General features: G+C 39.2%; 5 protein-coding genes and 1 long non-coding RNA gene across 12 annotated transcripts in view; 3 read left to right on the forward strand and 3 right to left on the reverse strand.

Annotated features, from left to right (window-relative positions):
* Positions 1–101, reverse strand: part of LOC148850159 (BTB/POZ domain-containing protein SR1IP1-like) — a 3,263-nt gene extending 3,162 nt beyond the window's left edge. The window contains exon 1 of the mRNA XM_088945232.1: positions 1–101. This exon is cut by the window's left edge and continues 299 nt beyond it. The gene's annotated coding sequence lies outside the window, so the exon portion shown is untranslated.
* Positions 102–13,765: 13,664 nt separating this feature from the next.
* Positions 13,766–27,150, reverse strand: LOC148850160 (uncharacterized). Its single transcript, XM_088943026.1, has 4 exons — positions 26,666–27,150; positions 15,291–15,519; positions 14,562–14,686; positions 13,766–14,209 (listed from the first exon to the last, which is right to left on the reverse strand). Exons 1-4 carry the CDS (start codon positions 27,005–27,007, stop codon positions 14,111–14,113), a joined length of 795 nt encoding a protein of 264 aa, XP_088799152.1. The 5' UTR covers positions 27,008–27,150; the 3' UTR covers positions 13,766–14,110.
* A 5,458-nt stretch (positions 27,151–32,608) lies between these two features.
* LOC148850161 (uncharacterized) lies at positions 32,609–35,975 on the reverse strand. The gene is made up of 2 exons (XR_016098846.1): positions 34,508–35,975; positions 32,609–33,411 (listed from the first exon to the last, which is right to left on the reverse strand). It is a non-coding gene; the product is annotated as an uncharacterized LOC148850161 (long non-coding RNA).
* A 19-nt stretch (positions 35,976–35,994) lies between these two features.
* Positions 35,995–71,290, forward strand: LOC148850162 (transcription initiation factor TFIID subunit 4b-like). 4 transcript variants are annotated; one of them, XM_088943116.1, is made up of 14 exons: positions 35,995–36,419; positions 36,548–36,653; positions 48,084–48,619; positions 48,727–48,822; positions 48,905–49,969; positions 53,368–53,498; positions 53,631–53,718; positions 53,865–54,000; positions 54,122–54,177; positions 54,249–54,305; positions 54,377–54,520; positions 69,177–69,242; positions 69,584–69,848; positions 70,762–71,290. In XM_088943116.1, exons 1-14 carry the CDS (start codon positions 36,381–36,383, stop codon positions 70,941–70,943), a joined length of 2,967 nt encoding a protein of 988 aa, XP_088799242.1. In that variant the 5' UTR covers positions 35,995–36,380; the 3' UTR covers positions 70,944–71,290. The 4 variants fall into 4 exon arrangements, with proteins under 4 accessions (XP_088799242.1, XP_088799241.1, XP_088799243.1 ...); XM_088943115.1 differs by having other exon boundaries at positions 48,727–48,810; positions 48,890–49,969; XM_088943117.1 differs by having other exon boundaries at positions 48,727–48,810.
* A 4,005-nt stretch (positions 71,291–75,295) lies between these two features.
* On the forward strand, positions 75,296–103,239 carry LOC148850163 (casein kinase II subunit alpha-2-like). Of its 4 annotated transcripts, XM_088943120.1 has the most exons (10): positions 75,296–76,827; positions 83,299–83,428; positions 85,115–85,309; positions 87,107–87,264; positions 92,074–92,164; positions 92,332–92,397; positions 93,226–93,308; positions 93,515–93,578; positions 93,691–93,759; positions 102,876–103,239. In XM_088943120.1, the coding sequence occupies exons 1-10, from the start codon at positions 76,526–76,528 to the stop codon at positions 102,933–102,935; spliced, it is 1,218 nt and encodes a 405-aa protein (XP_088799246.1). In that variant the 5' UTR covers positions 75,296–76,525; the 3' UTR covers positions 102,936–103,239. The 4 variants fall into 4 exon arrangements, with proteins under 4 accessions (XP_088799246.1, XP_088799247.1, XP_088799248.1 ...); XM_088943121.1 differs by lacking the exon at positions 93,515–93,578 and having other exon boundaries at positions 76,308–76,827; XM_088943122.1 differs by lacking the exons at positions 93,226–93,308; positions 93,515–93,578 and having other exon boundaries at positions 76,308–76,827.
* On the forward strand, positions 97,350–99,150 carry LOC148850164 (uncharacterized). Its single transcript, XM_088943124.1, has 2 exons — positions 97,350–98,557; positions 98,849–99,150. The coding sequence occupies exons 1-2, from the start codon at positions 98,155–98,157 to the stop codon at positions 98,884–98,886; spliced, it is 441 nt and encodes a 146-aa protein (XP_088799250.1). The 5' UTR covers positions 97,350–98,154; the 3' UTR covers positions 98,887–99,150.
* Positions 103,240–105,659: the final 2,420 nt, after the last annotated feature.

The raw sequence follows: 105,659 nt of genomic DNA on the forward strand, positions 1-105,659 counted from the left end.
AGAGTTTGAGAGTTGAGATTTTAAGCTTAAGCAAGTACTAAAATTGAAAACATAAACAAAAATTTTTACTGTTCCATAATTGAATTATCGACTTATCGTCTTGAAACTATACGAGCCAAGTATCACTGATCACGATGCTGTCTGTGTCACGCTTAACAAATTACCGAAACTATCCCTCATCTATTGGGGAGGGGATAATTTTCACAGGGGTAAAAAGAGTCAAAATAAATGAAAGTTGTATCTTGTACGGGGATTCGATTCAATTATCAACGGTTGATGGACCCGAAATGTACTTGATATTGTGTGGTGGGCTTAAGGAGTTGAGGTTTTTCAAATTTCAAGCTCAAACGGATGGATGGGAGATGGGCCAGATCACAGATGGCAAAAATCCTTGTACCTTTAGCGACGGCCAACCGTAAAAATAGATCACGTACGAAACATTACAGCCATAAAACCTGCGAGGCTGCTCTCTCCTGAGTGAATTGGAAGTTACATTGGACCTTAAACTCTGAAGCATGGCCCTTTGATGTATCGCTGCTGCCTCACTCTGAATTGGAAGTTTGAATTGGATGAAGTGGCCTTTAAAGTGGGGGCCATAGTAAACACCGAAGGCCACGTGGATTGGGGTTTGGGGTTAATTCTTATTTTTTAAGAAATATTTTATAAATTTAAGAAAAAAATAGGTGTTCGTTTTTTTTTATTTCTTATTTCTTTAAGAAGAATCTTAAAACTTTTTTATTTTTGGATGATACTAATAAAACATAAATATAAAAAAAAATCTCATATATAAAGTTAAAATAGATAGTTGACAATTTTCAAAATTCAAAATAATAATTTTTTACCAATTCAGAAGTTTAAAGAAAAAAAAATATCAATATTAATATACCTCTTAATATAATTATTATATTTTCGCCAGTCTGATGTATATATATCATAGCAAATGAAGGGACCCTGAATCAGCATAGCTAATTTCTCCCCACTAATTTTTCAATTTTAGTTCTGTTCAGAAAGAATGTAAATACAAATATGTCCATTGCCAAACTTTGTGTACCCTATTCTTAAACCATATCTTTGTATTGTACATTATATTTATATTTGTACTATCGATCCTTCCCAAATTGGACCCATTTAAAGTTTCAACGGTCCAAACTCCATATATACTCCCAAGTCCCAAGTGAGTGTATTTGCATGTGATGTGGTGGACAAAACTAAGCTCAAATCAGTGTGTCTTCAAACCAATTTTCAAATTAAGTGGGATCGGATAGAAAACTGGAATGGTTACAGGGTCACGGCACTGACTAGTAACTGGTTAGCTCGTTATCACGGCAAGAACCATCAATTCATCAGGACGTGGAATGGTCACCAGGTAACCCGGTCAATTGCCCAGTCCAATCCGAGCCCAAAACAAATTCAAACTATTGTTGATCTCCTGATTGGTCATACCGGCCGGGTGCCAACTGACTAGATTCAGGATTATATATAGACGGTTTTGAACAAACACAATGGACAAACTGCCTGCTTGAATGTTGAATCGCAGAATCGGTGGATGGACTGGAACTGGATCACTGTCCCTCAGCCTCTTCCAAAAGCATTTGTCCAAGGGAAATACATGATTTATGATAAATTCCAATTATTTTAAACTCTGATATCAATATCATGATAGAATTTTTTTTTCAAGAAATTTCAGGAATCATGTGAGAAAATAAATCTTTCTGTCATCCTCATCTTCGACAAGTGCAGTGCAGCTGGGTTTGCTTTCAAGAGATCCGGACTTCATCAAATCGATCCCCATGCTCTTCCTCATCATCGTCGTCATCATGATAGATCAACCATCATATCATTTGCATGCAGCTACCACAATTATATTGCAGAAATTGAGTTCCACAAACATCGTTGTCATCTTCGTTGTCTTGGTCACCCTTATCATCACATCTGATCTTTTTAAGTTGCGAAAGGTTGTATAAGAGTAGTAGTGAGACTCTGGAAAATGACTTGATTTGTAAGTTTTGAAATAATATGTAAGATAAGTTCACTCCATAAAATCACGTAAAATTTTAAAAATACATAAGGACCCTATTGGTCCAAACAAGTCCAATGACATGGGAACCTTCCACGTGGCAAGATGGTAAGTGATGGAGCGCGATCCGGCCAGTCTTAACTGTCCGCTGCCTTGCTTCCGAACGGGGTAGCAGGGAACCTGAAACGGAGGAGATGGGAAAGCTCCGGGGGGAACCCGGTGTAGAGGCTCTGAAACTCAAGTTAGAATCCTTCAAAAGCAAGGTAATACCAGATAGCGCAAAGTTTGCATACCTCCGTTGTCGGGGGGCAGGGGGCTCTTATAGTCACTTCGTGTACTCGTCCCGAGGCCCTTGTCAGATCGGGTATGATTACCCTTGCGCTTGTCAACTCGGCCATCGTCCCTTCTACTGAGACAGAACCGTCAATGTCTAACCGTCTAACTGGAGATGGCGGTGGCAGGTGGCCGTTTAGAGTGCTGCTGCCAAACGTCAGATCTCAAGTCAGTCAGGCATGGCGCCCTCGGGCACGGACTTCCCTAGTGTCAGGCATGGTACGACTTGTTTGGCTTTGGTGCCCAGAAGATGATGCGAAGTGCTGAGCGAGGCGGTCTTGAGCTCGGAGGTATCCCGAACTGTTACAAGGTGGGTCAGTTCGACGAAGTGTATCCCGAGCTGTTACAAGGTGGGTCAGTTCGGCGAAGTGTATCCCGAGCTGTTACAAGGTAGTTCGGCGAAGTCTATCCCGAGCTGTTACAAGGTGGCAGTTCGGCGAAGTCTATCCCGAGCTGTTACAAGGTGGGTCAGTTCGGCGAAGTGTGTCCCCTTGTTCCCGCCTAGGCTTGGCCCCTTTTGCCGAGCTGTCGTTTCTGCCACGTGTCTCATAATAGAGAGGTCGGGCCAAATCTTCGTTCATCAATTGCCCCCCACTCCTTGTGCCGAGGGTCTTGCCATGGTGCGGGGAGTTTTCACGAGGTAGCTGGTGGATTTGTCCCGTCCTTCAAACCTTCACTGTATGAGACGCTTTTGCTAGGGTTTTTCGGTTTTCGAGAAGGCTGGAAACGTGCTTACTCAAGACGCTGGTGGTTGTGACCGCGCGATTTAAATTTCAAACCAACTCGCGCCGCTGGGACGTGACAGCGGGTCATTTCAAAAAGGCACACCACTGCTGTACGTGCGCGGTCGACTGTCAGGGAGACGTGCGGCACGTCAGTTTCGAAAAGACGCGTGTCGAAGCGACGTCGGTTTCAAAAAGACGCGCTGACGTTTCACTTTTTTCGGAAAGACGTGCGCCAATCACGTCTCGACCTTAAGGGTTGTGCGGCCGATAAGAACGTGGGCCGTCGGATCATCTTCGGTCTGCACGGTCGATTCTTGGTTACTGTAGGTATAAATAGTGGGGGACCCCGGTTGTTGTCACTTCTGCGGTTTGTCTACTGAGCTCGCGTCCAAGTCTTTTCCAGCTCGTGTCAAGGCTGTTTATACAGTTCACGGTTCTTTGGTTTTTCTTCAAACTTTTCGGTGAGTACTTTCTTGAATTCGTCTTTTCCCCAATGTCTAGCTTTGATAGCTCAGACGATTCTTCGAGTAGGGCCGATGTAGGTTTCACCAACCGAGCCGTGTCCCCAGACTGCCTCAGTGATCCTGAGGTGGAGTTTGAGGACTACGAACCAGTAGGTCGAGTCGCTTCGGGCAGTTTGGCGTCTACCTCCCGCCAAGGTCGGATGTTAGACCGGTTTGGCCCTTCGACCATGACGCCTGAGGGGGCTTCAATCCATACTTCCATCTTATAATCTTCCTGGGGGGTACACATATTTTATTGCTTCGGGTAGCTTTCCTTGGGAACACGGTCCCGACGAGATCGTGATTTTTCGAGAGCAGCTTGCTGTAGGGTTGCGACTTCCTTTCCATCCCCTTCTCGTCGAAGTCATAAACCACTTCGGTGTCACCATTGGCCAGCTTCATCCAAACTCTATCCAGACTGGTCGGGACAATTTCCCTTTTTTGCGAGCAGAACTTTCCCTTAGACTTAGAGATATTCTCCTCTATCTTGATGCTCAAGAGACAGGCGGGTTCTCTTCTTGGGGGGAGACGGGCGTATTACCTTTCTCCTCGCCAGGGTTTCAAGCTTCTGTACGATCTTCCTAATAAGGTCCCGGCTTGGAAGCGGGACTACTTCGGCGTGCTAAGTGCACAAGGATGGCCCTTTCAGACCGGGTGGGGTGAGGCCGCTCCCGATTTGGGCGTAACTCTTGATAAAGAGACGGTGAAGGGTCTCCGGCAGTGGGCACGGCAAGGCTTAAAGTGCCACCACTACTTAACGGAGGCTAAGCTTTTTGCAGCCGGCCTGAGTTCGGGTAGATTTCTGGCTATGCGGCTTTTTTTTTTTTTGATGTCGAACTCGTTTCTATAGGTGTGATGGATGCAGAGAGAACTCGTGGGGGGCGTTTGTTCTAAGGTATGAAGAGGAGGAAGCGGGTCGCCAAGCGAACTCGTAACGAGCTGCCCCTAGATGAGGAGCCCCAAGCCCCAAACCATACGCTAGAGGATCTGCCCAGGGAGTCCGAAGTGACTCCACCGGTGCACGGACTGCCGGGGCACCTTACGCTGAAACCACTCATACGGACGCTCCTGCGTACTCAAGTGCTCTTGCTCACTCCGGGTCTGCTCATACGCGGGTTGGGCCCTCAGGCTCGGGAGCTCAAGGGGAGTTTAGGAGCGTGTTGACACCGAACTACGCTCTTCAGAAGAGTAGGGACGCTACTTTCCCCGAGGAGGTCGCGGCGTGGACCGATCTTCCCTTGAATCAGGTCGCTTGCCGCGCCGTAACACATGCCATGGTGGTAAGTTAGATTCTGTCTTCCTTTTTTATTCCGTTGCTTCTGCTGTCATTTTGCTCACTTGTTTCTTTTGGTAGGTGAATTCTTCGATTCATGCCTTGGCGGCCCAAGTGGAGAGGAGATCGCGACAGGCGCGAGCTGCTGAGGCTGCCGCTCATGCTGCTGAAGAAGCCTTCTGTGCTGCAGAGGCAAATACCCGAGCTGCTGAGGCAGCTGCTTATGCTACTGAAAAGGCTGCTCGCGTCGCGATGGCCAGACAGGCGAGGTCTCAGCGTGACGCCGAGGCCATGGGGGTAGTTGTCAAGCATATGGCGGACTTGAAGTTGGATTTGCAGCAACAAGTCGAGTATCTTCAGGAGGACATTGGGGAGAGAACACAGATTTTTTCCCAAGGCATTGAAGATGCCAAGAAGAAGGCAGTTGAAGACTACATTGCCTCCCCGCGTTTTGACAATCTGATGGTGGACTCTTACAAGAGGGGGTTCAAGTTGAGCCGGTGGATGATCCGGAATACATACCCCGACCTCGATGTAAGTGCCATAACCACTTCGCGTATAACTCAGGAGATGGACAATGCTGCCGATGGCGAGCCGGACTCTGAAGGAGAGGCAGGGCCTTCGGGTGTTGTTGAAGTGCCTTCCGATGGCGAAGAAGTGGCTCTGGGCATGTAAATTTTTTTTTTTTTGCCATTGTACTGTTTTTTGCAATGGAGTGTCTTTTTCCCCTTGCTCATCTTCCCCGAGCTGTTTCTTTGCCGGGTTTTTAAAATTTCTGTTGTCTTTTGTGCCGCGAACTGATTTTTTGTCGAGCTGATAATGTGTTGTCTACGCCGAAGTTCCTCGGCTTGCCTTGTGGCACATAGGGCCTGATTTCGTCCACTTCGCTAGGTGGTTTATAGGTAGTATCGCCTCAAGTTCACGATGTTCCACGTTCGAGGCACTCCTTTGCCTTCCAAGGTTTCGAGTTCGTATGCGCCCCCAAACGCTGTTTTTACTTTATAGGGCCCTTCCCAATTAGGTCCAAGCTTGCCGATGCCGGGTTCGGGCACCATAATCTTACGGAGGACCAGGTCGCCGACTCGGAAGCTTCTTTGCTTTACTCTGCTATTGTAGTAGCGAGCTACCTGCTGCTGGTATGCCGCTGTTCAGATGTGCGCGAGGTCCCTTACCTTGTCCAGTAGATCGAGGTTGGTGCATAACTCGTCTCCGTTCGTCCGATCGTCTTATGTTTCTAATCGCAACGTTGGTATTTCGATTTCCGCCGGGATCACCGCTTCAGTGCTGTAGGTGAGGTTGAAGGGGGTTTCTCCCGTGGCTGCTTTTTCGGTCGTTCGGTGAGCCCATAAGACACTTGGTAGCTCTTCGGCTCACAATCCCTTAGCTCGATCCAGACGTGCTTTCAGTCCGCGACCACCAGGAAATCATGGTTGAGTCTGACCGCACAAGGCCATGTGCCGACTTCCATAGGGACAGTTACTTTTTCGAGGGGCCTGACTTCCTCTCCGCTGAAACCTACCAGGGGAGTGTTCGCGGGCTTCAGCTCGCTCCTCTTTAACTGCAGTTGGTCAAATGCTGATTTGAAGAGGATGTCCGCTGAGCTGCCCGAATCTACGAGTACGCGCCTGACCTCGAAGTCGCTGATCCTTAGCTTAATGACAAGCGCGTCATCATGGGGGTAGTGGACTCCTCGCGCGTCGTCCTCCGTGAAAAAGATTGGTTCTTCGGTCTTTGGTCTTTTTGGGGGGTTCCGTTCTTCGAAGGCCGCTTCGCGAACTGAAGTCCGGGCTGCTGCCGAGGTACACCCCGCTACCACCGAACCTCCCACTATTACATGGATGGTTCCCCGAACTGGCCTCTCTTCCGGAGGCTGCTTCTGCAACGGTTCGGCAGGTCTGTTGCTAGACTCAGGGGCATCCTTTTCGTGCTCCCTTTGCCGACATGCTTTATTGTTATTGCTGTGCTGTACAAAGTTTCTCAAGTATCCGCAATGGATGAGTCCCTCTATTTCGTCCCGGAGGTTATTACACTGTTCGGTGCTATGACCATGGTATCTATGGAAACTACAATACAAATTCTTGTTTCTCTCGTTCGGATTTCCTTTTAGGCGAGGTGGCCACTTAACGTACGGAGCGTCTTTGATCGTCATTAAGATCTCTGTCCGCCTCGTGTTTAACGGCGTGTAGTCCGTCCGAACTGATAGGGAGGCCCGGAAGGACTGGTTCGGCTTCGGCTCCCGGGTCGGGTTTTTTCTATTCACCGGGTTGGAGAGCTCGCCTTCTCTCTTTCTTTTCTCGTTCCCGCCTTCGGTTCGTTGGTTGATTTCTTCCTCTGTCCTCATGAACTTATCCGCGAGTTTGAGGAATTCGGCCACGGTCGCGGGCTGGTTGGCCACCATGTGCCATTTGAACTCTTTGTGCGTCACCCCTCTTTTGGCCGCCGCGAGCTACACTGCGGGGTCCAACCGCGGTATTTGCAAGCATGCTTCGTTGAACCGCTTGATGTAGCCCCGAATAGATTCTCCTTCTCTTTGGACCACTCCGAAGATGCTTTCCTCTGTTCTGGGGCACCGTCGGCTGGTGACGAAGTGTGTGGTGAAGACTTGCACAAACTGGGCTCAGCACTTTATCGACCTGGGGGCCAGGTTCCTGTACCAAGTGTGGGCTACCCCCCTGAGGGTGGTGGTAAAGGCCACGCACATGCACGATTCGCTAGCCCTGGCGAGGTGCATTTGCGACTGAAAGGCGTCAAAGTGGTCGTTGGGGTCGAAGGACCCGTCGTACTTGTCCAGAGGTGGGAGCTTGAAGTCTCTGGGTAAGGGGACCGCCAGGAGTTCCGATGCGAGGGGGGAGGAACGGAGAGAGTCGGGGTAGCCCCTACCTCGTACGAGCTCGTGTCTTTGCCTCTGAATTCCGACAAGGCACGGGTGGCAGTTTGGCGACTTCGTCGGCACCTTCGCCGTTGAGCGGGCCTTGTGCTGGCGCTACTGGCCTTCGTGTTACCGAGCTCGATGGGCCCGGAGTGCTGGTGGTCTGCCGCCAGGGCGCTGAATCAGTTTTCGGTGAGCGGGAGCTCGAGCTGGGAGCGCCGGGGTGCCGACCTCGCGGGCGAGGTTCCCGACCCACCTGCAGGTTGCGAGGCGGGGATGACATTTTTCTCTCTTTGGCCCGGGGACGAGGCCTGGCTGTTGGGGTGGTTCTGGGGCCGGGAGGCCTTCGCCTGGCGGGGGCGCCCATCCTACGGGGAGGCCTTGACCGGCCTCGGAGCGGGGTGGCGAGGTGGAAGTAGTGGTTGGTTCAGTGGTAGTTGGGGGAACTGTTGTTGATAGTGATACTGGGAGATGTTGTGCAGCACTTGGTGCTGGTGAAGCTGGTGTTGCTGGAACTGTTGCATTTGGGCTTGCATTGCCCGCATGCACTGCATCAGGTCCTCCAATCGGTTTTGGCTAGCTGCCAGGGGGACGGCAGTTGGTTCAGTGAAAGTTGCCTCAATGGGGAGAGAAAAGGGGACGCTTGTGGTAGGAGGGTTTACGGGTGCCACTGTTTGTGGCGTGTTCAAGATGGGGATCCCATCCGCCGAAAGGGGGATGGTGAACTGTCCAACGCACACTACGGGGACCTGAAATTGCTCCCCGGTGGCGTTTGTCTCCGTGCCACGTCCGGTGTTGCTAGAGGAGGCCATGAGTGTTGGGTTTTTTGAAGAAAAAAAGGGGGTATCGAAGTTTGGAGGGAGGCTTTTTGAAGCGTTTCCCACAGACGACGCCAATTGATGGAGCGCGATCCGGCCGGTCTTAGCTGTCCGCTGCCTTGCTTCTGAACGAGGTAGCAGGGAACCTGAAACGGAGGAGATGGGAAAGCTCCGGGGGGAACCCGGTGTAGAGGCTCCGAAGCTTAAGTTAGAATCCTTCAAAAGCAAGGTAATACCAGATAGCGCAAAGTTTGCATACCTCCGTTGTCGGGGGGCAGGGGGCTCTTATAGTCACTTCGTGTACTCGTCCCGAAGCCCTTGTCAAATCGGGTATGATTACCCTTGCGCTTGTCAACTCAGCCATCGTCCCTTCTGCTGAGACAGAACCGTCACTGCCTAACCGTCTAACTGGAGATGGCGGCGTCAGTGGCGGTGGCAGGTGGCCGTTTAGAGTGCTGCTGCCAAACGTCAGATCCCAAGTCAGTCAGGCGTGGCGCCCTCGGGCACGGACTTCCCTAGTGTCAGGCATGGTACGACTTGTTTGGCTTTGGTGCCCAGAAGATGATGCGAAGTGCTGAGCGAGGCGGTCTTGAGCTCGGAGGTATCCCGAACTGTTACAAGGTGGGTCAGTTCGGCAAAGTGTATCCCGAGCTGTTACAAGGTGGGTCAGTTTGGCGAAGTGTATCCCGAGCTGTTACAAGGTGGCAGTTCGGCGAAGTCTATCCCGAGCTGTTACAAGGTGGCAGTTCGGTGAAGTCTATCCCGAGCTGTTACAAGGTGGGTCAGTTCGGCGAAGTGTGTCCCCTTGTTCCCGCCTAGGCTTGGCCCCTTTTGCCGAGCTGTCGTTTCTGCCACGTGTCTCATAATAGAGAGGTCGGGCCAAATCTTCCTTCATCAGTAAGGACCCAAGAGAGTTTATCATATTTCTCAAATCACCCTTTCAGGCTTAGCACAAACCTTTTGCCATGTGTTTAGAAATCAGATTCGGCCCTTTCTTTGGATTTATTTTATATTTACAAAATTAGAATTTCGAAAGGCTGAACTTTGGTTGTTCATGTTCGACACACATGTCAGGCTTCGGGCCCAACTTTACACTGTATCAGGCTCAGGCTTTGGGTCGGGCCTATTAGAATTTGTCAAAAGCTAAGTTCAAACCCGGCCCATGAATAATCTATTCGATAGGGGTGAGCAAAAAAACCGAAAAACTAAATCGACAGAAGCTGAACTAAAAAACTGATTAACCGAATTGATTGGTTTGATTTCAGTTAACCAATATAGAAACCGGTGATTAACCAAGCCAACCGATACACATATTTCTATATATTTTATATGTATATTTATGTATATTGTATATTTTATATTTTTATATATTATAAAAATAAATATGTACTATATATATATTTATAATATATGATATATTATTTATTATTTAAAATATAATATTATATATTTTTTTATTATATATTTATATATATATACTTTTTTTATAATACATATTGTAAAAATTAAAAAACCAAAAAGACTCACAATTATAAAAATCGGTAGTACCAGTTTTACCGGTTCGGTTAAAAAAAAGTAGAGCACCCCTACTATTCGACAGTCAGCACTCAACAGCATGGGCTGTCAACAAAATTCTCCCTACATGACACAGTTGGTTTACCAAGCAAGCAAGAAGCAATACATACAGCAGTGATACGGTTACAAAGAGTCGAAAAAAGCTTGGCTGTTTTGAAGCTTAGTGTACATGACACCTTATCCTCGTTTAGTTCTTTATTTGTTTTTTTAATTATAAATATATTGACTATAATTAAAAATATATAGTCTAGGCTGTTCAAAAAATTTGTTTTTTTAATTAAAAATATATTGGCTGTTTTGAAGCCCATGTTAACGTGTCATGCACATGAAACTTCAAAACAGTCTAGGCTGTTCAAAAATCCCCAAAAATAAGTTTTTTTTTTTTTTTGTGTATTCTTTTTTCATGCGAGAAGAATGTTGTTGGCCATTAGATAGTTAATTTTTCCATACATACAAAGAGGAAGCATAGGAATTGATGACATGGACTTGGGGCTGTAAATTGATTGGAGGATTGAGATTGGATCACCTACCTAGAGTTGAACACAATTGTATTAATTTGGAATCTAGTTGAACTTTACTGTTGGATTTGATTTTGATAGGATTCGGATTATACATTAAATCCCTTAATAAATTAAACTGAAAAATATCAAATTATTTATATTATTGATTAATGAAATGAATTAAAAACAACCTTCATGTGATTTGAACTTTTTACCTTTTAATTAAAACACAACATTTAAACCAAACTTTATTAAAGAATATAAGCTAATATTATAAAGACGTACACACAGATAAGGATTGAAGAAGGATTGAGAATGAGGCCGATCCAGAGGTTCCCTATGGAATAGACAACCAAGATAGGACCACATAATTGCCTCAGAGAGAACAAACATCAGAAATTTCCTTTTCCTTCTTCCAAAAAAGGGGTTTGCTTTTTTGCTCTTTTAATGGGCATTGAAACATAAAAACAAACACACACAAAAGAAAAGGGCATGGAAGCAAATTATTAGTAATTAGATAAGAAATGTCCAAACAGAAGAGAAATCATGTCAAAGCCACTGAATGCGTTCCACTTGTTCGATTGGCAGGGCATGGGCCTTCTATATCATAATTCTGCAAGCCTATATTAGTTTTACACAGATATTATACGAAGATTAACTCCCAACTTCCCTGTCTTCTCTCAAGGGATCCGTACTAGCAATTAGCAAAAGAATGAACTGATGAAATCTTGGTTTTTAATGTATGTAGCAAGAAAAGATTTCTCACCCGCCGCCCCAATCCCCCACGAAATCAAATTTTCTGTAGTTTAACACCTTCCTACTGGGATAGTTCTGTTATAATTCATGTCTCGTGTTGGTAGTATGGGATGCTAGTCTGATGTATGGTATGGGATGCTGTTGTGGGGTATATATGCGCTTGAATTCCCTCTCTCTAATAATTAGTTTTTAAGGGGGAATTTTTCTAAGGCACATAACAAGTTCTTTGAACCATACAATTCTTTCTTGTCGCATTATCGCACAGGATTTATTTGGGCCCATTTCGAAGACAGAGACACACAGAGAGAGAGAGAGAGAGTTTCAGCAAACGCCTTGGCAGAGGGATGCCAGAGAGAGAACCTGACAGATAATTGTTTGATTGATCATTATCCTCATCCCGTCTTGTATAATTGTCCTTGCAAAGAAAAGAAAGATGTCATGACTAAATCTAACGTTATGGGAAGATGCTTTATTGTCTCTACCAGAAGAAATTTCTCCTTGTTAAGGAAAAGGAAGTGGCGCTCTCTAAAACACAGTTGTAAAGCGAGCTTGTCTCTTCAATGAATTGTATGATAAAAAACTGTGGACACAATCACACAATTGCTCCTGTACCCAACACCAGGAGTCCCGCACAACCTTTCATATCATATACAAACCACTATTTAATCCATAAATATGCGTTTACAGTCCAACCACGGTGCATTTTGCATAGTAACTGCATGATATTCAAAATTTCAACTAATCATATTAACAATGTTACATCATCTATTTGTATTTTATAAGATGTAAAGATTTTTTTTTGTATTTATTCATACACACCACACTAATAAACCACTCTTCCTCAAAGTTGGTGGTTGCAAAAATTGAATCCGTTTCTATGCTGGAGTGAATCAGCTAAAATAACACCACTCAGTTTGGCAACAACATTAAAGATTCAATTGATACATATGCTTTATCACTAAATCAAGATTTTTTGCTTTACAGTGCAGTTCATGCATCATAGATTTTGTCATGCATTTAACATTTCATAAGCAGATTGGAAATACAACATCCTGTGCATCCAAATCTGTAGCAAAAAATAGAAAACCTAAAATTATGGTTTTCAAAACTGAACCAGACCAAACGGTCGGACTATAAAAACTGGGAAGCAGTGAGGTAATTGATTCCATTTCACCCTAAAACCACTTTTTTGACCCAGGAACCAGTCCCAGAAAAGTTCTGTCCAGTCCGGTTTTAAAAACCTTGCATAAAACCCTGTTTATGGCATAACCCACGTCCTAACCTTCACTCCTGTATCCAGTCTTTATTGGTATATTTCTATGTGTGGAGATGTTTTCCTCTAGTTGGCTTGTAAAAATTTTGAACTCTGATGATTTTAGTTGATAGCATGTTTTTTTATCTACACCAGGGTTGGAATCCTGCCTAGACCAGGGTTGGGGGGTATGGATTTGAGGGATGAGCTACCCTCAGCCCCATAGAGCAAAAAAGAGGAGAGAAAAAAAAAATAGGATGATCAAATCTCTCTTATATCATGAAGCTAAAAATAAGCGTGTACGAAGGACCAAGATTAGTCGAGCTCCCATGAGCAATTGAGGGTTTTTTGTTTTGTTTAATCTTTCTATGCCACTCCATCCATAGCATCAACATAATTATTGTATAGACTTCTAATTTGGTTTTGTTCTCTCGTTATTGATGTGATGCTCACTTCATGTCTATCCATACCATCGAGTATCTTGGTTGAACAGGCAGTGGAAAGCAGTTAGCCCCAGCCCCATCTTGTCCTTTTTAGCTTAGGTGCTAGGCGCCGTTTGGACTTTGCAGAACAAACGTCCAACGTCGGTGATGGGTCTTCATTGCAGAACAAACCATCTTGTCCTTTCCAGCTTAGGCGCTACTAGAAGGCTACAGTGCGTGAACCAGATCCAGGGAACTTGAATTTGTTCGTTTCCAAAGTACCACTCACACCCGTTCTTAACATATTTATTAACTATGAGTTAGTATAAACGAGCCAAGCCTATAATTAATATTTATAATATTAATTACAAATAAATAAATGTCCTAATATATTTTTATTTATAATGTTTCTGAAAACTGCCTCACTGAGAAGTGAGAACACTCTCTAGTAATGTTAATAGCCAGATAATTGAAAAAGAAAGCATTCGCATGTTGGTACTATTATGAAGATGACGTAAACTAAATGGTCCATCCGGAGCATAAATTTCTATCAACATAATAGATGCTACTACTAAGGCTCCAGTCTCCAGATTGGGACCCAGGTCACAAGGACCAACGCCTGTTCAATCACCATCGTCCTTTATGTTTCCTTACCTGGACCAGTCACCTCAGATTCCTGTGTGTCCCCTGCTTCACTTGGTTTTGAAGAATTGCTATAGAAGTGCCAGAGAAGCAACTATTAAATTTAAAACTATTCACACTTTATCCCGAATTAAGGGCATAAACATATTTATGAGATAGACAAGTCCAATATCCATAAATTCACTCTTCTTTGTATGGTAGAAAAAATAGTTATTCCACTTCTGTAACTCCTGTGAAAAGGCTCTTGACATTATCTGGTAGTCGGTACCCAACAAATTGACTCAATCGAATAGCTTTATCTGCTATAAATTCTGCATTTTGCTATCAATGCTTTTTGCCGCTTAGAATGGAAGGTCTCCTGAGACCGCTAAAGCAGGAGAAACCTAAAAAGAAAATGTAATATTTATTGCAGGCGCCCGTTGAGTTTACATGTTAGCTATCTGGTCAGCCTCTACTTTCTTTAAGCTTGCCATGTATGTCAGATAGATTGTCCACAAAAATGCAAATGAATTATTCATCAACGGCTGCCAAAACAGAAATTCAAAGATAGCAAGCATAAATAGTCTACCCTCCAACAATCTCACAATCAGGATGGACAGAAGTTAAATTTTGAAACATAAGAATGGCAAGTATGTGGAACATGGGGTCCACCAAGGAGATCTCCTTGACTGAAATAAACAAGGTTGGATGTTTTATTTACCTATTACTTTTTTTTACACAACTTATGATTAATGATTTAGTGCTCGAAGTAATGAAGACACCAATGACAATACCTAGTTCCCTAGATGGGACCAGATGAATTGTAAATAATCCCTGACCATCCCATTTATCCATCTCAACAAAAAATATTTTTATAAGATAGTACCTCAGACATACCTGCAGGTGAACAGGAACGAATCTGAATGTGACAAAATCACACATAGGCCAGTATATAAGACCATTTTTCAATGTTGGAAGTAAGTCTCGCTTCAGTCTGGCAATAATCTCAACACCATTTTCACCTAAGCTTCACATCCAGTCTCTCACTTAGAATTAAAAAAGATTAAACCAAATCATTAAATATGTAAATTCAAGGCATATATCTATCAAGCATTATTGATTTAATCACTCTGAGTTCACCTGCAATAACCAAAAGTAATAGGGGGGACATCACATTTTCAAACCTAATGACCAGATGACAATGAACTTTTCGACAAATAACTATACAATGGCTAGATTTATGATTTCTAATTCCAAGTTCAAAAAACCAATGAAAGATTGACAAAAATACTCTTGATCCCCAAAACTACTGAAAATGCATGGATAAAAGAAGTTTGGGGTCCTTTTCTTAACCATTTGTTTTGGCCATCAAAAAGAATGATTTATAGCCTGTGGTATGAGAATTCCCTTATAATCTCTTTCCGTATCTTCTTTTCTTTATTCAGCAAAGTTTTACTTGTTTAGTTGTTTACCAAAAAGAAATGGTTATAATAATAAGAAACATAATAACAATGGAAGTGAAACATAAAGAACTAAAACACAAGTTATGTGGCACAGACATATATAAGCTCAAGAATAAAAAAAAAAATACCATTGTCCATGAAAGGAAGCATGTGTTTCATGTACCTTGCAAAGCTGCATTCAGAGAGAAAAAAGTAGCAGTCACGATAGGTCCATAAATAACCTGCCCCATAATAAGTTTCTTCAGGGTAGTAACAACATCAAGCTTTGGAAAGACTCTTGACAAAAAGTTGAACCAGAAATGAAGTGATGGCCCCATAAACAGCATTCCATATCCAGTCATACGTAATGTCCTTATTAAATCAAAAGATTCTGAGGATGTTTGTGTCATTCTCTGGGTAAAAAATGTACAAAATCAGTATATAATATTATAGCAATACCATAGACAAAAATAATTCTTAAAGCATATCAGTGAGGAAGAGGCAATTTTGACAATATGCCAGACATTGGATTACAGTTTGAAATAGACTTCCAAGTTTTTGGTTAGTTGGTCTTGCTCGTGCAAATTTTGCACAAGGGGAAAATGATACTATTAAGGAGAAATGCACCATGTAAATGCTGCTAAATAAGAAATAATGATTCTTTGTTCTTTTGAAAATGATAACTATATTTGTTTTACAGGAAATCAAAATGTACATTAGAGGATGTAAACGATGCCAAAAAAAATGAACCCCCCCCCAAAAAAAAATAATAATAATAATAATCACAAAGGCAACACATTGTTACTATACAAACATTCACTTTATACACCTGACTTGGTGAGCCCATCAGCAACAGAGTTCAATTCCCTAAAGATACACCTAAGCATAGCGTGCGTATCAATGCTGCAATGTCCCTAGCAACAAAAAAGTGAGGCATTCTCCAGGGACCACTCCCAGGCTTCCCCATTCAGTTGACAGTATTTGCTGAATCTCCTTCGGTGGCTAAGGAATACATACTTAGCTGTTTGGCTATCCTTGGCCCAATTAATAAAGACAGAAATTCAACCTTGGTGGAATCTACATCACTCAAATGCCCACTAAAAGCCCAACAAATACCCCCATCCTTTCAAAAGAAATGTCCCCAAATGCCCTGGGGTTACCAAGAGAATTTGAGTCTAATTTTCATTTTCTTCCTGTTGAGTGATGCCCCAACTAATGATTCAACCAGGTGGTGAGGAGTGGGCAATCTCAATTCAATTCCTCCTAAGACCTCCAAGATAGGTATCACTAATGCTATGTTTGGTTTAAAGGAAAAGGTAGGGAAAAGAAGGGAAAAGTAGGGAAACAAACCTATACAAAGTTTGTAAAGGTTTCCCTACCTTTCCCTACTTTTTCCTCATACTGAGGATATGCAACAGACCTCTTGCTGCCACCTTTCCTCGTATTCAGACTCCCAAAAACGTTAAGCCATGATCTCTGTTTGTCTAACCACTTAAGAAAGGTAGAATTTTTTTTTATCAGCAAAAAGAAATTTTATTAGATTTTGGATGATGAAATTGGATTTAGTGCAATACATGTTGGAGTATTCCAACAGCCCAAATTTTACAATATCAATTGCTGGTCTCTTTGAATCACTCAGGGAGGTCTACCTCTCTTCGTCTAATCCTGGTCATCATATATAGAAAATTCACCCTTCTAGGCAGTTTTCTATTAATTACTTCAAGGCTCTTATTTTGAAGACAAAGTTAGTAGCTTCCCTAGCTAAGATCTAAAACTCTCTTATCCCCTACCCCCCCCCCCCCACCCCCCTAAGGGTGCCTTTCTCCATGTTGGTGGCAAACATTTGAAGGATTAACACCTGTGATGTGAGTCAAAGGAAGAGAATGGGTTTCATCTCATGCAAGTATTATGTGCCTCCAAGATGAAGAATTGGATGGGCATCTTCTTCTTCATTGTCTGGACTATGCTTTAGCACTACTTTCTCAACATGGTAGGATGTAAGTGGGCTGCCCTGGAAGGGAGTCAGCTCAGTCTAAAACTTAATATGGTTGTCTTCCCCACATTATATCTAGTAAAAGTGATAAGGAGTTGTACGTGAACAAAATACCTTTCCAAGGATTAGAGGACCTGAAATGGTTCAGTTGGAGATCGCTATCCCATCCATTCACATCCCTCCCATATTTGTTGCAAATAATGGACGCCCAAAGTGTGTGGAATTCGATCAGGTACCCTCCAAAGCCAATTCCAAGAAAGAAGAGCAGTGTTCCTTTGAGAGGTCTATTAATTGTGTAGGTCAACACCACCCCCAAAGGTGCTGCAATGAAAAATAATTGGCTATCTACAGAATGCAAAAAGACTGAAGCTCTAAATTTTGAAAGAAAAAAGTTAAGAGTTTTCATTTTTATTTGAATTTATTAGTTATTTTAAAATTTAAGAATTTTGAAATTTCTAACAAATCCTGGAGAAGTCTTCATCAATATCAGCACCATTTTATCCAAACTATTTTAACACTGTCTTGAACAAAATTGACAGTTTTTATCGAAAGTATTTCACACTCTCACTTGCTATCAACCAAAATGCATAAATTGAGAATGAAATATTTCCCCTTAAGAAACAATATAAAATTCTTCATATCTTGGAAATAGTGGCCTCATTCAATCACAGAATGACTTGGTAAAGTCAAAGACCTTCAATGCCAAGGTATAAGGATGCCTCGATGTGCAAAACATAGTACCCTTGTATCATGCTGGAACTTTCATTATAAAATGAACCAAAATAGAATTTCTTGGTTTAATGTGTAGTCCACAAAAGAAAATGCAGTTAATTTTCTACCAGCACCTACAAATTCTTAAGACCTAGGAAAGAACATTGTTGCAAAAGGCTCAGCTGCACATTGAAAGGCCTGCAGCTAAGGATTCCACCATTAGATCTTCATCCTCTCCAGAGTTGTGCAGATGGGAATCCATGTCAATTTACAAGTTTGTTGTGGTTTAGTTAGGAACAAATGATCTAATGATCCATGGACTCATTGTTTTTTTTTTTTTTTTGAGCATGAGCTTGAACATAAGCATAACTGAATTAACTGGTCTCTCTCTATAAATGACATCTCAACAGAAAGCTGATTGTTTTGTACAATTTATATATGATGGATAATAATCTTAAACAACAGAATAGTGAGTGAGACTCCCTTGTTCTCCTACTATCAAAACTAGAAAATGTCTTTCTGGACCAAAACTCGTCAGATGGTAGAATTTGGTCTCTCTCACTTGATGGCCTCTTCTCTTGTGCTTCCCTTTTCAACCTTCTTGTCCTTTCAAAACCTTTGGGGGTGAACTTACCGACGAAAGAAATCGGGTGCAAACCTATCCCTCCTAAAGTACAAGCTTTGTGTTGAGAAGTGTTCCTTGGAAAGATCAACACCTAAGATGTTCTACAGAAAAGAAGGCCAAATAAGTGCCCTCTCCTCACATGTGTATCCTTTGTAAGGCTAGTGGTGAGACCCTTCCTCATTTATTAAATCTCCTGTTCCTTTGTGTCTTCCATCTTCTTGTGGCAATAAAAAAATTAAAAAAAAAACAAAAAAACAAAAAAAAAAAGAGGAAGACTTATGTGGAGGGAAGTAAGAACAGTGTTGGTGTTGATTGTTTGGGAAGAAAGAAATCAAAGGATCTTTAATGAAAAGTGTATTGAAGCCATACCAGTTAGGACTGCACATTGGGTAAAAGCATTGGACACCTTTTGAGAATTCTCAACCAATGACATAACAAGGTCTTGGGTTGAAGTGGCGCAAATAGTTAGACATACAGAAAGTGTAAGGATGGAATGGAAACCACCAGCTATAAATAAGCTGAAGTTGAACTTTGACGGTAGCTCTTCGGGCAATCCAGGAAGAGCAAGTATAGGGTGAGTGTTTAGAAACCACCAAGAAGTGGTAGTGATTTTGTTTTCAGGACCAATTGGCTTTGGAGATTCAGTTCAGGCTGAAATGTCAGTTCTTTTAAAAGAAAGACTTACAGTACAGCTTGGAGTTAAGGAATTGGAAATTGAAGGAGATTCACAATTAGTCATATCATGGACCAGGAAAATCAACTCAGCACCTAGGAAATACAGACATGCTCTCAAGGATATTGGTCTCCTAGCAAAGAGGTCTAATTCTAACTTCAGCTGGGTAAGAAGGACTGCAAATGGGATGGCAGATGTATTAGTAAAACAAGGAGTTGATAGGCCTCTTTTGTTTTGGGTAAAGTTGTAATCTGACGTAATATGGGTTGGTGGGATTGTTATAATAATTGTACCAAGTTTCTGAATTAACATTAATGAAATACTTTTGCTGATCAAAAGAAAAAATCTTAAACAGCAGAAAGCCTGAATATCAATTAAGTATGAGCACGTTTTGGAAAAACATGCTTATCCATCATGGTTATGAAAAAACTACATAAAATGACAATTAAGAGGAAAGGTACACCCCACATTCCACATAACCATGATAGCCCATGCAAGAAAAAGAGCAGCTATCACTAATAAGATTGACCTTCTCAACACAGAGCTACATCCAGAGCCAAGGACAACATTAAAATAATAAAATCAATGAAACATAGAATTCTCTGAAGTAGGGTTGGTAGTTTTTGGTGCAGGCCAATTCCTCCTAGGGTTGGTAGTTTTTACTGGGAAGCTTTTCTGGAAAGAATCAATACTAGTGATCTGCTCCAAAAGAAGAGACCCAAATCATGTTTATCCCCTCACAGGTGTGTTCTTTGTAAAGCAGATGGGGAGACTGGTTTTCACCTACTAGTGTCTTGCCAGTTTGCAAAGTCCATTTGGGAGTGGGCTTTCTCTGTCTTTGGGTGTAGGTGGAATCCTCCAACAGTCTTTTTTTCCCCTTCCTTCTTCAGGTGGCGAATGAAAAGGGGAAGGACCATGTGAAGATGTTTGAGGGCTGCAGTATGCTGGGCTTTGTGGGAGAAAAGAAATTCCAGGATCTTCTCTGAAGTAGAAAGAGGCAATGAAGAACTGAGAGAACTGATCCATATAAGGGTGGTGCAGTGGCTGAAATCTCCAGAGCTGTTTACAGACTTCACAGTGGATGACTTGTTGAGGAAGTTGGGTGAGATTGCTAACTGTTCAGACCAAAACAGAATTGAGTTTGTCTTGCCCCCCCCCCCCCACCTGCTGGCTTTTTAAAATGGAAGTAGTTGGGGGAATCCTGGAGACTCAGGGATGGGGGTGTGTTTAGGGTGGTGCAGTGGCTGAAATCTTCAGAGCTGTCTACAGACTTCACAGTGGATGACTTGTTGAGGAAGTTGGGTGAGATTGCTAACTGTTCAGACCAAAACAGAATTGAGTTTGTCTTGCCCCCCCCCCTGCTGGCTTTTTAAAATGGGAGTAGTTGGGGGAATCCTGGAGACTCGGGGATGGGGATGTGTTTAGGGATGAGAATGGGTTTGTCTCAACCCTGTTCTCAGGCCCAATTGGATTGGGTGACTCTCTCAGGGCCAAAATCTTTGCAGTTTTGGAAGGAGTCCAAAGAGCAAAGGAGATGAGTATAAGAAAACTCATAATTGAAGGGGACTCGGAGGTGGTGGTAGGTAAAGACAATAGCGGGTTATGGACATACAGTAATGAGAGGAGGAAACTTAGGTGGCTGGTTCAAGAGATGGAAGTCAAGGTCAGTTGGGTGTAAATATCAGCTAACCCTTTTGCTGATGGGTTAACTAAGCAAGGGGTCGATAGGGAATCAATATTTTGAGCATAAGTGTAAATTTTTTTTCTTTTTTCTGCTCTTTGGGACTCAAGCTTCAGATGGAAGATAAGAAAGTTTACCTTCCTCCATGTAATTACTTCTGTGATTAATTAATGAAATGTTGTTATTGATAAAAAAAAAAAAAAAGAAACATAGAAACTTACTCTGAAATTCAACACTTTTTTATCAATGAATTTAATTTTTAACAGTGAAAAAATTAAATGTTAATATACCACTTCTGGAGTTTCTGAACACAAGGGAAATGACCTTTGTTTTAGTTGTAAATCACACCTGCAATAATCTGAATTAAAAGAAAAGAAACAGGAGAAGTGATGGAGGAAGAAGATGGAAGAAAAGGAAGAAGAAGAGAGAATTGTTCTAAAACCTCTCTTCAGCCCCCAATGATCTCTTTTATTTTTTTGTTGCAAAAATAAGGACAATTACATGACTGCCCTTAATATGGTGTCCATCACTAAAGACAGCAATAAAAAACAAGAAAAAACAAGAAAACATGCCCATAACTAAGGCCCACTACATACTAACACAAGCCATAAACATAACTTAGAGAAAATTGGGTCCTTAAAATTATGTGACAAGGATGTTCAGTTTCCCAACATTTAGACCAAGGAATCACTACAACCTATCTTAGATATTTGAAAGAAATTTGATATATCATCCATGAGTCTCTATGAGTATTGTTGGTATTGATACAAACCTGCTACATGAGTAGATGGTTTGCATTCAAACATCATCCAACCCAAATCCAAAGAAAGGAGCTGAAGCACAGTCTATTTATGTTGCAGGCCTCCAAATAGGCTCATGCCTGGCCTAAGGACTGGTATAACCTATGGCACATGGATAGAGGTAGCAATTGGGCGGGTTGGGTCGGGTTTGGTTTGGGTTGAGTTGAGTTTTAACCGAACCCATCTAACCTGCCAATCCACTAATGACCCAATTAGATAGAATTAAATGGGTTTGGTTCAACCCAAACCCACCTGAACCCAACCCAACCCATTTAGATAAAATAATGAAAATTACACAAAAATAATAGAAATTACAGGAAATAAAATAAAATTAAACAAAAACACAAAAATGCATGAAATTAATAGAAATTACATAAAAAGTTGAAAAAACAGAAAATGCAAGTTTCATTTTGTCCTTTCTATACATGTGAAAAAACAGTATTACTGTGAAAATTACAACACAGAAACTGTGGAAAACTATTAGAAATTACAAAAAAAAAGCAGAAATTACATAAAAATAACAAAATTGAAAAATAATATAACAAAAATTATAAAAAACATAAAAAAAATGAAGAAAGGAGAAATTATAGAAAAATAACAAAAAACCACACAAAATTGTAAAATAATATGCAGAAACCAGATTTATAGAGGTGAAGGGGCTCACATTAAGTATTTCATCGCAATTGGCAATGACGTTGGAGGCTCATGTACCTCATCATTCCCAATGCAAACAATTACAGCACCCAGCCCAAACCCTTGAATTCATCTGCGCCCTCTGATTTTTTCGGTTTGTTGAAACAGATGAATCAGAAAAAGTTCCCAATGAAACAAATGAATCAGAAAAAATCAAAAAAGATAGGGCTTTGCTACCGCTTCGAGATGTTGTTTCCTTAATCGATTCAATCACCATTTACAATTACAAATCATAGGAGAAAAGAACGTTTTAAAAAGACCCAAAAACGGAACCATTCTGGCCACTGGTTTCCGGGTCAACGGTCCGACCATCTGGTTCGAACGGACGGCCCATTCTGACAAACAAATTAAAAAATAAAAAATAATTAAAAATAAAAAACGGTCAAAATCGTTGAACAGGTCGACGGTTCAACCGTCCGAGTCAATGGGTTGACTTTTTCAACGGTTTTTGGCCAAAACAAGGTTTGGAGTAAAACAAAACCGCTTGCCTAGACAGTTCCCGGGCTGAACAGTCTAGCCGTCTAGGTCAACGGCGGTTCAAAAACCTTGGGAGAAAAGAAATCACCAGTGCATTTGTTCTCTTGAGTCTCAGAAATAGAGAAATTTGAAGTACCAGAGGGGAATATCTAGAAGCAAATAACAAGTTAATTGATTAAACTAAAGAGCACTCAAAACTCCTCTATTGTGGCTTCTCCTCTGCTCTCGATCCCGTTATAGCTAGAAGCCCCTTCTCTTTGTGATGTCCTCTGTCTCCTCTGTTGGCGATCTCATTATCTTCATTTTCATCTGCCAAGGCACTGTGGGTTTGCTCATTTCTATAAACATTAATGACAATACAGGTTTCATCAACTAGTTGTGGTTCCTTGTTTCTTGAGATTAAAAGTGGCAGTATTTGCCAAGGTTTTCGAAGCGTCGTTGACCCAGACGGTCGAGCCGTTTTGCCTATGAACCGTCCAGGCAAGCGGTTCCGTTTTACCCCAAACCCGATTTTTGGCCAAAAACCATTGAAATAGTCAACAACCCATTGACCTGGGTGGTCAAACCGTTGACACGTTCAACGGTTTTGACCATTTTTTATTTTTTATATTTGTTTGTCAGAACGGGCTGTCCTTTCGAATCGAACGGTCGGACCATCGACCCGGAAACCAATGACCATAACAATTCCATTTCTGGGTCATTTTTTAAAACGTTGGTATTTGCAAAGAGAAACCCTAAAAAAAATTTTGTCTACTGAAAAAGACAAATGAGGATAGACCAATAGAGAGAGTGCCTATGGAAATATGAAGAGGCTAATGGGTTATCCGTTTGTCTATGGAAATATGAAGAGGCTAATGGGTTATCCGTTGGATAACCATGACCCAGCCCACCCAAACCATTAAGCCTCTCCCTTGTTGGGTTGCCCAACCCACCAGACCCGGGACTAAATGGATACAACCCAACCCACCAATTAATGGTTGGGTTGGGCGGGTTAGCGGGTTGGGTTGAAAAATTGCCACCCCTACAGTTGGATACCTATACATGCCTAGCATACCAATATCCTATCCAAGATATGGTACTAGATACTGCATTAGTGCATGGATACTCTAGATGTATAACACTAATATGTAAAATGGTATTTTCTTAACCAAATGTACTATAAAAATGCCTGTAAAATTTAATTAAATTTGACAAGACATGAATCATTGAGAAGTGGCACTTAATTTCAAAAACTAGACATAAATGCATGATACAAGCATATTTACATGTGATATTCATACCCATGCCTGTGGATTTGGGGGAATATATAGTCATTTCCCCTTCTGTCATATCCATGTCCATGTCCATATCAGTGAGCATCATAGGATATAACATAGAAGGAAATGTATTCAAAGCAAGTATAATGTACAATGAATGAACACCATGCTCCTAACGCATTTTAACATATTCATATTTCATAATTGCTAAGAGTGATAAAAAAAAAAAACTTCATTGTCACATACTTCATGTCTTCCCATGTCTATTAAAAATTTCATGCACATGAAACCCATGTTACCATTAGACAAAGCAAATACATAACATTTAGAAAAGGATTGAGCATTCAGAACAAAGAGGGCATATGGTTAATGACACAGAACATATTGACAATAGACTAACAAATTTGCATACAATCATCTGAAGTCTGGAACCCAAACACAGCCTAGAAGTCTGGAACTTCTAGAGATGAATTCCCCTCCACTGCCAGAGAGAGAGAGAGAGAGATGGATATGGAGATTAGGGAGCATAGCAGTTTTGTTACTTGAGGGGTTATGCTAGGCAGACTAGAACTCCTGGATAGAGGACCACTCCCACACATGAAGCCTTGTGGCAGTTGGGAGCTAGCAACCTTCTTCACTGTTTGCTATATTATGTCATTATGTGCCTATTTGGGAGGGCTATCATCCAGTGGCTTTGGCTTTGCAACGTAGGCCCGACCCTGACAGCCTTTAAGCAATATTTGGTGAAAAACAGGGAAAGCCCAAATTAGCTGTATTTCAGCCAAAAAACATGGCTTTCCCATGAAGCCTCTTGTAGTGGTTTCTCCAAAGCATCTCAACAAAAACAACTTAACCAAAGCTTCAACCCTCACAAACAGGCCCTATATGTTATATTCTTTCAATAACACAAATAAAATACAGAAAAAGAGAAGTCGGTATCATAAATCCATAATCCATCTACTTGTTTCTTCATATTCTCAAACTTCTCTATTCTGCATCCTCTTCCCTCACATTTTCTTTCCGCAGCACAAGAAAAACAGCAGAAGATCATCCATGGATACATTTTAACAGAGCTTTCTCGGACAAAGATCACAGACAACCACCATTGGTTTTTGGACCTTCCTTTCAGTTTTAATGATCCTATGGTCAATGTATTTGACTCAATTCAATTAAACCTTGTCCAACTATATCGGTTCTACTACATGAATGCCGTTCCACCATTCCACTCTGATCCTATGACTAATATGCAAGGGCTTAATTCCAGATTGCATTAAAGAAAAGTTGAAGGAGAATGAAGAAAAATGGACAACCAAATGAGATATGTGGTGACTAGATATGTGGGGAAACAAATGAGATATGTGGTGACTAGATATTGGATCTAATAAGGTTTCCACTAGAAATAATATTATTGCAAATAAGGAATAAAAGAAATCTTCTTATTTATTTCCTTGTTTTCCTTTCAGGAGAAAATTGTCCATGTATTTATCTAAACAGAGAACTTATCAGGCAGAGAAAAATGGATAACCACAATTTATTCTTGGACTTCCTTACAGTCTTAGTCTTGCTGGTTATATGAACAACATGTGAGGGTTAAAATTCATATCAGAATAAAGAAATGTTGGAGGAGCATGTACGGTTTTGGATTTGATAGGGTGGAGATTCAGCTTTTAAGATCCGAAAATGAAGAGTGGAAGAAGTGGAGATTATAATCTTTTGTCATTTGGCATCGTTGTTTTCTGTTTTTTCCACTAAATGATAAATATTGTCTTTTGACCACGAAATCAGCTATTGGAACACCGATGAAGACATTGTGCCAGTTCTCTCCTGGCAATGCAGTTCATTAAGAGTATAGATCCTCTACCTCAACGACCACAATGCAAAGATTATCCTTAATTAAACTTACAACTGCATCAATTACGGTCATTTAAGCCATCTGCCATGAGGTTACATCTTGGTCGTCATCATTTTTGCTCTTTCCATCTGCATCTTAGAAGGCGCAGAAGGAAAGAAAGATGTCGAGCAAGCCATGGAATTTGCCTGCAATAAAGGTTGTCGCTCCATGAACTCCTCATTGGCTTCAAACTTCGATTCCCATCAAATATAAATAAGCACGATACCCTTAATTTGGACTGCCATCCACTTTAAGCAAATACAAAACAACATTAAAGCCAATTGCCGTTTTATAAAAGAAAGATTTCAGAAGGGGTTATACATCATCCTTGTAATCCTTGAGCTCAGCGGAAAACCAACCAAATCCACTAATATACGCAGAAACCTGTTTTCCTTAGTTATAATTGTGACTGTCAGGGCGGCGTTCTTACAGTTAATTTCTGTATTCCTTTCTTTTTCATTCATCTCAAGTCTCAACTGACTAAACTCAATATAACACATGAGAGGAGAAAAAAAATATTCTCCTTGGTCCTCATTATTATTCCTCGTTTAGATGCTAAGATTCAGATAGAAATCTCTTGGCAGGATCAACAGAATTTGTAATTGCCTCAGACACTATAAGTAATGTACGACAATATTACACAGCTTAACATTAAATGACCAACAATTATACAACGGCACGTCGGCACATAAATATATTGTTCTCACTCTGATATAAATTGAACCAGAAAATAATAAAAAATCGAAATCTGAATCTTACCTGAGCGGACAAGTCGGCAACCGAATAAATAAGCCCAGCGGTGATACTTTTCGTGAGAACGGGACGGGATTCGATCATGCCCAGATACCATCCAATAAAACTATTCGATGAAGAAGAAGACGAAGAAGAAAAGAAACGAGACGAAGGATAAAAAGATGTAGTGTTTCCCGATTCTTTGACCTTCCTGAATAGAAGGAGAGGAGTTGGGGAGTATGTTCTTGATTGTTGTTTTGCTAGAATCGGTGCTTCTGTTGAAACAAAGGAATTGGGTAGAGAACGTCTCTCCAGCAACGGATGGAGGTAGCGCTTGCCGACATTTCTTAAGAACCAGCCGCCGCTCATTGCTTGTATTCTCGTTCCCGGTGAGATTTCGTGAAGAGACGAAAGGGAGAGGAAGGAATTAACGTGAAGGCGAGAAGTGCGTGAATCGGAGGCTCGGAGCTCTATTGACCTCTCGGGAAGGCAGTGTGCTTTTGTTGGGTTGGCCTCTCATCGTAAAAGCTTTCCACGAGTTTAGGACCTTTAGGTGTTCCGCCCGATTATTGACACGTAGATATTAAAATCGACAAGTGGCGTACATTGATCACATGGAATTGGAATTTAAATAGGAAGGAACAAAAGTGCAAAGTGGGTCCGCCCCGGAACCGTGGGGTTAAGGGTAATCGTTAATCGGTGGATTTTGCCATTTTGGTAGTGGGTGATTCCACAACACATTGCTGGCCATGCATGACAAAATAAAATATAAGAGTTCTTAACGTGTGCCTAATAACCACATGGCCCCACCCCAGGATATGATTATATGAAGACTTGTGTCACCGGATTGGGGATGTTTGATTCGGTTTATGTTTATTGAAAAAACGCCGCCAATTCAGCATTTGACGCAATAAACATTTACTCATGCTAAATTCATTACTTGGTAAGAGCATTTATTGAAAAAATGCTAAAATATATTTTCCCAAATTATTTCATCGGCTTTCGTGAAAATAACTGTTGGGGGAAACGAGAAATCCCAAACGGCTATGTGTTTTACGAAATGCATAGCTGACATGGCGCTTATGTATTGCATGATGTGGCGTACTATTTTTCTTCTTTATTTTTTGGGTAAAAAGTGGTCAGGAGATTCCAACTCTAAATTCATTATGTCCAGTCACATCGTAAATATTTTAAGTTCTCCTTTGGAGGGCTTTTTAACAAGGGTAAATTGCATATAGCACATGAATTTTAAAATGTAGCACTTAATTGTGGTTGGGAGCTCATTAGTTATTTAATGCATATGATGTCACACGTGATTTATAATATTTTCAAAATTCTAAAATTATCCTTTTAAAAGAAGACAATAACTTTATTGAGATTAAGATACACCCATTCAATCTTGTCATTAAATCCTGTTTTATTCACTTGTGCATTTTTATCTCTTTTTTTTTAATTCCGGTCAATAGAGAGAATTCTAACAAGTTCATTCCTCAACGGGGTTACGTCAAGGCAATCCTTTATCTCCATATTTATCCGTTATATGCATGAATGCTCTATCTCTTTTGCTTTTAAAACTTGTTGAGGATAAGAAATTGTCTAGAATCAATATTGCTCACAAATGCCTAATAGTCTCACACATGAAGTTCGTCGATGATTTAGTAATTTTTGGCAATGCCACGGTACATGAGCTTAAAAATGTAAAAAAGGCGCTTCAGATTTTTTGTTGTAATTCAGGGCAAGAAGTCAACTATACAAAATCTGGTATTCTCATTAGTAAGAACGTGCATCACCGTCTTCGTAATATGTTAACTTGTTTCCTAAAGGTGAAATGCATCTCACAAAGAGACAAATATTTGGGAGCCCCCTATTTATAGGCAGAAACAAGAATGAAGTTTTTTCTTTGGTGGTAAAATGGGTTTGTGACAGACTTAATGGTTGGCGTGCACATACTCTCTCATTTGCAGGGCGGGTTCCACTTGTGAATCATGTGGTAACAGCTATTCCTACTTACTTGATGTCAATACTTTCACTCCCCATAACAACATGTGAAGACATAGAGAAGGTTATGCATTGTTTTATTTGGGGTGCTTCTAATTCAAACAATTTCTATCCGATAGTTTCATGGCAAAATATATGCTTACTGAAAGTTGCAGGTGGCTTAGGTATGAGACGAATGAAATACTTCAATGATGCTTTGTTAGTTAAGGTTCGGTGGAGAATCTTGACTGAACAGGGTTCAATATGGGTTTCAATTTTGAAGTCAAAGCATTTTCCATTTGAAAAGTTTTTGGATTGTGATCTTAAACGGCACTGTTGGGTGTGGAAATGTATTTGTCGCTCAAGACATGTACTTCGTGTGGGCTATGTGTGTCCGGTGGGTAATGGTCACTCTATACGTATATGGGGTGATCCATGGGTCCCCTCTCAACCAAATTTCAAATTATAGGTCCCACCTACCAGTGTTCCGAATGGCATGTATAGAGTTTGTGATCTTCTAGACTCTAACTAACAGTGGAGATTGGATCTTCTTCACATGTTTTTTGATCCGATTTCAAGTTGAAACATCCTTAAGGTCCCTATCTCTATTAAATCAAGTGGTAATGATGGTTGGTTGTGGTTGTTAGAGCGTAAGGGTTTTTTTTTTTGTAAAATCTGCCTACAAACATCTTTGCTCCTTTTCAATAGACGCTCAAGACAGTGCGTTTTGGAGGAAGTTTTGGAAATTTAAGATTTACCCAAGGATTCTACTATTCTTATGGGAAATATTACATGGAGGACTACGCACATGAGACAAACTTTTTGGTGTTGGGCCTGAAGCGTTATGCCCTTTTGGATGTAACCACATTGAATCACCAAAGCATTTTATTTTGGGATTGTTCATTTTCAAGAGCTATTTGGTTTGAGTCTTCTTTATCTTGGAGACCATATCAAGTTTCAAACATAACTATTGATGAATGGATTCGGAATTTTGTGAATGGTTCATGGGGTCCTAATGAGGAGTGGATGCTTGATAATTCTTAAGACTACTGTGTTGTGGAAGATCTAAAACGCTCGTAACAAATACATTTTCCAAGGTTATTCGGCTTAGCCAATGGATGTACTTCAAAGTGTGTATCGTTTCTATAGAGAATAGAGTTTTATACAACAATCAACATATGTGGATGTGGATGTTCAACACATTTGTAGAAAAAGGATCCAAATTGTGTCACTGCTGACGTGGTTGTTATTATTTATACTGATGCTACGGTCATGGATGAATCTAATGCTACTGCATGGGTGATTGCTAGGGTGAATAATAGGTTCATTAGGGTAGGAGTTATTCCATCTCCTCTTAGTGGTGTTGAAGGTGTGGAAGCATGGGCTATTCTCTATGCTTTACTGCATTGCTTTGCATTTCATCATCAAAAAAATTGTGTGGTAAAATGACAATCTCAATGTGATCATTGCCTTACAAGAAAATTTGCTCTCTTCATCATGGGCTGCTCAACCAATTATATCTGGTATTAAGAACATTGCTGCTTGTTTTGATGATTTGCATTTCGTTCATGTGCATAGATCTTTACATTTAATTTCTCATACTCTAACTACAAGGTTTAGGGGAATTCAAGAAGAATCTGTTTGGTTTTCTCCTCCTGATGTACTCGTTGACTTTTTTAGCAATTGAAAGTTTAGTTACAAAAAAAAAAAGCTTTATTGAGATTAATGAGAATAACAGTAAATAATAGAGTCCCAAATTCACCATTATTTACAACTATTACTTGAAAAATGTTTCCCCATAGATTTTAATAGGTTTTTTTAGCTTTTACCATTTTTAAATAAATAAACTTATTAAAAACAAAAAAGAGAATTTACTCATTAATCACAAGGGCCAATTATAAGACTTTGTTATTGCTAAATCAACCCACAACATTTTTACTGGTATGAGATAACATAAATAATAGCAAAACTACAACCATTGCTCACTGTATCACCACTATTTTTGCCACCATTTATGCTATTTCTGAACTCAACTTTGATTGCTATACTCAACCTCATCACGATGTGGTCCATCCCAACAATGTGGATAGCAATATGGGGCCCGATTGAGCCAGTGTAGTCTTGGCTAGCGACATAAAATTCATTGCCTTTCTTTTTCAAATTTTAGCATCACTTTTGTTGTTGCCTAAGGCATGATTTTCATTAAGAGTATCAGAAGAAATAAGAAAAAAATAAAACCAATAAATGTTATTTTCCAATGACTACCCCGGCAATGGTATTCTCTGTGTATGAGTAGGGGTGTCAATGGACCGGTTTTGGGTTGGACTCCGTTCAAATCAAAATCCATTTGGACAGATTGAACGAACCAATAAGACATATTGAATTTGGACGGATTAGACGGACCAATATAATATATTGAATTGGACCTGGTCCGTCCATAATGAATTTATATTGGATTGAGCCAATATCTGATCCATTGATAGAAGATAAGAACATAGTTGTCAATGGACCAGATTTGAGTTGAAATCGATCTAAATTAACAGGTATTTAAACCGATTGAACAGTCTCTGGACCGGTTCAAAATGGTCCAAAATATTCCTTAGACTGGATTGGAGCAGTCCATTTGTAATGGACTCACATTGGACTGGACCGGATTGGACCAAATCCAGTCCAATTGACACCCCTATGTATGAGATTGTAAAGACATGAACGATAGCAACATCATCTAATTGTAATTTGTATACCTGATATACCATTCTCATATATTCCGCTTACACACTATGTCCCTTCCATTTGTCTCGAACAATGACATCAAAATGATGGTGCACCGATTAATTCAAAGATGACCGCAAAAGCATAAAAGAATCCATTAAATTTTATATCACCGCAACCCAAGGCTGTGTTTGGTTTGAAGGAAAAAATAAGGAGATGAAGGAAAAGGTTCTAATGTTATGGAGACTTTGAAACTCCTTTTTGTTAATGTTAAGTTTTGTTTTGTTCCAATAGCACTGCGTATAGCTCAGGTGGTCAAAGGTTCCAATGTTTTGTCTTTTAGTTGGAGCAATCCACCTTCGTGTATTCAACAGTTCCTTGTTTCCTTTTGCTAGTGATTTGTTTGTTTAACTATAAAAAATAAATAAAGCTCTATTTGGAAAGAATACAAATAGAAATAGGCATAATGTAAAATCATGTATTTTGCAATATTTTATATGTATTTGATGTATATCATAATGAATTTTATTGTAAATTAAAATAAGTGCAATTAAATCATTATGGAGTATAACACTAATGTAAAAAAATAGAGATTTTGGCTTATAAGTTTAGCCTTGTAATATGAATAAACAAGGTTTTCATCATCTTATATATCTTTTGGTCGATCAATTACAAATAAAAAATTTAATCCAAATAAAACAATTTACAAGGCAGTTTGTTTTGAACAAGTGAAAAACATTTCAGATAAAAAGAGCAATAGTCCAAACACAACCCAATAGGACCAGCATTTGGTGAAAGAAATGATATGTGTAGAAATGTAAAACAAATTAATTAAACAAATTCAGGTTCAAAAAATGATGTGTGCAGAATATATTTCATTGAATGACCCTTCTCATTAACAAAAATATGCCAAACAAAGCACTTAGCAAACTGAATAACATCCTCTGGCCTCTTGAAATCAATGTATGCCAGGGAATATTGTTGATGCTTTTGATTGCAAAATCATTTCAATAACATTTGTTAAGTACAAATTCCCTAATACATCTGTTAAGGGGGTGGTGTTCACCATGTGGGAGTAGATTTTGATTTCAAAATAAAATTAGGCACATTGACAACACCCTCAAAATATTAAAAAATCATTAAAAAATGCATCCATGACCAAAGCAAATTAGAAATCTAACAATAATGCCGTGAAATGAAGTCAAATTAAATCCAGGTATAATGTAGAAAGAGTTAAGTGTGTGGGTAAGTACATTAGATCCTTAATTGGAACCACTTGCAAGAATTCAACGTTTCAGGTTGATATAGATATGGATATCAAATAGTAGTGGTGAATCTACAAAAGCCATAAAAAATCACAACTTCATGTTCTCAGTTCATGCACACAACTGAATGTTCTATACATAGAGGCATGATAATTAATATAGTGCCATTCAATCAGGTCCATAGGCCTTTTCCTTTATGTCGAGTCCCAAAAACTTCACAAATGACCACACCCAAGATCCTCCTTTCCACAACTCTACAACTTCATCCTCGGTTATCTATAGACTTCGTCTATTGGTAGTCTCTGTTGGGTGTTGGAGGAAAGCCTCTACTAGGCATATCTCTCACTTTGGTAAGGGTTTCCACCTTGCATGCCTCCCATGTCCATGTTTGGTGCATAGCTGTTCTGAAAATCTCTGTTTGGCATGGAACCATTAGGCATTTCCCTGGTCTGGTAAGGCATACTTCCACTTCTAGGTTGTGAAAGCCTCTAGGCGGCATGCTTCCCATGTTGTTGGCCACATTGGAGTATCCTTCATTATGGGGCATACCTCCCATATTTGGCATGGTGTTCTGCACTAGTGGCATTCCTCCCATATTAGGCATGGGGTTCTGAGCTTTACGATTAGGTGGCATTTCTCTAGCTTGGAAATCACAACTCTGCATATTTTCTCTTCTTCTCTCAAAGTTCCTTGACCGATCAAAGTTACGGGGTCTGTCCTTGCGCCTGGATCTCTCATTTGCCTGTGCATTATTTCTTACCCATTCCTCATGGTATTTAGGGTCATATGGAGCGGCCTACCAATTAATAAATGGTTCCCCTGCCAATTATAAAATACAAACATTGTATAACAAATAAGCAACAGTATGTTAATCCCAAATAGCAAACCCCTAACACCATCCAGCTCCCAGTAGTAGAAAATTAAGTTAGATAAATTGCGAACAACAAGGAACAGAGTGGTACACTTTTAATTTTACCATCGACTTATTATTGGGATAATCCAATTATCAGGAAAGCCAGAAAAGGAATTACCAAAAGCTATGGGTTTAGCAAATCTTCTGTTTCCTAAAAAATTCAAACACAATGGTAATCAACTTGCACTACCTTTATGCCTCTACTGTTTGGATTTTGGGTTCAAATGTTGAAGGAGCATCCCAAAAATAAACGTACAAGGATTAAAAGTACAAGCATTTACTAATATGAGTGAGAATATGTAATACTTCACAAATGCATGCATAAAGTACCTTGCTTCAGTTTTCCAGAACATGTCTTTCTATTAACTATTATGTGGATGTAGCTTCATATAAGAAATGAAAGTTACATAGAACAATAGAATCAACATATCATAAATTAATTAGTTTGAAGTCTTGAAGTTTTGGAACTTTGAATCTGCTTACAAAGTGGTTGAGACTATACTAGAGATTCAAATTAACAAAGAACAAGAATATCAACATGTCATGCATTAATCTGAGTGAACTTTGGAAACTGATGCAATTTTCAAGAAGTCAAGAGAGCATTCATAAGCCATTGGGATCTACGAAGCGGTTTAATAGAAATAAATATTTTCAGGACCCCAGGTCCTTTTAGGAATACACAGGATCCCAATTACAATGGAAAATTACTTCTTTTCTATGATCACAATTAAGGGTTTTACCATGAATCAATCACTAATTGAAACGTGTCCTGAATGGGATCAAAATTTCAGTTGAAGATAGAACTTATAAAGCTGAGAGACACGGAGAACTAAACGAATAATTGATTCTGGAAATATTCAAAACAAGATTTTGTATTTCTTCATTTTAGAACAAGACTACCAAACAATAAAAAGAAACTTAAAACTTCTTATATATAGATAGAGAAATAGATATTAGAGAGCGACAACAAAATCCTGTACAGAACACATTAAGCCCTCTCACCTCTAATTCTTCATGCAAGTTGAATGTCCTTGGGCATAATTGTGACCCTCTTGGCGTGAATAGCAAAAAGGTTGGTGTCTTCAAACAACCCAACCAAATAGGCCTCCATGGCCTCCTATAAGGCAGCAATTGTGCTGGTTTGTAACCTCAGGTCAATCTTAAAGTCCTCAGAGATCTAAAAAACGAGCCTCTAGAATGGAAGCTTTCGGATCAAAAGCTTGGTTTTCTTCTGGTACTTCCTAATTTCCCTAAGAGCCACCATTCCCCAATGTGAATGCTCAAACGTCTTCGTCCACGATTGTGGTCCCAGGAAGCAATACTTAATTGCAGTCAAAAGTCCAAAACTGAACATGGGAGAGTCGAAGTGGAAACATGGAAGATGTTTACTGAACTCAGGAGTTGCAAGGTACTCAAAACTGGATAGGTTGTGGGAGATAAACCGTTGTGAGAGCGTTCGATCTCTTTGTAGGAAAGATACCAAGAAATAGGAGATGAATCCGCTTGCACGAAAGGTAGTCAGAAGTGGAATAGCTTCTGAGAGATGATGAAACTGTTCGAGTTAATGGGAAAGAGAGGGCATTCAGAAGTGAGAGATGAATCCACTTGAACGAAAGGTAGTCCATAGTGGAATAGCTTATGCTTATGTGAGAGATGAAAACGTTGGCGTTTGTGGGAGGTAGAATCGATGTTTTTAAGTTTCTATGAGAGTGAGATTAAATTATATATATGCCCTCTGTATGCCTTTTCTATGCATAGACACATGTGGGTAGAACTTATCCAATGAAAATTTTAGTAGAAGGGGATGTGGTAGTAGTGGAGAATTGGAGATCATGGTCCGGGTAAAGGCTTGATTCCTGGCCTATGAATTTTATGTATAAACTATTATATTATCTAATATAATACATGTATGACTATCTTGTGATATAAAACATCATATATAATATGCAATATAGTCTATAGATGCTATTTTATAATATTTATATAAATTATAAAATATAAAACTCAACATAAAATAATACATATAAATATTATTAATTAATATATGTATGAATATGTGTAGGGCGGGCCAGACCTGAAATGTTGGATCCAAGTCCAGCCCTAAAGTTTGTGGGATCTACTGTGAATATGGCCAGATCAGGCTAAACACACAAAACCTAGACTCATGCCTGAAATTTTCAGATCGGGCTGGGCCGGTTAAAAATAATCACCGTGGTAAGAGGTGGGCTTACGGTTGTGCATTCCCCGACTTCCGTAATGCTAGAAAGCCTAGAGGCTAGAATTGGACTTAAGAAGGCTTTGGGCTTCAACCAAATTGAAGGTCCAATTCAGTCATCGCACTTAAATAAAGCTCCCGGTGGCCGGTAGGCTTCTACAGATAATTTTACTGGTTACCAGTAAAGAAAATATAGACTTCACACCTCAGACGTCACTCCTCAGAAATCAGAGATTCAGAATGCTATAAAACATTGTTTGTTGTCAGTGAACTCGGCTATCTTTTTAATGTGTGAATACCGATGGAATGACCTAGACCAGACACGTGATAAAAATATTGCACCCTAGAGTGTACTCAGAGCAGAGACCCTAGACGTTCAGACTACAATCCCCGGCACGGGCTCCCTCCTCTGGAAACGGTTCATTGTAGTCAATAGTAAAATACTAAAATTTAATAGGCCTTTAGCCATTGCCACCGCCGAGCTCCGGTAAAGGGAACCGTTCGTACTTCTTCGGGACCTCGTCGGAAGAAATCCTAAGACTTTATAAACTAAAGCTAAACGCCACGGTCTCGATTGCCGCAGAGGAATCACTACAACTTCCTCCGTCAAAAAAACTAGTGGCTCCTTAGGCTGCTGCTTCTCCGCCAGAAACGGTTCAGATGGACCCTTCCATCATGAAGCTCCTCGAAGAGGACGAGGTCGTCTATCTTTTTCTTCAATCTTCATATTTATTTATACTTTTGGTTGTTATTTCATTCCCCACCTACTTTGTGCCCTTCTAAAACTTTAATTGTTCTTAGATTTGCGTTGCTGTCTGTGTTCTCAGGATGAAACTATACATTCCGGAGCAGAAGTGGAGGCGTTCACTGCTGCCCTAAATAGAGATATCGAAGGCGATACGTCTACTTCCAAGCCATCAGATTCTGAAACCGGTATGGTTTCTTGCTCGTCCACTCTATTACATGTTTAGTTTATCTGTTTTCACAGCTCTGTTTTTTCCCAAACGAATCTAGACGCCGCAACAATGTAAACTGAGCTGAAAATCAACGTCAAGAATTCTTGTCCCAAATTCAATGTTTGTATGCTCGAAGAGAAATATAAAGTGAAGTTCACTGTCGTCAATACTAGAAGCATTAGTATAACGCATTTAGTGGCCACAAAATTTGGATGTTGATGGGGGAAGAATCATGCACAATTCGTGGTCTCTATACAATGCTATTTTATATAACAATCATTCCATTATATTGTGGCTTCTCTAATAAGTTATGCCGGCACTAATCGAGATTATTTGGTTGATTTTGTAACCCCTAGAGGCCAATCCATACTAATATGGCTACGGCCATCTAGTTTTTATAGCGCAAGAGTTAGTTTCTCTCGAATCTCCATCATCTTGGCATTTGTTACTGATAAAAAAATCATTTTCGCATTTATTGGAGTTTACTGAAGAAGAGAAGTCTTAGGTTTTTTTTTTTTTTTTTTTAAACGAAAAAAGCTGCTTGGTTGGGTAATTCAGAATCGTGATGCTGCTCTTTAGTTGGATATCATGCTTGAAGGAAGAAAGGGTTGGGATTTGTTAATTTTGGTATTTTTTTTCTCTTCCGATTTTCTTTTGGGAGGGGGTGTTAATACATAATGATTCGTTTCTGTGTAAAAACAATGTGCTAGTCATATAATACCATACACTGGATGGTTCCATGAGGATGCATTAGGGAGGATTTAATGTTTAGTGATTTCTAGAGAATTATTGTTATATTGGAGAAATGCTTATAGTTTTGTGATTGTTGTGTTGGTTATGCAACTTTACTTGCTGCTAGATGCCTATATCAAGTAATCAAGTCATTTCATGTTTGAATAGTGAAAGGCAGTCTATTGTTAATAAATCTGGCCAAAGGAACATTTTTGCTATCTTTTCTGCACCTATTAGCCATTCAACAAGGACAAAATTGATGGTAGTGGTGCAAAGTTTGAGATTATGGATAGTTAAGCTATTTAGCAAGATAATGAAAGAAAAGAAGATGCCTGGTGAATGGAGAAAGAGTGGTTTGGTGCCGATATTGAAGAGCAAAGGTGATATACAAAGTTGTAATAATATCAAGGGATTAAACTCATGAACCGCACTACGAAACCTTGGGAGAGAATAATTTAGGAAAGGTTATGAAATTAAACAAGAATATCATAGGACCAATCTGGTTTTATGCTAGGGAGATCGACCATGGATGCTATTTGTCATTTGAGATGATTGATAGAAAAGTTTAGAGAGAGGAAGATAGATCTCCATATGGTGTTCATTGTTCTACAAAAGGCATATGATAGAGTCTCCAAAGAGATAATATGGCGGGTCTTGGAAAAGAAAGGAGTTCCCAATAGGTATATAGATCTAATTAAGGATCTCTATGAGGGTGTAATAACCAACGTTAGAACAATTGTGGGAGAGACACCAAATTTTGTAGTTACAATGGGTCTTCATCAAGGTTCAACTCTTAGCCCTTAGTTATTTTCATTGATCATAGATGAATCGACTACACATATTCAGGAGGCCCATGGTGCATGTTGCTTGCTGATAACGTTGTTTTAATCAATGAAACTAATGAAGGATGCAAAATTAAGTTTAAGCACAAATGCCTTAGAAATAAATGGTTTTAAAATAAGTAGGAGTAAAGAAGAATATATGATGTGTAAATTTAATGATAATAGGAGTGCAAATGAGGATACACTTGGGATTGGAGATCATGGGATAATGCACTGTGGCCTTTTCCAGTACCTTGGTTTGATAATTCATAACAAGGGAGAGATTGAGGAGGATGTTGCTCATAGAATTAGAACGGGATGGGCAAAACAAAGGGGGTGCAAGAGTCTTATGTGATAGATGAATACTACTTAGATTGAAAGGAAAATTTTATAAAACAGTTGTAAGGCCAGCTATGTTGTATGGAGTAAAATGTTGGACAGTCAAGAAACATTATGTCCAAAAAATGAGTATAGACATGGGTGATTAAAATGGTTTGTTTACATGCCTAGAAAACCACCAACGGCACCCGTAAGAAGAAGTGATTTGTTGCAAGTTGAAGGGGCTAGAAGGGCTAGGGGTAGATCAAAAAGGACATGGGTCAAAGTAGTTAGAAATGATAAGTGCCCATGATTTGATAATGGATATGGCATTAAACAGAATGGAATGACGAAACATGATTCATGTATCTGGCCCCATATAGTTGGGATAAGGCTTGGACCTTTTTTGATCAGCATTGGGATAAGGCTTGGATGATGATGCAATGTTTGAGATTGGTCAAAATACTTGATTATAAAGATCTTTTGGTGGAAGGAGTGGTCTTAGGATTACAGGCACATAGCAAGTGAAGTACAACATTTGGCTAGAAAGCTGAGAGTAGCATTCATGTGGACACTAAGATCAGTTGATAGCTTAGCAGATACATTAGCCAGGCAAGGGGTTAATTATAGAAGGGAGCTATTTTGCAGAGTCATGTAAACTAAATGTTTGTACTTTGGGTTTAGGTAACTAATACTAACCTAAAGTTCTAAGAAGGATACTTGGCACATCTTGTATTATAACTCATTCTTATGAAAAAGGATTATTTTTTACCATTAAAAAAATTGTCATTGGCAGATCAAATGTAGAAATGGAGTACAAATTATGTTCTGTATGGTTTATGCGTTAACATGGTACATAGATATCGTGATTAGGTTTGCTCAAGTATAAATACCTTGAAGTTTCCACAGGAACAGTATAATGCTCTCAATTTTCTGATGCACATTAGCACTGGGCATGCCATCTAGAACCTTTTTGAATGTAATATTTCCAATGATGAGGCAACAAGCACTAGAAGATACAGCATGTTGCATTTCTGAGTAATGGATGACCAGAAAAGACTACAAAGTTTCATTCTTAAATATTAGGACTCTTTGAATCATTTGATAGGATATTTTGTGAATACAGTCATTGTTTAATATTTTATGGACCAACTTTAGTTTCAATATGGGTTGGATTAGTTATTACTTTGTTTGTTTAATATGTTTTTAAAATCCCTTGACTTGTCAAAAGTATTATTTATTTTTCCATAAAAACAATTTTATGATAAATATTTTATTTAAATTAAAATAACTGTCATGGAACTTTAGGAAGCAATGTGGAAAGAAATGATTAATCATTGTTGGCCAATTGAACATGTTTCAATGTGCTCAATGTTGGGCGCTCATGTTTTCTGAGTGAGACATTTATCAATAATAGCAATAGAAAAGGACATTAACCATCCAAAATGTTTTTGATATAAATCAGCAAGACATACAGATTTGCTGAACTGTAGAGAGACTGGGCTGAATGGGCCCTAGCCCATTATTGTCTTATTATTAGTTATTCCTAGTTGCTTTGTTTGTTAATGGGCCTTTCCTTTATGGGCCTGTTTATCATTTTTTGTATGTTTTTTAAGCATGTTGATGAACTGGACGCCCACTTAAGGGAAGAATTGTAATCTGTTCAATCTTAGTAAGATTAATAAAAGATAATAGAGGTAGAAGAGGAGTCTATTGTATTCTTCTTCTTCTTCTTCTTTCTTGCTGTCTTCTTCTTCCTTTTCTTTCTTTGCTATGATCTGAAATTATTTTACAGAATTGTATTAGATTGAATCACATCTTGGTATTAGAGCAAGTCTTCCTTCCTTCTTTTTGTTTTTCTTTCTTTTCCCATACACCTTTTGATTAGAAGAGTGTATGGAGAGATAAGTTGCTGATTGTTCAGAGAACTTTTATGCCTAGTTGGTAGAGGGTTTGGAGAGTTAGAATTTGGCTATAGATTGGCAAGAAAGTGAGGCTGTTGATTTTTTGCCCAAAACCCTAGCCAATTAGAGAGTTTCTAGTTACAAGGTAAAGAGTGATGCAGTAGGGCTGGAACAAACCAACACAACACCCCAAGGAATCACTCCAAGGGGTCCTAGAATCACTCTAGGGTTTGTAGGAATCACTCCATGCAGCAAGAGAGCTCTTAAGAAATCTTCATTCGTTCATTCACTCCACTCCTTGTCTTGTCCATCAAGAAACACAATAACTTTCTACCTACTAATGCAAATAAACTAAAAATTGAAAGATAAGCCCTACTAAGCTAGAGGAACAAGATGTTATAGTTCAGGCCCACATAGGACTAGTTAAAATGATGAAAATACCCCTGACCAGCTCAGTCCAAGTTCCAAGATTCTTCTCCATGCCAAATCAGAACCTGTTTGTTGGCTTTCTTATTGCGAGAATAGGTCTTATAATGCTTGAACCAATCCCCATCATCTCTCCCCGGCTTGAAAGAACTTGGCCCTGGCGAGTTAAAGGCATGATATTGCTCATAAAGTTCTGGATTAAGATGATACAAGTCTTCAGTTGTAATCCGTGAACATTCTGAAAGGGGTAGATTTTTCCACTTTACAAGAAACTTTTGGTAACCTCCACTTGCTGTAGAAATCAACTTCTCATCAAGGATGTCTTCAGGCACATCATAAATGGAACCAAGTGCAGGGGCAGCTTAGGCAATGGGGCTGTGGGACAATCACTATGGCCATGATGTGCACTTAGGTCTTCAACATTGAAGATTGGGCTAATTCCCATTTCACTTGGCAGCTCTAGGACATAAGCATTGGAACTAATCTTCTTAGTGATCCTATAGGGACCTACACTCTTGGAGTGAAGCTTCTTATAAAAGCCCTTAGGAAAGCGTTCTGGACGTATACGCACCATAACCATATCACCCTCCTAAAAATCAGCTAGGCGCCTATGTAAATCAGCTTTGGCTTTGTATGCATCATTGCTAAGAGCAATCTTGCACCTTACTTCATCATGAATTTCTCTCATGTGGCGAGCAAAGCCTTTGGCCTCTATGCTAGTCCTGGCTTTTTGTGGCAAAGACATTAAATCAATAGGCCTCTTAGGCTAAATTCCAGTAACTATCTCAAAGGGACTTTTTCCAGTTGACTTGTTGACTGAACTATTGTAAGAAAATTCAGCCATAGGTAGGATGAGATCCCACTTGGAAGTATGGTCACCAACTAAGCAACGTAGCAAATCACCGAGGCTTAGGAATGGCAATGGGGCCTCGTCCTTGCCCCGTAGTTAAGATAATTTGCCCCGTCCCCACCCTCGGGGACAGGGAATCCTAGAATTTTCCCCGCTCCAAGGCAACTACTTAAAAATTATCTATTTTATGGACAATTTACACAGGATATAGGAATTTGGGGATATTTTAGGAACTGAATTATAATATTTTAGGGGTAATTCAAAAATTGAATTATGGGATCCTAGGATTTCAAGAATTTAGGGAAAAACTTAGAGATATTTCAAATATCAATATTAAACCTAGAGATATTTTACTAATTTACCTTTGGGTTCGGGGCGGGTTTGGGGAATTATATATAAAACCCGTCCCCGCTTCGTCCCCGGTTCGGGGAAAATATTTTTTCCCTGTCCCTACCCCTTCCCTGTTTAGGATCGGGGAAAACCCGCCCCAAAACGCCCCGGTTTTATGGGGGAAATTGCCATCCCTACCGTGGCTCCTATTAACTACCTCAGTTTGGTCATCGGTCTGAGGATGGAAAGAAGATGAGAACTTCAACTTTGTATTGAGGAGTTTCCAAAGTGTCTTCCAAAAGTAACTTATAAACTTAGCATCACGATCATAAACAATAGTAACAGGAAAACCATGTAAACAAACAATTTCCCTAAAGAATAGGCTTGCCACATGTGAGGCATATGATGTCTTACTGCAAGGAATAAAGTGGACCATTTTTCAGAACCTGTCTGCCACAACATAAATTGAATCATGACCCCTTATTGTCTTCGGCAGACCTTAGGACAAAATCCATATAGAGATCTTGCCAAGGTTCATGTGGAATTGGTAAAGGGGTGTAAAACCCTGTATTTTTCTTTCTCCCTTTTGCCAATTGACAAATTCTGCACTACTTGATCACACAATCAGCATCAGCCTTAAGGCTAGGCCAATAAAAGCGATCTTCTACCATAGCAATGGTCTTGTCCCGACCAAAATGCCCAGCAATTCCACCTGCATGTAACTCCCATATAACATAATCACGTAGTGAGGTGTTAGGAACACACAAGCAAGTTCCCTTGAACAAATAACCATCATGGATAGAAAAGCCAGGATATGCAGATTGTTGTGCAGCTTATAAAGAACCATAAATGATGCTGAAATTCTTGCTACCATCATAATCTTGCTTCAAATGATCAAACCCCACAACCTGTACATACATAGAATGAAGTATATACACCACTTGGCTCAATGCATCGGCTACTCGGTTCTCGGCACCAGCTGTATGCTTAATAACAAAGTTATATTCTGCTAAAAATTCATCCCATTTCTAATGTCAACTATTAAGATGCTTTTGAGATTTGAGATATTTGAGTGCCTCATGATCTGAGTACAAGTTTCCTTGAATGGCGTATAATTCTTTGTCATATGTGGAGTACTTTTGTCTAGCTTTATTAAGCTTTTCACGATGAAAAGCTATAGGATGTCATTCTTGCATAAGCACACCACTTACTCCAACTTGGGGAGCATATTTTTGAAAAGTTGGAATTGTAACATTGGGGTCTCAGTCTTCCTTTGCTTGATAGTCTCAAAGGCTTTAGTTGCAGCCTTAGACCAAACAAATTCCCCCTTTTTCATAGCTTCTATAATTGGTGCCATAATAGTGCTGAAATTCCTTATGAAACGCCTATAAAAAGTAGCCAATCCATAAAAGCTTCTCACTTCATGGATGTCAGTGAGAGTGGGCCAATCAAGTATAGCTTTCACCTTGTCAGGATCAGCCTTGGCACCTTCAGAGGATATAACAAATCCTAAAATGATAACAGTAGGTGTCATAAAAGATAATTGGTGCCATAATAGTGCTGAAATTCCTTATGAAACGCCTATAAAAAGTAGCCAATCCATAAAAGCTTCTCACTTCATGGATGTTAGTGAGAGTGGGCCAATCAAGTATAGCTTTCACCTTGTCAGGATCAGCCTTGGCACCTTCAGAGGATATAACAAATCCTAAAATGATAACAGTAGGTGTCATAAAAGAGCACTTCTTTAAGTTGATGTAGAGCTTTTCCTGGTGTAAAACTCTCATCACTTGACGTAAATGGTGAAGATGATCATCAAGAGTATGACTGTATATAAGAATGCCATCAAAATAAACAACCAAGAAACGACCAATAAAAGGACGAAGTACCTGAGTCATAACTCTCATGAAAGTGCTAGGAGCATTAGTTAAGCCAAGAGGCATAACCAACCACTCATAGAGGCCATCATTTGTCTTAAAAGCAGTTTTCCATTCATCTCCAAGTCGAATCCTAATTTGGTGATATCCGCTTCTAAGATCAATCCTAGAGAAAATTGTAGCTCCGCTCATCATATCCAACATGTCATCTAAGTGTAGAATAGGGAACCAATACTTGATTGTAATCTTGTTGATTGCTCTGCTATCAATGCACATCCTCCATGAGTTATCCTTCTTGGGAGTGAGTAGAGTCAGTACAACACATGGGTTGAGACTCTCTCTAGTGAAGCCTTTCTTCAATAGATCATCCACTTGCCTCTTCAATTCAGCATGTTCTATGGGATCATCCGGTGTGCAGGCAAATTAGGTAGTTGAGACTCGGGAATCAAGTCTATTGCATGTTGGACATCACGTAGAGGTGGTAATTCATCATACAACTCCTCTGGGATCAAATCTGAAAAATCAACTAGTAAGTCTTCAACCTCTTTTGGCACCTTTGAAATAGGGGCATGTGCTGGTTTATTCACTTCTTTCACTATTAGGGCATGGACAAGGCCTGATTCTTTGCTTTGGGTATTGACTATGGGAAGCCTATGATGCTACATTGTGACAACCAAGCTGCTATCAACATTGCACATAATCTTGTTCAGCATGACAAAACTAAGCACAAAAAGGTTGATAGGCATTTTATACAGGAGAGAGTTGCTTCGGGAGAAGTCTACCTGCCATTTATTGCTTCTGAAGAACAGTTGGCTGATGTTTTGACAAAAGGTGTTCCCAAAGGAAAGCTGATACACTATATAAGCAAGCTGGGCATGATTGATATCTATGCTCAGCTTGATGGGGAGTGAAGAGAGGCTGGGCCGAATGGGCTGCCAATTGTTGTCTTATAATTAGTTCTTCGGTTCTTCCTAGTTGCTTTGTTTGCTAATGGGACTTTCCTTCATGGGCCTGTTAATCCTTTTTTATGTTTTATAAGTGTTGATGAGCTGGCTGCCCACTTAAGGGCAGACTTGTAATTTGTTCAGTCTTGGTAAGATTAATAAAGGATAAGAGAGGAGACTATTGTACTCTTCTTCTTCTTTCTTGCTGTCTTCTTCTTCCTTTTCTTTCTTTGCTATAATCTGAAATTATTTACAGAATTTTATTGGACTGAATCACATCTCAAAGTGATTGATATGAACACTCAGAAAAATATAAATCCTTCAGCTCTTGTGATAATTTGTACTTTGCAACAGGAATGACATTATCACTAATGGTTTAATTTACTAGATGTACTTTGTTCCAGTGTTTTAAAACGCGGAGGCGTGAGATGTGAGGCATAAGCCTCCTCGGGTTATGAGGAGGATGAAAAGGAAGGGGGGATCTCATTTTTTCTTTATTTTTAATAAAAATCTTTTATATTGAGAAGAATATAAAAGATTTTTATATTCTTTTATAAAAATATAAAAGGGGGCGGGCCCCCCAGCCGAAGGGACAGGGGGCAAACCATTTTTTTCCCCTTATATTTTCTTTTCTTTTCTTTCCTTTTCTCTTTTTTTCTTCTCTTTCCTTTCCTTTCCTTTTCTTTCCCTTTCTTTTCTTTTCCTTTCCTTTTTTTCTTTTTTTTTTTTTTCTGTATTTTCATATCAGATGTGCATGAGGCACAAGAGGCGTACGCCTCTAGCACTCCTCATGAGGAAACCAGGTGTACACCTCCCACGCCTTTTAAAACACTGGTTTGTTCTGTTACTGATGAAAAATTCAAATGTATTTGCATGTGTATCTTGTTTGTGCATTCACATGCATGTATCCACTTGTCTTCTCAGTGTAAGCCGCTCCGGTGAGATGACAAAATCCTATCAAATTGCAATCTATAATTCAAAATGTTATTACAAGAAATGGTGCTGCACAAGTTAGTAGGAGACCATCTGAAGCAGAAAGGGATGGCTTAAAGGAAGGTGGTAAGATGGAAGCAGATCACATCTTTGAAATATATGTGGTATTAAGAGTTAGAAAGGATCAATAACAACACTAAGGATTCAATGTCTCCTAAGAATATTCCTAATGCAGTAAGAAGGTTTAGAAGGCAGAAAAATAGTTGGACCGTTTACGTTTCAAAAATCTTTGCCATATTGAAAGGGGGCTTATTTGGTGTTGGTAAGAGGGTAAAGAAGACAATGAGAGTTATCAAGAGAAGTAAAGAGCCCATGTTTCATCCGCTGGAGAGGTTGAGTAATTACACAGTTTAATGATGAAATATTAAGTCGAAGACGTGTTCTTTGGGTGTAGGGCTTTACTCATGTTTGGAGGTTTGGTTTTGGTGGGGTGTGCGGATTGGCAGAAGGTTTTGGGAGTTAAGGGTTTGTATCTTATTGCTGTCTGCATTTTGGGGGGTCTGATGCAGTCAGTATAGGGTGTTTTATTGTTCCTTGTTTTTTGGGCCTTGGGATTCGTATCTCTGTTGGTTAGAGGAGGAAATTGGCTTTGGTTTTTTCTTTTTCTTTTATAGGTGATTCCTTATCACCTCTATTCTAATCTCTGTCTACTCTTTCTTAATAAATTTTCTTTTTTATTTACTACCACAAAAATGATATCCATAATACAAGATGCCCAAACTCAGCCACAGATTTCATGCTTACTAGAAGACTAGATAGTTAAACCTCTTGCATATGATGCTGATCCAAAAAAAAGAAAACCTCTTGCATATGATCCTAAGCCATATGCTTGACATTCTACAATGTTACTTAAAGGACATCCCATCTCCTCCTCCTCCTCCTCCTCCTCCTCATCATCATCATCATCCAAACCTTATCCCAGCTATATGGGTTTGACTACATGAATCCTGTACCGTTCTGTTTAATGCTAGTGTGAGCTCATCTTGCACCACTGGTCGAAGCCCAGATAAAGGAGGGTTTAGGGATGCAAATGGATCATATCGGATTTGAATTAGTGTACATCTGAATCTGCTCTGATAATGTAAATCCTATATCTGCTCCGATCTGATGATCCGATGGATCTTACAAATGGTAATATGAATTCGAATTTGCTAAGGATGTAGGATATCCATATTTGATCTGATCTGGTTTAATCACCCATAGGTCTAAATTTAAGAAACTATTAACAGGAAAAAAACAAAACAGTCTATATAAAGAAAAAAAAACACAAGCATTTTTTCAACCATTTTTGTCATATATATATTTTACACAAAATGGGGGCATACATGTCTTTTTACAAAACAACATAAATAATATAAAAATTCAAATTACAAAATGCAACGTAAATATATTTATAAATAATATGTATGTCTTGGATTGGATAGGAGCAGATCCGAATCCAATTCAATTATTAAATGGATCCTATTTTTTTGACGCGATCCAATCCAAAAATCTGACAGAGGGATATCTGAATCTAGCAAATTAGGATCAGATTTGGATTCAAATTGGATCATGATCCAGTCCATTTGCACCTCTAGGAGGGTTCTGTCAGATTGGAGTCAGCACTAAAACGATTGCCAAACTCTCATGAAAATGAATAACCATAAACCATTATAATTAAAAAACATATTAACAAGTCAAAATGGCTTTGCTGAGGCGTATAACACTAAAATTAAGTTCCAGTTTTGGTTAGGTTAAGTATTATAAAGGGACTATTTGATAACTGCTCAATTGTCTGGTTGAATTGCTTATTTGTTTTCTTTTAGTGGATAGTCATACAATGAAACATATAGGGGGTAAAGTAATTAACCTCAAACATTCCATTCAGTCATAAGGAGCTTGCACCCTACATTGTTTATCCACTAAAAGGAAAAGTGATAAGCAATTCAGTTCAGCTAATTCAGCCATTATCAAATAGTCTCTAAGATGAAAATTTGTTTGGAAGGATTAATTGACAAACACACACACACACACACACCCCTAGAAAAAGTGTCTTTGTGCAGCTGTACATGGGTAGGTATCTGCAATCTGCATAACTCAAAGACATGCATGTAAACATCTGGTAATTCCAACCCCAAGTCACACTGCACAACTCAAATGCATGGGTAGGTGTCTGCATAACACAAATACTGATTCCAATGTGCCTTTCATGAAACATTAATGGGAAATGCGGCAGATTTACCCCATAATGGAAATCCTACATCCAGTCAATTGTTTCCACAGTGGCAAACTTCTAACCAGGAAGAAAGTAATACCTGCCAAAATCAGCAAGAAGAACCAAGGAATCTGCAACCACAAGAGCAGTGTAAATCTGAAAGTGACCCAATGCAACATGGATCTAGTGCGAACGAGCAGAGTTCACAAGAACGTGCTCAACTTCCTTTGCAACAGAAGCAGTCCACTGATCAGCAGCAACAGCAGCAGGAAGAACAGACTTCCCCCCAGTTTTCTCAAAAAGGTGGGGTCCAATTATCAGAACAAAATCCTGTCCACTTTTCAGAACAAGACAGAATGTTGCACACTGATACTCAGCATCCCCAATATCCGAAATTACAGAAGACAAACAACCAACAGGCCCTGCCAGCAGACCTGGCAAATAATCCAATATCCCGTAGCAAACAAGTACCATTTGGTTTGTTGCTGCCTGTCATACTACCCCACCTTGATAAGGATAGAGCTATGCAGCTTCAGACACTTTTTGCTAAATTGAGGGTGAGTCTTTAGCATTTTTTGTTAGATATTCATTTTTTCTTGTCTGAATTGAAATCGGTTATTCTATTGTTCATCCTACATTTCATTGCAATTACTTTTGTTACTAGAAAAATGAAATCAATAAAGAGGGCTTTATCAGGCTCATGAGGAGTATTGTGGGGGACCATATGCTCAAACAGGCAGTATCCAAGGTACAAATGCAGGCAAGTGGATCAGTAATCTATATAGTCTATTGTTGTTTTGATGAACTTAGCAGTCTGGTAACTAAAGCATGTATTACATCAGGAACTATCTAAAACTCAGGCTGCTCAGAACCCACAGACAGGTTCCCACCAATTCCAGTTACAATCTCAAGCTTCTTCTCATCATCAACAACAACATCATCATCAGCCTCAGCCTCAATCTCAGACTCAGCCACAGCCACAGACACAGCCACAACAGCAACAACAGCAACTTAAAATGCCATCTCTTACTACATCGCAGTTCACCGATCCACATTCATTTTCACAACTTCAACAGAAGAGCCAGAAATCAGCAACTGACCTGTCTCAGGTTCCTACTTCAACAGTTCAAATACAGGCCGATTCAAATTTCTTGACCACAGAGAACAATACTCAAAGGTCCAGAGATACAGAAAGCCAGTCAGATTCACAGGGAACACATGTGAGCAAAATGTCTTCAGCCAACATGAGCATGGTGAAGCAGGAAAGGGAACTACCTACAATTTCAGTGCAAGGACTTAACAAACAGCAGCAACAGCATTTACACCTTCCACAGACATCCTTCACAATGTATGGGGGCACAGTTGGTAATTATCATTCTTCTCATGCCTATTCTGGGCCACCTATTAGTGGTGCAGCAACTTCTTTGAAATCCCAAACTCAAGATTCACAGATGAGGCAAGTTCCACTTCATCAAAGTATGGTTTCAACTCAAATAGGAGGGGCAACTCAACCTGTGAACATGACGAGTGTGGCAAAGTATGAGATGCAGAACTCTCCTAATGAGCCAAAGAGATTGCCAACTGGACCTCTTTCTCACTTGTCCAGTCATTCAACATTACAACAAAATCCAGTTCCATGGCATTCAGCAATTAAAGAGCAGAAAATTGGTGCTCCATCATCAATACCTTATATAAAACAAGAACAAGCTGAGAAGACTGCTGAGCAGCCGCACAAATCTCAGTTGTCGGCTCCCCAGGGTTCATCTTCTTTTGCCACTATACAGGCTGAGCAGGAGGAAATCACAGATAAGCCATCTGCTAGGATGTCCTTTTCGACATCCACAAGTATGGTGCCCACAAATTTAGTTTCCAGTACCATGTCAGCACAACTGGAGTCCACAATGCAGGTAAGGTTTTTTTTAGTCAGGGATGTCTGTGCTTAAGCAGACTACAGAATTATGATAAAATGACTTAGTTTCTTATGGATTCTTCCATAGCCAAAATATATTCTGAGCATGGACATTTATATTTAATTTGTAAGAAATAAAATAAGACAAAATCCCTATGGTTCTGTTGATTTGTTGAATACAAAGATGGAGGAGGTTAAGCAATTACCTGCAATTTATTTTTGGTTTGGTAAAAATAAACAATTTTATCTTGGAAAGAGGAGGAAGAAGACAAAGAAATGACAACTCCTTAAAAGAGAAGAGAGGCCTGGGAAAATGCATTACAATCTGGTTAGGGTTCAGGCCCATTGAAAATTTGAAAAGTTGAGGCCAACTCCTCAGCTTACCTACATAACATGTGATATTTACATGGATCCTTGCTCCATGATCTTATTTACCAAGCTCGAATGCCTTCCCACTTCCCATCTGTCCATCCCATGGCAATGGTCCACTCCTAGCCTCTATGCAAGACCCAATCATCATCCCCACAAGAATTCTTCCTACCACTGCTGAAAAGACCGACATTGTACTTCTTTCATGGTTCATATCCCCCTAAACTCTACCATTGTCAGAAGGCTCAAGATTACCTAGAAAACAATTACCAAAGTTAAACTTCAACATAGTGCAAACCTTCTCTCATATCATACTAGCTTAGAATGACATCCTATTCAATGACAGTATGCTAGCATATAGCTTAAAATAAATGGTTCCAAGTCAATGAAGCCACAGGCCCACAGTTACAGTGTATAAGATACAATTGCAATATTTACTTTGCTCTCTAAACATTTTACTGATATCAAGATTTAAGAGACAGTAACTAAGTGTTCCTTATTCATTGGACATGCCTCATTCACTAACCTCATTTGTGATTTTCTCAGCTAAAATGCACACTTTTTGGATGGGTTAAGGATTTCCAAGTGATTGTTTAGAAAAACTGGAATCTTGTGGATGCTATCCTGTGGTCTTAAACAGAAGAAACTAGAATACATACACATTTATTTTATCACAGTGTGTAGCACATCAGAATCAGATCTCCATAATGGAGGAACTAAAAGAATCCCAGCAGACTTATTCTTGGGGCTGACATGCAGTGGCTGGCGATGCCCCACAAAGAAGTTTGGTGGTATAAGAGTTGAGGGTCCTGGAAGCAGGCTGCCATTTGGTAATCCTGGTCCTTCTGGAGTTGGGTTCTATAAGGATTTCATGGGCAATGTTTTATTGAGCTGTCCTGGTCTTATCGATGCAGGAAACTTACTGCAACTTCAGCTCTTTTCTTTGTTGCCGGGGTTGTAATCGGTTTTCTTATTGTATAATCACTGCAAGCCAAGTTGTGATCATATGTTTGTCTGCTATATGAGGTGGTTCCTAGATTCTCATATATCAAGTTAGAGAAACAAGATCACGGATGCTGGGCTAAACAGCTCACTAAGATGGGCTCATAAATCAGCAAATATCTCATTGATTCATTTGCAAGTGGAGAGAGGCCCACTGAACCCCCCATCACTTGACTCACTTCTAGTTGAAGGGTTATGTGCTTTCTCCTTCGCACTAATAAATTTCTTTGATTGTGAATACTGATCAAGAACCAAAAAAGGAGAAGAAGAAAATAATGTTTTTTAATTCATGGGGTTACACAATGGGGGTTGCCTATCTCCCCTAATCCTGGTGACAGCAGGATTTGATCCCAAAGTTTCTACTTCAACCAGTCAGAGAACTTATCAACCAAGCTATCATCAGTTGGTAAGAACAAAATAATGTTAGTTGCATTCAAACAACCTAATCCTAATAGCTTGGATTAAAAATATTAAATATCCATAGGAATTAAGGTACCAACCTGGCAGTGGCAATGAGGACACTAAGCAATTTACAATGGAGACATTTTTAGAATGAGCCAGGAAACCATTAATTTATTTATATTACAACTCTTTGGAACATGTATGTGATTCATCTAGTGGAAAAGGATGGAAGGGTTGAAGGGAGCACAAAAGGTATGACCATTAGGAGGTAGACGGGGAGGGCAATGTTGAGTTATAGATACTGAAAATGGGTAAAGTTGAATTATTATAAGAAAAATCATGGAATAAAAATTTGTTCTGAGTTACATGTTGGTAAAATTGTGTCTTCTTCAAATTTCTTATTATTTTGCTTTCCTTCTTCTAATCTCAGATCAGAAATAACTTTCTTGTTCTCTTTGGTCTCATATCTGGGTCTCTTTCTCATGATTCAGATCCTTCTTCATCTACCATCTTTCTCATCCTACATAGATTAAGTGATCAGTGACCTAGATAGCCATAAGTTAACCTAATACTAGGATTTGATCCCAATGTTTCTACTTCAACCAGCCAGAGAATGTATCAACCAAGCTATCATCAGTTGGTAAGAAGAAAATTGGTTAAAAATATTAAATATCCATAGGAATTAAGGTACCAACCTGGCAGTGGCAATGAGGACACTAAGCAATTTACAATGGAGATATTTTTAGAATGAGCCAGGAAACCATTAATTTAAATAATTTATCTTACGACTCTTTTGGAACATGTATGTGATTCATCTAGTGGAAAAAGATGGAAGGGTTGAGGGGAGCACAAAAAGGTATGACCATTAGGAGGTAGACGGGGAGGGCGATGTTGAGTTATAGATACTGAAGATGGGTGAAGTTGAATTTTTATAAGAAAAATCATGGAATAAAAATTTGTTATAAGTTACATGTTGGTAAAATTGTGTCTTCTTCAAATTTCTTATTCTTTTGCTTTCCTTCTTCTAATCTCAAATCAGAAATAACTTTCTTGTTCTCTTTGATTTCATATCTGGGTCTCTTTCTCATGATTCAGATCCTTCTTCATCTACCATCTTTCTCATCCTACATAGATTAAGTGGTCAAGGACCTAGATAGTCATAAGTTAACCTAATACTAGAATTTGTGTAATAACTAAACTAAAGCTAAACATATATAGTTACTGAATACCCTTGTGGCTTCCTATATTGGATATTTTAAAATTCACTATGCAAATGAGTTTTTTCATTATTTTTCAATCACATGGCGTATTTAAGGAAGCACCAGGTGTTAATATTTGGTGGAGACCACTGACCACCACAGCCTGGATCATTAGTTTTTCTAATCCCTCTCAAACATTACATAAATAGTACTTAATAAAACCCTTATTACCTGATGCTTTCTAATTTAATGTCTGCATAATGCATTAATTAATAGCTTGTACATTTTAGTATGAAAGATTTGCTCCCTCCAATGCCAGTTTATAGAGGTTGTACTGTAAATTGTTGTCTTCTATCAGATGTTGATTGTTTTTTACTGATACGATTTATATTTCCCCTTTTCATTGCTTTGGTCTTCTTGTTAGATGAGGAGCCAAATCCCATCTACTGCCACTCCAGTAGGGGTTGGACCTAATGTGAAGACACCCCCAAAGAAATCTTCTGTTGGCCAAAAGAAACCTCTTGAATCACTTGGCAGCCCAACACCCCCATCAAGGTGAATTAGTTCTCTGTTTCATCAGAATTTATCAAAAAAAAAAGTTTGATTATGTGCAATGGTTTATGCATCCTTGATCTAGATTCTCATTTAACACTGATTTGTCATAATGTTTCATGTGATACAACACAGTAAAAAGCAAAAGGTATCTGGGGCCTTTCTTGATCAAAGCATTGAACAGCTCAATGATGTTACTGCTGTTAGTGGAGTTAATTTGAGGGTATGATATTTTCCATAGTTCTCAACTTCTCATTCACGACGTCATTGAATTTAATAAAAAAGTTAGCCATCTAATAATACACACTTGAAAGTTGGAATGCATACTTTTGAAAGATGATAATGCACTGGATTTTCTATTTCGAACAGGAAGAGGAAGAGCAGCTATTCTCTGGGTCTAAGGAAGAAAGTCGGGCTTCAGAGGCAACTCGAAGGGTTGTGCAAGAGGAAGAAGAAAGATTAATTCTGCAGAAAATACCTCTTCAGAAGAAATTGGCACAAATCAGTTAGAAACTCTTTGTCCTTCTCTTTGAGTAATATTTTTGTAATATCATCATATCTGTGCATTTTTGCTGCATGGGAAAATGGGTTGCATGATTAATATCTTTTTCTGATGTTATTGGCAGTGTCTAAATGTGGCATCAAGAATATAAATAATGATGTAGAACGCTGCCTCTCATTGGTGAGATGCTAACTTAGTGTCTTTCTCTATAGTAGTGCATTTAGATGTTCTAATTTCACTTGAATCTACAGTCTGTGGAGGAGAGAATGCGAGGCTTGATCAGTAATCTAATCAGATTATCAAAGCAGGTAGGCATTTTTCTTTTTGCTCACTTTAATTGAATATTTTCATATTCCTAATTTAATTGAAATTATTGTAGAGGGTTGATATTGAAAAGCCAAGGCATCGGACTGTTATTACCTCAGATATTCAACGCCAAATTTTATTGATAAACCGGAAGGCCAAGGAGGAGTGGAATAAAAAACTGGCTGAAGAAGCTGAAAAGCTCCGAAAGCTCAATGAAGTATGTGAATTACTATAACCTACTATACTTTTAGCTTTATGTATGGGAAACAGGTTTCCACTTTCTTGTTGCTCTGGTTAATGTAGAATCTTATTTGTAGATATGACACTAAGATTTAGTGTTGCCTTGTGCAAATATTTTCTCTAGTATTTATTTTTTCCAACAAGTGGTGAATTTATATATATTAGATAAATGTACTCCTTGTTTTGCTTGTGCACAAGAATGAAGCAGATGATTATTTACATGGGGGAGTAGCAAGCACTTTGTGGAGGTGCTGTGGTAGGTTGGGAGTTCTGAATCCATACGATGCATATGATTCTTTTAATGTGGTGGATATATTAATTCTTCCTTATATGCGTGTGATTTTTTTTTTTTTGTGTGTGTGTGTGTGTAGGACTGTGGGTTATCCTTTGAAATTGTTATGTACTACTAGGAATCTAGCCATTATAACCATTGCCATCCAGAAGCAAACAAATCTGCTTCTTTCTTGTTTTTGTACTTAAATTATAGATGTCTTTATCTTTTCTACTTCCCTAGCTAGAGGTTGATACTAATAGGTTGTCAAGACAAGGCTTTTCTTTCTTTCTATTTTTTGCTACTATATTTTAGAGGTAGTATCCAAAATCTGGTGCTTGCTATAAGTGTGTTATTTAGTTTTTCTTTGGCTATTAAATTGTGGGGATGGGGATGGGGGAGGTTCAGTGGTATCTGCAATTAGTGTCTTTTTCTTAGAAATCCTAATTGTTATTTTTTGCTCAGTTTCTAGAAGCAAGTTTTCTGGGCATTGTGGGTAGCTGAAGTTGGTACCAAAGTGTATGCCTATGCTCAGATCTAGTGATGAGGGAGGTTTTGTTGGAGATGAGATCCTTGTCCTTCTTCAAAGGAGTCAGACTTATAACTCCCTTAGTTTGGATGGATCAATATAAAGGTGCTCTTTCACCATTATTAGGTGTCAAGAGAGTGGGAATGCTTGTGGTAGTATTCTTATCCCATCAGAGAGGTCAAGGTTTTGGCATCTGGGTTGATCCTTTTGTTGCAACCATGCCATTATTGCAAAGAGAGCTGCAAAATTAGTTTTTAACTTTTTTAAATATATATAGTAAAGGAAGAGAAATTTTAGACAAAACCTCTGCAGAATGGTCACCACCAAGTTGCAGTTGGAAGAAGCTGAATTTTGATAGTAGTTGCGTGGGTAATCTGGGACCATCAGGTACCAGTGGGGTAATAAGGGATGAGAACAGAAATATACTCATTTTATTCAAGTTCAATTGAGCAAGGTGATGTACTCAGATCAGAATTCTTGACAGCAACTTTTGGGTCGAGAAAGCTGTTAATGTCGACTGTATAGGGGTATTTTAGTCTTTGTTATTTATGTTTAAGTTGCTGATGTGTAATGTTCTATTAGTAGTTGTGTCCCACTTAAGTAGGGGCAAAGGAGACATTTTGTTATTAAATAGAAACATATAAATTGACCTGGCCGACTAGAGAGTGTATTCTCTCTTGTTCGAACCAGATTTTCTCCTTTATCTTCTTCTCTTCTCCTTCTTCTTCTTCTTCTTCTTCTTCTTCTTCTTCTTCTTCTCATCTTTCTCTTACTTCTACAGTCTTTATTCTAACAGAATTTAAGAGCAGATTGGATTATAATATGGTATCAGAGCTAGGTTGAGAAAATCGAATCTGTCCAGAATTCTGATCTTCACACATCCAGTCTAGGGTTTTCTATTTTTTTTCTTCGTCATCAGTTGGAGATAAGGGAAGGGGCTGAAAAGGAGTTATCGCCTTCTTCCCTTGGAGGTTTCTATGCCTCCAGTCATGCAGTTCGTGAGTGTTTGCTGTGGTTTGTAGGAAGCCCCTCCTAATCAATTAGGAGAAGAGGGCAGATTCGAGTGATGCAGTGGAGTGTTGAGTACAGATTGATTTTCTGGTGATTAGGTAAGTGATTTTTATGCAGTTTTTAGTGTGAATTAAATGGTGGATGTGTTCCAAGTCGTGTGGTGAAAATTCAGGTTGTAGGTACATAGTGGTCACTAAGACCATCAGAATACAGAGGGTGTTAAACCAACGCTACGTGGACGCCTGCGATGAATCCATAACCCATCGCACATTTGCGGTAAGTTCATTGTAGATCTGCGATTGCGATGAACTCGTACCCAAAACAAGTTGCAATGAACTTCGGCTAGCGCAAATCTGTGATAAAGCTAGGACACGTGTGGGTTTGCGATGAACCCCGGATACGTGCAGATTTACGATGAACCCTGAACACACACAGAGTTGCAATGAACCCGACACCATTACAAGAACCGCAGAATCACAGTAGATCGGGAATAAATGTCGGTTACACATGCATCTTTTAATTACGCATGTGGGTACGCATGCCAAATGATGATGTCACCCGTGCCACATCGGAATACTAGGGTCACATACAGAAGAATCCGGAAGAGACAGGATTCTCTAAATCCCTTAATAGTCAAACAAAAGAAAAGATCCCCTTTCCTAACAGGAAAGAACTTCTTCCTTGGTAACTTTAACTTTCTCTCTATGAAAGGGGAGAGCAATTCTTCCCTAGGGGGACAACATAATACAACCTTGACCTAGGGTTTCTGAGAAAGGGACTCTCCCTTCTCTCCTTTCTTCTCCTCCCTTCCCCATATCCTTTCTCTTTCCCGCCGCCATCTTTGGACCTTCAGAGACTGACCAACTTCCGCCTTACCATGGTGCAAACATAGGTTGTAGTGTGTTAGGGTTTGTGCAGGTTTCAGTGTGGTTTGAAGGGGGAGTGGTCTTCGAGTAGTCGTGTGGTAAGGTTGTGGTGTAGAGAGTGAAAAATTCAGCAATAATAGGTGTTGAGAGCAGTGTGGTATAGTGTGCAATGTGGTGAGAGTAAGAAAAATATTTTTTTTTTCAGCCATGGGAGACAATAGTGAAAGTAAAACTAGTGTGATGGTTCCCACCGACTACTTGAATGCTCAGATGACTTCTATCAAGTTGAATGGAGAAAATTATGTACCTTGGGCGAAATCTGTAAAAGTCTTCCTTAAAGCAAAGAAGAAAGTGAAGCACATAAGGAGGAAAAACCCTCTAATAAATCTCATGAGTATGGTGACTGGGAACAAGAAGATGCACAAATTATCACATGGTTATGGAATAGTATGGAACCCAAGATTAGTATGAATTTCATGTTTCTCGATACTGCCAAGGAAGTTTGGGACCGTGCTAAGAAGCTGTATTCGGGACAAGACAACACAACTAGAGTATATCAGTTGTATCAGGAATACTTTAATTTGCAACAGGGTAATCAGAGTCTTGAGGAATACTATGCTAGCATGAGAAACCTTCACATTGAGCTGAATGTGTATCACCTCCTTACCTCTGATGTTAAAATTCAGCAACAGCAAAGAGAACAACTAGATGTGACCAGATTTTTGGTGGGTCTGAAGTCTGAATATGAACCAGTGCAGGCAAAATACTAGGATAGGAGGATCAACTCTCCCTTCCTTGAAGAGGTGTTTGCTCGACTTAGGAGGATTTTTATTGGATCTACCTAGAATTATAGTGTTTCTGATAAGTCAGCCTTTGTAGTATCAAGGGGCCGTGGTGTTAGAGGTGGAGCTCAAGGAGTTCAATCTGGCCGTAGTGGTAGCAGTGGTCCGGTATATGGCCGTAGTGGTGGTGGTGGACCTATGTATAGTCGTGGTGGTGGTCGTACTGGAGGTCGAGATTCAAGGGGAGTCCGTGGTAGAGGACACAATTTTGGTCCGAGAAGATGTACACACTGTGGTATGGATGGACATACCATCAATTGTTGTTATGATTTGCATGGTCCACCTTCAACTTGGGCCAATCATGCCATGACCAGTGACAATAACTTCAGACAAGAGAGCCATTCAATTGATCATATGCCCCCTATATCCACAGATGTTCCTGGGAAGGAGATGATGATTGTTCCCGGTGATGAGTATGAGAGGTTTGTTCGAGCCACATCTCAACAGAATACAACCACTCTTGCACACTCAGGTATGGTTTATCTGGCATCCAAACCCAATCCCTGGATTATTGACTCTAGAGCCTCCGATCACATGACTGGAACTCCAGGTGTGTTTTTTCCCCTCTTTCACTGCCCAACATCACAATTTGTTACCCTTTCTAATGGTTCCACATCCTCCATTTGTGGTATTGGTAATGTTAACATGTACCCTTTATCTTTATCCTCAGTTTTGTATGTTCCTAAGTTTCCTTTTAACCTTATGTCTGTTAGTAAGTTGATCAAGTCTCTTAATTGCTCTATCACTTTTTACCTTTCTTCGTGTGCTTTTCAGGATCTCAAGATGGGGATGAAGATTGATGGAGGGCATGAAGCTGGTGGATTGTATTACCTTGATGGTGGTGGAAGTACGTCAACAACTCTTCAGACATCTCTTTCTCCTCTCCAGTGGCACTGTCGATTTGGTCATCTGTCACTTACAGTTTTGAAGTCTCTTGTTCCTTCATTGAGTCATCTTTCTATTTTGGATTGTGAGTCATGTCAATTGGTGAAACATCATCATGTTCCCTTTAGTCCTAGTGTTGATAAACATATGTCGAGTCCTTTTTCTTTAGTTCATTCAGATGTTTGGGGTCCTAATAAAGTAATGTCATAAATGGTTATGGATACTTTGTTATTTTTGTTGATGATTATTCAAGGATGACATGGCTTTATCTAATGAAAGAAATGAGTGAATTGTTTACCATTTTTCAAAAATTTTTTGTTGAAATTCGCAACCAATTTGGTGTGCACATTAAAATTCTTCGTTCCGATAATGGGGTGGCTGAGAGAGAATCGTCACCTTTTGGAAACTGCTCGATCCCTCATGCACCATATGAATGTACTCAAACCTTTTTGGAGTGATGTTGTGCTTACTTCTTGCTTCCTAATTAACCGGATGCCCACGTCCATCCTTGATGGTCATTCTCCTTTTACCACTTTGTTTCCTACCTTGTCTCTATTTCCCCTTTCTCCTTGGGTTTTTGGGTGTGTCTGTTTTGTTCATAATGTAGGACCAGGAAGGGACAAGTTAGATGCACGATCCATTAAGTGTATCTTCCTCGGCTATTCCCGGACCCAGAAAGGGTTTAAGTGTTATAATCCTAGTTCTCAACGTTCCTTTGTGTGTGTTGATGTTACTTTCTTTGAGTCCACTCCGTTTTTCTCGGGGTTAGGTGATGTTTCTTCCACCTCACCACCTCCTCTTCCACTTCCAGTTATGGATCCCATTCCACTTGTTCTAGCTGTGACCAAGTCTTTATCTCTGGTGCCACCACCTGTTGAACGGCCACCTATTCGTCAAGTGTATACACATCGCCAACATGTACCGGCTCCTCCTCCAGCTCCATCATCGTTGACAAATCCGACAGTTGTTCCCACACTAGCCCCAACCCCGGTTTCTGAACTTGATCTTCCCATTGCCTTGCGGAAAGGTAAACACAATTGCACCATTCATCCTATTTCTAATTATGTTTCTCTAACTCACCTTTGTGCTTCCAATCGCCATTTTATCTCCTTGTTATCCTCTATTGTTGTTCCTACGGATATCCAAGAAATTTGGATATACATGGTTAAGTATTTACTTGATGGTAGTGTAGAGCGGTTAAAAGCTAGACTGGTTACCAAAGGGTACTCCCAAACATATGGCATCGACTACACGGAGACCTTATCTCCGGTTGCTAAGATTGGTTCAGTTCGTGTTGTGATATCTCTAGTTTCTATATACGATTGGCCTTTCTTTCAGATTGACTTCAGGAATGCTTTTTTACATGGTGATCTACTTGAGGAAGTCTATATGGAGCAACCACTGGGGTTGCTCAGGGGGAGGATGGTAAAGTGTGCAGATTAAAGAAGGCCATTTATGGACTTAAACAATCTCCTTGTGCGTGGTTTGGTAGGTTTAGTGAGGTGGTAAAGAAATTTGGTATGAAACAATGCCAGGTTGATCACTCAGTCTTCAGTCATGACTTTCAGGATGGAAAGATCCTATTGGTGGTATGTGTAGATGATATTGTCATTACCGAGAATGATAAAGTGGGAATTGATAGGTTGAAGATCTTTCTGCAGGAACACTTTCAGACAAAGGACCTTGGTAAACTAAAGTATTTCTTGGGGATAGAAGTAGCAAGGCCTAAGCATGGTATTAGTTTGTGTCAAAGGAAATATGTTCTTGATTTGTTGGAAGAAACAGGATTATTAGGTGCCAAACCAGCTGAAACAACTCAAATGGCTATCAGAAGAAATGATAATTCAGGTGAATTGGGTTAGGAGATCTGCAAACAATTTGGCAGGTGGCCTAGTTAAGGGGTTTAGATGCAGTTTATGTATTGGGCTCATTTGTAATATTCTGGGATAAATTAGTCCCTTTGGATCTGTTGTATCTCTTCACAACTTCTTGTTGTACCTCTTTTGTCAAATTTTAATGAAATATTTTTTATATTGCTGATCCAAAAAAAATATATGAAATAAGGAAATTGGTTACATCTGAAGTAAGGTGTTAAAGCAACGCCTTAGGTTAACCATTTATTCAGAGATGCATATAGAATTACAATTTTGTAACTCAAGCAATTCTCACAACCCTTCCCCCCACCCCACCCCCTTTTGAGAAAAAAATTTCATTAAGCAAAAAGATACTATCCATAGGTACCATCCAAGCAAAAGTCTCCACCCTCGGTGAAAAGGCGATGGAGGTTGGTCAAGCCTCCGAAGGTCCGGAGAAGACGTCAGGAAAGAGAGAATGTCAGGAGGAATGCTGATTGTAGAGGACGGTGGGAGAAGATAAGAGAAGGAAGAAAGGGAGACAGAGTGATAGAGCTCCTTTGAGAAGCCCTAGGGTTAGAGTTATATGGTATTGTCTGATGTGGGGGAGAGTTATCCCCCTTTTTATAGAGAGGACCCTAAGGCTATAAGGAGAATGATCTAAAATGAGACATTTCCTATTAGGAAAGGGGATCTTTTTGTCATCTATTAAGGGAGCACCATTGGGATTTCGCCACGTGTTTAGCGAGATCCTTCAAAGACAAAGTTTCCTTTCTCTTAAGGATTCTTACATGGAATGTGTAGGTATCCTCTTACGGGTTTCCCAGTGGTTACGTGTTTAAAGGACAAGATCTAATTGGCGATGTTATCGCAAGTCTCAGGTGATGCCTATTGTTCACTTTGGGTCCCAAGAGATGTTTTATGCTCATCGCAAGTCTTGGATGGTCTTCCGTGCTTATCACAAATCCCGAGTAGCTTTTAATCTCATCACAATTTTTGCGATGGATATTAAGCTCATCGCAAGTTTGCGATGGTTGTTAAGCTCATCGCAAGTTTGCGATGGTTATTAAGCCCATCGTGGGTTTTGGGAGGTTCCGTGTGGTGATAGGTTTTCGCTCATGACTTTATTTTGATATCTGCAATGTAATTGGGGTGATAAAGAACTACATGTACTTACAGGTTACATCCAAAGTAAGGTGTTAAAGCAATGCCTTAGGCTAATCAATTATTCAGAGATACATATACATTAAGCAAAAAGATACTATTCATAGTAACCAACCAAGCAAAATTCTCCACCCTCAGTAGAATAGGATTACCCCTCACTCCTTCAATCTGATCAGACTCTTGGTTGCAAAGAGGGCTACAATATCCTTCAACCTATTCCGCCAAGGGCACAACCAAGGTTTTGGCATCTGGTTCTACATCCTTCCCCATATTCTTATCTAGCCACTTGTGCAAACCTTGGAAGGATCATTATCCAATCAACTATAAGCTTGCCAATATCTGCCACCAACTTATTCACACTTTGAGTCTTCAAAGAGCCTTATGTTCCTCTCCTTCCATTTGCCCCAACAAACTGCGAATTGTTGGTGTGAAAATTTTAATAAATTCTTGTGCAACATAATTCACTCAATCAAGTGATTGAGTTTTTATTATTTTGGGTAAGGCCCATTCAGGGAATCATACGGATTGTTCCCCTTAATTACATCTCCACAAGAAAGTAGAGAACACCTTTGGATTCTGACTTGGAGAAATGAATGCATAGAACAAAAGAAAAGAACAATAGGGTACTTAAAAAGAACTTTTCATTTGCATTTCTTTTACATCAAGTGTACAAGAATGAGAAGAAAGAAAAATAAAATACAATTGAGAAACTATACAACAATACATTTCTCTCTTTTCTTTTTTATACAAAGAAAATTTCCTTCTCACTCCTTTCTTCACAATAAGCTGTGGTCAATCAGATAAAATTCTGACTATAGACAGCCTTAATTCTTGGATTTTTGCATACAAAAAGGGAACCGTAGTCAATCAAACTGAATATTTGATTGTAGACGGTTTTTATCCCTTTATTCTTCATTTTCATTTGAAGGGAACCATAATCAGCCCTTGAGAATTAGACTATAGATGGTTTAATCCCTAACTTTGTCTTGAAAGATGAACCATAATCAACCAAGTAGATGCACCTGGTTGTAGATGATTTATTCCCCTCTATTTCCTTTCTCAAAAGTGAAAATAAAAGATAGAGAAAGAAGGATACATGGCAGAAGACATATATAGGAAGTATTCACAGAGAGGACTTTCCTTTTTTGTTAGACGCACAAGGGGGCAGGAACTACAAGTATATTCTAGAAGGAGAAGAAGGCCACCTTTGCATAAGGAAGGCAGTGCAAAGACAACTGGAGTTAACTGAATCAATTTGGAGTTAACTAAATCAAACAAGTTGGCAAGTTGTTATAATTCTGTTGTAAATCAGTTACATTGAAGGCAAGATTGAATATAAATACAGAGGTGTACTTACAATAAGGGGATAATAAGAAGATTTTATCTCTTTCTCTCTTCACTCTCACTTTCCCCTATTCTGGAGGTTATCCTCCCTCGAAGGGGATCTGAGTTGGGCAGCTGCCCAACAATTGGTATCAGAGCCTGCAACAAGCAATACCATGCCATGTTGATGGTGTCCATCTGCACAAGACCATAGGAGACTTGCAAGAAATCAAGCAGACACTAGCCATGTTGATGGAGAAAAATTCAAGAGAAGGAAACCACGATGGCGACCAAGAAGGAAACAACAGAAATCAAGGGGGCGGTCAGTTTGGTTGAGCCTCAACTTGTTCAGCAAAATTGGATTTCCCAAAATATTCAGGTGAGGATCCCATACCCTGGATCTTTAGGGCAAAAAGATATTTTGAATACCATGATACATCTAGCCATCAAAGAGTTCTTGTCGCTTCATTCAACTTGGAAGGAGAAGCAATCTTGTGGTTCCAGTGGTTCTTGGATCTTGTCGCTTCTTAGTCTGAATTCACAAAAGCTTTGTACATCTGTTTTGGACCCATTGGCTTAGAAAACTATGATGAGAATCTCTCAAAACTCAGACAAACTAGATTTGTGAGGGATTACTAAGTCGAGTTCGAAAGACTGTCGACAAGGGTTCATGGGTGGCCTGAAATCTGCTTCATCGGCGGCCTAAAGGAAGAAATAAGAATAGAAGTGAAGTCAATGCTTTAAAAGCACAAGGCGAGGCATACGCCCTTTTTAGCAAGGCACAAAATTACAAAAAAAAAGGCTAAAAAATAAAAAAGGTCAGAAATTAAAAAAAAAAGCCACAAAATTAAAAAAAATGCAAAAAATTAAAAAAAAAAGTAAACATAATGTTAATAAAAAATATAAACTTAAAATTTAAAATAAATGTTTTAAAAAACCTATTATCTAAAATTAAAATACATAAATATAACATGTAAAGCGTATTCAAATGAAAAGTTAAAAATAAAAGCAAACATATAAAGCATTTTCAAGCATGTAAAAGCCACAATCTCTTTTTTTCGTTAATCGCATTGCTTCAAGTAGCTAATGTGATGTTAAACATATTGCATTCTTGATTCTATGAGTCGCCTTTGTACTACGCCCCTCGAGGCAAGTCCGAACAAGTCTATGTTAGGGTTTGAAATTCTTATTTCTCACATATAAAATAATAATTTTATTTGCTCGCTCACCAAAGCTTCGAGAACTCCCTATTTGCTAATGTTCATTCATTCATTGCAATAAAATATCTTCTTAAAAGGCAATGAAAGTTATAAAATCATGATTTTTTTATGTGAGAAATAAGAATTTCAGACCCCAACATAGATTTGTTCGGGCTTCCCTCGAGGGGCGTGGCAATATTTTTATCTAGCCACTTGGGCAAACCTTGGAAGGATCATTATCCAATCAACTATAAGCTTGCCAATATCTGCCACCAACTTGTTCACACTTTGAATCTTCAAAGAGCCTTCTATTCCTCTCCTTCCATATGCCCCAGCAGACTGCGAAAGGAATGCATCTCTATTGGTGTGAAAGTTTTAATAAATTCTCGTGCAACATAATTCACTAAATCAAGTGATTGAGTTATTATTTTGGGTAAGGCCCATTCAAGGAATCATATGGATTTTTCCCCTTAATTACATCTCCACAAGAAAGTAGAGAACACTTTTTGATTCTAGCTTGGAGAAATGAATGCATAGAACAAAAGAAAAGAACAATAGGGTACTTAAAAATAACTTTTCGTTTGCATTTCTTTTACATCAAGTGTACAAGAATGAGAAGAAAGGGGTGTGCCTAGGTTGAGGCGCAAGGTGCATCAGACGCACACCTAGGCACACCAGGCACGTGCCTTTTGAAAGGGGTGCGCCTAGGACCTGGGCGAGGCGCATACCCCAAAATGCACCTTGGCTGTGCGCCTAGGCGCACCTTTTAAATCACTAAGTGAAGTCCCTGCAACCCACCTCCCTATCTACGGCAATGGGTTTGGCAAAATTGCAAGAAGAAAGGTTTAATTGAATGAAAAGATTGGGTCGACCAAACACATTCAACTCTAGACCATAGTCTTGGAATCGACAACTAAACCAACCAGGTAATCCTTCTATCCTGGGATCCAGCCCAGCAGTTACAATAAATCAGACCCATGGATAGGATGAAAATCCTCAACCTAAGGCCCAAGCCATTGTACCCGCCCCAATGCCATTAAGAAGATTATCTTCGGCCGAGATGCAAGCCCCGAAGAGATAGAAGTCTTTGTTATAATTGTGGCAATAAGTTCAGTCCAGGCGATAAATGTAAGAATCCCCAACTATTCATACTACAGACAGATGAAGCTGAACCTTAGGAGGAAATCCCTTACACACCCATTGCGATACCTACTGAATTAGAATCTGAGAATGGGCCAGACCCACCTGAGATATCCTTTCATGCATTAATAGGACTGACCTCCACCCAGACAATGAGAGTGGTTGAGTCAGTACAGGGCCGAGCAATTAACGGGCCATCTCTCAACTTTGTGACCCAAATGGCAGCCAAACAATTGGGCCTAACACAAGAACAGGTGTTGCCATTCAGTGTACATGTAGCAGATGGCAACAACATCAGTTGTGATAGCATGTCTAGAGGGGTCCACCTGAAGTTACAACAACATTCATTTCTAGTGGACCTCCATCCATTAGAGATGAGTGGAGCAGATGTGGTATTAGTTGTGCAGTGGCTACAACAGTTGGGACCGGTTGTATGTGATTGGTCAAGACTAACAATGGTTTTCTCCATTAATGGACAAAAGTATCATCTAAACGGGGTGGCTAAGGGTGCACCGCAATAGGAAGGACTAAGAGCCATCCTCAAGACTAGTTGTAGTGAAGGGCAACCCCTCCTATTGCATATGGGATTGAATACCAGCCCAGTTTTAACAAAATAACAAGTCCAAAGGAAGCAGCCACGCCACTGGAAAACCAACAAGCACTCCAACGGTTACTCAACACCTATTCAAATGTCTTTCAAGAACCCAATCAGCCACCTCCTTCTAGACCCATGGACCATAGAATTGAGATCATCCCGGGGGCAGCTCCATCAAATGTTAGACCTTACCGCTACCCCAGATTTCAGAGGGAAGAGATAGAGAAAAGTGTTCAAGAATTACTAGAGAAAAAATTCATACAGCCCAGTTCAAGCCCATATTCAGCCACCGTTCTTCTAGTCAAGAAAAAAGATGGAACATGGAGGTTTTGTGTAGACTATCGGGCTCTAAATCAGATCACAGCAAAGGACTGGTTCCCCATTCCAATCATTGATAAGCTATTGGATGATTTACATGCTGCTACCATATTTTCTAAGCTTGATCTACGAGTCAGTTACCATCAAATTCTGATGCATCTAGCGGATGTTCCTAAAATGGCATTCCGTACACATGATGGTCACTATGAGTTTCTTGTCATGTCTTTCGGATTGACAAATGCACTGGCAACCTTTCAAGCCATCATGAATGAGGTCTTCTGTCCCCACTTGCACCGCTTTATTCTAGTATTTTTTGGTGATATCTTGGTATATAGTGTTGATTGGTCTTCTCGTCTACAACATTTATCCATCACTTTGGAACTTCCGAGAAAACATCAACTATATGCAAAGGCTTCGAAATGTGTTTTTGGACAAAAACAAGTCTAATACTTGGGCCATATGGTCAAAGAAGGGAGGGTCATGGCTGATCCGGAGAAGGTTGCTTGCATTCAACAATGGACAACACCTACATCAGTCAAGGCCTTGCGGGCTTTTCTAGGCCTCATAGGCTACTACAGGCGCTTTATACTACATTATGCAAGGCTGATAGCACCACTCACCCAATGACCCAATTATTAAGGAAAAATGCATTTCAATGGAGTGAGCAAGCCCAACAAGCCTTCACTAACCTAAAATAAGCTATTTCCACACCATCAATTCTGTCATTACCCGACTTCTCAAAGCAGTTCACACTTGAGTGTGACGCTTCTGGGACAGGTCTAGGAGCTGTTTTAATGCAAGAGGGGAAACCATTGGCCTATTTCAGCAAAGTACTCTCACCACAAAATCAAGCTAAATCAACATATGAGAAGGAGCTCATGGCCATTGTACTTGCAGTCCAGGAGTGGTGGGCTTACCTACTGGGCCGCCGATTTGTCATCAAGACAGACCAGAAGAGTCTGAAATTCCTGATTGATCAAAAATTCCACACACCTGAACAGCAGCAGCGGGCCCACAAACTCATGGGCTATGACTACATTATAGAATATAAACCTAGTACAACTAATCGAGCAGCTGATACTCTATCCAGGCTACCTGAGTTGGCACAACTCACTGTCTCCAAGCCTAGTTATCCATTACTCGAGCAGCTCAAAGTTGAAGCCTTTCAAGATCCAGAACTGGCCAATTAAGGGCCAAATGGGCCTAGAATCTAGCCTTGACCCCAGGTTATTCAGTTCGTGACTCAACACTCTATTACAAGGGTCGATTGGTTATCCCATCCAAGTCAGCCCACATAGCAGAATTACTACAACTCCTTCATGATTCAGCTATAGGGGGTCATTCAGGCATATTCAAAACCTACAAGCGTCTGGCAACACATTATTATTGGAGAGGCATGATGAAAACAGTAAGGAGTTACATCACCTATTGTATGTCTTCCAAAGACAAAAGTATGAAGCCCAACAACCAACCAGCCTCCTACAGCCCTTGAGCATCCCAAATCAAGTATGGGATGAAATCTCAATGGATTTTATCATGGGCCTACCTGTTTCAAAAGGCAAATCAGTCCTACTTGTGGTGGTTGATCAGCTATCAAAGTACAACCTGTTTCAAAAGGCAAATCGGATGGGCAGGCCGAAGTTGTCAACAGATGCATCGAGACATATTTACGATGCTTTGTGGGGGACAGACCTAAACAATGGATACAATGGCTGCCTTGGGCAAAGTTTTGGTACAACTCCTCATTCCATGTCTCGGCAGGTATGACACCATTTAAAGCTTTATACAACAGAGACCTTGGGCAAAGTTTTGGTACAACTCCTCATTCCATGTCTCTTCTTGCTCAAGGCACATGGCACACACTAGCCATGCTGAAACCTCTGGTCTTCAAATTATCTTCCGTTAAAATACTATCCATAGCAACAAGCCAAGCACAAGCCTCCACCTTTGGTGGAATAGGATTATTACCCCACACTCCTTCAACCTGAACTGACTCCTGTTGATTTTGAATTAAAGCTGCATAAAATGACTTCACAATCTTCCATTCCTACACTTCTTCCACCACAGCTCATCCCTTGAAGAGCAAGAAATCTTTGTTTTTTGTAGCCTGTCGAGCCACTCAATGCAGTCCTCCACCTCCCAGTCAAATAGTTGTCTTCTGAACTTTGGGCACCACACCAGCTGATCTCTCCTTATCTAATAACATTGTATGATCTGAACATTATGTTCAGCTATCCTGTACACCATTCATCCTCCCAAAATCTTATCCTAGCACCATCCCCACTGCAAAACTTGTTGGGTTTTTAAAAAAGAGTTTGAATCTCTCCACTCCATATGAAGCAGGCTTTTGGATGTGGTTCTTCTTGATATTTTCTATGGGTTATAAAAATTTACAGATATTTGTTTAATGGTTTTGTTAGATACTTAGATATCACTTCAATATATTGTGCCTTGACACTATGACTTTCTCACATCTTATTGTCATTTTCAATATTATTTAGAATTTTAGATATAGTTTTTCTCCTAATTATTGACAAACTTGTTAGAAATATTGATAAAACAGTTTTGCAAGATGTTTACTTACCTTTCAAAAAAAAGGCATGCTTACTTGCTGGTTTCAACTTGTGTGCCAAGCAGGCTGAGGGAAACAGTGGAGCTGATGGTGACAAGGATAAAGATGAAGTTCGTCTAAAAGTACAAAAGGTATTGATTAGTAGAAAGTGCATTTTAAAATTGAAAAGAAATGTGCCAGGTTAAGCAGAACATTAACCTGTTATTGTAACTTATTTTTTTTTTTCTTTTAATGAAGTTTATCTTTACTATCAAAATAAATAAATAAATAAATTGGTAATGGTGAGGAAAATTCTGTGTGTTAAATATAAGGTTGTGATAAATCTAGCATTTCAGTTGTGTGTTGTATATCTGAGGGGGAATTTGTTTCATCAATGATGATGATTTTATAGAAGATCTAGGTTCATTGATGAAACAAATCCTACACTTTGGAAAAGGTGGCTGCTTCATGTTGTTTCACATTGCATATACAGTCAAGCAAAGAGGAAGATGACAAAATGCGAACAACAGCAGCAAATGTTGCTGCCCGAGCAGCTGTTGGAGGAGATGACATGCTCTCAAAATGGCAACTCATGGCAGAGCAAGCTCGGCAGAAGCGTGAAGGAGGAATAGATATGGCATCTGGTGTGCTACTAGGTAAAGACTTGAGTCGCAGGCCTTTGTCAACGTCCAGTAGAATCACCAAGGACAATCAAAAATCAGAAAACAAGGGTCCCACTGCTGGTGCTGCTTCATCTGGTAAGTAAAATCCATTTGCTAAGAATTTAGGGAAGTTTCTCTATTTTCATTGTCGTTTTTTTGTACATAAGTTGTGCATGGCATTTCTTGTGCATCTGGGCAGATATTTGTAGTTCAATGCATGGCTACTTTTTATGCATGAGTTCTCATAAAGATGCTCTTGTACTTTTTTATTAATACATTATATTTAACCTTAAGAATTATATGACTGAAATTTTGGTGAAGCTTTCAGTCTGGGATGCTAACCCCCAAAGGGGGGGGATTTGAAGACTGTGTACCTGTAAGCTGGACTGAACATTCTTTATAGCAAGCTGGACTAAACTTGAGTCTTCCAGCCTCTATGCCACAGCCTTAATTGAATTGTAGTTGCAGGTTCAACCCATTGTGGTTAGAGGTGGGCTCTTATATGCCAGCTCGGATGGTGGTGGAGGGTAGAGGCACTTTTTCATGTTAAACCTATGAGTATAGAACCATGGCAGTAATCATCCCTTCATTCCTTTGCACTGTACCACATTTTTTTGCCCATCAGAAGATTTCAGACCATTACAGTTGCCAGATTGGTCTAAAGAAAGAGCAAGTCATATAGCAAGTATGAAGTATCTAACCCAAGAGCAAGCCATATAGCCAGTAGGTGAAACCTTTGTCTAAAATAGATATGCTTCATTGTGCCAATTGCCTTGTAGTTGAGATGATCATTTGGTGTCACTCTGAAGGCGGAGGTACAGGATCAGACCAGTGGAACAGCAGGCTCTCTGGTAATGGCCAGTGAGCCTCATGTGCACCCTGCTACTGTCCCCACCTGAGTCCCTAGTCCCTACTAACTTTACTGATAAACCAACTCGACTATGTAAAACAAATTAGAAATAGATGTTTCATTTTCGAAGCATTGATTCCTTTGTTGGTTTTCCAACAGGTCCTATGGGAAAATTTGGTAGGAGTCATGTTGTCATGTCCCAAACAAAGGTCTCACCTACAATTTCTGTCAAGGATGTGATTGCAGTGCTGGAAAGGGAGCCACAAATGTCGAGATCAACTTTGATCTACCGCTTGTACGAGAAGATGCATAGCGATGCTGTGGCAACTGATAGAAGGTGATGCTCAGGCACCGGGTACTGTGTTAAGAAAATGTGCATTTTTAGCAGTTCATTACTACAACCCGGTCTCCCAACACCTGTGCGGTCCAGGAGAGCACTGTACAGATGGTCTAGGTTTCTCTTCTTATTCCACAAGTTATATTGGGGCTTTCATTGGGAACTAACTGTGGCTGAGATAATTTCTATCATTATGCTTGTAATCTTTTTTTTGTTTTTTTCTTTTTGGTACATAAGTTATGTTTGTAATCAATTATTCTATAGTTTTGAATTGAACCCTAGTCTTCTAATCCACATTGTAACAATTCAGTCTAGTAATCAGCATATTCACTCGTAATTTAGGATTTTTAATGTGTTTGACCACTTTTCAGTTATTGTGTGTGTGGGAAGCAGGTTTATGAAACCTTATTCATCTTTTAAATAAATAAATAAATAACTCTGAATAGGCTATTTATTATTAAGGGTGCGGTGGCAATTTATTAAATTTTCAAACCATAACCCGAGCCCTATATAGTTCATAATTGTCCAACTGGGACCGTACTAGCTATGTTATTAGTTAGGTAGAACGGATAGAATTTTTAAATTTGCTGAGATTGCACCCCCCTCCGCACACAAAAATTTATAAATAAATAAGACAGCACAGTTTTGAAAACACATTTAGGCTGCGTTTGGATAATTGGATTGAAGGAAAAGGTAGGGAAATCTTTACAAACCAAACACAGCCTTGTTGTAAATTTGGGGGCAGGTAGGGGCCACAGCCCACAGGCCACTCCCCTTTTCCTTTGTAGATTTATATGGTGTCCTCAAATTTTCTAAAAAAAAAAAACGCCCCAAGTGAAAATCCTGGCTTTGCCCCTTCTGATTGGGCGCAAATCTTTAGGTCCAGGTTCCAGCCTAGCAGGGCCCTGTATTCCTTGTATCCCATCAAATGATATTATCCATCTTGCAAGGTTGTCACTTGGTCTTTTGCACTCTGTTTCAGGGTTGGGTAATTCTCCAAATTTTATTTTGTTAAGAGAGGATTTTCTTTTCTCCCCATCAACACATCTAATCCTTTTTCTGTTGAATGAAATTTGGCTTTAGTCTTACAAAAAAGGAAGAAAAGGACTAGAGGAATCAAGTGTTTGAATTCAAATTTGATCCAATAAAGCAACCCAAATTTCATTTATTATTTGGTCGGTTTTGAATATTCCAAATTTCCAATCTAAATCTACACAATTAATATGTATTTATTAGTAAAGTTGGTATAAGAATCATCTTTTTAAGAATCATCTTTTTAAGAAGGCCACATGGCAACTTTCATTGCACCAAATCTTCAATCAGTACATGCAAAAAAAGAAAAGAAGAAATAGCAGACCAAGTGAGTTTTCGAAAGATTATAAGCAACTTTGCTAAACGATGATCCACATGATCTCCTGTAAGAGTGTGAAGGAGATTAAAGGAATCCTAAAACCTATTAAGAAGGCTCTTGCAATTGGCTCTAATCTATATCTATATCATATATAAAAATGTGAATGCAATATTGCAATGTGAAATTTTTTGGACTAAAATTATCCTTTATTTCTTTGTTTGAGAAAGGGTATAAAAGTTATTTTATTATAATGCCAGATTTAATGATTACTCAAATGTTCATATCTATGTATTTATTCCATCACTAATTGTAAGGGTTGAAAATTAACTTTAATTATTGTTTTTCACCTAATTTAATCCTTTCTCATTAAGTCTTATACTTAAGGTATCAAATCCCAATTTCTCTTATTAAATCTTATATCTTTAAATTATTTTCACTAATAAATGCTACTAATTAGATATATGCCAATATTTTTAACAATATAAATCCATGTATTTTAAAAGTGATTCAAAAACAAAATCATTTTTTACCCAAGTGGTAATTAAGCAATTCAACTATTCGAATCAAATTGATCAACCTAGGAAATTAGACACATTTATGATATTTTTATTAATAATATTAAAAAATAAGTGTAATAAGCAATAATTATTTTTAGTGACAATGAAAACAAAATACATAATTTAGAACTAACAAAAAATGAATATAAAAATTAATAATGAATGGTTCAACTTTTAGGTTAAATGTATTAACCTTTAATATCATAAGTAAATAATAGAAATTAATAAAATAACAAATAATAAAAAATACACAAGTTTTACGAAAAAAAAGCATTCAGGCACATGTATAATATCATGTATTTATCATATTAAATAAAAAGTAGGTGTGATATATTATAATTAGTTTTACATACAAAATACAAAAAAAAAAAATGAACGTATCTATAATTCTATATTTACACTATTATTAAAAATATAAATAAGATTGTGGAACTTTCTTTTGACTATTTTGAATTTACTCCATATTTAATTGTAAGGTTTAAATTATAAATTGAACTAATACTTTTCACCTCATTTAATTCCCTCTATTTAAATCTTACATATATTTATTGATAAATGAACAAAAGAAAAAAGATAAAACACTACAAAAAAAAGAGTATGCCAAACAAGTATGCCTATCAGTGATACTTAAAATTTCACAATTTGACCCGATTATCACACATTTGGATGAGGTGTTTATATAATCACATTTGGATTTTGCAATTTGCATTGGACTAATAATAAAAAAACAATAAATAAAATATACATAAAATTTATAGAAAAATTTGGATATATTATTAATATCGTTATCATCATTTAGAATTGCCACGTGCAAAACACATGCATGTTTATTAGTAATGGACAAATTCCAAGAAATCATAGAGGTGTGATTTAAGTGCAGCCAAGTAATAATTTGAGAATCTCATATTAAACAAGACCAATGTCTCAAGCAATCTATAAACCAGCCCAAAAGGCTAGAGCTCACATTCTATGGACCCCTTGGTTCACCTTGTACATGAACCTTCCATTTATTTTTTTGCCACATCGTTTTAACTCCAAGGAAGGATTTAATGGAACTTTAACAATAGTTTCTATGGAAGAAAGACAAAAAGAGTAAAACACCGAATTTCCAAAGATTGCCTTGACAAAAAAAAAAATGATAGAGAGTAGAGACAATTTAGGAGGGTAAAAACACTAAGGCCCCATTTGGTTCGTGGGAATAAGAGTTTGGAATCGGAATGGACTATTCCAATTCTAATTGTTTGGTTAGATGGAATCAAAATTCAATGGTCCAAAATATTCATTGGATTAGATTGGACCGGGTTCATTTGTAATGGATTCATCGGATCGGATTGGAACTAGCGGTGGGTTTAGTGAGATTGAGTTAGACATTGCTGGCTATGTCTTCATTGATCTCAAATTCCCAATCCCACCTGTAGTTCCAAAGCTTGAGTGGTCCATTACAAATGAACGAGGTCCAATCTAATCTAATGAATATTTTGGATCATTTTTTTGATGTCCAATTTAATGTCTGGACCATTCAATTTGTTCAAATTTGTTTTAATTTAGATTAATTAGAAGTTCTAACCCAAACTTGGTCCATTTTCATGTCTTTTATCAATGGACGGGATAAATCCAATCTAATATAATATAAATTCATTATGAATGGACCAAGTCTAATCCAATCCATTAAATATTTTGTTGGCCTGTCCAATCCAAAAATTGATCCATTGACACCCCTACACGTGAGGTAAGTGTGGGGTGTTGTCAATCTAACTCTGCACACAGATAAACATGGTATATAGACACCTGTATATGTTTATATAAATTATTTATTTATTTTAACTATTCATGAATTTAATAAAAATGCATTTTCACGAGTGGTTTTTCTTGGAGAATGAATCCATGCTTTCGGCAGTAACCCCTTGAACTTTTGTTCGTTAAAGGCCTACACTAAATTTTCACTCTTATCACTTCGCTCTCACCGCGTTGTATTTGCTCAATTGTAATTTTTTGCTTTTTACAAATTTTAACGTTTTCTGTGTTTTTTCTTTTTTTATTATATATACATTTTTATAAATTTCTGTTTTTCTGTGTTTTATTTTATTTATTTATTTATTTTTGTATTTCCTGTATTTCCTATATTTTCTTTTGTTTTTTATTATACTTTATCAATTTTCTATAAAAATGGAATTGTAAAATAATACAAGGGCAGTTTGGGATTTTAAAAATATTTTATCATGCACATGATACTTGAGAATCTTTAGGTTGCGTTTGGAATAGGCGTAAACACAAAATTACACTGATGTAAAAGAAAAACGGTCAGATATATTAGTGCAAAAGATGAACCAGATATACTACTTTTACACTGTTGTGCGTTTGGAAGAACAGTGTAAAATGTTTAAGTATTTTCTACATGCATTTGGTAGAGTGCAGTTATTGAAGTCCTCAGAAGCTTGGAGCTAGAACACTTTAAAAACATCGCCGGTATTCTCCACCGGTAACTGCCTGTTGATACCATTTTTGTAGAACAGGAAGAGGCCTCAGAAGCTTGGGGAGCTTTACCAATGCCGTTATTGAAGTCCAAATCCAGGGCATCAAAATCACGATCAACATCACCAGCACCATCGTCGTAGGTCCGGAGAAGACCTTCATAGGAGAGACCATTTTCGTCATCAATGAAGTCCCCGTAGGCTCTGAAAACCTCGTCAAGGATTGCACTGATTTGCTCATTTAACCCTAGGATTTTCGGTGACGACGAGATACATTTCTTGCCTATTGGGACCTCCATCTTTCATATCGAATTGCTGGAATTCTTCCTCGACGAAATACGGCTTTGCTTTCCCTCTTTTTTCTTTTGAGAGGCTCTGGTCTTCTGGGTAGGCGTGAAGAAGTGGAAGAGAAAAGAGAGAGAGAGAGAGGGAGGGAGTGGAAGAGAGAAGAGGGTTGCATGGAGGATGCCGGCGAAACGGAAACAGGAAACTTGACGGTGGGGGATGCCGGCGAAACGGAAACAGGAAACTTGACAGTGGAGGATACTGGTGAAACGGAAACAGGAAACTTGGCGGTGGAGGATGCCGGTAAAATGGAAACAGGAAACTTGATGGTGGAGGATGCCGGCGAAACAGAAACAGGAAACTTGACGGTGGAGGAGGGCGGCAAAAGAAAATTGATGGTGACAGAGCAGAGGAAGAGAGCCGTTGCTTTCTTTTTACACCGATGGGCAGTTCGATTGAGTTTTACATCGAAAAAATCAATGTATTTTATACATCGATTATCAATGTAAACATCTTTCAAAATGAAGTTTTACACCGGTCTTCGGTGTTCTTTTACGTTCCAACCAAACACATGCAAAAGTAGACCACGGTGTAAAACTACACCGAACCGGGATTTACACCTCTACCAAACGCAGCCTTAGTAACAGAACGCGGCAAAGGTCAGATAAAAAAAAGGTCAGGGTGGTAATCTGTAAACTATCCAAAAGAAAGGATAAGAGATGAAAAAAAGAAGGAAAGGGCATTTACGTCAGAGGAAGAGAAAGATACTTTGGTAATTTGCGCCAAAATATCCGATTTCAGATCGATTCGGAAATTCGACAGTGGGGAGTGGGGAGTGGGGAGACAAGCGGAGGCAGGTTTCGTTTGTTTGGTGTTTACTGTTTACGGGGAAAGGAAGGAGGGATGGTGATCTGATTCTTGAATGAAAGATGCTCCTCACATTCCTGTATTGCTATATCGGCTCTTGCTAGCGGGCACGCTGGTGGCGTTGTTTGCGCCGGTAGCGCAGCCTCCTGCCCTAGGTCCGTGCTCCTCTTCCACTCTCTCCTCCGACAAGTGCATCGGTACAACTACATCCAATATCACCACCAATAAGAAGATCGATTGCTTCGAGATCGGCGTTTCAACCTCCGTCACCATGTCCAAAGCTCGAGTCTACGCAGATGTCAATGTTCTCCGCCCCAAAGAATACTGGGATTACGAGTCTCTCACTGTTCAGTGGGGGTAAAATCCCTAATCTCCAGTTTTCTCTTTTGTTTTTCATCCTTGGTTGAGAATTTTTCCTCTTACTTTGTTTTCTTTCCTCTTTATCTTATTCTATTAGCTTTCTGCTTGGATTGTTTTAAGTCTCTCTACATTCCCAGAGAGCAGGTATTAGCCAGTATGAATGTGGAAAAATTTTGAATTAGGCTAATGGCCATATTGAACCGGATCATCCAAATTGCATCATGTTAAGGAAAATCCAGTTAGTTGATGATCACAGTGGCATCAAGAGTTCAATATATGGAATTCATTATAAGTTGTTCCCTATTATTGCAATACGAGCTGTAGGTTTAGTCCCAAGACAAAAACTTTCTTTGGAAGTCCTTCAACAAAACCATCATCTCCAGGTATGTTAGTCTTTGATTTTAAGAATACTAATGGGCCTTCTTTGAGTGCAACAGATTTCATCCAGACCCTTCCATTGTCTGCCACAATCCATCTGGTTCCGGAAGCTGAATGGAAGGCACAAGGTGATAAAATCTGGGATTTAAGGCTAGCCAGAGAAGGGAAGGAAAGGAATGAGGGTGAGGGAATGGGGAAGTGACCGATGAATCAAGTGGTTGAAAAGAGAAAGAAGTAGTGAGTGTCATAGCGCATTCCAAAAAGAAGGGAAAGAAGGAAAAAGATCGTCGAAGAAAGTGGAAGCTTTTGGAGGTAGAAAGATTAAAATCAGATGTGGCGGCAGACTTAGAATTCAGTACAAGGGTGGAAAGAAGGAAATGAACCAAGTAAGGGATGGTGGTGTATAGCGTGGAAATTTAAGTAATCCAATGAAGATACTGAGCTGGAAAATGAGGGTGATAAAGGATTTGATTAGAAAGGAAAACCCGGATATAGTCTTGCTTCAAGAAACAAAAGTGGCAGTTTGGGATAGGAGTAGGGTGGTCTTTTCTGCCGTCCTGCGGGGCCTTAGGAGGTTTAGTGACTTTGTAGAGGAAAGAGGTAGTGGAGCCAATGGGAGAGCTAATAGGTTGGTTTACGGTTTCTTTGAAATTTAAGGGTGTGGGAGAAAAGTTTACTTGGGTGATGACGAATGTCTATGGCCCAAATAGATATGGAGAGAGAGGCGAAATGTGGGAAGAGCTCTATGATATAAGGGGTTTGTGGGAGGGTCCATGGTGTTTAGGTGGGGATTTTAACGTGATTAGGTTTACAAGTGAGACCAATAACCCAAATCAAGCGATCACAATTAGCATGAGGAAATTCAATGAGTTTATTAATGAGTGTGGTTTGTTAGAAATCCCCCTCCAACAAGCTATTTTCACTTGGTCCAACTTACAATCTAACCCGGGATGCTCTAAATTGGATAGGTTCATCTTTAGTTCAGATTGGGGAGAGCATTGGTTAGGTCTATCAACTAGGGCCTTGCCAAGAGTCACTTCAAACCATTGGCCGATAAGCATTGGAACTAGGAATTTCCTGAGTGGGCCTAAACCTTTCAGATTTGAAAATATGTGGTTAATACATCCAGACTTCACCCAAAAGGTCAAAGAGTGGTGGAGTGAAGAAGTGGTGGGTACCCTTGGGAGGGTTGTCAAATTTCACAAGAAAATTCAAAGGCTAAAATGTAAAATTAAAGAGTGGAATAGGGAGCATTTCGGGAGAGTGGAGGAGAAGAACTTAAGTGTTATTTCCCAGATTGAACTTTTGGATGAAAAAGAAGGACACAATTCTCTTTTAGAAGAAAAGGACCTTAAGATGGAATCTGAAGAAGGAATTGGAAGAGATAGTGCTAAGGGAAGAGATGTGTTGGAGACAAAAATCAAGGCATCAATGGATTAAGGAAGGGGATGGTAATACTAAAATTTTCCACGCAATCGCTACTGGAAAAAAGGAGAAAAACCTCGTGGAAAAGTTAGAGATTAATGGTGAAGTAGTGGATAATCAAGAGGAGATTGCTAATGTTTTCAAGAATCATTTCAAGGCAGTTTACAAAAAGACAGGGGGATGTGAGGCTTAGAGTGGCCTAGATTGGACTCAGAGGTGGCAAATCAGTTGGAAAAGGAGTTTGAATTGGAAGAAATAAAGGGAGTCATGTTTTCAATGGATAGATCTAAAGCTCTTGGACTTGATGGTTTCACTATGGCTTTCTTTCCAGATTGTTGGGATATCATAAAGTTAGATCTGTTGGTAGTATTTGAGGAGTTTGCGGAGTCTCACTTTATAAGTCTAGGGATCAACTCCACCTTCCTGGCTTTGATCCCTAAAAAGGGAGAAGTTGTTCAACCGAAAGACTTTAGACCCATCAGTCTAGTGACTAGCATTTATATAATTTTGGCCAAAGTGTTGTCGTTAAGGTTAAAATCAGCCCTGCCAACTTTAATAAGCCAATCACAAGGGACCTTTATTCAAGGTAGATAGATCATAGGTCAAATCTTGATAGCAAATGAATGTTTGGAGGACTTCAAGAGAAGGGGGAAGAAAGGTTTTATATGTAAATTGGACTTGGAGAAAGCGTATGACATGGTCGATTGGTCTTTTTTGTTGGAAGCCCTGAGGAATTTTGGGTTTGGAGAGAAAAGGTGTGGCTAGATTGAGGCTTGTTTAAAAACTTGTCATTTTTCAGTTTTAGTTAACGGAGTGGTTAGAGACTTCTTTCCAACCTCTAAAGGGTTGAGACAAGGGAATCCCCTTTCTCCTTTCCTTTTCACCTGGTAGCCTATGTATTTAGTAGGCTCATTTCGAGAGCTGATGGGTTGGATATGTTTAGAGGATGGAGGGTAGGAAGAGAGGGTACTGTGGTGTCACACTTGCAATTTGCAGATGACACAATCATTTTTTGTGCATCTGGAGATCCTTCAAAGGCTAGAAACTTGAAAGGAGTAATAAAGTTGTTTGAATGTGTGTCGAAGATGAAGGTCAATTTTGAAAAGAGTTTTATAGTGGGGGTAAATTTGGAGATGGAGGAATTGAGTGAGGTAGCAGAGTCCTTAGGTTGCCTTATATCTAGCTGGCCCTTGAAGTACTTGGGTATGCCTCTAGGAGATAATCCAAGAGAAGGAAGATTTTGGAATTCGATCGTAGAAAAATGCACAAAGAAGTTGACAGTTTGGAAGAGAAACTACATTTCCCTTGGAGGTCGGATCACTTTAATTAGAGCTACTCTTGCGAACTTGCGAACTTACCTTCTATCTGTCTTTAGGATGCCACAAAAGGTGATTTTGAAGGTAGAGAAAGTCATGAGGGATTTCTTGTGGGAGTCAAGGGAAGGGAGGAAGGATCATGTGGCTAGGTGGGAAATAGTGTGTAGGAGGAAGGAGCAGGGGGGATTGGGATTAGGTAGTCTAAGGAAGAAACATACAACATTATTAGGTAAATGGCTATGGAGTTGGCCTCTAGAAAGGAAGAGACTTTGGCATAAAGTGGTAAGGAGTGTGCATGGTGTTGCAGACAATGGATGGGATGCTGGTGTATCTCGGCGTGTTACGCTGAAATCCCCATGGATTGATATTCATAGTATTCTTCCCGTTTTCCTGAACCTGATAAGGTATGATGTTAGTACTGGAGATAGGGTTTTGTTTTGGGAGGATGTTTGGATTGGTGACTGTGCCCTCAAGGACCTCTTTCCCTCCTTGTATTCCATCTCGTGTTTTAAAAACAAGCCAATTCAAAGGTTTGTATCATCATCCTTTTCTTCTGGCATAAACTAGAATCTGGGTTTCAGAAGAGGTTTGATAGATTCTGAGCTTGACCAGGCTGCTTTGCTCCTCAAAACTATTGATTTTGTTTGCTTGGACCCTCCTTTTGTAGACTCCCATATTTGGAAGCCATTACCTTCGGGTTCCTTTTCTTGTGTCTCCTTCTTTGCTTCCTTGTGCTCCTCTCCATTGCCTCAACCTTTTCGTAACAAGGAAGTTTGGTCCAAACCTGTTCTTCTTAAAGTTGGAGCCCCTTGTTGGGAAGTCTCCCTCAGGAAAATCAACACTTTGGATGTTTTGCAAAAAAGAAGACCTAGTCTTTGTATCTCTCCTAACTAGTGCACCCTATGCAAAGCTAACGAGGAAAGTTGCTACCATATACTAATCACTTGCCCTTTTGTTGTAGGCCTTTGGGAAAAGCTTTTTGATCTTTTTGGGTGCAGGTGGACAGAACCAGTGCAGATTTGCAATCCTTTTGATCCTACAACTTTCAGGTGGCCAATGAGAAGAGGAAGAGTTTTGTGGAGGTGAGTTAGAGCTGCTTTGGTGTGGACTATGTGGGAGGAACGAAATGCTAGAATCTTTAATGACAAGGAAAGGGATCAAACATGTGTGTTAGAAAGTATCTTATGTAGGGCCATAAGTTGGGTAAAATCCTTGTATCTGTTTTCCACCTACAGTTTCGATGACATAAGGAGAAATTGGGAACAACTAGCTAAAAGTTCTGCAATCAGAAGCAAGCCGGTGGTGGATTGCAAGCCTCCTGATGTAGGCGTCATTAAACTAAATTTTGATGGCAGTAATTTGGGCAACCTGGGGCCATCTGGAATAGGGGGAGTCTTCATAAATGATGAGGGTCAGATTGTAGCTCTATTTTCTGGTCCTATAGGGTGGGGAGACTTTGTAAATGCAGAACTCCAAGCTGTGTTACAAGGAGCAGAATATGCAAGAGAGTTGGTAGTGGAGCATTTAATGATTGAAGGTGATTTCAAATTGGTTATTGGATGGCTAAAAGAACCAGAGACGGCAGCCTGACCATACAGGGGGGCTTTGAGAGGATTTAAGTGGCTGACTTCAAATATTTCAGTCACAGTTCAATGGGAAAGAAGATCGGCAAATGGGCTGGCAGACCTTCTAGCTAAACAAGGAGTACATAGGAATCAGCTCTTTTGGGCTCAATTGTAAGCTTTATGATGTAGTTTGGAGGCTGCACCTCGCGCTTCTTTGTGGGGAATTGTATGATGAATACTTAGTTCTTTATTTAATAAAATGTTCATTATCATTATCTATCAAAAAAAAAATATTGCAATACGAGCTGTATTGTTCCATTGGACTGTTTTTGTCATCTTTTCTGGTACCATGAATTTTTGTTGTCTACTGTAAAATAACTAATTTATGGGCGTATTCAAAAAGCAAGATAAAGAAGCTATTTCTATATATTTGGAGAAGTTTCACCAATGAGCCATTAATCCACTATAGATTGCAGTAAGTTTCTCTTCGACTGACAATACATGAATCCTATGACAGAAGTACACAACATAATTTATGCATAGAATCTCCGCATTGACTGAAATTCTTACTCTGGTTAGATTAATTAAGCAGAAAATAAATTCTTATATTCCTTTAGTTTGATTGATTAAATCCTTGTATTCCTCATAGTTAGCCATACCAAAACGAACAGTATATGTTTCTTATTGGAGAACCATTTACACATGAAGCTCTGATTTAATAATCTAAAATTCTTTTGCAGTGAACAATTAGTGTTATATTATCTTTTAATTGAAACCTAGTATTGGATAAATAGATAAACATATTAATAAACTAGGCCATCCAATGCTGGTCCTGGTTATCTGGGGTCTTGGGAGGGATGGATTGGATGTGAACCTCACCTTTGGTACTTTTTTGCACAGTTGCCGCTCCCGGACTTGAACCTGCATTCTTACTCATATCAGCATGAGATTTTACATTAAGTCCTTACGTAGACATATTAGTAACTTTGAATTTGATATTCCCATGGTTTCTCTAAGGATGCTTCAAAATTAGTCCACCACTAAGCTTGAATCTTTCTGAAGCTCTAAATGAATGTTCTGCTAAACAACCTGAATTCTTGGGAGGGGTGGACTGGATATAGACTTAACCTTGGGCAACTTTTTGGCACAAAGAGGCTTCACTCAGACTTGAAGCCTCATTCTCACACTTCTCAGCCTGAGATTTTATGAAGATAACAGTCTCTAAATGAAAATGAAAAAAATATATGATCCATGTACATTTGAACAGTGGACACAGATACAAGGGTCATGTTCAAACATGGTTATGGGATATTAGGAATGAGAATCTCTCAACTCTGGAATGTAGACTTACTTGTAAATATACATATATACATGTATTTTACATGGATAGCTATGCACACGTGTATGTGTACTGATATATTCATATACACATACATGTAAGGCTGCCATGGGCTGGGTTAGCCTGACATATGTGGGGTTATAAGACTCATAAAAGTTGCCGGAACATGGTTTAAATGGTCCAACCATCTATTCTGATCCTGGTCTGGCAGCATTGTTGTTGAGTTTGGCAATGTGCCTTTGGTTTTGGTATCTTAATCCAGCTGTCTATTCATGCTTTTGTGGATGGATAGTATAAGCTATCCGGCCTACACAAACTTATGAAAATTGCCTGTTGTGGAAGGCTGTGGACAAAACTAATGTCTTTGTTTTCCAAATTTAAGAGAAAACCAAAGAAATGCTATGAGTTTTACATATTTGTGACTCCTTTTCACATTCCTGTTCAGTGACCAGGATGATTATGAGGTTGTTCGGAAAGTTGGGAGAGGAAAATACAGTGAAGTTTTTGAAGGAATAAACACTACTAGCAATGAGCGTTGTATCATCAAGATCCTTAAGCCTGTCAAGAAAAAGAAGGTAATTTGTAGATATTATTATGTTGTCTACTGGCTATTTGAGGAAACTTTTCTGCTTTCTGGTAGAGGTTATGTTTTATAGCCTTGATACTCTTTCTTTGATATTTATGGCCCCAACTGTGGTTACATTCTTATTCATCAAAAAAAAAAAAACTGTGGTTACATTCTTCTAGGACATTTTCATCTGTCCCATATATTTGTATTACCATATCTTCTGTTGATGACCATGTGATATTCTGTAGTTAATTTGTAAACCATATTATATTTAATTCTATGTAATTATCTAGTAATACCTTTGTTTCTCTTATAGTAATGAATATATTTCTTTCCTTTTTTTTTTTTTTTAAAAAAGGCTGCAGATCCACTTTTTGTTCTTTAAACAAAGTGAAATCTTGACCAGTTAATGTGGCCCTCTTTTGTGGTAATTCCACACCGGGAGCCATTACTGAATGGTGGCCCTAGATACCTAGCATCTTGGGAGGGGTGAACTGGGTATGGACCTAACCTTTGGCATTTTTTTGCACAAAGTGGCCTCTCTCAAACTTTAACTCATTTACCATGTGCCATCACAAATGCTTAAAGCAACTAGCATGTATATTAAAATAAAAGCATATATGATATTATCTTAAATAACTTTATAGTTGGATAGGATAGTTGTTAGTCAACCTAGTTGGTGTTTACTTGTCCTATGTGAGCTCATCTACTAGTAGGTGAGCAGTTAGCGTGACGCTCAACTAAGATTAGAGCAGATTAATTTATGGTGCTTTATGATTATTTTTCAATCTTGGTCTTCTTTTTTTAATCTTTAGATCATATATTACTATCTTTTGGAGATATCCTATTTTGTGATATGTGCTTTACCAAAACGATAACCTTCTATGAAGTAACCATCTCGTTTTGTTTATCTTGTAATGCCCTATTGCATTGCCTATGCTCTTTAGCTTCTAATGTAAAATCTTTTTATTAATTTTGTTAAACAGTATCAGTGATTTAAAAGGCGTGCCTAGGTGCACAAGTGGGGCGCATTTTAGGGTATGCGCCTCGCTCAGGTCCTAGACGCGCCCCTTTCAAAAGGTGCATGCCTGGTGCACTTGATGTGCCTTTTTAAATTTATGCACTTTTTGCTCTGCCCCCGAATCCCTGACCATGCCCCTCGAGGCAAGCCCGAACAAGTCCGAGAACCCCCTAACATGGACTTCTTCAGGCTTGCCTTGAGGGGCATGGTACAAAGGCAACTTGTAGAATCAAGAGTGCAATATGTTTTACATCACATTAGCTAATTGAAGTAATGCAATTAATGAAAAAAACAGATTGTGGGTTTTACATGCTTGAAAATGCTTTATATGTTTGCTTTTATTTTTAAATTTTCATTTGGATACGCTTTACATGTAATGCTTATGTATTTTAATTTTAGACATAGGTTTTTTAAAACATTTATTTTAAATTTTAAGTTTATATTTTTTATTAATATTATGTTTAATATTTTTTTGATTTTTTTTGCTTTTTTTGAAATTTCTGACATTTTTTTTATTTCTTAGAATTTTTTTTGTAGTTTTTGCGCCTTGCTTCAAAAAGGCGCGTGCCCCGCCTTGTGCCTTGTGGCTTAGGCATAAATTGGCCCTTGCGCTTTTAAAACAGTGAACATTATAGTACATTGACATAATTATTACATTATTCTTTCATGCAGATAAAGCGGGAGATAAAAATACTTCAGAACCTTTGTGGTGGTCCAAATATTGTCAAGTTGCTTGATATTGTCAGAGATCAGCACTCGAAGACTCCTAGCTTGATATTTGAATATGTGAACAGTACAGATTTTAAGATTTTGTACCCCACACTGACAGATTATGACATTCGCTACTACATATATGAGCTCCTCAAGGTTTCTTTCTTATCTATTCTATTGTTAATTGTATTTTATTAATTTTCCTGTATTTCCACATTTCTTTTCACCTCTAAGACTATATTTGGCTCCAAATTGTACAGATAATCTAATCTGTATTTGGAGTAGGGTGAAAATATATAGGAGATAACACAATTCAGCAAGAAAAGTAACAGAAGAAATAAGGAATATGAGATATCTATGTTGCCACTACTAGTATGAAAGATAATCTCTTTCTTAGAAGACAGATCCAAAATTAGCTTTCCTGTTTTTCTGCTGGGATATTTTCACCTTGCTGCATGAGAGAAGCCCTTAGGATTGGTCCAGTAAGCTTCAAATACTTACTCCTTCCAGGGAGCAAAAATTTCATCAAGCTAGTCTTATTATAAGCTGTAGGCACATATAATTAATGATATTTGGTTCTACATTATTTATCCAGAATTTTGGTCGTCACACCTTTTGTAACAGGCTTGTTGATATTGATGTGATTCCAAAAGGTAGAATCCGTTTTTTTCCCACCATTTCTACCATAAGCATGGTTTGGATAGGAACTTTTACCTGGATACTCAACACCAAATACTGCATGTGTGCTTATATACTTATGGAAGTCCTGACATGTAAATGTCATTTGCTAACAAATCATGTTATACAAAATGTTTAGATGCTAAGTGGCAAGATGTTAGTATTAAGAATTGATACTTTGAAGAAAAAAAGAAGAAACTAAATGTAGAAGCATGAAATTAACATATCAAATGGAACGCATATACCCATATTTGTCTCTTGGTTCTCAAGGAATGGAGAATCATATTCCTTGTTTCCATTTTCAATTCTGGGCATCTTAGGTTTTCCATTCCTCCAGGTGTGGAAGTTGACATGTTTCCTAATATTTCCACAACATAATTTCTATGTCCATGGATGGCAACATGGGATATTACTAGGATTGACATATTCCCAAGTGAAAACTACCAGTACTATGTGGAGTATGTGAGATGGTATTAAAACATAACGAGTTGGCAACAATATCATATGGTGACTACTTAAAGCCTGATTTTAATTCTTTTTTGACATGATGTCAAATCTTGGTTTTTATTTGTGGTTGATCTATTAGAATGATATGCACTTTCTGTGAGTTAAAATTTTGCTATAACTTAGTTTATTATATGGTTTTCTCTCTTAAAGCCAATAGGGTAACATCACAAGTCGCAATGTATTATTTCATCTATTGACTTTGGTTTCTTGGCTTTGTTTGATGGTTTGGAACAAGCTAATAATCTAAAATGGTGTACCTATGCTTATTTTATCATTTCATAAAATATCATTGTATATTTCTGCATGTTTTACAATGTTTCCACCATTTCTAATTTTCTATACTTTTGACAATATCCATATGATGTTGTGACCCGGTTTGGGTGGTTGATATTTCCACCAACACTGACATTTTAATTCTTGGGTGTTTGAGGTGAGATGCATCTTAGGTGGCTCAGTAGAGTGACACATATGCATGCATGGTGGTTAAAGGAACTCCTCTGCCATTATTCTTGCTCATCAGAAAACCTCTTTCCCTCAGCAGTCACTTTAGTATTGCTTAACTTCGTTATTTTTAAGGTTTTGTGGACTTCTAAAAGATGCATATATTTGATATTTTATTGGGCCATTCATTCTTTGTATTTCTATGTTATGTTGATTTGATTCAATTGAGGTTCTTAAATTCATATGAATGCACTTTTCTGCATATGAGAAAATGGTTTATCACACTTAGTGGCATATGCTTATTGGTTGATTTTCTTTTTAATGCAGGCATTAGATTACTGCCATTCTCAGGGAATTATGCATAGAGATGTCAAACCTCATAATGTTATGATAGACCATGAGCTGCGAAAACTCCGATTGATAGATTGGGGTCTTGCTGAATTCTACCATCCTGGAAAGGAATATAATGTCCGTGTGGCTTCTAGGTATTCATCTTATGTGGTTGTTTATCTTCCCTTGTATCTTGTGTAAGATAGTCTTTTCCAACATGATTATTGTTTATCCATCTCTTAACGATTCAGCTTGAGTAACTTAAACCATCTAATTTCTAAGAGAATGGCGACAAGAGGTGGAACTCCAAGTCTTGATCTATCACAAAGAGTTAACATGTTTCTTTTTAATTAATAACCAGATCAAAGGGTAAGTAAATCTGAATGAAGATATAATTGTCTAGTTGCCTAAAAGGAGACACCAAAACCCAAACCTCTCCAAGGAGAAGTTCAACCAGAAACATTCATCACCCAATGATGGTCCCAGCCACTTGGGAGTCTTGGGATGGGTAGACTGGATAAGGACCTAACAATTGGCATTTCTTCTTCTTCTTCCTGTTTTTTTAATAAATACCATTGGCATTTCTTTTGCACAAAGCAGCGGAGACAATTACATAAAAATAATACAAGTAATGGAGCTAAACTATCTGCTATCCACCAAAACTTGGTTATCATATTGTATTAAGCATCTGCTATAATTTTCAATGTTTAGTATTCTGGTGGCTATCTTCTAACTTCATTGATTATAGCGAGATGGATCTATATGTAGATAGTATAATATGTTTAAAATCCAACATATTTCACATTAAACCAACAATGTATACTGAATTGCTTTGATGCATAGATATGGATATGGACAAGGACGTGGATACAGGTACAACTATACTATGTAATATGCTTATATCTAGCTTTTGAATCTACAATGCCGTTTTTTTTCAAGACTTATGTATCAAATTTAATTAAATTTCTAAAATGTGCGGATTTTTTATAGTATAATTTGTTAAAGCATACCATTTACATATTTTAAAAATGTTTCTGCTAAAAAGTATACCTATAAGTATATATGCAGAAAGCAGTATCTGGTATTGTATCTGATACTGGTACTCTAGGCATGTTCAGGTATCTGTTTATCATAGCTAAATTGTAATAATCACTGTTGTTTCTGTTATTATCAATGTTTAGAGAACCAGACCGGACATAGAATTGGAAAAGGGAGGTTCAACCGTAGTCAAACTGCAGGCCGAACTGTGATGATGTGGCGTTATGCATTATATTTTGTAGGTCATATAAATACTACGTTTCATATATTTTACAAATATTGTACGCTTGCATGTGGTGGATAGATTGTTAGTTTTAAAGATTTTAAAATAAATAACCAGGGTTCAGGTCTCTTAACTCACATTTTCTTTAAAATATTTGTGTATTAAAGCAAAATATACATTAAAAAGGCACACATAAATGCAAATAAAGAGATGGATTAATAGTAGCAAGACAATGCACATAAATAAGAGGTCTTGGGTTCAAGTCTTGTTATTACTATTTTGAAGTTTCCATTCATGTTGTGACCTGGGTGGTTTCATAAAACCGAGACGGTTCATTTGTTTTCGGGTTAAAGTGGCCAGTCAGTTGGTTTTTCATAAATTATGGTTTCCAGGGTACGATCGAACTGGCCATGAATCCGGGTCACGAGTCAATCGGTCCAACCAGCTGGTCCATTTCAGTTTTCTAAACAATGGCTATTGTTTTGGTAGGTTGTGACTTTGAATTATAACTTGGGATGATCGCCTTGGTTGCATAAAGAGCATGTCTTATTAGTGATATCAACCACCGAGTTTATGTATTGGACATGATAACTTTGAATCTTTTGATTCTGAATTTCATTCTTCAAATGATGCAAAATGAATGATATTTCCTGAAACCCAGCATGCCATTTTAATAATGGGAATACTGAAATCAAGTCCATACTTAAAAGGGTGCAGACTAGCATGGACTGGACTTCCTTTTAGTTTTTCTTTCTGGTTTTATGTGCATAGGTTGGTTAAGTTTTTGTTTCTTAGTATTCTATATTGAGGCTTGGATGATGATGATAATCATGAGTGAGAATGTTTTGTTTATTTATGCAACTTGTTTGGATCTAGCTATGTTGAAAATGAAGCCAAAATTGTTTGCCAAGCAATTTGTTTGAATGTTTAGTCATGGGAGATCTGCACATATTACTCTAGTGTTTGCTTTATGCCTTTATAACAGTAACCTATTCAATGAATCAGCCATTGATGATTTAGTGTGGGGTTGATTTGCTGTGCATCATCATTGAGATCCAGAAAGAGCAAGAAACTATCCTGGGGAACTGGTTTCCTCCTCTCCTTGGAGTTATCAAGCTTAATTTTGGTAGGTGCTTTATGAGGAGATCCTCCTGGTTTTCTCGAAGAGTCAGGACCCATAGGTCATGGTCCTTCCACCATAATTTTGGACAGACATTTTGTCCCTTCTGATTTTGTAGATGTTGGTGCTTCCACCATAAGCTTCTCTAAGGTTGAGGTTGAGGGGATTTTCAGGTGCTAGTGGGTTTGACTGCCCTGGTATCTCTGCCATCATATTAAAAGGAAGATGCTTATCTCCCAGAGTAAATATTTTTGTTTGGGTGCCAAGATCCTGCTAATGATCTATCTGGCTTTTAGGTAGCATTGGAGGGTATAGAGATGATATATAGGGGTCGTTCCTTGACTTCATAGTTTTTTCCTTAGACATATGAGGGGGCCAAGATTGCCAGTTCAGTGGTTTTTTGAGGTATTGTTTCTTGTTGTATTATATCTTCTTCTTTTTCTGTTGTACTAACAAATTGCTTTTGATCATGTGCCAATTAAAAAAAGTATAATTACTTGTTTTACCTTCTCATATGGATAGCCAGTAGTACATGCCTATTTGATAAAAATGTAAAGTAGGTTAACCAAATGCCTCTGATTAATGGCTATGCACAATCTATGATATAATCTTTGGTACCATAATATTTATGTATTTTTTTTATCAGTGCCGTGGTATTTTAATTAAAATGCTTAAACCTAAATCATGACACCAGGAATTGAGAAGGTGTTATGTTTTGGCACGAAACACTGTAAAATAGTTTATTATTGCTTCAAACATGTATACACTGATAGGGTGCCACATAGGACAACTGAAGTGGGAACACCATCCAAATACAAGAAACATCATTTTGATGGGAGGTTGTTTGTAGAAGTTTACAAGGAGGGTTGGGTGTTAGGAGTGTGGACAAAAAGAATATGGCTCTGTTAGGGAAATGGTTATGGAGATGGCTGTTGGAAAGGGATAGGCTATGACATGAAGTAATAGCCAATATACATGGTAGGTTGGGGAATGGTTGGGATGCAAGTGTATCCAACTGGGCTACTTTGGCATCACCGTGCAAAGCTAGTCATGGCTTTCTGCCTCATCTCCTCTGTTTTGTGAGGTATGATCTTTGTTTAGGGGATCTGTTATTTTTTTGGGAGGATACTTGGGTTGGTTCTTTCCCATTAAAGGATCTCTTTCCCTCCTTATACTCGGTTTCTTAGTAAAAAAATGAGCATATTTCAAAATTCATTGTTCCTCCCATTCTTGTGGGTCATAATTGGGACATTGGCTTCTGTTGAGGTTTAAGATATGATGAATTGATGGCTTGTTTGGATCTCCTCCAAATTCTTCAAAACGTATGCCTAGACCTCAATAAGCTAGGTAAGTGTATCTGAGCCCCATAAGGGTGTGTTTTCCTATGCTTGTTTGTCCAAGTCTCTTTGTAATTCCTCAGCCTCGCCTTCTTTCCCCTTTAAAGAATTCTGGTGTAGATACATCCCCCCTAAAATAAGAGCTTTTTGTTGGAAAGTAGCTCATGAGAAGATCTATACTTTGGATTTGCTACAGAAGAGAAGACCCAATTCATATATCTCTCCAAACTGGTGTTTTTTGTGTAGATCAAAATAATGAGTTGTTATCACTTATTGATCTTCTGTTCCTTTGGTGTAGCTATTTGGAATTGGTTTTTTTCCTTGTTTGGGAGCAGGTGGTACCAATGGAGGTTAATATGCTATCTTATCCTTTTACATTTACTTTACCCCAAAAGAGGGGAAGAATAATGTGGAGATGTGTGAGAATAGCCTTGATTTGGACCATTTGGGAAGAAATGAATGCGAGAATCTTCTTAGAGAAGGAAAGAACCAAGGAAGAGGTTAAGGGTTGTGTGTTGGTCAGGGTGCTCCATTGGATCAAAACTCTGGAGCTGTTTTCTCAGTTCTCCTTTGGTGATGTCTGGAGAAATTGGGAAGTGGTTGCTAGAAGCTCTTCTGCAAAGGAAAGAATGAGTGTTGCTTGGCTACCTCCACTTGATGGCTTTGTGAAGCTGAACTTTGACGGGAGCAGCCAAGGCAATCCAGGTCCTTTTGGTATAGGAGGGGTCTTGCAAGATCTAGAAGCTAAACTCATAGCAATGTTTCCTAGCCTTGTGGGTATGAGTGATTCTCTCAAAGCGGAATTTCTTGCTGCAGTACAAAGAGTGCAAATTGCTTATGAATTGAATATAGAGGATGTGGTGATTGAAGGGGACTCTAAATTGGTGGTGGGATGGCTAAAGGATCCAGAATCCATAATATGGTGCTACAGGAGTGAAATGAAAAAAAATGGATTACCAGGAATGAACTTGAGGATACAATGGGTGAGGAGATCGGCAAATGGGATGGCAGATGCTTTAGCCAAGTAGGGGGTGAATAGGACTCATTTGTCCTGGGCTCAATTGTAACTTGTCTTTGTTTTAATATAGAGAGGTGGCATCTTGTGCCTCTCTAAGGGATGCTTGTAATGTTTTTACTACTATAAGTCTAATAAAATTTGAAGTCATTTATAAAAAAAAAAATTAAATGTGCCCAACTAGTTTGGAGTTATTTGTCGGAAGCTAACAACTGCATTCATTTTCTCCAGGTACTTCAAAGGGCCTGAACTCCTTGTTGATCTTCAAGATTATGACTATTCTTTGGACTTGTGGAGCCTTGGCTGCATGTTTGCAGGAATGGTGAGTCTGTTGCAGTTATTGTGATTTGTGAGCCTTGTATTCAAGGCTAAACTATGACCATGGGGTCTACTTGTAGTGAATTTTCACTTGAATAGTCATTTATGTAGTTTCCTAGTTTCCTCCAGCTTAATTACCAAGCTGACATATGCTGGATATGTTATTTGCAGATATTTCGCAAGGAGCCATTCTTTTATGGTCATGATAACCATGATCAGCTTGTCAAAATTGCCAAGGTGATATTCTGGTCCATGGCTACTCCCCTCAACAAAGAAAATATATGCACACATACATAAAAGAAAAAAAAAGGAAAAAAAGAAACTAGGTGCCCAATAAATCCCTTAGCTTGATATTGTCTTGGTTGTATGAGGTTTGGGTTGTTGCACAATTACTTGCATTCACTATTTCACTTGTGTTATCATACTGAACGAAATGCATGTTGAGAACCATGTTTTGCCATGTAACTGATGTAGGAAATATCAGTAAACACATCAAACAATGTCTTTATTGAACGTTTAGTTGGTAACATGTAATCTTTTTATCTATATGGGAAGTTAGGAACCATGGCATTCCCGATCAAAAAAGGTGTCTGATATAGAGTTAAACCCTTTTGAAAGATCTTTTTTTTTGGCGGGCTTTGCTATTGGAATCTTAATACGATTTGCTTGATCAATTTTAATATGCTAGTATTGGTACCAGAACTACCATCAACTTTGTTGTTAGGATGAACATGTGGATGGTTGGTATTCATCAACATAGATACATATTGGTTTATAACAGATATATTTATGTACTTCATACTGGCAACCATCTGGTCAATGTATGATGGGTACAGTAGGCTCCTATAAGTTCCAATAAATAACAATGTATTGAAAGGTAGAAATGCAAGAATGGATTTTGTACAAAATAAAATAAGATCACTTTCAAAGACTACCAATAGACAAAGGTTTGCCTTCAACTACCAACTGGATCTTTTATAGTCCCTTGGTTGCACAAGTCAAATTGGTTAACAATTACATGTTCTCACAAATCGTAGTTTGATTTCAGATTTATATTTTTTTCAGGTACTTGGGACAGATGAATTGAATGCATATTTGAATAAATATCGTCTAGAGCTTGATCCCCAACTTGATGCTCTTGTTGGGAGGTATGCTTGACATGAAACATAATTTTTTTCCGGCCATGGAATTCCGGTTCAACAAACGCTGTGGTTCAGTTAGATATTTGCATTATTCAGAAGTCAAGATAGTCAGCTAATTCAAGCTGCTCCACTAAATAAATTAATAAAAATGCAACAAATAACCCTTACCCCCATATCATTAATTGGCATGCTTTGGGTAATTACTTTTGTAGGCACAGCAGGAAGCCCTGGTCGAAATTTATTAATGCAGATAATCAGCATCTAGTTTCTCCAGAGGTCATACATTTTGAGCATGTTGAAAAAACATCCAGATTTATTTTCTCTTCATTTTGTTTTGGTTTCTATATTTATTGACTCTTTCAGGGTCATATTATTGTATGACATGCAGGCCATTGATTTTCTTGACAAACTCCTTCGTTATGATCATCAGGAGAGGCTTACAGCAAGGGAAGCAATGGTAAATTCTGATGTGCCAGTGCTTGCTATTTTTACTCCACCCCTAATATTTTGCAGCTCTGTTTTTTTTTCCCTTTTCTTTTTCTTTTCCTTTCCTTCCCTTTCTGTTTTTCCCCTTTTTTACTTGGTATGAGTGCATGATCAACCAAACATGCATTTCTTCTTTTATTCCAAGGATATATTACTTTCTCTTTTATTGATATTGGTCTGAATCCCACATCTAGGGAAGTTTCTGTCTGGCATATGCAAAACCTTCTTATCCCTTTTCTTTGTTTATTATACCCTGGCGTGAAGGGATAGGAAATCCATCAAATGGACGCCCAAGATTGCGGAATAAAGGGGGGCGAATTTCAAAAATTTTTATTTTCCTTCAACTAGGAATCGAATTTCCTATTTAGAAAATCATATTTTCAAGGATCATTCTTGAACCATAAACTGAATCAGATCTGAACCAAAAGGAGGAGAGAGAGATAATACCTGATATAGAGAAATAATATCTTTCAACGGAGGTGTTCACGCCTAAGGTAAAAACCAAAATCTGCTCCCACTGAAAATGGCGTAGTGCAGGGTGAAGCAGAATCAACAGTGTCTTTCCTAAGAACTTGATTCTTCCCAAGAATCACCTGGACGGCTTGTGAATACAACTCCTACCAATCTTTTCTCCAAAAGATTGGAATCAAGATCTGATCTTGATTTCTCCCAAGCAATGGAGATCGAACTGCTATAGGCGGCGGTTGCAGGAAGGAGGTGGCTAGAGAGAATTTGCAGGGTGCATAATTCTCTCCTCTGTGATCTCAGCTCTGAAGACAAGACTGTTGTTGGTAATTGTGTGTCTAAAGGCTACCGCCCCCTCTTCCTTTTATAGACTTAAAGGGATCAGCTCCTAATCCCATTAGGAGTTGCTAACCCAAATCATATATGGATTAGAAGTCCCTTTAAGATAAGGGATAAACCTTATCTTATCTGTAGGTTAGCAGCCAGTTCCTAATCTAATTAGGAACTTTCCAAATCTAAATCTCATTTAGATCTTAGACTCTCTGAGTGGATAGGGTGTGGGCCCAATCCTATCAGTTGATCTTATCTCAGAATTCGCCCCTTAAAGACTAATCAAATTAGCCCAGTTCGAAATGGGCTTAAGACCCATTTAGGGTTATGTATTCATTAAACCTTCCAAACTGCTGCTTAGTTGGGCTTCTTTGTATGGCGTGAGACCCAGACATTGATCTACACATCAGCCACATGGGTTCAGCTCAGCCTTTGTTACAAGGCCTGGTTGAATACACTGTTATGGACAGTGCACCCCCTGAAACCCATCAGATGGGCTCTATGGGCCCAACACTTACCCTAAGTGGTCCTTGGGCCAGCCACCTTGTAACACCCAGGGACTGTGGGCAGATGCAAGATTAGCCCATCAGGTATTATCCTCAATGGCCTTACACTCAACCTCTCAGCCCATAATGATCATACACTGCCCGACAAGAGAGGACCTCTCCCTTGGCTGCAAGGAACAGTGTTGCACTCTCTCAAGTATGGATCCCGGGAATTAAAACCTTTTGCAAACATTTTGAAACCATAATATATATACTTTTATATCTCATTTAAAATCTATTTTGCAAAACAAATCTCAACGATTGAAATCGGCTACCGGCAATCTTGGTTTCCATCAGTGAGAGTGCATCCCCGATCATTACCTTTTTCCGACAAAGGGGCTGATCCTGTCACTATGATCACCCACTCAGATGAATTCTCAGACTGTCCCAACATACTCAGGTTTTGACCCCTGCTAAGGATCTCACTGATTGGTATATTAAAGACAGCCCAATCCAACACCTAGTGCAGTATCATAATCGAGTCTAGGGGTCGGGTGTAGCTTTTCAGTTTTGCCCATCAATCTCCAAGGTTCAGGGCAATACTGGAAATCTGGTCCAGTTCAAAGATTCAATTAATCCCACACTATATGTGCCTAGGGTCTCACCCCGGTAGCTGAGACAATCCACCCCAACCGACTTGGTGGCACCACAGTGTCAGCCTTGTCAAGATAGGTCTCCCCAGACCGACCCACTGGCTGTGAACATTCTAAACTAACACGAGTCTCATTAAGTGTCCAGTTTAAGGGTATTACACAGAAACATACCAAGGGAACATGAATCAAATATGCACTTTTATTCATTTACAATAAACTCATAAAGTACATCAATTTTGATTGAAGCTAAGGGCATACAAAACTGTCTAACATGGCGGTGTTGTTGAATTCCCTTTCTTCGGCCCTAAAAGTTTCATTTTTCCATCAAGCCTCTCATGTGTCAAGGTTCCAAATCATATTTTGAGGTTTCAGAGCTTTTATAAAACTCACCATGTTATTTGAACCAAATAGTTGTCTCTTCATGATAAATGATATCCTCCCAAAACTCAGTTATTGCCTCCTTCACAAAGGTGGTGTTCAAATGATATTTATGGACTGTATTTGAGAAGATTGTTCCTGGTGGCTGGCTACAACCCTAGAAGACAGCATGGAATGCTGACATTGACAGCATCAAAATTGGGAAGTATAAAGCTGAAGTTTGATAGTGTAGAGAACACTGATGTGGGCCCCACTGCAGTGGTCCCCACTGTGTTCGTAGGACAACAGTATTTGTTTCAGTTATAGTAGTGTCAGTTTGCTAATTCAGCTGTTATTTATTTCAGTTTTATTTACTTTCTTTATTATGTAAGTACCAAGGGCAGATGTGTCCTTTCATCATGTACTAAACATAAACCTATAAATATTAAGAGTGGCGGCGGCAGATCAGTTAGAATATGTCCCTCCTTTCAGCAACTTGTGTTCTCTTGCTTTTTTATTCTCTCCCTTTTTCTCTCATCTTCTTTTAACCTAAAACCTTTTAGGATTCAAGACTGATTACAATATTGATCTTCTACTTGGTATCAGAGCCTATCTAGGGCTTCTCATGTGTATCTAGTCCAGCCGATCACATGAGAACTAGCTAGGGCTGGAAGCCTTGAAGAAGTTTTTCGGCGGCTGAATCTTGGAGATTACCAGGAGAGGTTCGCAGCAGTTGAAGACTTGCCGCAACCTATAGAGAGTTGGTAATCAGGAAGAGGCAGCGAAGGTTAGGGTTCAGGTAACCCTAGAAGACAGTACTCTGAAGGTAGGTAATCAGTAGGTAAGTTTGTTTCTTTACTGATTTTTAGAGATTGCAATCAGTCGAGATAGGTTGGACTTATCTAGAAAGAGGGGCCGAACTGTGTTCAAGTTTGCTCTAGGGTTTGGCTTGCCGAACTGTGATTAAGTTTGTGTCTAGGGTTTGATTGTTGGGCCAAACCCTCCTCTTCAAAGGGGATTAGTTTTTAGGGTTTCACAGTGCCCTACGACAAGTCCCACTGGTGTGGACTGCTTGGAGAGTGCAGCTGAGCACTTTAGTGATTTTAGATCACTAATTTTCTTCAAACCTACAGTTGAAACCCTATTTTTGCTATCACAGTAGTGGGCCCCACAGTAGTGGTTTCAGAGAACAGCATCTCAGATTGATAGGCGATTGATTTCAGATCAGTTTTGTGTTGGTATTCCTGATTGGATCAAACCAGTTTCAGATCGGTTTTGTGTTGGTATTTCTGATCGGATTAGATCAGTTTCAAATCAAATCAGTTTCAGATAAGCTTTCAGACTTACTTCCTTGACTCTGTTTTCTGGTATAATTGCTCTAACAGTTTGTAGCCTCTAAATCTTGATCAAAGATGGAGTTCAAGGGTCAGGGAGATAGTAGTTTTGGAAACCACAATTATGGTAATGTATCTGAAACCGGGTTTCAGATTACAACTATGAGATTTGATGGGTCAAATTATTTGGAGTGGGCACAATCAGCCATGATGGCGCTATTGGAGGAAGGGGAAAACTGGGTTACCTCTTGGGAGATGTGAAAGAACCTTCCAAAGAGGACCCAATATACACCAAGTGGGTTCAAGAGAACTATTTAGTTATGGCATGGCTGTGTAATTCCATGCAGCCACATATCAGTCGAAATTACTTGTGGGCAAAGATAGCCAAAGAAATATGGGATGTTGTGAAAGAAACCTATTCCCAATCCCTCAATGTTGCCAGAGCCTATGAACTGAAGTGTGAGGTGAACTGCCTTAAACAAGGAGAGAAGCTAGTTTTTGTCTACTTCTCTACCTTGAAATCCTTGTGGCATGAGATTGACCATCTGGAGACCCTTGAGTGGGAGAGTCCCAAAGATGCACAGACTCACATAAAACAAATTGAGACGAATAGGGTATTTGAGTTTCTGGCTGGTTTGAATTCAGAATATGACATTGTGCGACAATAGATATTGACAAGAGATAGTGTGACTATTTCTCAAGCATACTCCTTGGTGCATAGTAAGAGACCAGGAGGAAAGTTATGATGCAGCCTCAGCCTTCTTTCCCAGCCTTGACAGCCATTAAACCCAAGCCAGGGGGTGACTCAGAAAGGGACCGGAAGAAGGAAGATAAACGGGATCTGGTGTGTGAACATTGCAAGAAACCCAAGCACACAAAAGATACTTGTTGGAAGCTACATCCTCACTTGGTCCCAGCAAAACTGAGAAATAAGAAGGGTAATGCTCATATGGCAGTGAACACTGATTCAACATCCTCAGCAGGTACATCCCTGGAGACTTTAGCTGCTGTTCGGGCTGCCCTCATACAGTTGGAAAAGGAAGTTGGAAGTTCAGCTCAGCCATCCCAGTCCCCATCAGCTCCTGCTACATTTGCATTTGCACATTCAGATACTCGAGCCTCAGCTTACCATGCTTCAGCTCCAGGTAATACTGATCACTGTTGGGTAATAGATTCAGGTGCATCTGACCATATGACTAGCTTTTCATCTTTGTTTACTTCTTATCACTTGTCCTCTGGCCGAGATAGAGTATTCATTGCTGATGGCTCTCTTGTTCCCATTTCAGGCAAGGGGGACATCAAGTTATCGGACACTATCTCTTTATCTTCTGTTTTGCATGTTCCTAAGCTTGATACCAACCTCCTTTCAGTTAGTAGTATTACCAAACACATGAACTGTTCAGTAACCTTTTTTCCCTGACCGATGTGTTTTTCAGGATTTGGAGACGAGGAAGGTGATTGGAACTGGCCATGAGACGAACGGGATCTATCTGCTTGGAGAGAGTACCCGACGGGAAGAGTCAGTGGATAAGAAGTCTTTTGTTTCCCAGTTTGTGAGTTCGGTTATGCCAAAGCATAACCGATTAGGTCATTTGTCTTTTAAGTCTTTAAAGAGTTTGTTTCCTGCTTTATTTGAGTCTGTTGAGCTATCAGAGTTGAGGTGTGAGAGTTGTGAGCTTGTCAAACATTGTAGAACCTCTTATTCTTTAAGTAATAAAAGGAGTAATTTCCCTTTTGATATTGTGCATACTGATGTTTGGGGGCCATATCATATCTCTTCTATGGGTGGGTATAGATATTTTCTACTGTTTGTTGATGACCATATCCGGTTTTCTTGGGTATATCTTATGCGTTCTCGGGATGAGGTTCCTACTCTGACCCAAAACTTCCATCAGATGATTCTCACTCAGTTTGGAACTAAAATCAAAGTCCTCAGATCTGATAATGCAAAGGAATACTTTGATCAACCATTGACCTCCTACCTTCGTAGCCATGGAGTTATTCACCAGAGCACTTGCCCTTATACACCACAGCAGAACGGCGTTGCCGAAAGGAAGAATAGGCATATCTTGGAGGTGGTTAGAAGCATTATGTTTACCTCCAATGTACCTATTCGCTTCTGGGGTGATGCTATCCTCACGGCAGTTTATCTCATTAATCGAGTTCCTTCCTGGGTCCTTGATATGAGAACCCCTTTTCCCTTCTTTACCCAGACAAGGAGTTGTTCATTGTTCCCCTTAAAACCTTTGGTTGTACCTGTTTCGTCCAGCTTCTCGGGCCTTATCATTCCAAGTTTGACCCTAAGGCCTCCAAATGCATTTTCCTTGGTTATGCACAAACTCAAAAGGGCTATTGCTGCTATGATCCGGTTTCAGGGAAACGGTTTGTCTCTATGGATGTCACCTTCTTTTAGGAGACACCCTATTTCCTCAGGGGGAGAGCAGTAAAAGTGGGACTGTTTTGAGTTTCTTTCCTCAGGGGGAGAGCAGTGAGAGTGGAAGTGGGGCTGTTTTGAGTTTCTTTCCTCAGGGGGAGAGCAGTGAGAGTGGAAGTGGGGCTGTTCCTTTACCTATTCCACTGGGTAATGAAGGTTGTAGTGGTGAGGGTGGTCAGAGGGAGCCGGAGTTGAGAGTCTATCACAGGCGATACAGGCAGGTTGTTCCTAGTCTTCGGCAGTCCCGGCCAGATCCAGTTCCTTCTGCGGCTCCAGATCTAGAGCCTACTGAGATACCTCTCGCTGTTGCCACTTCCCCTCCTGTGGATGACCTTGATCTCCCTATTGCCATTCGCAAAGGGAAACGACATTGCACCACTTTTACAACTCATAGCATCTTACAGTTCCTATCCTATGATCGTCTATCACAATCTTACCGGTCATATCTCACTTCCATTGCCGATGTCCCTATTCCAAGAACAGTGCAAGAAGCCTTATCGGTTCCAGAATGGAAAGATGCAATGCAAGTCGAAATGGATGCCCTGTTGAAGAATAATACATGGACACTGGTTGACCCACCAAAAGGAAAGAAACCGGTGGGATGCAGATGGGTATTCACTGTGAAGCATAATACTGATAGCTCTATTGAAAGGTACAAAGCCCGGCTGGTTGCAAAGGGATTCACTCAGACTTATGGTATAGACTACTTGGAGACCTTTGCCCCAGTAGCCAAGATGACCACCATTCGAGTTTTGTTATCCCTTGCAGCAAATCATTCTTGGCCCCTGTTTCAGATGGATGTTAAAAATGCCTTTCTGAATGGAGACTTACAAGAAGAGGTTTACATGTAGTTGCCTCCTGGATTCTATGATACAGAGACAGGTAAGAAGGTTTGCCAACTAAACAAGGCATTGTATGGTTTGAAGCAGTCACCTAGAGCCTGGTTTGATAGGTTCAGATTAGCCCTTGGAAGGTTTGGTTATGTACAGGCCCAATCAGATCATACACTATTCATCAAAAGGATGGAGTTCTCTCTGACACTACTAGCAGTATATGTAGATGATATTGTGGTGATAGGAAATGACAGTCATGAGATTGTCTCTCTCAAGCAGCTCCTTCATCAAGAGTTTGAGGTAAAAGATCTTGGTGCACTACGATATTTTTTGGGTATTGAGGTTGTTAGATCCAAGCAGGGGATTTTTATCTCTCAAAGAAAATATGTTCTAGATCTGTTGGCGGAAACTGGAAAGCTGGGTGTTAAGCCGACCGGTACACCCATCGAACAAAATCACAAGATTAGTGCAGAGGGTGGGGACCCTCTTGAGGACAAAGTTATGTTCCAACAGTTGGTTGGAAAGCTTCTATCATCTTTGTCTCACTCGGCCGGATATCAGCTATGTAGTTAGTGTTGTCAGCCAGTACATGCACTCCCCTAGAACTTCTCATCTTCTTGCGGCAGAACGAATATTAGCATACTTGAAGAGATGCTTGGGTAGAGGTATATTACTCAAGAACAATAATCACACGAGGGTGGAAGTTTATACAGATGCCGATTGGGCTGGAAGTGTTGATGACAGAAGGTCTACCTCTGGATATTGTGCCCTTGTGGGAGGTCATTTTGTCTCTTGGAGGAGTAAGAAGCAGAGTGTTGTTTCCCGCTCCAGTGCTGAAGTGGAATACAGGTCAATGGCTAATGGAGTGGCTGAAATCTTATGGCTGAGGTCACTATTTGAAGAGTTGGGTATTGATTATGAAAAGCCCTTAATGTTGTATTGTGATAATCAGGCAGCTATTAATATAGCCCACAACCCAGTGCAGCATGACAGAACTAAACATACCGAAGTTGATCGACATTTTGTGCGAGAAAGAGTTATATCACAAGAAGTGTGTCTTCCGTACATCACATCCAATATGCAGCTCGCGGATATCCTCACCAAGGCTGTACCAAGGAAGAAGTTAGAGACAGACCTATCCAAGTTGGGCATGATAGATATCTACTCCCAACTTGAGGGGGAGTGTAGAGAACACTGATGTGGGCCCCACTGCAGTGGTCCCCACTGTGTTCGTAGGACAACAGTATTTGTTTCAGTTATAGTAGTGTCAGTTTGAGTCAGTTTGCTAATTCAGCTGTTATTTATTTCAGTTTTATTTACTTTCTTTATTATGTAAGTACCAAGGGCAGATGTGCCCTTTCATCATGTACTAAACATAAACCTATAAATATTAAGAGAGTGGTGGCGGCAGATCAGTTAGAATCTGTCCCTCCTTTCAGCAACTTGTGTTCTCTTGCTTCTCTTATATTCTCTCCCTTTTTCTCTCATTTTCTTTTCTGTTTTACAAACCTAAAACCTTTTAGGATTCAAGACTGATTACAGTCTTGATCTTCTACTGATAGTAACCTTGGCTCTTGAGGGCTGGATACTTTAGAAATTGGGTGGGAAGTATCCTGCTTGCCTTCTTACAGGAGTTTAAGTTGGTCTATTGTTCAGGTTGGGTTGACTTGGTTGTTGGAAGGAGATTACCAGGTTGTTATTGGATGGTTATCCTCAAGGGAAGAAGGCCTCTTGCTCCTTTAGCAACCAAACGAACTGTGTATGGACCCCTATTTCCACCAACAGCCTTGCCGACTCTAGCAAGGACAGGGTTGACTATAAATTACAAAAAACTTGGGCTTGGAATCAAATGCTCTTATGGAAAGTACTTAGTAACTTTTTAGGTTGGGGTAGGGGTCATGCACACGACGCCCTTCTGTGCTCTCTTTTACTTGTGTGTGCTTCTCATGAGTGGTTATGTTTTGTTCAATCCCTGACTTATAATTAGTTAAATTTTTAGCCTCTTTGTTGTTCCATACCAACAAGTAATCCATGAAGTGCAAAATGTCTTGTTTTTATTTGCCAGTCTCATGAAAAATCCATGAAGTGCAAAATTTTAGCTTCTCTGTAGCCGAGCTAGTGATCTTTAATTTTCAAAGTTTTACTAGAAATTTGGATGTATTAGTCTGACACTTTTTTCATATGTTTTGGCATCAGGCCCATCCTTATTTCTTTCAAGTGAGAGCTGCAGAGAATAGCAGGATGCGGACACAGTAAAAAATGCCTATTGAGGATCTACATTTCATATAACTTGGGCCAGATGGTGCTGTTGATTTGTGATTTAGCCTGCTTTACCAGTTACCATTATTTGTTTACATAAAGCGTGGCGGCTGTGTTCCAGTTGGAGGCAGTTATTTACACGAGTTTTTATTTAATGGTCTCGTGTTCAACTCTCTTCGGTCTGTTTGAGAGGCTATGTTGTATCCCTGCTCAAGGTTTTAGTGACAAATTTTATGGTAGTTATATACAATCTACTTTAGCTGGCTTTTAAGCAGTAGTGGAATGCCCTCTACTTGATAAATTTATTCTGTGCACTCCAACTTCAAGAGCCAAAATAGCGGTGTTTCTCCCAAGTGATCAACCATTCAAAGAGTCTTTTTCTGAAAGAGATAATCAACTCCATGTCCTAATAGCATTCAATCATTAAAAGTTTCTGAAAGAGATAATCAACTCCATGTCTTGAAACCGCAATTTTCCAAAGGACCGAGCCTTCTAAAATCCTGATATTTATGTTCAAAATCCCTACAAGGCTACAACCACGACAATGATTTACAAAGTTCAGTTATTGATTGAATTTTAGGATACAATATGTAGTGCACAAGTTATTAGATATATTATTGAAATTCACAAATCCTACAAATGCATTGAAAATACTAAATCTAAATGACTACAAGGTATTTTTTGGCACAAGTAGGATATAAATACAAAAGAAACACATTTTAAATGTTTATGTGGAATGTGAGCTACTAGGACTGCAAGTCAGGTTGCGCAATTAATTGAATTTCAACTATATCATTCTCAGGCTTGTTCAGGTTAGGGTCCGATCTCTATTGAAAATTTAACAAATTTGTTGCACTTCACCCCTAATTGAAACATGCATGTATACATTAGAAAACCAACATAAATTTTAATAATACTTAAAAGTATTAATTTTGAAGTATACAAAATTAGGCTTAGGGTTAAAAACTTAAAATTGAAACCTTCGCCATTTAATTTGAAGTTATCGCGTGTAATGGTGGGATTTGCACTTGTGTGAGACTTGGGTTCAAATCTCTACATCTGCATTTTTTTATTAAATAAAAGAAGTGTATCCACAGTTTTTTTTTTTTTTTTTTTTTTCCTTTCTTTTTTTGGTTTTGGGGAGGGGGAGGGTAAAAGACTTAAAGTGACCCTGGGCGTTCATTAATTGGCTAAACATACCCTAAGTTTTCCGAATAGACTTAGCGTACCTTATTCCAGTTAACATAAACGAAAATAATAAAAAGACGATTGTACCCTTTTGTTGCTAAACAGGGTCTTCCCTATTTGTCTGCAACATCTTGCCGTAGTAGATGCTAATGCTGGTACAATATACTGTTGGTGATGCTGAGAAATGAGAACTACAATATATCTTTCAATCTGAGTTATGTTTATAGTATACATGGGAAAATGCCTGCTCTCACCTTCACATGATGTACATGTTGGGCTCAAGACCGGGATTCATGAGCATCTTCGTTGAATGGTTCAATCCTCACCATTTTATTGTTTACACCCTTAATGGTTTCTTGGGTCTAGACCTGGGTTTGTTCTTAGAGTGGATCAATCCTCACCCTTGTATTTGGGTTCTCTGATCATGGATGCTGATGTAGGGTAGCCCGGCCCAGCCCACGAGCGGCAGACTTGGGGCCACGATTCGGCACGGCGGGGGCTACCTTGCTCCCCTCGTACGGAGCCAACAGCAGAGTGCCCCTGCGTCCCTGCAATGCTTGCTGATCGCCCTCGTACGGCATTCATCGGGGGCGTCCATCTCCACCTACCTCCCAATAGCTCAAGTATAAATACGAGGTGCCCCCCTCCAAGTAAAGGATCCCTGAATTCCAGCTCTAGCGCTACTCCTAAGAGAATGACTTAACTCCTGGGAGCCTAGTGCCTACGAGTGCCCTCTTCCGAGCCCTCTTTGGCACCAGATTCCATTCCTCTTGCCCTCGTATTAACTTGACCGTTAGAGCCTCTGCCTCGGGTTCCCACCCGAGGCCTCTGACACTTCTTGTCTCGCAGTACCTCGGATTTCAAGGGACTTCGCCACTTAGTCAACAGCCCTCGGCCATAAACACTTGACTCCAGTATTCAAAGGGAACAATCCGCCTCGGCCTACAGTCCTCGGCCTCGGCATACCTCCTCTGAACCCTCAAAGCCTTTGGCCAGAGCTCAAGAGTGAATTTACCTTGTTGCCCTCGGCCAAACCGGATAGCAACAGATGCCATCCACCAACCCTTCTACATCTTAATCCCAAGTTTTCCCTTGTCATTGTTGTAGAGTTGACTCGTCAGGGTTTTTCTCTAGAAGGCTTCCTCGGTTCTTTTATTGTGGTCAGTGTCTGAAACTAACTCTAAGAAACCTAAATAACTCCTAAACATTTTCTCTCTCCATTTGGACCATATAATTTATGCAATAGCAATTTGTTACTAGCTCTTGAATTCTGGAATTAAATAAGTTGGGTTTTGGGAGATGATATTAAAATAGGGATGAGAGGAAACAATAGAGAGATGGGACTGTTAGGAGTCATACATACAACAATAGATGAGAAGCAGGTGAGGAAGAAAAAGAAAGAAAACAGATCAGGTATGTACGGGGACTTGGGAATCATTGAGAGAAGAACGTTAAAACAGGGATGCTTCCGTTTTCTTTTGAAGCTAAGACGGATATTTTTAATTTTTTCTTTCTAATCTAGATTTACATATA

This window comes from Nelumbo lutea, chromosome 5 (genome assembly GCF_056320005.1).
Source record: "Nelumbo lutea isolate HS-2025 chromosome 5, American lotus-T2T, whole genome shotgun sequence".
Lineage (NCBI taxonomy): Eukaryota > Viridiplantae > Streptophyta > Magnoliopsida > Proteales > Nelumbonaceae > Nelumbo > Nelumbo lutea.

What these genes read in the sequence shown, in the direction of transcription:
- LOC148850162 (XM_088943115.1), top strand. Translation starts at nt 36,381, where the DNA reads ATGGACCCTTCCATCATGAAGCTCCTCGAAGAGGACGAG. An exon ending in AGCCCAACACCCCCATCAAG is followed by an intron (nt 53,499 to 53,630) that starts GTGAATTAGTTC and finishes GATACAACACAG; the next exon opens with TAAAAAGCAAAAGGTATCTG. An exon ending in TGCTGGTGCTGCTTCATCTG is followed by an intron (nt 69,849 to 70,761) that starts GTAAGTAAAATC and finishes GTTTTCCAACAG; the next exon opens with GTCCTATGGGAAAATTTGGT.
- LOC148850164 (XM_088943124.1), top strand. Translation starts at nt 98,155, where the DNA reads ATGATGCAGCCTCAGCCTTCTTTCCCAGCCTTGACAGCCATTAAACCC. An exon ending in TTACCATGCTTCAGCTCCAG is followed by an intron (nt 98,558 to 98,848) that starts GTAATACTGATC and finishes TGTGTTTTTCAG; the next exon opens with GATTTGGAGACGAGGAAGGT.
- LOC148850160 (XM_088943026.1), bottom strand. Translation starts at nt 27,007, where the DNA reads ATGAGCGGCGGCTGGTTCTTAAGAAATGTCGGCAAGCGCTACCTCCAT. An exon ending in TCTGAATGCAGCTTTGCAAG is followed by an intron (nt 14,687 to 15,290) that starts GTACATGAAACA and finishes TGTGAAGCTTAG; the next exon opens with GTGAAAATGGTGTTGAGATT. An exon ending in TCGTTCCTGTTCACCTGCAG is followed by an intron (nt 14,210 to 14,561) that starts GTATGTCTGAGG and finishes CTGTTTTGGCAG; the next exon opens with CCGTTGATGAATAATTCATT.
- LOC148850163 (XM_088943120.1), top strand. Translation starts at nt 76,526, where the DNA reads ATGAAAGATGCTCCTCACATTCCTGTATTGCTATATCGGCTCTTGCTA. An exon ending in AATGTCCGTGTGGCTTCTAG is followed by an intron (nt 87,265 to 92,073) that starts GTATTCATCTTA and finishes CATTTTCTCCAG; the next exon opens with GTACTTCAAAGGGCCTGAAC. An exon ending in AGCATCTAGTTTCTCCAGAG is followed by an intron (nt 93,579 to 93,690) that starts GTCATACATTTT and finishes TATGACATGCAG; the next exon opens with GCCATTGATTTTCTTGACAA.